Source organism: Pristiophorus japonicus, chromosome 22 (assembly GCF_044704955.1).
Source record: "Pristiophorus japonicus isolate sPriJap1 chromosome 22, sPriJap1.hap1, whole genome shotgun sequence".
In the NCBI taxonomy this organism is placed as follows: domain Eukaryota; kingdom Metazoa; phylum Chordata; class Chondrichthyes; family Pristiophoridae; genus Pristiophorus; species Pristiophorus japonicus.
Window position 1 is genome coordinate 39,090,422 of NC_091998.1, and position 144,179 is coordinate 39,234,600.

A 144,179-nucleotide genomic window follows, 5' to 3' on the forward strand; every position below is an offset into this window, starting at 1 on the left:
AAGCATACAAAGCTAGAACATGACCTGGAGAATGGTAAAGACACAAAGAACAGTGAAGGGTCACAAAACAGATACAAAGAGCTACAAAAAGGGAGTGTGAAAAGAAACTTGCAAGGAATATCGAAATTAATATGAAGAATGTTTACAATTACATTGGGAAAAAGAGGGTTATCAGGAGCAATGTTGGCCTCTTAATAACTGAAATTGGTAATATTGTCAATGCCAATAAGTAAATGGCGGACATGCTGAAAAATTACTTTGCTTCAGTATTTTTAGGCGAAGAAAAGGAATCCATGGTGCGAAACCCAAGAAAATTGATAATGAACCAGGAACAGGTTCTCAATAAAATTAATGTCAGAAAAATAACAGTAATGAAGAAAATAATGGCACTAGAGAATGACAAATCCCCAGTCCTAGATGGTTCCAATCCCAGAATTATAAAGGAAGAAGGCGAGCACATTGCACATGTCTGAGCTATAATATTCCAATGTTCTATCGATTTAGGAAAGGTTCCTTTAGAATTAGACAATTGCACATGTCACGCTACTATTTAGGAATGGCGTGTGAGGAAAATCTGGGAAATTTAGATCAGTTAACATAACATCTGTTATCGGGAAATTGCTGGATTCCATAATTAAGAAAAGGGTGCCTGAACAATTTTCAGTTGATCGGAGAGAGAAAGCATGGATCTGTCAAAGGTAGATCATTCCTGACAAAGCTAATTGAATTTTGTCAAAGAGATGATTAAAAACACTGGACAGGGGAATGTCTATGGATGTTATTTATATGGACTTCCAGAAGGCATTTGATTAAGTCCCACATAAAATACAGTTGTCTCAGGTAGAAGCCATGGAATTGAAGGCAAATGATGGACCTGGTTAGAAAACTGGCTGAGCGACAGGAGACCGAGAGTACGGATAAGGGATAGATACTCAAATTGGCAGAACGTGACTAGTGGGGTGTCCATTTCACATTTACATAACTCAAATCAAACTGCTTTGGAAATTTCACGATAGAAATTGCAACTCCAAAGGTTAAATCGTACACTGAAACTTAATATTTTGTTAAGTAAATTTTTTGCTCAGTTTTCCCCACATCAGCTTAACTTAAATTGCAATTCAAAATCTTTTTTTTTTACAAAGTCTGAGTGCACAATAAATTGAAATGTACACGCTCAATACATTCACACATTCTTTAAACGTCCAGACCAATGCAAGACAACAAAAGGTTAAACGTTCTTGTTAATTTACTATAAGCTTGGTCTCCTTCCTGTGAGAAGTATGTTAAAGCAGGTTCAAAACCAGACTCTAATTAGAACCCTTGTTACCAAGATCCCGGGTTATGTCATAACCATGGAAACTGAAAATGATTGCACTAACCCTGTGCTGGCCACAGACTTTACCAGGTTCCTGACTGCATCGCAGGGAGGGTATGGGAGGTACATGATTGGATAGATCTTCCTGCAGTTCCGGTTATTGTCCTATGTCCTTGTGGGTCTGGGTCATTCTCAGTTAGAAGTGTCAGGTAAGGCATCGATCCCGACTGGTGCAAATGCGTATTCGAGTAGAAGGAACGAGGGAAGAGCCACGCCTTCTGGCCAAAGGACAGTTAGGACAGTTACACTCAAATTCACCTACTCACTAACCTTCTCACACTGAAACACAGCCATTATTTCTCAGACTCATTCTATTTCTCTCTCTGTAACACGCTCCGTGATTTGCACACTCACTCTCCTTCTCTCAGTTTCCCTAATCACACCCACACACTCTCAATTACGTTGTTCGCTGACGCTGTCACAGTGTCAGGAGACTAGAGGAGAGGGGTAGTGTGAGACTGGGGAATGTGAAAGAATGAGAGAGAGAGGATGAGAAGGGGAGCATAAGGTGGGAAAGGAGAGGGTGAATGAGAGAGAGAGAGAAAGTAGAAGGGAAAGAGACAGGCAGGAGAGCATGACATTCTAATTCCAAAACCACGGCTGGAAATAAAACAGATCAAGAGCCACTTTGCGGGCTAGCTTCACAATGACTTGTTTGGTTTTCTAGCAGTAGCTGTGTTCGTAATTAGAATGTGTCTCTGCATGTTACTATACTGAACGTTAGCAGAAAACTTGGTGCTTGGTCGCACTCTGGCCTTTGATACGTGACTGCTGTTCCCTCTCGGTAGATATAGCGGTGGGGGTTGGGGAGAAGGAGGATATTTACTCGGCTTTTCACCCATTTTCACCTGCGACTCCTGCCAGTTTTACTGTCCCAGTAACTTCTATCGTTTTCCTATGTGCCCACTCTTCATGTTTGAGATCAGTAATTTTGAGCAATGCCAACCAAACAAACAGGGTGAAGGTGTTGGGGACACGGTAGCCGCCTCACAGCCGTGACCTCAGGTCGGTTTGGAGGGGGCGGGGCGGGACGGATTTATCCCGTCTGTCTTAGTAAAATTTTAAACACAGTCAGAAAATTCCACTTGGTCCTGTGCCTTAATAACCTCGGAAACACAGCAGGGTGATTCGCCCTGGTCCCTGTGTCTTATAAACACCGTAAACACAGCAGGACTCCAGGGACTTCTGCACATAAATATCTATGCTGAAACTCCAGTGCAATGCTGAGTAAGTGCTGCACTATCGGAGGTGCTGTCTTTCGGATGGGACTTTAAACCGAGGCACTGTCTGCCCACAGAGGGACTTAAAAGATCCCATGTCAATATTTCGAAAACGAACAGGGGGGTCATCCCCGGTCTCCTGGCCAGCATTTATCCCTCAAATCAACAAAACAACCAAAGTTTATCTGGTCATTATCTCATTGCTGTTTGTGGGAGCTTGCTTGTGCACAAATTGGCTGCCGCGTTTCCCACATTACAACAGTGACTACAATCCAAAAGTACGTCATCGGCTGCAAAGTGCTTTGAAACGTCAGGTGGTCGCGAAAGGCGCTGTATCAATGTCTTTCTTTTCAGGAAGATTCCCCGTTGTAAGAGGTGTAGGAAACATCCCTCCCCCCTGTAGGACATGCGTAAATGGTACCTCGCTCCGAGTTTATCGAGTTCATACCCGTAGAATAAAGAACGCAAACGCCAAAGTATGTGTGAAATAAGCTTATTTTATAGAAAAACAGCACGCAACTACATGTAAGTTCACGCAGAACTGTAGTATACGTTACTTCCCTGTTTATACTTTAGCATACAGTAATATTCTCGTACTTCTATTTAAAATTAACAATAAACTACAAATAAGCTCGCACAGAAGTGTAACATACAATACTTCCCTGATTCTATCTCAGCATACAATAATATAGCTTTACTTTAAAATCAAGTGCTGATAAGCAAACACTCCGTACGTAGGAACATCAGCGAGTACTGTTTATACCCAAAAACTTGGAATCTTTCCATTTTTTATATATAGAACTAGATAAACATTTGGTTTTTTTCGTTCCTTCTTATCAAAAGTCAGTTATTCATCGGTTTGGCCATACGCTAAAAATCTTCATTTTTTTTTCATGATGGCTAACTGGTTTGTTTTTGCTCACTGTGCGAAAGGCAACTTGCAGAGTTCAGCAGTTTCGAATTAACAGTTCTCATAAACAGCTAGTCTCTTGGCCTCGCGAAGCATGCTGGGTCACAAAATTTGACCACATTTTAAGTTTGGCCAAGTTATAGCAGAGTTGCTGCCTGTGTCTTAAGTACATTGTAAATAAGCAGGAAGATCCTCCCGCTCCCTGTGTGATACGAATATCGTTAGCACAGTCGGAAGATTTCCACGGAAATGCAAAACTGCATCATTGCAGCGCCACCACTGACAGAAGGGTGTAATTACAGAGAGATATCTTGACATTGGAATTTTCCAAAATAAATGTGGACACAAGAAATTATCTAACGGTGGAGGAATACGACCACAAAAACTAACGTTTTGGAGAAAGGGATTATGCATAAATGTGACATTTTCAATATAGATCTATCTATAATTAACAATCTGAGCTTTTTAATAAATTGTGTTGATAGATTTACCATTGTATATAACTCACATGCATCTTGCAATCTTTGACAGCATAAAAATGTGCAATAATCAAAAAGGACGATCATATCTGATATCAATGTTGAGTGGCGCACCATTTTTATTCATTATAATTTGGCCAGGCTGCACGAGAAAAAGGCAGTGCCTCAGTTGAGAGATGGCCACACAGCAGGGCTCGGCATGCCAGGTACAAAGGGAATGTTTATTTTTGGTATGCAGCAACTTTATTGTCCGCAAGTTATATGCCCTGTTGAATGACCCTCTATTCCGTTATGAATAAGTTGAGATCAAAGTTACAACAACAAGAAATTGCATTTATATAGCTAGAAAGTAAAACGACTCAAAGCACTTCACAGGAGCGTTAATCAGACAATATCACACCGAGCCACATAATTTGATATTAGGACGGGTAACTAAAAGCTTGTTCAGAGAGGTAAGTTTTAAACTGTGTCTTAAAGGAGGAGAAAGCGTGGTGGGGAAGTTTGGGGACGGAATTTGAGACCTCAGTTCCTCGGATGTTGAAGATACAGCTGCAACTGGCGGATCAAAGGAATTTGGGGCATTCAAGGCTGCAGCAAATCAAGGAGAGTTGTCAAAGCATGGCTTTGGATCCAGGTCAGAGAGTGTGGTCGAAAAACTTGCCGTCATTCACGAGGTGGAGGGATGGTGTGTTACGTGGAATGTTTAGCTCGATGAACATAAGAACATGACAACATAAGAAATAGGAGCAGGAGTAGACCATTGGGCTCAGACAGCCTGCTCTGCCATTTAATAAGAACATGGCTGATCTGATCATGGATTCAGTTACACTTCCCTGCCGGCTCCCCAAAACCATTTATTCCCTTATCGCTCAAAAATTTGTCTATTTCCGCCTTAAATGACCCACAGCTCTCCAAGGACTTACAAACCTCTGAGAAGAAATTCCTCCACGTCTCAGTTTTAAGTGGGCGGCCCGTTATTCTGAGACTATGTCCCTTAGTCTTAGATTCACCTATGAGTGTAAATAACCTCTCTGCGGCCACTTTGTTGAGTATTATCTTATCTTTTTCGATAAGATCACCTCTCATTCTTCTGAACTCCAATGAGTATAGGCTCAACCTATCTTCATAAGGCAAGCCCTTCGGAATCAACCTAGTGAACCATCTCTGAACATCCACCAATGCAAGTATATTCTTCCTTAAACACGGAGACCAAAACTGTATGCAGTACTCCAGGTGTGGCCTTACCAATACCCTGTACAGTTGTAGCAGGACTTCACTGCGTTTCTACTCCATCCCCCGTGGTAGTTTGGTCATGAAGGTTAAAACCCATGGGATACAGGGCAAAGTAACAAATTGGATCCAAAATTGGCTTGGAGGTAGGAAGCAAAGGGTAATGGTTGATGGATAGAAACATAGAAACATCGCAAATAGGTGCAGCAGTAGGCCAATCGGCCCTTCGAGCCTCCACCACCATTCAATAAGATCATGGCTGATCATTCCCTCAATATCCCTTTCCTGCTTTCTCTCCATACCCCTTGATCACCTTAGCAGTAAGGGCCATATCTAACTCCCTCTTGAATATATCCAATGAACTGGCACCAACAACTCTCTGCGGCAGGAAATTCCACAGGTTAACAACTCTCTGAGTGAAGAAGTTTCTCCTCATCTCATTCCTAAATGGCCTACCCCTTATCCTAAGACTATGTCCCCTGGTTCTGGACTTCCCCAACATCGGGAACATTCATCCCGCATCTAACGTGTCCAGTCCCGTCAGAATCTTACACGTTTCTATGAGATCCCCCCTCATTCTTTTAAACTCCAGTGAATAAAGGCCCAGTTAATCCAGTCTCTCCTCCATATGACAGTCCAGCCATTAGTCTGGTGAACCTTCGCTGCACTTCCTCCATAACAAGAAAGTCCTTCCTCTAATTAGGAGACCAAAACTGAACACAATATTTCAGGTGAGGCCTCACTAAGGCCCTGTACAACTGCAGTAAGCACTCCCTGCTCCTATACTCAAATCGCCTCTCTATGAAGGCCAACATACCATTTGCCTTCTTCACCGCCTGCTGTACCTGCATGCCAACCTTCAATGACTGATGAACCATGACACCCAGGTCTCGTTGCACCTCCCTTTTCCTAATCTGCCGCCATTCAGGTAATATTCTCACCACTCACCTTAACCTGTCCAATTCACCCTGCAGCCACGTAGCCTCCCCCTCACAGCTCACACCGCCACCAAGTTTAGCATCATCTGCAAACGTGGAGATATTACACTCAATTCCTTCATCCAAATCGTTAATGTATATTGTAAAGAGCTGGGGTCCCAGCACTGAGCCGTGCAGCACACCACTAGTCACTGCCTGCCATTTTATAAAGGACCCGTTTATCCCGACTCTCTGCTTCCTGTCTACCAACCAGTTATAGTATAGTGACTGGAAGGCTATTTCCAGTGGGGTTCCGCAGGGCTCAGTACTGGGTCCCTTGCTTTTGTGGTACATATCAATGATTTATATTTGAATATAGGCAGTATGGTTAAGAAGTTTGCAGACAACATTAAAATTGGCTGATAATGAAGAGGAATATCATGGGCTGCAGGAGAATATCAATCTACTGGTCAGGTGGCAGATAGAATTTAATTCAGAGACGTGTGAGGTGATGCACTTTGGGAGGGCTAATAAGGAAAGGGTATACACATTAGGCAGTAGGCCACTTAATAGTGTAGATGATCAAAGGGACCTTGGAGTGCTCATCCACAGATCCCTGAAGGTAGCAGGCCAGATGGATAAAGCTGTTAAGAAGGCATAGGGAATGCTTGCCTTCATTGGCCGAGGCATAGAATATAAGAGCAGGGAGGTTATGCTTAAATTCTGTAATACTTTGGTTAGGCCACAGCTGGAGTACTGTGTACAGTTCTGGTTGCTGTATTATAGGAATGACATGATTGCACTGGAGAGGGTGCGGAGGAGATTTATTGGATGTTGCCTGGAATGGAGAATCTTAGTTATGAGGACAGATTGGATAGTCCTTGTTTGTTCTCTTTATAACAGAGGCGGTTGAAAGTAGACCACATTAAGGTGTACAAAATATTGAGGGGCCTGGATATAGTGGAAAGTAAGGGCCTATTTCCATTGGTCGAGGGGTCTATACTGAGGGGGTATAGTATTAACGTGGTTGTTGGAAGGTTTAGAGGAGATTTGAGAGGGGAGGGGTGCTTCTCTATGCAGAGGATTGTGGGGATCTGGAACTCATTGCCGAGAATAGTGGTGGATGCAGAAAACCTCACCACTTTTAAGAGATGGTTGGATGGGCACTTAAGTGCAGTAACCTGCAGGGTTACGGACCTAGTGCTGGTAATTGGGATGATCTTTTGTTTGATGGTGTAGATATAATGGTAAGTACTGCAGGGAATAGAATACGGCCAGGGTGATCTCCTGGACTAGTTTCGATCACCTGGATGGGTCGGAGAGGAATTTTCCCAGATTCTTTCTCCCTAAATTGGCCTGGTTTTATCTGGTTTTTGCCTCTCCCAGGATATCATATGGCTCCTGTTGGGGTGGAGTGTAGATTATTTCAGTATATGAGGTGTCGCAGTTGTGTCAGGTGGACTGGGTGCTCTTTTCCTTTCTGTCATTGTTCATCAGTTTATATGTAAACTTTAGGGCTGCTGACCAAGGACTGTGTGGCTCTTTGTCAGTCGGCGCAGACACAGGAGACATTCCGCCTTTAGTCCCATTATTTTACCAAGTACTATTTCTTTAGTGATAGTGATTATCTTAATTTCCTCCCTCCCTATATCCCCTTGATTATACATTATTGGGATGTTTTTAGTGTCTTCTTCAGTGATGACCGATACAAAGTATTTGTTCAATATCTCTGCCATTTCCCCGTTCTCCATTATTAATTCCCCAGCCTCATCCTTTAGGCGAAAAACATTTACTCTAGTCACTCTTTTCCTTTTTATGTACCTGTAGAAACGCATATCATCTGCTTTTATATTTCGTGCTAGTTTACTTTCATAATATAACATCCCTTTCTTTCTTATTTTTTTAGTCGTTCTTTGCTGGCTTATAAAGGTTTCCAAATGCTCTAGCCTCCCATTAGATTTGGCCACATTGTATGCCCTTGTATTCAATTTGATACCATCCTTTATTACTTTAGTTAACCACTGATAGTTATTCCTGTCTTAAAGTCTTCCCTTCTCATTGGGATAAATTTAGCTTGCGAGTTATGAAATATCACCTGAAATGTCTGCCACTGCTCATCAACTGTCCTATATTTTATTCTATTTTCGCAGTCCACTTTAGCAAACTCTTCCTTCATACCTTTGTAGTCTCCTTTGTTTAAGCTTAGGACACTGGTTTGAGGTCTAACTTTCTCATTCTTTAACTGAATTTCAAATTCAACCATGTTATCGTCACTCATTCCAAGAGGATCCTTTACTGGGAGATCATTTATTAATCCTGTCTTATTACACAGTACCAGATCTAAGATAGCCTGCTGCCTGGTTGGTTCTGCAATGTACTGCTCAAGAAAACTATCCCGGATACACTCGATGACCTTTTGCTCAAGGCTACCCTGGCCAATTTGCTTGGTCCAATCAATATGAAGGTTAAAATCGCCCATGATCATTGCCGTTCCTTTATTACAAGCCTCCATTATATCTTGATTTATACTTCGTCCAACAATGTAGCTACTGTTAGGGGGCCTATATACTATGCCCACCAGTGACTTTTTTCCCTTATTATTCCCAAACTGATTCAACATCTTGATCCTCTGAGCCAATATCGTTTCTCACTAACGCATTGATCGCATCCTTTATTAAGAGTGCTAACCCACCTCCTTTTCCGTCCTGTCTGTCCTTCTGAATTGTCAAATTACGGCCAACTATTACGGCCCTATAGTTGAGGCACTTCTCAGATATTTGCCGACAAATTTGCTCTTCTATTTCCCTCTGACTGTTTGAGTGTCTATAGTACACTCGCAGCCGTGTCATCGCCCCTTTTATGTTCCTGAATTCAACCAAAATGGCTTCATTTGATGATCCTTCTAACATATCATCCCTCCTCACAGCTGTAATTATATCTTTTATCAATACTGCGACCCCCTCCTTTTTTTACCCCTTCACTATCCCATCTGAAAACATATAACCCGAGTGTTGAGCTGTCATTCCTGCCCTTCTTTCAGCCATGTCTCAGTAATAGCTATAATATCATACCAGCTTTTGTCTATCTGTACTCTCAGCTCATCTGCCTTATTTCCTATATTCATTGCATTGAAGTAGATACCATTTAGATCTGCCAAACTCCCTTGTCGGTTAATTTTCTAGCCTTTGTTTCCTCTGTCTTCCAAACTCATTTTATAATTTTCTGCTTTCAAATTTCAGCTTTGCTTCTCTCTTCCTGAATGCATTCGCAGGTTCCCGCCCCCCTGTTAAGCTAGTTTAATACCTCTCCAAAAGCACTAGCACACCCCGCGCAAGGATATTGCTCCCGGCTGTGTTGAGATGCAACCCGTCTGTCCTGTACAGGTGGCAATTCCCCAGAAACGGTGCCCATACCTTAGGAATCTAAAGCCCTCCCTCCTGTATGTGTCCCTCCCTCCCATTCTGTGTCTGTAAGTAACGACCCTCTCTGTGACTCCCCTATGTGGCCTCTATTTACAGACCCACTCCATCAATCACCTGTGGAGTCTCTGTGAATAAAGTCCCACTGTGTAACTCCTCCTATGCAGTCTCTGTCTGTACAGACCAAACCTGTGACTCCCCCTGTTGAGTCTCTCGGTATAGACCCACTCTGTGACTCCCCTGTCGAGTCAGTGACTGGTACAATGTAAATTCTGTCAGTTCAGATTGACCCTGTGACTCCACCTATGGAGTCTCTAATTACAGACCCACTCTGTGCCTCTCTACGTGTCGTCTCTGTAACTACAGAACGACTCTGTGACTCCTGCTTTGAGTATCTGTCAGTAGAGTCGCACTCGGTAACTCTGTTGTTTAGTCTCTAAGGGCAGATCCATGCTGTGCCTCCCCCTGCGGAGTCTCCTAAGTACAGACCCACTCTGTGACAGCTCGTGTGGAGTCTGTACGTACCGTGCCACTCTGAATCCCCATGTGGAGCCTCCGTCAGTTCACACCGGTCTGTGACTCCCAATTTTTGTATTTTCTATGCACAGATACACTCCGTCAATCCCTATGTGTAGTCACTGCAATTGTGGATCCACTCTGACTCCCCTGTGCAGTCTAAGTAAGTACTTTCCAAGTCTGTGACTCGTCTCTGTAAACTCTGTAAGTAAGGTCCCACTCTGTGACTCGCTTGTTTAGACGCTGAAATTTCAAACCCACATATTGACTCACTCTGATGAATCACTGTCAGTACAGAACCCCTTTGCGATTCCACCTGTGGAACCTCTGTAATTACAGACCCGCTCTGTGACCCCCCCCATGGAGTCTTTGTAAGTACAGAACGATTCTGTGACTCAATCTTTGGAGTCTCTGTAACTACAGACCCACTCGGTGACTCTCACATTGGGTACTTTCTAAGGACAGACACACTCTGAAACTTCCCTTGTGTAGTCTCTATATTTGTGGTTCCTCTCTTTGACTCCCCTTGCGGAGTGCAGACCCATTATGAAACTCCCCCTGTCGAGTCTCTGCAAGTTTAGACCCACTCTGTGACTCACTCTCCAACCACTGTCAGTAAAGAGGCCCTGTGCGAATCCACCTGTGGAGACACTGTATGTAAAGACCCATTCTGTGTCTCCCCCTGTGGAGTCTCTGTATGCACATACCCACTCTGTGTCTCCGCTAGGTATCTCTCAATACAAACCTGTTGTTTGACTCCATCTTTGCATTCTCCATGAGTACAGACCCACATTGTGTCACCCCCTGTGGAGTCTGTAATTGCAGGCCTCTCTGTGGCGTCTCTGCAGTGCAGACCGAGTCTGTCAGTCGAACAATTGAAACTTTGTAAATACAGACGCACTGTGGACTTTCTGTAAGTACAGACTCACTCTGTGAGACCACATGTGGAGCCTCTTTCAGTACAGACTCACTCTGTGATTCATGCTTTGGAGTCTCCTAAGTAGACGCCCACTCTCGTCGTGCCCTGTGAAATCTTTGTATGTACACACCCACTCTGTACATCCACTGTGGAGTCTCTAATTACAGGCCCACTCTGTAACTCCCCATTTCCTGTGTATGTAAATGTGGCTCTATTCTGTGACTCCGTTGATTAAACTCTAAGTACAGACGCTCTCTATTACGACACCTGTGGTGTCAGTAAGCACAGGGACTATCGACGACCCCCCTGTTGAGTCACTGTAAGTACACACCCATTCTGTGACTCCCCCTGTGAAGTCACTGAGTAATGATCCACTCTGTCACCTGCTCTGTGGAGTCTATGTAATGATATACCCACTATGTGACTCCCCCTGTGGAGCATCAGTAAGTATACCCCCACTCTGTGACTCCCCTGAGGAGTATCTGTAAGTATAACTCCAATCTGTAACCCCCACCCTCACCCCGTGGAGTATCTGTAAGTATAACCCCACTCTGTGACTCCCCCTGTGGAGTATCTGTATGTATAGTCCCACTATGTAACGCCCCCTGTGGAGTCTCTAAGTTTAGGCCCACTCTGGGATGCACATTGTGCACACTAAATGTACAGACCCACTCAGTAAAACCCCTTGTAGAGTCTCTACGTAGATTCCGACCCTGAGACTCCCCCTGTGGCATCTATATAAGTATAATCACACACAGTGTCTCCCTTGTGGAGTTTCCGAAAGTGCAGAGCCCGCCTGAGACTCACCATAGGGAGTCTATATATAGCGATCCGCTTTGTGTCTCCCCCTGTGAAGATTCAATCAGACCCACTCTGTGACTCTGCCGGTGGAATCCCTGTCAACGCACACTCATTCTGTGATGCCTATTGAGGAGTCTGTATGTACAGACCCAATCTCTGCTCCCCCCTCCCCACTCCCCACTCCCCCCTCCCCTAGGAGCAGGACATTCAGTACCTCGAACCTGTTACTTAAACACTAGTGGAAGCCATTGAGTCCCCAGAGTCTGTTACATGGGAACAAGAGGAGGCAAGACTCTTAACGAGGAACAGGAGGAGACCATTCAGGCCCTTGAGGCTGCTATATAGGAAAATAGGAGGACATTCAGCTCCAAGGGTCTATTGCATAGGAACATGAGTAGACAATTTTTTACCGAGAGCGTGGTACATAAGAAAATTAACCGGCCATTCAGCCACTCGATGTAGTTACACTGGAACAAGAGGAGGTAATTCATCTCCACAAGACTGTTACAGATGAACATGAGTAGACCATTCAGCCCCTTCAGGCCTTTAGTATAGGAACAGGAGCAGGCCATTGACATAAACGACCCTGTAAGTAGGAATAGAAGGAGGGCATCGAGGTTGATAGAAATGAAGGGGAGGAGACCATTTAGGTCTTCGAACCTGATACATAAGAACAAGAGGAGGCCCATTCAACCCCTCTAACCTATTAACTAGGAACATGCGGATGCCATTCAGCCCATCTAGCCTGTTATATAGGAAAATGAGGAGGCCATTTAATCCATCGAGCCTGTTTTCACAACAACATGATTAGGCCATTCAACCCTTCGAGCTCATTACAGAGAAACAAAAAGAGGTGATTCAGCCCCTCCAATCTGTTACCTAAGAACAGGAGCAGACTATTAAGCCTCTAGATTCAGGTGTATTTGAAAAGGAGTAGGTCCATTCAGTCTCGCGAGTCTGTTACACATGAACAGGAGGCACCACATTCAGTCCCTCGAGTCTGTTAGTTCGGAACAGAAGTAATCCATTCAGCACTCGTGCCTGTTACATAGGAACAAGAGGAGACCATCTATCCCCTTGCTTCATAGGACCGAAGGGAAAACAGTTAGACCCCCGAACCTGATGAATAGGAACACGAGGAGGATGTTCAGCCCTTTGGAACTATTGCATAGGAAACGCAGGAGATCCATTCAGCCCTTCAAGCCTCTTGCATAGGAACAGGAGGAGGGCACTCAGCTCCCTCGAACCTGTTACATAGGTACAGGAGGAAAACCATTCAGTTCATCGAGTCTTTTGCATACTCAGTCGAGGAGGCCATTCAGCCCCTCGAGCCTGTAATGTAGGAACAGGAGGCATTTGTTCAGCCCCTCGAGCCTGTTACATGGGAACAGGAGGAGTCAAGTCAGCACCTCTCACCAGCTGCATAGGAACAGGACAAGGACATTCACCCCCTCGAGACTGTTAAAAAGGAACAGGAGGAGGCTATTCAGACTCTCAAGCCTGCTACTTAGAAAAAGAAAGATACTATTCAGCCCCTAGAGGTAAATGTAAAGTTGCATAGTTGTTAGATACAGGAAGAATGTTCCCGATGTTGGGAACGTCCAGAACCAGGGGACACAGTCTTAGGATAATGGATAAGCCATTTAGGACTGAGATGAGGAGAAACTTCTTCACTCAGAGAGTTGTTGACCTGTGGAATTCCCTGCCGCAGAGAGTTGGTAATGCCAGTTCATTGGATATATTCAAGAGAGAGTTAGATATGGCCCTTATGGCTCAAGGGGTATGGAGCAAAAGCAGGAAAGGGATACTGAGGGAATGATCAGCCATGATCTTATTGAATGGAGGTGCAGGGTCAAAGGGGCGAATGTCCTTCTCCTGCACCTATTTTCTATGTTTCTATGTCTCTATATTTCGAAGGTAGAAGGCCATTCCCCACCACCAGCCCCCGACCTCGAGCCGGTGTAAGATTAGGATCCCAGGTCACACACAGATTACCCAAAGAGATTTCGGAGGCAGTTGAAAGAAGGTTCAGGAAGTTGATTCCGGAGATGAGGGGGTTGACTTATGAGGCAAGGTTAAGGAGGTTGGGCCTCTAATCATTGGAATTCAGAAGAATGAGAGGTGATCTTATCGAAACGTATAAGATTATGAGAGGGCTTGACAAGGTGGATGCAGGAGGATGTTTCCACTGAAAGGGGAAACTACAACTCAAGGACATGATCATCGACTATGGGGCCGCCGATTTAAAACTCAGATGGGGAGGAATTTCTTCTCCGAGGGTTGTAAATCTGTGGAATTCGCTGTCACTAAAACAGCTTTAGCTAACCCCTTTGATCTGAACATCTGTTTTGTCATAAAATATATTAACCAGATATTGCACAGATGGAAATTGAAACTCCCCAAATATAATTTCACTCACTGTTCCACTGCTGGATACTGCACTTTGTGATTGTTACATTTATATTTAAATACCCCTATCTGGCTGTGAATACTGCACCATGCAGTGGTAACATTTACACACTAATGTCTCCCTCTTCTGGTGAATAGTGCACAGTACAATGGTTTCCTTTTGTACAATAATTTCTCCCTCGACTTGTGGATTCTGTACAGTGAATATTTGCATTAATAAAGCAATGTTGAATATTGCACAGTGCAATTATTATATTTATACAGTAATGTCTCGTTCCGCTGCTAAATACTGGTTTATACATCGGCTGCTGAATATTGCACAGTGCAATGGTTACATTTATTCAGTAGTGTACTCATCCTCTCCTAAATAGTGGACAGTGCATTGGTTATTTTTATATAATTTGGCCTCCTTCCGCTAGTAGATCATACTCCATAAAGGTCACCAATGGCTCCAACTGATGCAATATGTGTTTTACCATCTAGGTCCTGTAATTTATCCAGTACTTTAAAATTGTTACAAAACAGGAAATGTAAAGAGCGCCAATAGAGAGAGGCAGAAAGCATCAAGTGTTCCACTAACCATAACCTGGCAGGGTTTTCATAAATAGACCCCCTACATACAAACTGAATGGGTTCATATAAACTGACCTCGGCCATTAACCGGCCCTCTCCATAAAATGGCCCACGATTCATTAATTAAACAATTTGCCACAACTGACAAATCACACATAACAATACAAACTGATTTGGCCTGTGATTGGTTTTCTTCTCTTCTGTGTCCTGTATGCATGTCTTTTTCAGGGAGCAGCCCAAATTCTGAATGTCTCGCCACTCCCACATGTAGGAAGCTGCCTAACCTTCCGGGTATTTGCTCTTCATTCATCATGTTTCTGCTTCATGTGTGAGGTACGGCTGCATAATGTTTATATTACTGGAATACATAGAAAGATAGAAACATAGAAAATAGGTGCAGGAGTAGGCCATTCGGCCCTTCTAGCCTGCACCGCCATTCAATGAGTTCATGGCTGAACATGCAACTTCAGTACCCCATTCCTGCTTTCTCGCCATACCCCTTGATCCCCCTCGTAGTAAGGACTTCATTTAACTCCTTTTTGAATATATTTAGTGAATTGGCCTCAACAGCTTTCTGTGGTAGAGAATTCCACAGGTTCACCACTCTCTGCGTGAAGAAGTTTCTCCTCATCTCGGTCCTAAATGGCTTACCCCTTATCCTTAGACTGTGTTCCCTGGTTCTGGACTTCCCCAACATTGGGAACGTTCTTCCTGCATCTAACCTGTCTAAACCCGTCAGAATTTTAAACGTTTCTCTGAGGTCCCCTCTCATTCTTCTGAACTCCAGTGAATACAAGCCCAGTTGATCCAGTCTTTCTTGACAGGTCAGTCCCGCCATCCCGGGGAATCAGTCTGGTGAACCTTCGCTGCACTCCCTCAATAGGAAGAATGTCCTTCCTCAGCTTAGGAGACTAAAACTGTACACAATACTCCAGGTGTGGCCTCACCAAGGCCCTGTACAACTGTAGCAACGCCTCCCTGCCCCTGTACTCAAATCCCCTTGCTATGAAGGCCAACATGCCATTTGCTTTCTTAACCGCCTGCTGTACCTGCATGCCAACCTTCAATGACTGATGTACCATGACACCCAGGTCTCATTGCACCTCCCCTTTTCCTAATCTGTCACCATTCAGATAATAGTCTGTCTCTCTGTTTTTACCACCAAAGTGGATAACCTCACATTTATCCACATTATACTTCATCTGCCATGCATTTGCCCACTCACCTAGCCTATCCAAGTCGCTCTGCAGCCTCATAGCATCCTCCTCGCAGCTCACACTGCCACCCAACTTAGTGTCATCCGCAAATTTGGAGATACTACATTTAATCCCCTCGTCTAAATCATTAATGTAGAGTGTAAACAGCTGGGGCCCCAGCACAGAACCTTGCGGTACCCCACTAGTCACTGCCTGCCATTCTGAAAAGTACCCATTTACTCCTAATCCAGAGACCTGGACTACTGATCTGGAAACATGAGTCCAACTTCTACCATGCCAGCTGGGGAACTCAAATTCAGTTAATTAAATAAATCTAGAATAAAAATCCATGATCAATAATGGTGATGATGAAACTACATAAAATGCCATCTAGTTCGTTAATATCCTTGAGGGAAGGAAACTTCTCCTCCGGGTCACACGCCATCCTGACCTGGAAATACATCACCATTGCTTCATCGTCACTGAGTCAAAACCATAGAACACCCCAACAGCACTGCGGGTGTATCTCCACCACACGGTTCAAGAAGTCGGTTCACCACCATCTTCTCAGGGGTAATTAGTGATAGGCAGTAAATGACCGTGACAGGGATACCCATCTCTCAGGAAGGAATGATAAATAAACCTCTGCAGAATTAGACCGTTCAGAAGAAGGCCAGCCAAGCGAGGAGCACTAATCTGCACTGTCATCCAGTCAGAATTCAGCACGCACCAATTCAGAGATTAGCACCCCACGTGGGAATGATAGTGAGATAGAGGAATCTGTCCAGGGTAACGTTCTCTCCACAGTGAGCAGGGGCTGGCAGTGCTGGAAACTACAGCAGAGGCAGAGGTGGCCGCAAGGTGAGCCCGAGTCCAAACATTGCTGAAGACGTTGGGGAGAAAAACATTCAATACTCCAACGGATAATGGACGCATTGTACAACCTGCCAAGAAGCTGCAACTTCAAGGCTGAGACTATGGAAGAGCCCAACACAAGCATGTGAGGCGTTCTGGTGCAACATATTTGTTTTGTGTGTAGCGCGTGGTGTCCTCTCCGGAAGCTGCAGTGAGGTCTGCAATGTAAGAGCCCTACAAGGGCAGATTGGACCGAAGGCCAAAGTGCTGCCATTAGGGATCTGGCATATACGGTGTCCTCCAGCCTCAAAAAGTGGAGCAGCAGCATTGACAACCTTGGCGATCCAATGGAGAAGAGTTTTGATTGGGTCACTGACGTGCTGCCGTACAACTCTCCTGCAGTTCAGTGGAAGAGCAGATGATGTGAAGCCCCATGGCAGAGAGACTGGCACTATGGCTGCTCCATACGTTGCCCTCTCTGGATGAGGGAAGTGATTCTTCACCCTTGACAGACTTTTGGCCAATGTCCACATAGGGACCACCAAGTAGGTTTGGTAGCCCGGATGCACCTGTCTGTCGCCATTCCCTCTCTTGGTCGCACTACTCGAGGGCACCAGTCGCAATATCCCCAGATCTGTTATTGCTACAACAGCAGTATTCCCCCAGCCATGCTGAAATCACTGGGGCAGCACTAGAATTAGGAAATGCAGCCTTCAGCGAGAATTAGGAACATAAGAAATAGGAGCAGGAGTAGGCCATACGGCCCCTCAAGCCTGCTCCGTCATTCAATCCGATCATGGCTGATCCAATCATGACCTCAGGTCCACCTCCCTGACCGCTCCCCATAACCCCTTATTCCCTTTTCGGTTAAGAAACTGTCTACTTTTATCTTAAATTTATTCAAAGTCCAAGATTCTACAGCTCTCTAAGCTAGTGAGTTCCACTGATCCACAACCCTCTGAGAGAAGAAATGCCTCCTCATCTCAGTTTTAAATGGGCGGCCCCTTCTTCTAAGATTTTGCCCTCTAGTTCCAGTCTCCCCTATCAGTGTAAACATCCTCTCTGCATTCACCTTGTCACGCCCCCTCATAATCTTATACGTTTTGATAAGATCACCTCTCGTTCGTCTGAATTCCAATGAGTAGAGGCCCAACCTACTCAACCTTTCCTCATAAGTCAACCCCCTCATCCCCGGAATCAACCTGGTGAACCTTCTCTGAATTGCCTCCACAGCAGCCTAGCAAGACCAGCTGCACAGCAGCCAAGCAGGGGCCCAACTGACGACTCACCAATACCAGCATCTGCACCAAGACGATCAACCAGGGCAATAACGGCTCCAGATCGACTCACCTTGTAAATAGTTATACTGTTGACTTTGGAGGGGAATGTTGTTATATATGTAAATTTGTAAATACCCTGTTCAGCCACTAGAGGGCTCGTCTGCTGGAGTCCCAAAGAATCCCATAATCCCTTGGGAGCACAGTTATTTAAGGAAACCTCACAGGTTGGAGCGGCAATCTGGACACCTGTAATTATAGACTAAGGTCACACTTTACTTCGAGCTGACAGTATCCAGTCAAACGCTTTCTTCATACTTAACAGTATGCCCTTGTTTTTAATTGGATACCGTCCTTTACTTCTTTAGTTAGCCACGGAAGGCATTTTTTCTCTTACTGGAATATATTTTGCTTGAGAGTTGGGAAATATCTCAAATGTACAGCACTGTTCATCAACCGTCGTACACTTTAATATATTTTCTCAGTCCACTTTAGCCAACTCTGCCCTCATACATTCATGGTCTCCTTTATTGAAGGTCAGTACGCTGCTTAGAAATCCAACCTTCTCATCCTCCATGACTTTGAAATTCAATCATGCTATGATCACTCATTCCAAGGGGGTCCTTTACTAGGAGATTGTTTATTAATCCTGTCACATTACATTGGACCAGATCTCAGATAGCCTGCCCCCTGGTTGGTTTCATTACATACTGGCCAAGGAAACCGTCCCTTATGCACTCGATGAACTCTTCCTCAAAGGTTACCCTGACCAATTTGGTGTGTCTAATCAATATGGAGGTTAAAATCATCCATGATTATTGCTGTTCCCTTTTTACATGCCCCCGCTATTTCCTGGTTTATGCTCCGACCAACAGAGTTGCGACTATTTGGGGGGTCTATAGACGATGCTCACCGGTGACTTTTTCCCCTAATTATTCCTTATTTCCACCCAAACTGTATCAACATCCTGATCATTTGAGCCAATATCGTTTCTCACTATTGCAGTGATTCCATCCTTTATCAATAGGGCTACCACAGCTCCTTTTTCTTTCTATCTGTCCTTCCGGATTGTCAAATACGTCTGAATATTTAATTCCCAGTCCTTGGGTAGCAACTGGCTGAATATTAATTTAAATGCCATTTGAGTGGAATTTGAGTGTGGTCACAGTTGAACAGAATCGTTGGTAAGTCACTTGTTCTGGACGTCTCGTGCTACATGCTGTCACTACTCAGTGTGGGCTCCAAGTCTGGCTTCAGCATGTGACCCAGGACAGTGTCAGACACCACGTGACTACATGTCAAGATGGACAAAAAAGCAAAATACTGCAATAAAACAGCATTCTGGGAACATACAGCAGGTCAGTCAGCACATGTGAAGGCAGTCTACGCTTCAGTTCGGTGATTTTGTCTGTACTTTCTATAAAAACTGCACATCTCCAGTTAAGTGCTTTGTTGGGGGCATCACGCTGGAGGTGGCAGAAATCCGATGAAGGTGAAGCTTGTTTTTTGGAAGTTGAAGACAAGGGAGACCCTATCATGTTCTCGTGGACAGAAATGATGAGGGCGAAAGTGCAGGAAATGAGGCGTACAGTTAAAGGCCCTGTCACCCAAGATGGAAGGAACTCATCGGCTGAGGGAAAAGGAAGGCAATTCAGAAATACACGTGTGGAAGCTGGTAATGTCGGAACAGATGTGACAGACACAATTCAACTGGTAGAATGGAATAAAGTCCTAAAATAAGAATTATTTGCATCAAAAAATGCCTTTCATGACCTCAGGGTATTAAACAAATGAATTACTTTTTAAAGTATAGTTACTATTGTCGGAAACACAGCAGCCAAGTTACGCTCAGCCAGCTCCCACAAACAGCAAAGTGATAATGACCAGATAATGTGTTTATTAAAGTTGAGTGAGGGATAAATATTGACCATAACATCAGAGATAACTCCTCTGCCCTTCATCCAAATAGTGTTACATGTCAATTTACACCCACGCGAGAGAGAAAAAACCTTAGTTTAATGTCCTGGTGAGGGATAAATGTGCAGAGGGACATCACTTCATGCCGAGGGATGGAATGCCCATGAGAGAGATTAACGAATGGAGGGACTGGACATCCTGGTGACAGAGTGAGATGCAGTGGGCTGAATGACCTGGTAGGGGTGGAGGTGTAGATGGACAGAACGTCCATATCACAAGGGAGTCAGTTATGGCCAGTGAACTTGAAATTGTTAAAATGGTGAATGGCGACAGAAGAGATTAGACAAGAGGAGCAAAAAAAATTGGAAGAACTTAATTCCATGGGGCAGCAACAGGTTGGTATGATGGGGGCGACTGGGGTGGTCCTGTTTGTGGCTGTTTGGAAGAGATAGAAGAGGAGACGAGATCAGAGATTGTCTGGGAAATCATGGTCTATTAGAGGTTGGAGGAGATGTCAACGAGTTCGTGTTTAGGCTTCACAAAGTAGAGTTCATTTCACCAAACAACAACTGGGTTGCCAGGGTTGGATTTGAGATAACGGAGTGCTGAAAATTGACAAGGGCATAGCTCAGAGTGAGGGAATGATACATTTAATCACTCCCACTCTCCATCCTTTGAACAAACCTTAACCCTTTGATTGCTCCATGCCCCTCCCCCTTTCCAGACTCTCTATGCTTAAAAACACGGTTATTCTCCACCACTTTACATTACTGAAGTAAGGTCATTGACATGAAGCGTTAGCCCTGTTTCTCTTAAAGATGCTGCCTGACCTGCTGAGTGTTTCCAACATTTTCTGTTTCTATTTATAACAATTGTCGCCTTCTGCTGGTAGATACCGGTCATTGCAGCAGTATTACAGATGGAATAAGGATCACCACCAGCTGGAGAACTGCACGGTGCAATCGGTCTCCTGATAGAGAGGAATAATTACTCAGCTGCTGAATAACTGGAATATTTAACATTTAGAACTAAAGTCCAAAAAGAGTGGCCTGTAAATTCTGATCAGATTCTCGTGCTCTCCAGCCATACTCCGGAATCCCCAGGGATAGGTACAATAAAACTACACCGGAGTGGATCTCGGAATTGTTGTATGTTTAGTTACTGAATATAAAGAAGACATTAGCATCGACAAAGGCACAAATACCAAATAAAATATTCAATAAATGCATCTTTTATTTTAACATTTTTAACATTGTACACTTGCATTATCAGACTGCAGCAGTTTTTATAGATCGAGTATACGGTGGTAGATGGGGCACTGCCAATAAAGGGAGATAAAACAAAGACCATTCATTTGACCCCCTGCAGCTTCTAAACATTATTTAATGGGATACGAACAAGTAAAGAGATTACAAAAAGAAGTTCCCATGAGCACTTCAATAATAAACACAGGTTTTTAATCTCTGTTACAGATTTGGTTAATCCATGCAGAGCAGTGTTTTACAGTATAAATACAGACAGAGCAATAATCCGAAATACATTCTTTCTCTTTTACCATTTTTAATTAAACAGAACACAGACAAAATATGAAGAAACACGAAATCTATTGACTTCAACACAAAATAACATGGCGATGAAGTAAAGGGATGTTTATGCCGTGACGAGAAGCACATTCAGCATGTTCACACTGTTGGAAACGTTAATGGATTTTCTCAGCTTTAAAACAGAATATTTCCCGCCAGGCTGTGGCACGCCTCGGGACATCTCATCCTGGAATTTAAATTCATTTTACCTGAAATTTACAAAAACATGCATTCAGAGAGACAGAGACCGAGATAAAGAGGGTTAAAGCAATTCCCACCAACACACAATGCAAACAAATGTAACATTTTTTTACTCCGCATTTTATGCTCTCTGCTATTTCACTGCAACTCGCCTTTGTTAAATAATAAATGAACAGCAAGTTCTCTGATACTTTCAGTGTCCTTAACTGTAGTAAATACACCCGCCATTATCAGAGAATAGGATTAAATACAGCCAGTCTAAAGGGGTATTTTATTGCAACAGTAAATACACAGCATGTTCTCTGATGCTTTCAGTATCATTGAAGTTTGAGCACACTGCCCATTAACACCCAGCAGAGCCCGCCCAGGATTGGACACTCTCCAGCACTGCTCTTACCGGCTTGCCGTAGATGTTGTAAGATTTTGAGGCTCACAGTCACTGGCCTTCGGTGGCGGAACGACCGGGGTTGCGAACGTGTCACAAGGAAGGTCGGCATTGTTACCAGGTGTGGAAGGGACCGGTAAACCGGGATCAGCGTGGGTCTGAGAGCTGAATACTGTGGGGAGACAGATAATGTATTAAGGATGGCATTAAAACCGGGATCAGTGCGGATCATCTATGTGTGGCAACAGCTAGATTTGTTGATCTGTGAATGGAAAATCATTGTTTCCTACCCACACCCCAGGCTGTGTTTTACCGCTGGGTGACAGCAGGCGAGGTGCATCGAATATGCGAGAATTGGGCGGTTGAGATTGAGCACTGAAAGGATTCCCGGTTGGAGTGTTAACAACGGAGATATTACACACTGAGCAGCATCAGCATCTCTTCTCTAGAACAGGTACAGCTTTGTTTATTGTCATTTTCTGTAATCACAACATTCACTGTCCGTTGCAATGGCATTCAAACAGCGCCAGTCCATCCCTACACAGAGGGCTGGTGACTGCGGGACTGACAGAGATTCTACTCACCGAGAGTGGAGAGATCACCGCCGGCACTTCCGAGTGTGGCATCATCAGGACCGCCGTCCAGCAGCAAATGACCGCCTTGAGTATCAGTGACTCCACTCTCAGCATCGTCATAATCGCCCGGAACCGGTCCTGGGAGCAAAGAGAGATTTCCACTGAAACCAAATGCTAGCACTGTGTATCCGGAATGATATTATAAATCAATCTACGCAGGCCTTGCAGGGTGGGAGAGTGCACCAATTGTGGACTTCCGGTGAAGTGGCATTAGCTGGCGGGGAAAGATTGGACCATGTCGTGTCGAGATATTTTACCCTCCGTCTTAAAGTCACACATATCACACTGAATCACTCACCCAACCTGCCCGCACATTTCACACAGAGCCGTTTAGGAAACAGTTTGAACGGAATGTTTCGTTCATCATACTACTGGTTCCAATCCACATGATTTTGTTTCAAGTCCAAAGTAGTGCCAGAATATCTCGAACTAACATCCTCTCCACTACTACGGGCACTTGGCAATGTCACTTTTTGGCGAATAAGCTCCGATATCCTTAGGTGTTGGTTTTTAATTATAGGTAGTGTGATGTCCAAAAAAGAGATTGTAGGAAGTAAAATTTTACCCACCATGAATACTGGAGGAGTTCCTTTGAGGATTTTCTGATCCCGGATCAGCGTCACCGCAAATGTCACTGGTGTAATAATCAATATGATTGAGGGAGACGTTAGAACCAGACACTGTCAAACACAAAAATAGATTGTTATTGGACAGATTGATTGAGACATCGGAGCAGATAACATAAGAGCATCATTGTCCCTGTGACAACATCCTGGAATTTGGTAACTGACACCATTGTAGGAGATGGTTCACCACAAGGCCTGAAGTGGTTCAGGGGGAAGACCCACCACCGCTGTATCAAGGCAACTCGGATGGTCCATAAATGTCGGCCCTCCCAGTGAGCGGATACAATAATGCACAGTACAGCCCGTTCGTACAGCTAATATCTCAGGTATTGGAGCAAAACAAATCACGTATAAAATAGTCTGTTTATACAGAGAGTGTGAGTGGGGATCCCTGATCCAATTTGCCCCCCTCCCTGCCACCTCACCGCCAACTTTCATTTCCGGAGACTCTAAAACTGCCCGCGGTCACGTCAGAATCCGGCTCTCGCCCCCAACTTCTCCTCCCCCTCTCTCTCCCGAGACCCCTGCCCAACGATGAAGCGGCTGTCACCTCCCAAAGGCAGCGACTAAGTTTGAAATTGGTTAATTGGAGTAAAATGAAATGTGAGGAACAGAAAGTCCAAGGTCAGTAAACACAATAAATATTATAAAGGTTAAGCGACAGTGAAGGGGTGAAGATGGATCCAGTCGGTTTGTAACTTCAGCGAATCTGCTGGCGATTTAAAACCGGCCGGAAAACCCGTTCTTTGAGCAATCCCGACCAGTGGGAATTGTCCCAAGCCCATTGCGGGACAGACTGTAGACGCGGACACAGAGACACTGTCACTGTGATAGGACTCCTTCACCTGGGGACAGTGAGCGGGCTGCTGAGCCTGTCCACTCAGTACATTGACCATTAAAAGCGATCATTAAGGAGGGGACATTTGTCCCGTGAAGATTCGGTATCAGACAGAAAATACAGACCTGAACCATGGGACAGAGCAGAATCCTCGCCAGGTGGAATATTCTCAATCTCTTCGTAAATTGCTTGGTACAATCCAGCAGGTGACTCCCTGCCGCCAGTGACAGCACCTGTTGCAGGGAGGATGGGAGATTAACATTGTGTCGCACTACACGCGCGTTTCACATGAATTCATCTGCGAATAAATCCAAACCACAGAGATGGTGATAGTCAAGGGACAAAATCAGTGAGCGTGAATATGGAGGAGTTGTGGTTTGTGTGTGTTTCCGTGTGTGTGTCTCTGTATAGACACACGTTCAGCACCAGCAGGCAGCGTCCAATTGTATTGACCTCGGGAAGACGAAGTGAGCGAGTTTGAGGAGAAATCGAGCCGATCGCTCGGTTAAGGGGCCACACGGGGAATTCCGCTGTAGAGGTAGGGTGAAGTTGACTGATCTCTGTGGACAGCGTCAGTTTGGATCAGTCAGTGAGGAGTTCATGGTACTTTGTCATGTCCCGTCAGTGTGACAAGTGACGTGCTGTGTACACAGGCAGGAGTGTGTTGGTGGGTGAGATGAGTGCGATAGTTGTGTTGGGATGTATAATAATCACGAGCGAATGCAGAACGTCCTATAAAGCTCTTAACATGACCGACAGAACCCAGTCAGAGTTCGGGATTGGCCATTCGGACCCAGAAACTGAAGGGGTGGACCAGATACCCAATGGATGCAGGAAGAGTTACAGACAAATAATAACTGAACGCACAGCCCAAACTGTTCAATTAAACTTTCTGTTCCATTGTTGCAGTTAGTAAATTCTTCTGGAATCTCATGTACCGGCTGGTGAACTGGGACAATGAATGTGACACTTTAAATAACTATCCATTTTAAATTTCCAATGATATTATTCCGGCAGCACATGCAATGGAATAAACCACCATTTACGATTTATTTCTAACAAGACCATGTGACACCCCATTGAAAACTGTAATGAACTGGAGACTCGCCAGGATATGAAGCGACCTGCGATGAAGTGTTCGTTCAGCGATAAGATTTGAGCCTCACCTCTTCTTGCTGACTTTCTCTGTCTTACCGCCATCAGTGCGATCAGCTCACCGATTAGAAGGATTCCGAGGGTTATGCAGACGGCAACAGGGATGGATGTGGTTTTACCTCCCTGTCCTAATCACGAGATAATATTTTTTTTAAATGTTTCAGTCAATTTTAAACCGCACACATATTTTAGAAAAATTAACAAAGCGAAGAAAATGTCAATAATACCAATGCTACGAATACGAATGCTAACCTTAATACCAGTAATAGTACCCTGATAATGCTAAGTACCTGCAGATGTGGATGGAAAATCAGCAGAAGCCAAATCGAGCTCTGTGGAATACATTGTAGAAATATTTCATGAACTACAAATATTAGGATTTTACATTAAAATGGTTAACATTTTCTTAATTTCCAAAATCAATGAGCCACGTTCACAGAAGGAGGAAACCTCCTGCGACCCTTACCGGAACAGATCACACTGGCACCTTCCTTATGATTACAGTCACGTTGACCTGGCGGTGAGGAACGACAGTCGGACAGAAAGGATTCACTTCCCGTGCACTTCACCTCATCCAACGAGATAACTCCGTCACCCTGGGCAAATGCAGCCCCTCCTGCGGCCAATAGAGCGAGGCCGCAACCCAGCTGTCTGCAGACAACATTGGCATCGGCCATATCCCAGGAGTCATCACACACCGTGCCCCAGCTGTTATTGGACAATATCTCCACTCTCCCGGAGCAGTTGGTGTTGCCTCCAACCAGACGCAAGGGTTGTCCCGAGTCTATCAAAGGGAATCATTGATTGTTATGTATTTAGTACAAGCCAGGAACACAAGTCAGATAGTTAGTATAACGAATGGAGGGAAGCACCTGGTGAATGTCCATGTTTAGAACCAGATTCTGGAACGCAGACCCTTGAACTGTGGGATCCGTCCGGCACTCGGGCTTCTGTTGAGAAGAGAAACATGCTGACTGTATTACACCTTAATGTTTGGAATGACACCCGCACCTGACAGGTTCGTTGAGTTACCTGAACACACAACACCGGCATCCTCCCCGTGATGACAGTTGTGTTCACCCCACGGGTCAGACTGACACTGCCAAAGGGTCAATTCGTGTGAATTACATTCCATCTCATCGAGCCAAATGGGTCCGGATCCCGCTCCGAATGACCAAGTGTCATACTGAATAGATTGGAGGGGGCCGCACTGTAACTGTTTACAGATCACCTCTGCATCATGTCGATCCAGTTTATCGGAGCACACAGTTCCCCAGGTCCCATTGTAGAACACTTCCACTCTGCCTTCACAGCGATGCTTTCCTTTCACCAGCCGCATCTCTTTGTGCTCTGTCAACGAAACAAGAAATATCCAATTTGTTCTATTGATAGCTCCTTGTATGTTCATATTGCACAACACATGTTGCACGGTTGTGTTCAGTGGTCATCGGTAATTATTTCAGAAATTTAAAAGAAAAACATCTACAATTCGAACAAATAATGAAGAATAGTCAACACGGATTTCAAAGGGGAAGGGCGTGCTTGACCAACCTTACTGAATTCTTTGAAGATGTTACAGAAAGAGTAGGCAAGTGTAATTCAGTAGGTGTCATGAGTGGATTTTCAAATGTCCTTCGATTAGGTACCACATAGTAGAATCATGATTAAGACCAGAGCATGTGTAGTCAGAGCACAAGTAGCAGAATGGATAGCCAGCTGGCTACTAAACAGAACACGGAATCGTGGTTAAAGGTAGTTAATCAGACTGGCGGAGGTTGATAGCTGATGTTCCACAATGATCGGCGCTGGGACCACTGCTACACATCATTTATATAAACAACTTGGGACTTGGAAATCGTAAGCACAACTTCAAGATTTACGAGCGATAGCAAAATGGGCGACGGTGGTCGTGGGTATAGTTAATACTGAGGAAGACTGCAACAAAATACAAGACTTTAATAAATGGGCGGATTTGGCAAATTAATTTTAATATAGATAAGTATGAGCTGATGCAATTTGGTCGGAGGAATAATACTCCTTGGAAAATAGGAGTCTAAATGGGGTACAGGAGCTAACGGATACAGATTCACCAATAATCAAAACTAATGGAGACAAAAGCTAAGGACCATAAATGAAATAGGGAATTTAGGAGAATGTGCTTTACCCAGAGAATGGTTAGAATATGGAACTTGGACCACGTGAAATAGTTAAGGCGACAGCACAGATGCCTTTTATGTGAAGCTGGATAAGCGCATGAAGGGGAGAGGAATAGAACGCTATGTAGATTGGGTTAGATAAAGCACGGTTGGAGGATGTTGGTGTGTAGCATAAACACCAGACTGACCAGTTGGGCCGAATGGCTTGTTTCTGTACTCCAAGTTGTATGTTATGCTATGTATTATCTCCCGTGTGATGCCTCGCGTATAACACTGCAGAAGATGAGCAGACGGAAAGCGTCCTTACCTGAGCACATTAACCTCACATCTTCTTTACGATCACAGTCGTGATTACCCCACCCAGTTGACGGACATTCCCACAGAAACGATTCGTTACCCGAACAGTTTAGTTCATCCAACCAAACTGGGCCTGAACCTGGTCCACAAAAAGCAGGAAGAGTCACGTTCAATACATTTCCGCAACTCAGCTGTCTGCAAACCACGTCAGCGTCGGCCCGGTCCCAGGAATCGTCACAAACTGAGCCCCAGATCCCATTGTAATAAACCTCCACTCGCCCAGCACATGGGCTTCCACCGTCCGACAGCCTTAACTGCACGTGTTCTGTTGGGCAATAATACAGGAGGGTTATACTTCCAATACACATTAACCACTTCACTCAATACAATCCATTCCACCTTCTCCAGCTAAAGAAATCTGTCTTTTTAATGTGCCTGTGAAAGGTAAATGAAACTATATATTATAACTGCCAACACTTAAATATTATTTAGTTTGTCTGGCATTTACACCCATCTCCTATTTCCTTTAACTTCAGTCTCATGTTTATTTCACCGGATACCTCCGTGTCTTACTAGTTTACAGTCTTATCCACAACCCTACTTAATACTTCACCTGGCTCCTGCAGAATACAACGTACACAAGTCCAACCCTTGAACATCGGTTTTCCAGTACACAGTATCTAAGTGTAGAAAGATGTTCTGGGCTGTACTGATGTACGTTCCAACAGGCTGTATAACTTACATCAGAAAACCCTCGGAACATCTGCCTATAATTAGATATTGCATAATTTAATTTACAAAATTTCAATATCAAAAAATCTACCTGCTTTAATATGCTGTATAATGAAACTGACACCAAAACATCTGTCGACATTTATACACGGCGTAATATAACTTATACCAATACAATTCCAGCACATCTATCTAGACTTATATGCTGCACAATGCAACTGACTTGTAATCTCGTTGCGCCTTTGACCGCCGAACTGAGCTTCCAATCCCCTATGATCTTCGTCACAAAGCCCGCCTATTTCCACCTCCGTTTCATCGCCCACCTCCGTCCCTGCCTCAGAACCATATATTCCAATGTTTTCTGGCCGGCCTCTCGTCCTGCACCTCCATAAACTTCAGCTCACACAAATCTCTGTTGTCTGACCCGCACCAAGTCGCACTCCCCAGCCGCCCCGTGCTCGCTGACCTACATTGTTTTCCCGTTCGCCAATGCCTCCAGTTTTAAATTATCATCCTCATGTTCAAATATCCTAAAGGTCTCGCCTCGCCCTCTCAATGGGCCCAAGTTTCGGCCTCAGTTGCTCCTGATTTTTTGGAGCAACTGGTGTAGAACGGAGTTTCTTAGAAATTCAAATTCTCGGCATTTAGTTTGCTCCAGTTCTAGGCAGTTAGAACAGTTTCACTTTGGAACAGAATTTCTCTCTCAAAAGGGGGCGTGTCCGGCCACTTACGCCTGTTTTCAAAGTTTCGGCAGTGAAAACTTACTCCAAACTAACTTAGAATGGAGTAAGTGAAGATTTTTGTATGCTCTCAAAAACCTTGTCTACATGTTAGAAAATCAGGCGCAGGGAATGGGGGTGGGGGGGGGGGGGTGGAGGGTTTAAAGGGAAGTTTACAAACATTAAACACTTCAGTTTTACAAATAAAGAGCCATCAATAATAAATGATAAAAACTTCAATAATCAAAAGAAATTAATAAGAAATTTTTTTTTTAAATCAATAAAATATTTTCTACTTACCGACTACAGCACCGGGAGCCCTCCAACAGCGGGATGCCCCGCCCAGTGTGTCTGACGAGGCAGAGAGGGGGGGAAGGCAAAGGGGGCGAAAAGGAGTAGGCTGGGGGGGGGGGGGGGGGGGGGGGGAGGAGAAGCCGGAGGAGAAGAGGAGAGAGGAGAGGTGGTGGGAGGGGGTGGGAGGCTGAACGGGCCGGGCCCAAAACTTCGGGCAGGGCCCGTCCCCAGCACCAGATTTACAGGAAGGTGGTAGTGGGTCGGGAGCGCGGGTCAGGTCGGCGGGAGCGCGGGTCAGGTCCAGTCCAGTCCGGGGGCGGGGGGGGGAAAGTGTGAGTCGGGTCCGGTGGTGGGGGGGGGGGGGGGGAAAAAAAGAGAGTAGGGAGCAGGAATCGAGTTGGGTCGGGAGGAAGCAGGAGCTGGACGTGGGAGGAGCCGTATTCACGCAGCCCCAGTGAGGCCATTCGGCCAGGGCTAGGGGTTGCGTGCTTTGGGCCCCTCCCACACAGTTTTGGGCGCTTGGAGGTACTGCACATGCGCGGCCACTGTAGTGCGCATGTGCAGCGGTCCCGGCACGGTTTTCAGCGCAGGGACCTAGCTCCGCCCCCTACAGCTCGTGCTGCGCCGCGCCCAACTCCAGAGGACCTGCAGGGAGCCGGAGAATCTAAGCTTTTTTTAGGCGCACTTTGTGGCGCGAAAAACGGGCGTCCTGGTCGGGGCTGCGCCATTCTAGCCCGAAACTTGGGCCCAATATAACCGCCTCAAAAACTAATCATTTCTCGACCTCTGCTTTTTCTCCTTATCTTGCACCCTTGTGTATTACACACTTCCTCCGCTCGCAATTAGCTACCGTGCCTTTAGCCGTCTCGGCCGCAGTATCAGAAATCTCTCCATAAACATCTCCGCCCCTCAGAGAAACATAGAACATAGGTGCCCCACTCCTGCCTTCTCTCCATAACCCCTGATCCCTTTAGCCGTAAGGGCCACATCTAATTCCCTTTTGAATATATCCAACGAACTGAACTGAACAACTTTCTGTGGGAGAGAATCCATTAAGACACCCTCTTGCAATCTACTCTTCTGACCAAGCTTATCGTCATCCGTTCTAATATATCCTTGCTTGGTTCTGTATTAGTGCATTGCTGCATGAATATGCTCTTGCGAAACACCATGTGAGGTTTGTATTTGTTAAAGGCGCTATTACAATGCAAGTTCTCATTGTTGTTCAGTTCTGCCGCATCCACTCGTTCTACATTTGACCCCCCGAGTTACATAACTGGCTGGAGAGACACGAGGAACAAGTGATCTTTTTTACCACTGTACTCAGCAGATTAGGAATTCCCCTTTATGGTTCGGTAACATTGAACAATTTGGTCACCTGAGCACAGGACACCTACGCCGACGCTGTCAGTGAAAAGCGGATTCAATGTGAATGAGCTACAGTTCTGGAGCTGCGACTCGTTTCCTTCACACTGGACATCATTCACCCACACGGGCCCCTCACTCTCTCCGTACTTTGAAGAATTATAAGCGGCTATTGCAGAGCCGCAGTCCAGCTGTCTGCAGACCACGTTGGCATCATTTATGTCCCAGAGCTTGTCCTGCACTCTCCCCCAGCGGCCGTTGTAGTAAATCTCCACTCGCCCGTCACAGCGGCTTCCCCCATTGGTCAGTCTCGGCGGCCAACCTTCATCTAAAATAAGACACACATTGAGACAACGGGTAAACTGAAGCAAATATCCCATAATTTACAAACTCTGACCCTGACAGTTTTATTATGAATGATATTGGTTGCATTGCTGTAATAATTACCGGGAAGGCTTGTAGGCAGATCCTGTAACCCATTACCTTTTCTCAGTGAATACATTTGGGAGAGATACCCTGCAGTCTCCGGTGGCTAAGGCGGGTAAATTTAACCTGGGCGGGGGCGGGAGCGAGTGGCTCAGGCCGGCTGTTGATGTGCTGTGATCTAAGGCAGGAGATGGTCTTTAAATGGCTGCGGTTCATCTTATCCAATATGGAGAGAAACAAACAGAAGTTTCAATTTACAGAGCATTTCAATGCGCTTCCCACGACATCCCAAAGCGTGTAGCAGCTACGGGAGAGAATTTACGATGAAGACAACACTGAGATAACGGACTAGTTGCGTGATACGTTTTATGCAGGGCGCCGGGAGAACTGTAAAATCCGTGAAATAATCCGTGATGTACATCATGATATATTTCCATCTCTATTCAATATATTGTGCTCAATGTAATGGATATTAAAACTCATCTCGCAGGCAATACATTAACACAGAGCTTTCAATGAAAACACAACTGATCTCTGCGGAGAATTGTATGTTGATTGATATATTAACCCAGTCGGATTTATAACGGACACACAATCAAAATACTGCGGATGCTGGAATCTGAAATAAAAACAGGCAGCGTCTGTGGAGAGAAAAACAAAGTTAACGTTTCAGGTCGATGACCCTTCGTCAGAACTGGAGAGTTTTTGAAAATAACACGTTGCCAAGAAGCACTGAAAGGGGGAGGGGAAAACGAACAAAAGGGAAGGTCTGTGATAGGGTGGATGGCAGGAGGATTTGAGACAAAAGGGATGATGGGCCGAATTGAAATGCTAATGGCAGGAGTTAGATAAAGGTTAGTCTAGAGAGCATGAGATTGGCGGAATAATAACCAGCTGCCAATGGAGATAAAGAATGAAAAACATATGATGGGCGGGGGCGAGGGGAAAATCGATCCAAAGATGGGCAGAGGTTCTGCTCTGAAATTGTTGAACTCGACGTCGAGTCCAGAAGGCTGTCAAGTGCCTAAACTAAAGATGAAGTGCTGTTCCTTGAGCTCGTATTGAGCTTCATTGGAACAGCGCAGGAGTCCAAGGTTGGAGATATCAAAGTGGGCGTGGAGTGGAGAATTAAAGTGACAGGTGACCGGAAGCTTAGGGGCACACTTATGGACTGAATGGAGGAATTTCGCAAAGTGCTCACCCAATCTGCGCTTGGTCTCCCCAATGTAGAGGAGACCACACCGTGAGCAGCGAATACAGTATACTAAATTGAAAGAAGTACAAGTAAATCGCTGCTTCATCTGGACGGAGTATTTGGTCTCTGGATAATGGGAAGGAGGAGGTAAAAGGGCAGGTGTTTCATCTCCTGTGCCTGCAGGTGCCATGGGAAGGGGAGGGGAACTGGGGGTGACTGTGGAATGGACCAGGGTGTCGCAGAGGGAGCGGTTTCTTTGGAATGCTGAGAGTGGCGGGGAAGATGTGATTGGTAGTGGGATCACGCTGGTGGTGGCAATGGTGGAGAATGATCAAATGAATGTGGAGGTTAGTGGGATGAAAGTTCAGGCCAAGGGAAACCCTGTTGTGGTTCTGAGAGGGAGGGGAAGGGGTGAGAGCAGAGGTGTGGGAAATAGAACGGACATGGTCGAGGACCATGTTAAACATGGTGGAGGAGAATCCTGGGTTGATAAAAAAAGGAAGACATGTCAGTGGCACTAGTGTGAAAGGTGGCGTGACATGTCAGTGGCACTAGTGTGAAAGTATTTATAACAGTTTCAATTCAAAAGTATTTACAATGGTATTATATAGTAGTTACAGCCCAGAAGCAGCCAATTCGGTCCAACAGGTTCACACTACATCAAACCCTTTCAACACATCCGTCGCTTCCAGTTTTTTCTCATACTCTTAGCTAGCTTCCTCTTAAATACATTTATGCTATTCTCCCAAAGTATTCCATGTGGTAGCAGTTTCCACATGCTTACTACTCTGAGTAAAGAAGTTTCTCCTGAATTCATTGTTGGCTTTATTGGTGACAGTCTTACATTGATGGCTCCTAGTTTTGGACTTCCAAACATGTAGAAAAATCTTCTCTAAATGTAGCATATGGAGCCACTTCATAATTTTATACTGTTTCTTCATATTTTAACTGCTAACATTTACAGCGGTTTCAATACAATTGTAACATTTCCATTGTGTAGCAGTCGCCCCGTTTTGCTGTTTGAACATTTCTGCCAGCAACCTTCGGTGCGGATTCTGGAAAAGCTGTGGATTCACCCGGACAGAGATAAACTCCGTAAGTGACACATTCATTGATTACATATGTGCTGAATTGAAAAGCTTTGCTTCATTACTAATTAACTTGAGACAATTCGGCCGACAAACTCAGACTCTCAGTTTCAAGGGAAACATGTACAGTTGGTATATTGCATTTCAGTAGATCGAGAGAACTCACCCGAGCAGATGACACTGGCGTCATTTCCATGTGAGCAGCTAAACTGATCCCAGGATGAAACCAGACAATCCCACAAGCGGGACTCGTTCCCCCGGCACCTGTAGTTCTCCTTCCACACTGGGCCAGTTCCCTCCCCAAAGTGAGCTGCTCCCGGGGTTGCGGTTACTGCCCCACACTGAAGGTGCTCACAGACCACGCTGGCGTCCTCTAAACCGAAGTAACCATCACACACCGTCCCCCACTGTGCTCTGTGTAGCACTTCCACCCGGCCAGAGCATCGGGAGCTCCCAGATACCAATCTGAGATCACTGTGACCTAAATAGTAATAGCAACAATAAATAATAATAATAATAAATAATAATTATTATTTATATTAATAAATATTATCATAATAATCATGGATACCATGGCAAAGCTTGAAACATAGAAAATAGGTGCAGGAGTAGGCCATTCGACCCTTCGAGCCTGCTCCACCATTCAATATCTGATCATGCATTTCAGTACCCCATTCCTCCTTTCTCTCCATACCCCTTGATCACTTTAGCCGTGTGGGTAACATCTACCCCCCTGTTGAATATATCTAACGAACTGGCTGCAACAACTTTGTGGTACAGAATTCCACATGCCGACAACTCTGAAGAAGTTTCTGCTCATCTCGGTCCCAAGTGGCTTACTCCTTATCCTTCGACTGTGACCCCTGGTCCTGAACTTCCCCAACATCAGGAACATTCTTCCTGCATCGAACCTGTCCAATCCCGTCAGAATTTTTAATATTTTTATGAGATCCCCTCTCATTCTTATAAATTCCATTGAATAAAGTCTTGTCGATCCAGTCTTTTTTCATTTGTCAGTCCTGTCATCCCAGGAATCAGTCTGGTGAACCTTCGCTACACTCCCTCAATAGCAAGAATGTCCTTCATCAGATTTGGAGACCAGAACTGTACACAATATTCAAGGTGTGGCCTTTCCAAGGCCTTGAACAACTGTAGTATGTCTTCCCTGCTCCTATACTCAAATCCTCTCGCTATGAAGGCCAACATGCCATTTGCCTTCTTCAGCACCTGCTGTACCTGCATGCCAACTTTCAATGACTGATGTACCATAACACCCAGGTCTCGTTGCACCTCCCCCTTTAACAAACTGTCACCATTCAGATAATAATCAGCCCTCCTGTTTTTACCACCAAAGTGGATAACCTCACATTTATCCACATCTGCCATGTATTTGCCCACTCACCTAATCTGTCCAAAATCACTCTGCAGCCTCTTAGTATCCTCCTCACAGCTCACACTGCCATGCAGCTGTGTCATCTGCAAACTTGGAGATAATACATTCAATTTCTTCATCCAAATCATTAATGTATATTGTAAATAGCTGGGGTCCCAGCACAGAACCTTGAAGTACCCCACTAATCACTGCCTACCATTCTTTAAAGGACCTGTTTATTCCTACTCTCTGCTTCTTGTCTGCCAACCAGTTCTCTATCCACGTCAGTACATTACCCCCAATACCATGTGCCTTAATTTTGCACACTAATCTCATGTGGGCCTTGCCAAAAGACTTTTGAAAGTCTAAATACACCGCATCTACTGGCTCCCCCTTACTACTTACATCCACTCTACAATTACATCCTCAAGAAATTCTAGAAGATATGTCAAGCATGATTTCCCTTACATAAATCCATGCTGACTTGGACCAATCCTGTCACTGCTTTCCCATCCTTAATAATTGATTCCAACATTTTCCCCACCACCGATGTCAGGCTAACCGGCCCATAATTCCCTGTTTTCTCTCTCCCTCATTTTTAAAAAGTGGTGTTACATTAGCTACCCTTCAGTTCATCGAACTGATCCAGAGTCGAAAGAATGTTGGAAAATGACCAACAATGCATCCACTATTTCTAGTGCCACTTCCTTAAGTACTCTGGAATGCAGACTATAAGGCTTAGGGCATTTATCAGCCTTCAATCCCATCAATTTCCCCATACAATTTGCTGACTAATAAGGATTTCCTTTAGTTCCTCCTTCTCGCTGGACCCTCGTTCCGCTAATATTTCCGGGAGGTTATTTGTATCTTCCTTAGTGAATTCTGGTGACAGCTCAATAAAGAGAACTATTAATACTAATACCATGACTGCTTCTACGAAATCTTCTGCTGCTAGTACTATTATTATACTATGACTGCTGTTATTACTACTGCTATGACTACCATTACTACTGATATTGCTATTCCTATCACCAGACCTATTAGCACTAATATTACTATAATACTGCTACTATTACTGATGCAGCTACTACTATTACTACTATAACTAGCTGGAATATAGGTACAGGAGTAGACCACGCAGCCCTGTGAGCCAGTTCCACCATTCAATTAAATCACGGCTCATCTGAAACTCACTCAATTTTCCAAACTTTGCCCCATAATCCTTGACGCCATTACCTAAAACAAATCTATGAATCTCAGTCTTGAAACTTACAACTGTATTTTGGTGGAGCAAATTCAAAATTTCTGATTTTGCTTCTGACTGGCCTAGCTCCAACATTAACCTTCTTGCATTATGTTCTGGATTTCCACATCAGGGAAAGTATTTTCTCAGTGTCGATTCCTTGAAACTTTACTAATTTTAACCATCGCAATTACACCACCCCTCAGCTATCTAAACTCAAGGGCATCCGAACCAAATGTATGGGACTTATCTTCATAATTTAACACTTTTAGTCCTAGTATCACCCTGACAAATCTGCGCTGCACTCTCTCCAAGGCCAATATACCCGTCCTGATGTGTGGTGAATTTGGCTTAAAACAATACTCCAGATGGGGTCTGACTAAGGGTCTGTACAATGAAGCTTCACTTCCTCACATTTGCATTCCAGTCTGCTTGATATGAACTTTGACATTTCATTAGCACTTTTCATTAATTTTTGCTCCTTTGCACAAACATTTTGTTATTAGTCTGTCTGGGCAACCAACTTCCTTTGCTCCTCCACAGATTCTCGGCTCTAACCATTAAGACAACATTCGGACTGCTTTTTCTTCGATGGCCTGATATTTGCCCACATTTACCTCCACCTGCCACAGACTTGCCCACTCACGTGATCCGTTAGTGTTACGTTGTAACGTTTTAATCCCATCTACACAAGTTACTTTGCCTCCTAACTTAGTGTCATCTGCAAACTTGGTCCTAAATTCTCAATTCCTTTGTTGGAGTGGATTTTTGGACATATACTTGATTGTATACGGGACCAAACATTTGTTTTATTTTCCCCTTTAAATGAATTTTGTAAGGGATAATACTGATGCATTATGCTTTAAACAGTTAAACTTCAAGGTATAATGGCCTGGAGTTAATGGAGATTGGAAAGTAAGATAATGAACACTGGAGAGTTAAGTGCTGAGTATGTTTGTTTATATCGGTGTCAAAAGCCTGCACTTGTTTATACTGCCCTGTCACAATGTAGGATGGGTTATATCAAAAGCTTAGCCTTCGATAGTCAAAGCTTTGTAGTGCTAAAGCATGTGTTGTAAAGTGACGTAATTTGTAAGATAAAAGAACTTCACTGCAGATACCAATTTGAGTCGTGGTTCAGAGACAGGGGTCTCTAACACTTCTCCCAAAGTTTTGTCTCCGATTTAATAAACCTCTTTATATATATTATACAGTCTCGGAAATATTTTTCCACAACACCTTCATCCGAGTCATTACAAAAATGGAGAAAAGGTAAGACCCCAGTACAGATCCAATGAACAACAACATTTGCCACATCCCACTAATCAGAGATTTTCCCTTTATCCGTACTCCGTGTACTACCTCCCAATCAATTCCCAACCCATGTTCCATGATCACCTTCAATCCCGTGCACTTATTTTTGCTAATAATCTCTTTGCGGAACCATATCTAATGTCTTCTGGAAGACTAGAGACAACATCCAAGGACATCGTTCCTTTTTGGGACCACATCAAAAAACCAAGTACCTGGAATCACTGAATAATACAGTACAGAAGGAAAACAGTCAGCCACCGTACCTGTGCCAGCTCTTTGAAAGTGATATTTGATTAGTATCACACTCATGCACTTTCATAGCCCAGCATTTTTTTCCTCATCAAATACTTCTGAAATTCCCATTTGAAAGACATTATTGGCTCTGCTTCCACTAGCCTTTCCAATCCTGCATTCCAGATCAAAACTGCTCCCTGTATAATTTTTTTTTTTCCTGATGTTGCGTCTGGGTCTAAATCGGTTTCCTCTAGTTACTAAACTTTCTGCAACTAGAAACTATTTTTATTTATTTACTCTATAAAAAACTTCAGGATTTCGAACAACTTATCAAATCATCCCTTAATCTTTCCTTCTCAAAGGATAACAATTACAGTTCATCTATTCTCTCCACGTAACTGATTTTTTAAATACATGGTACCATTCAAATCAATCTCCTCGGCACCCTCTCCAAGGCCTCAAAATATTACCTAGTGTGGTGAAATGAATTGGCCAAAACGCTCCATCTGCAGCCTAAAAACAGAGTTTTATGCAGAATTAGCATAACTTCCTTTCTTTTGTACTTTAGGCCTCCACCTATAAAGCCAAGGATCCCCTCTGCATTTTTAATTTAATACTCAACTTCACCTGCCAATATAAAATACATAACCCCCCAGATCCCTATGCTCCTGCACGCACCGTTAACATTGTACCATTTAGTGTATATTGCCTTTGCTCCTTCTTCCTACTAAAATGAATCGCTTCACACTGTTCTGCGATAAATGTAATCTGCCAAGTGTCTGCCAATTTCACCAGCCTGCCTATGTCCCCCTGATGCCTATTACTATACCCCGTAAAATTCTTAATGCATTTCCAAGTTTCGTGTCAGTTGAAAAGTTTGAAATTACACGCTGTATAAACAAGTGCAGGTGATTAATATATATCAAACAGAGTATTACAATAAACACCAACCCCTGCGGGATACAACTGCGCTCTTCCCTCCAGCCCAAAAAACATTAGTTCACCACGACTCTCTGCATTTTTGTCCCTTTGCCATCTGCGTATCCACGCAGCCACTGACACTTTAATCCCATGGCTTTAATTTTCTAGCACATCAATTTGTGGTACTTTATCAAACGCATTTTAAAAGTCTATGTACACAACATGAACCAAACTACCATCATCAACCCTCTCAGGTAATTCATCAAGGAGTAAAATAACAGGAGGTCGAGGCCGAAAAAAGGCCAGCAGCAGTCGAAGGAGCCACAGGAGCGGGAACGGGAGGTCGAGGCCTATAAAAAGGCCAGCAGCAGTCGGAGGAGTCAGCTGGTGCAGGGAGAAAAAGTTTCTAAAAAAAAACAAAATCGAAGTGTGATGTCACAGCCAAGCGGGTAAATGATTGGCTGGTGGACTGGTGAGTACTTTTCTTTTCTTTTTCTTTTCAGTAGGAAACATTTGGCATTGACATAAGTATGATCTGCCAGTAAATGCATGTGATCTTTATTATCTAAGAAGAGCTAGTTAATTAAATCGGCTGTTTGCGGAATAGCGGCTGGGTGTGTTGTGCTAAGGTTTAGAGTTTAGTTCTACTTGATAGTTGCGAGTGTAACTAGAAGGATGGCAGGGCAGCTCAGTCCCGTGGATTGCAAATCCTGTGGCATGTGGGAAGTCCCAGGTGTTTCGCAGCTGGAGCGACCACGTGTGCGGGAGGTGTCTCCGGCTGCACCAACTCGAGTTGTGTGTTTTGGAGCTTGGCGGCAACTGCGGTGCATCCGCGAGAGAGAGAGCAACGTGGATAGCACATCACATTTCTAGACGCGGTCACTCCACAGCTTATGAGTGTGCAGGCAGAGAGGGAGCGGGTGACCGCCGGACAGAAGAGCAAGACTAAGTAGGTAGTGCAGGAGTCCCCCGAGTCCATCTCACTCTCGAACCGGCATTCTGTTCTAAGTACTGGTGGGGGTGATGATGGCTCTGCGGATTGCAGTCAGAGTCAAATCCATAGCACCACGGATGGCTCAGCTGCACAGGGCCGGGGGGGGGGGGGGGGGTTGCTACCACAGACGAAACTCCAGGATGGTATGTTGTCTCCCTGGTGCCAGGGTCAATGATGTCACCAAGCAGCTGCAGAGAATTCTAGGGGAAGAGGGTGAAGAGCCAGAGGTCGTGGTCCACATCGGTATCAATTAAATAGGTAGAAAGAAGGATGAGGTCCTGCAGGCAGAGTTTAGGGAGCTAGGAGAGAGATTAAAATGCAAGACCTCAAAAAGGTAGTAATCTCCGGATTTTTCCCACTGCCACAAGCAAGTGAGTACAGAAATAGGAGGATAGAGCAGATGAATACGTGGCTGGAGAGATGGTGCAGGCGGGAGGGCTTTAGTTTCCAAAGGCATTGGGACCGCTTCTGGGGGGAGGTTGGACCAGTACCAGCCAGACGGGTTGCACCTCAACACAGCAGGGACCAATATCCTCGCGGGGGTCGGCGGGGGTGAGGTTTGCTAGTACTGTTGGGGAGGGTTTAAAACTAGCTTGGCAGGGGGATGGGAACCTGAAAATCGATTCAGTAGGGAGGGGAGTAAAGCGGAAATTAGCAAGCAAAAATAAAGAAAGTGAGTTTGAAGGAGAGAGAGGAAACAAACAGGAAAAAAAAAGGTAAAAAAAAAAACTGAGACACTTTATCTAAAAGCACGTAGCATTTGTAACAAAATAGATGAGTTGGCGGCTCAAATTGAGACAAACGGGTATGATCTGATACCCATTGCAGAGATGTGGATGCAAGGTGACCAGGACTGTTAAATACATATTCAGGGTTATTTCACAATACGGAAATACAGACAGAAAGGAAAAGGAAGTGGGGTAGATCTATTGATAAAGGATGGAATTACTGCAGTAGTAAGAAACGATATTGGCTCAAATGATAAGGGTGGTGAAACAGTTTGGGTGGAGATAAGGAACAATATGGGGAAAAGAATTACTGGTGGGTGTAGTCTATAGGCCCCCCAACAATAGCAGCTCTGTTGGTCAGAGCACAAACCAAGAAATAGAGGGGGGTTGTAAAAAGGGAACAGCAATAATCATGGGTGATTTTAACCTCCATATTGATTGGACAAATCAATTTCATCAGGGTAGCCTTGAGGAGGAGTTCATAGAGTGCTTAAGGGACGGGTTCCTTGAACAGTATGTAACGGAACCAACCAGGGGGCAGGCTATCTTAGATCTGGTCCTGTGTAATGAGACAGGATTAATAAACAATCTCCGAGTAAAGGATCCTCTAGGAATGAGTGATCATAGTATGATTGAATTTCAAATTCAGATGGAGGGTGAGAAAGTTGGATCTCTAACCAACTTAAATAAAGGAGACCATGAAGGTATGAGTGCAGAGTTGGGTAAAATGGACTGGGAAAATAGATTAAAGTGTAGGACGGTTCATGAACAGCAGTGTACATTTAAGGAGATATTTCACAACTCTCAAGAAAAATATATTCGAGTGAGGAGGAAAGGGTGTAAGATAAAAGATAGTCATCCATGGCCAACCAAAGAAATAAAGGACAGTATCCAATTCAAAACAAGGGCTACAAAGTGGCCAAAACTATGGGAGGACAGGAGACTTGGAAGCTTTTAAAAGCCAGCAAAGAACGACTAAAAAAATGATTAAGAAAGGGAAGATAGCCGATGAAAGTAACCTAGCACAAAATATAAAAACAGATAGCAAGAGTTTGTATAGGTATATAAAAAGGAAAATAGTGGCTAAATTAAATGTTGGCCCCTTTGAGGACGAGACTGGGGAACTAGTAATGGGGAACATGGAGATGGCAGAAACTCTGAACAAATAATTTGTATCAGTCTTTATGGTAGAGCACAGCAACAACTAACAATATTCCAACAGTGGATAATCAAGGGGCTACGGCGGGGCATAGGCAGGAGGAGGAACTTAACACAATCACAATCACTTGGGAGGTGGTACTCAGTAAGATGATGGGATTAAAGGCAGATAAATCCCCTGGACTCGATGGCTTGCATTCTAGGGTCCTTAAGAGAATTAGCGGCAGAGATTATGGATGCATTACTTGTAATTTACCAAAATTCTCTGGATTCTGGGGAGGTCTCAGCACATTGGAAGACTGCCCCTATTTAAAAAAGGCAGCAGACAAAAAGCAGACAACTATAGACCAGTTAGCCTAACATCTATGGTTGCAAAATTGTAGGAATCCATCATTAAAGAAGCAGTAGCAGGACATTTGGATAAGCAAAATTCGTTCAGGCAAAGTCAGCATGGATTTATGAAGGGGAAGTCACATTTAACAAATTTGCTAGAGTTCTTTGAGGATGTAACGAACAGGGTGGATAAAGGGGAACCAGTGGGTGTGTTGTATTTGGACTTGCAGAAGGCATTTGACAAGGTGCCACATAAAGGTTACTGCACAAGATTAAAGTTCACGGGGTTGGGGGTAATATATTAGCATGGATAGAGGATTGGCTAACAAACAAAAATCAGAGAGTCGGGATAAATGGATCAACTGGGCTTGTATTCACTGGAGTTTAGAAGAATGAGAGGGGATCTCATAGAAACATATAAAACACTGACGGGACTGGTTAGATGTGGGAAGAATGTTCCCGATGTTGGGGAAGTCCAGAACCAAGGGACAGAGTCCAAGGATAAGGGGTAAGCCATTTCGGACCGAGATGAGGAGAAACTTCTTCACTCAGAGAGTTATTAACATGTGGAGTTCACTAATGCAGAGTTGTTGATGCCAGTTCGTTGGATATATTCAAGAGGGAGTTAGATACGTCCCTTACAGCTAACAGGATCAAGGGGTATGGAGAGAAAGCAGGAAAGTGGTACTGAGGTGATGACCAGCCATGATCTTATTGAATGGTCGTACAGGCTTGAAGGGCTGAATGGCCTACTCCTGCGCTTATTTTCTATGTTTATGTTTCATTCTCTGGTTGGCAACCAGTACCTAGTGGGGTGCCGCAGGGATCAGTGCTGGGACCCCAACCATTTACAATCTATATTAACGACTTGGAAGAAGGGACTGAGTGTAACATAGCCAAGTTTGCTGATGATACAAAGATGGGAGGAAAAGCAATGTGTGAGGACACAAAAAATCTGCAAAAGGACATAGACAGGCTAACTGAGTAGGCGAGAATTTGGCAGATGGAGTTTCATGATGGAAAGTGTGAGGTCATGCATGTTGCCAGAAAAAAAATCAAAGAGCAAGTTATTATTTAAATGGTGAAAGGTTGCAAAGTGCCGCAGTACACCGGGACCTGGGGTATTTGTGCATTAAACACAAAAGGATAGTATGCAGGTACAGCAAATGATCAGGAAGGCCAATGGTATCTTGGCCTTTATTGCAAAGGGGAATGGAGTGTGGAGTATCAAAGCAGGGAAGTCTTGCTACAGCTATACTAGGTATTGGTGAGGCCATATCTGGAATACTGCGTGCAGTTTTGGTTTCCATATTTACGAAAGGATATACTTGCAGTTCAGAGAAGGTTCACTAGGTTGATTCCGGTGATGAGGACGTTGACTTATGGAGGAAATGTTGAGTAATTTGGGCCTCTACTCTTTGGCGATCAGAAGAATGAGGTGATCTTACCGAAACATATAAGATTATGAGGGGGCTTGACAAGGTGGATGCAGAGAGGATGTATCCACTGATGGAGAAAGACTAGAGCTAGAGGGCATGATCTTAGAATAAGGGGCTGTCCATTTAAAAACAGAGATGAGGAGGAATTTCTTCTTTGAGGGTTGTAAATCTGTGGAATTTGCTGCCTCATGGAGCTGTGGAATCTGCGGCATTGAATAAATTTAAGATAGAAATAGACAGTTTCTTGACTGATAAGGTGATAAGGCATTATGGGCAGCGGGCGGTGAAGTGGAGCTGAGTCAATGATCAGATCAGCCACGATCTTATTGAATGGTGGAGCAGCCTCGAGGGGCCGTATGGCCTACTCCTGTCCCCATTTCTTATGTTCTTATGTAACAAGTTCATGTAGGCTTTCATTGATTGACCGATATTATTTCAAATGTAAATGCATTTTGTTGCAGATTATTGGGTTCGAAATTGCTCCTCTTGGCGACGTCCGTTTGCACGTCCGCAGGAGGCTAATGGGGTGTGGAATACTTTGCCAGTGTGGGGTTACCGGCTCCCGCAAAATTGCCCAATAGATTGCAGAGGCCCCACGGACTATTGTGCACCAGGTGATAGTCATCCCAGTAAGTGGCATGCACCGACACTTGTCCAACCCACGGCGGATATGCCCCACGCTCCACGATGCTGGTGCAAGTGGGTGTCAGTGCCAGCCTCGTGGGTCATGAAGCGTGCCGACATCCACTCGCGGGCAGACGTTAAAGGGGAGGTCACAAATGCCATGGTCCACCAGCTTGGCGGTTTTGCCGATTCATTGGTCCGCTCGAATTCATGTCCCCTTGTGTGGTCCAGGCTGCTATTGTGCAGCGCGGTACTCAGTTTTTATTTCGCAGCCCAGGTACCACGATGCCCTTCTGGCCCAGTGGAGACAATCAGACGTCGTTCAGAGTGGCAATGCTCCCTTGGTGCGGGGGGGCATTAAAACTCAGTCTTCCCTTTTGTGGAGAAAATAGCCCCAACATGTTCAATATTTCCTGATAGTTATAACCTCTCAGTTCTGATATCATTCTATTTCATCTTTTTCGCATATTCTCTCATGCGTCTATCATTTTATAATGAGACCAGACCTGTTCACCGTACTCCAAGTGTGGTCTAACCAAAGGTCTATACAATTTTGACATATCTTCTCTGTTTTCAGTTAGAGCCCTCCAGACATGAACCACCGTGCTTTGTTTGCTCTTTAAAGGCATTATTATCCTGCGTCGCCACTTTTATAGATTAATGTATCTTTATGTCCAGATCCCACTGTTCATTATCAGTTAGACACTTATTTTCTAAGGGGTATGTGGTGGTCTTATTCTTCCTACCAAAATGTACTACCTCACACTTATCTATTTTGAATTAGATGTGTCAATTACTCGCACATTATAGAAGTTTCTTAACGTATTGCTGTATTTAGTCACAGTCCTCTTCCATATGAACTACAACTCATAATTTTGTGTAATCTGCAAATTTTGATATTGTAATTTTATTTACCTAGTTCAAATCATTTATGTAAAAGATGAACAAAACTGGTCCCAGCACCGATTCATCTGGAACGCCTCTTCCACCATTTGTCTATAACCCCGACCCTCTGTTTTCTTATTTATAACCAGCTTACTGTTCATATATAATTAAACATCAATCAATTTAGCTGTATAGTTTTCCGTTGCACAGGGTTATACATTGAATGTTAAATAGAACAAAATAATCAAACACTGCAGGTTATTCCTGCTCCATTACTGGAATGTGAGGTAGACATTAAACATTAATAAATAATCAAACTCTGAGGGGTTTAATACTCCTTTCATGGGATACAAGAAGAGTAACAATTATTTAATATATGATTTTAGAGCTCTTGTAGCGGAATTTGAGATGGGTTAAATATATTAAAACAGTCAAATGTTGCTGCCTTTCTACTGCTCCTTTTAATGGAAGTGAGATGGTTTTAAAATAACAAAATGATCAAACCTTGCTGGTTTCCTGCTTTTTCTAAATGGTGCAGATGTTTTTCCTGATCCGTTGCCAGAATGGGGGCTGTTTATTAAGTACAGATAACGGTACAGTGATTATGTGTGACGGCTCAAATGTTTTCACTCTATCTTTGTTGCAGTTAAATTGAATGTTTAATTTGCTATCTTGAAATGCTCGGCATTGATCACTGTCCCGGTCACAGAAATCAGGTTCTGGGCCGGGCAACCTTGTAATATCTCTGAGCTTTAGTCGGTGAGTAGTGTTCACTGGTTCAGACGTTGTATAATTAGAAAAGAACAGAGACTCCTGAAACAATTAGACTGTTGTAGAAAATATATGAATGAAAGGAGAGCACATTTAATTAAAGATAAACTCAAGTCTGCTTCTGGAGTAAATGGAATGAACGGAGGTCATTGTTGTAGTGTAGAAAACCATGAAGTTTAATATACAATGGAATCAAGTAATTCCCCAAGTGCAAAAATATCAATCAACCTGGCCAAGATCAGTATTGTCCAATTATATTACAGGAATTGGTTACTCAGTATCGTTAACAACGCCACTTACATGTATTATTCTCACGTTCATTTCTAACATTATAATTTTAATTAGAGCGTGAGGTGAGAACACAATTATCCGCTGGAGCAGTAACTGCCCACTCAACAGTTGGTGCATGAAAACCCAGAACCAAATAATCAAATGTGCAGGTTTGTCACCCAGTCAATAGCTGGCACAGTGAAATCTGCGACGATGGAAGAAACAGTGAAAACCCACTCAACAAGTGATACCGTGAGAGCCCAGACAAGACGACATATAATGAAAGGCCAGTCAATAGGAGATACTATTAGAGCCTATTGAACAAGAGTTACTATAATAGTCCAGCCAACAGTAGCTTTACTGAAAGGCACTGAGACCACTCAGCACAAGGTGCAAAAATAGCAAGCGCTGTGAGAGACGGCTCAGCAGTAGGGGAGCAAATGCTCTGAAACTGCGCTATTCTTTGCACCGGTCAAGCCATTTTACTTTGCAGGTGGGAGTGATTGAACATGTCGTTTCTCAATCACGTTTTGCTAACCAATCAGCACGCAGTGTCGAATCAAAGTAACAGGATTGAAAATTAGCAACAAACTACTGATTGGATAAACCAGCCAATTTCACTCGAAAGTGAAGAAATGTAATACTAAACCCTGTTTGACACCCTCCCCTTCATCAAGCAGAACATGTGAATGTTTCTAATCTGTCACTATTTATCTAGATGTGGCCGCACTGTAATCGATATGTTCACAAAGAATAATTTGTACCTGAACAGATGACTCCAACATCCCGCTGGTGTCCGCAGCCTGCTGGACCAATTACAGGCCCTGACCCTTCTCCAAAGTGAGCATCAAGCGGCGCTGCTGCACCTGAGCCACAGCCCAGCTCGTTACAAACAGCTTCCGCGTTCGCTAAGTCCCAGGATCGATCGCCGCAAACTGTCCTCCAGATTCCATTCCCATAAATCTCCAGTCTCCCCGCACAGGGACTGCTTCCATTCACCAGTCTGGGCTTAGCGCTTCCTGGGAATAATATTAAATAAACAGTGAGCATTGTAAGGCGATTTATATTAAAATGTGGTCAGAGATCCAGTTATCTTATCAATAATCTGATTGCCCTGTTGAATTACAGTCAGGTCAGAGACATCGTAAACACTGGGATCACATTGTTTAAACATGTTAGAGGAAGTATTGATGTTATCAAATAAGGCTTTTGACAAGATCCCACACGAGAAATTAGTGTGCAAAATTAAAGCACATGGTATTGGGGTAATGTATTGACGTGGATAGAGAACTGATTGGCAGATAGGAAGCAGAGAATCGGGATAAACAGGTCCTTTTCAGAACGGCAGGCAGTGACTAGTGGGGTGCCACAGGGTTCAGTGCTTGGACCCCAGCTCTTTACAATATACATCAATGATTTAGATTAAGGAATTGAGTGTAATATCTCATAGTTTGCAGATAACACTAAGCTGATTGGCGGTGTGAGCTGTGAGGAGGATGCTAAGAGGCTGCAGGATGATTTGCACAGGTTAGGTGAGTGTGCAAATGCATAGCAGATACAGTATAATGTGAATAAATGTGAGGCTGTCCATTTTGGGGGCAAAAACAAAGTCATAATATTATCTGAATGGCGACAGATTAGGAAAAGGGGACCTGGGTGCCATGGTGCATCAGTCATTGAAAGTTAACATACAGGTACAGCAGGCAGTGAAGGCGGCAAATGGCATGTTGGCCTTCATAGCTAGGGGATTTGAGTATCGGAGCAGGGAGGTTTTACTGCAGTTCTACAGGGCCTTGGTGAGGCCTCACCTGGAATATTGTGTTCAGTTTTAGTCTCCTAATCTGAGAAAGGACATTCTTGCTATTGAGGGAGTGCAGTGAAGGTTCACCAGACTGATTCCTGGGATGGCAGGACTGACATATGTGGAGAGATTGAATCGACTGGGCCTGTATTAACTGGAGTTTAGAAGAATTAGAGGGGATCTCATAGAAACATAAAATTCTGATAGGATTGGACAAGTTAGAGGCAGGAAGAATGTTCCTGATACTTGGGAAGTCCAGAACCATGGGTCACAGTCTAAGGATAAGGGTAAGCCATTTAGGACCAAGATGAGGAGAAACTTCTTCACTCAGAGTTGTTAACCTGTGGAATTCTCTATCGCAGAGTTGTTGAGGCCAATTCGTTAGATATATTCAAGAGGGAGTTAGATATGGCCCTTGCAGCTAAAGGGATCAAGGGGTATGGAGAGAAAGCAGGAAAGGGATACAGAGGTGAATAATCAGCCATGATCTTATTGAATGGTGGTGCAGGCTCGAAGGGCCGAATGGCCTACTTCTATACATATGTTCTATGTTTCTGACTTATCGCTGTGTATCTTATGAATGTTCTTTTAGATAGCACCTTTTATTGTGGTTTTCATTTGAACGTTTAAAATGTAACCAGGAACTTGCAACATAATCTGCAGGAGATGGTCAAATGTGAATTAATTTAAATCAAAATGCTTGTGTCACAAACGAGCGGGTGTCGAATTATTGTGGGAAGGTTAGGCGTTTAAGTCACTCACACAGACGGATCGTTAAGAATATGAGCTTCAACTGAATCGTGAGACATGAAGTAATCAGATACGGCAAATGCAAGGGGGAGCTGCAAATGCACCAGGTTTCTCTGATCCTGTACATACATACATTTATTTATTCTTACTGGTTGGGAGAATTGTTCCAAAGTAGTACATCGGTGAATTGAACCTCCATCAACAAGACTCAATCCGGTCTTTTTTGTGAAACATCCATTTTGTGCGCAGCAAGTTCCCACAACCAGAAAATGAAGTAAATAGCTCATTGGTAAATCTCAGATCTGACATCAAGCGATGAGCGCAGGCGCAGAGCCGGGCTCACGGCGCATGCCCGATAGCTGTCGGGTTGAGAATGTGACATTTCCAGCGGTTCCGCTCATTCACTGCGGCTTTGGACAAATCTCAATGGGAACTTGTTCTGTCTGCATTGTAAATGTGCCGCGTGCCAGGTGATTACTGCTCTCGGTGGGGGGGATGTGTATTACATATAATAATATAGTGATATTACCACAAGACAAACAGTGATCCTAATAATAATATAACATTAATAATAAGCGGACAATGCAGGAATTATAAACTCTCACTTTCCGGGGACGGACAGTCGCAGGTAATTTTATATCCGCTTTTTTCCGGAAACCACCAAACGCGGCGGGAGATGGGAGACAGGAGAAAGATGTTTACCTGAGCAGATGACGCCGGCATCCCTGGAGTGTGACCAGCGATAGTGATCCCATGGGATATCTGACACACACTCCCGCAGAGCGGCCTCGGTCCCGCCGCACCGAACTTGTGACGTCACAATGGGTCCGGACCCTTCCCCAAAGTGAGCCCCGCCCAGTGCTGACAGCGCGGCCCCGCAGCCCAGCTCCCGACACACAACAGCGGCGTCCCGCAGGTCCCAGAGAAAATCATACACAGTCCCCCACTGTCCCCTGTAGTGAATCTCCAGTCTCCCAGCGCACGGGCCGCCGCCATTCACCAGTCTCAGCTTCACCGGCTCTGTAAAATATCAGAAATATCATCAAGCGGTTGCAGTGTATTAAACCCGCAGTCTCCCAGCGCGCGGACCGCCCCCATTCACCGGGCAAATAGGACCATGTGAGGAATCAGTGGGAACATCAGACTGTGCCCAGACCCCGAATAAAACCCGGAGTAAACACTAAACATGGCAAAATGGAGAGGAACATACCAATTAACGGTGTAAACGAGCAGGGAACCCGGAGACCGCGGGAAGTTCCCAGCACCAGAGCGGCTCCCACAGGGACGGGGTGGGGAATTGGCGCGGAATATATTGCAGCCGCCACACCTCGGGAGATGGGCGTGGCTGCAATGGTCAGCTGCCCATCATGCTCAGTACCGATTGGCCGAAAAAAACGCGAGCCCAGAGCAGGTCAGGATTGGAAGACATTGCCCCCACCCCCGGAGCCAATAGAGAAAGAGGCGGGGCTTGGTGGTCATGTGATCTCTACGCGAGCACCGATTGGTGAGGTGGAAAGTGAGCCGCCCTTTGGGACTGGCAACAGTGTCAGTGGAGCGGGACCTTCACTCGCTGCCCTACAGGGACCCCGTTTATTATCATTCTGCATAACGGCAGCAGCCGCCTCTCAGCTTCAATTAAAGATCTTTAGTAACGGACCGCGGGAGGCTCCTTTCCCTTCTGAGGTTAATCTGTGATGAAAAAGGCCCTGAGATTGTCCAGCCTTAATATTCAATGGGATGGATTAGAGCAGAGAGATACCAGATAATGTGAATATAAAGGCGATTACCTGACCGGTTAGCTTGACTGTTCCCAGATCTGCCTGAAATGAGACATTGAGAATCAGAGTTCGCTGGGACAAGAAATTAATGAAACTGTCGGAAAGAAAAGTCACAAATACAATGAACTGTGTGGTCCCAGAACACTATCGCCACAAGGACTGCAGAGGTTTAAATATAAGAACCATCTTTTCAGAGCAATTAGGGTGAGGAATAAACTTTGGCCTGATCATAAGAAGATAAGAAATAGGAGCAGGAGTAGGCCATATGGCCATATCCTGCTCCACCATTTAACATGATCATGGCTGATGGGATCATGGACCCAGGTCCACTTCCCTGCCCGCTCCCCATAACCCCTTATTTCCTTATCGTTTAAGACTGTCTATTTATGTCCTAAATTTAGTCAATGTGCCAGCTTCCACAGTTCTCTGAGGCAGCGAATTCCACAGATTCACAACTCTCTGAGAGAAGAAATTTCTCCTTATCTCAGTTTTAAACGGGTGGCCCCTTATTCTAATATTATGCCCTCTAGTTTCAGTCTCCCCTATCAGGGAAACATCTACTCTTCACCTTGTCAAGCCCCCTCATAATCTTATATGTTTTGCTAAGATCACCTCTCATTCTTCTGAATTCATAAGAACATAAGAACATAAGAATTAGGAACACGAGTAGGCCATCCAGCCCCTCGAGCCTGCTCCGCCATTCAACAAGATCATGGCTGATCTGGCCATGGACTCAGCTCCACTTACCCACCCGCTCCCCATAACCCTTAATTCCCTTATTGGTTAAAAATCTATCTGTGATTTGAATACATTCAATGAGCTAGCCTCAACTGCTTCCAATGCGTAGAGGCCCAACCTACTCAATCTTTCCTCATACGTCTACCCCCTCATCTCCGGAATCAACCTTGTGAAGCTTCTCTGAACTGCCTGCAAAGCAAGTATATCCTTTCATAAATATGGAAACCAAAACTGCACGCAGTATTCCAGGTGTGGCCTCACCAATACTGATGACACTGTACAACTGTAGCAAGACTTCCTTGCTTTTATACTCCATCCCCTTTGCAATAAAGGCCAAGATTCCATTGGCCTTCCTGGTCACTTGCTGTACCTGCATATTAACCTATTGCGTTTCATGCACAAGTATCCACAGGTCCCGCTGTACTGCAGCACTTTGCAATTTTTCTCCATTTAAATAATAACTTGCTCTTTTATTTTGTTCGGCCAAAGTGCATGATCTCACACTTTCCAACATTGTACTCCATCTGCCAAATTTTTGCCCACTCATTTAGCCTGTCTATGTCCTTTTGCAGATTTTTGTGTCCTCCTCACACATTGCTTTTCCTTCCATCTTTGTACCATCAGCAAACTTGGTTCTACCAAGCCATTAATATAGATAGTAGATAGTTGAGGTCCCAGCACTGATCCCTGCGGCACCCCACTGGTTACTGATTGCCAACCCGAGAATGAACCATTTATCCCAACTCTTTGTTTTCTGTTCATTAGCCAATCCTTCATCCATGCTAATATATTACCCCCAACCCCGTGAACTTTTATCTTGTGCAGTAACCTTTTATGTGACACCTTGTCAAATGCCTCCTGGAAGTCCAAATACACCACATCCACTGGTTTCCCTTTATCTACCCTGTTCATTACATCCTCAAAGAATTCCAGCCAATTTGTCAAACATGACTTCCCCTTCATAAATCTATGCTGACACTGCCTGACCGAATTTTGCTTTTCCAAATGTCCTGCTACTGCTTCTTTAATAATGGACTCCAACAATTTCCCAACCACAGATCGCATCGTCTATCCCTGACCCCAGAATAATTAACAATCAATCTACAAGTGCGACTCGCATGGTCCTCCATTCGTCAAGTTTTTCTCATATTATCAGGGATAACTGCTCAGATTTGTCCTTTTTCAGTCGGTAATGTTTTCCCATTTATTTGCACGATTCCTCATAGCTGAGAATCCCTCCAGTACTCACAAGACGAGAACTAAAATGTGAGAATTTAGTGATATTCTGTGTCGCGAATTTAACTTCCTGAATTGGATGCAAAGCCAGGAACTTTCCAGTTCGTTGAATTTGACTATAGGGCTGATGTAGGGATTTAAAAATACAGTCAATACAGAGTGCTTATATGGACATTCTTATCATTACAGATTATTAGGTGTGGCAAGAATCAAAATATTATTTTACATGAATATTTCAGGTCGGATTTGAACAGCTTTCACATTTAAATGAGTTCCTGTTCGATTTAGGAAGCAAATAATTTTTAAACACATTAATTATAGGTTAACACCTCCAGTAAAACACCAGAGGGAACCCACATCAAACAATCCAGACTGAGCTTTAAACGCGATACCAGTAATTTCAACACAATATCTCCATATCGCTTAACAGTTGCCTGAATAAACGTTACCTCGGTAAGAAATACCAAATACACACCGAATATTTACAAGAGCAGAATAAATGTCTCTGATCGCTATCTGCCGAAGATAAATATACAATTCAGGATTTGTTACACAAAGCGACCACAGCATGGAGCGTGCGGAAGGAGATTGGGAAACAAGTCCCGATATCTCATTAAACAATACATCGCACTACATAAAATTATGGAGCATGTAGAAAGAGACTGAGAAGCATGAATTATTATTTGGCACGGTACATATGAATATATGAATCAGAATGCTTAATTTAATATAAAAAGTCATTGTTTTGACGATCGTCGGTAGCTGAACAAAATACTCCTACAGCAAATCCGCGAGAGATTTAGGATGTTTCAAGAGCATCACTTTTTGGAGAGTGTACTTGATAAGAGTGATATTAATAAGTGAAGCAATATAAGTTCAAACTCTAGCTAATATTTAAATTTACAATATTTTTCATCCTTTGGAACACTCTAAAGCTGAACAAACTATTTAAAATATTTTAATTCCATTCTTTGTCTCATATGGGGGTCAGACAGCACTTCTACTGAGAACTACTGGGAAAAGAAATCGGGCTGTGGGATCACTCGGCAGTATGTGCAGCTTTGACTAGTTTTCTACACCCAGTGAGCGAAATTAACCTCCGGGCTCCGAGACCTTCTATTCTAACCGTGACCGCGCTCTACTTCCAACAGGCTCGGTTTAAAACCCCGACTGGAATATCAGCTCCTGTCTGTCTCGTTTGTACGACAGCCGCAGGGAGCAAAACAAAACAAACTGGCGCAACAGTTGTGTTCGATTTAGGTTTTAAATCTAAATGCGACACAAATCTCCTTTGAAAATCAAAGTCTTAATCAGATGTCGTACCCTATTTGAAGTTGATTGAATTTAAAATCAGACAAAGAATCCAAAATATAAACGAAATGACATTTTTACAAATTACATAAACAATTTGAATATTGACTTCATACGATCCCAATGAATGACAAATTTGAATAAAATATACCCGTTTTCTGTAAATTGATTGTGATCAGCGCGCGGTTTGTGAAAATGAAATGTTTTTACTCCGTTCTACACTTTGCATAAAATGTTCTTTAAATTAACTATAAAAACAGCATTTTAGTATCCAGTTAGTTTTATAACAAAATAAAGTAAATAACTGTGAAATATATCTCATTAAACGAATAATGTATTTGATGAATGTGTGAGAACCAGGATTTTAATTGATTTAGATTAATAACTATAACCAAACACAAACTGGAAACATTGAGAAACTGAATGGAGTCATCGACCCTGACAAACTCAGCCAAAAATCTATCGAGCATTTGAAAGAAGTTAGAGAAACAAATCCCCATACTACATGAATAATATAAAACATGGAGAATGTGGAAGGAGATTTTGAAACGGTCATCATTACATAAGAAAAATAAGAAATAGGAGCAGGAGTAGGCCATTTTGCCCTCGAGCCTGTTCCGCCATTCAATAAGATCAGGGCTGATCTGATCATGGACTCAGTTCCACTTCCATGTCCGATGCCCATAACCCTTTACTCCCTTATCGCTGTCAAATCTGTCCAGCTCCGTCTTAAATATATTCAATTACCCAAACTCCACAGCTCTCTGGGGCAGGGAATTCCATAGACTCACAACACTCGGAGAAGAAATTTCTCCTTATCTCAGTTTTAAATGGGTGGCCCTTTATTCTATGTCGCCGAGTTTTATTTTCCCATATGAGTGGAAATATCCTCTCTGCATTCAGCTTGTCAAGCCCCCTCATTATCTTATAGGATTTAAAAAGATCACCTCTCATTCTTCTGAACTCCAATGTGTATAGGCCCAACCTACTCAACCTATTCTCATAAGTCAACTCACTCATCTCTGGAATCAACCTAGCGAACCTTCTCTGAACAGCCTGCATTGCCAGTGTATCCTTCCTCAAATGCGGAGGCAAAAACTGTACGCAGTGCTCCAGGTGTGACCTCACCAATACCCTGTACAGGTGTAGCAGGACTTCTCTGCATTTATACTCTATCCCCCTTGCAATAAAGGCTAACATTCCATTTGCCTTCCTGATTAGTGCTGTATCTGCACAGTAACTTTTTCTGTTCCATGCACAAGGACCCCCAGGTCTTTCTATACTGCCGCGTTTTGCAATTCTTCTCCATTTAAATTATAATTTGCTTTTCTATGATTTCTGCCAAAGTGGATAACCTCACATTTTTCCACATTATACTCCATCTGCCAAATTGTTGCCCACTCACTTAGCCTGTCTATATCCCTTTGCATATTTTGTGTGTCCTCCTAACAATTTGCTTTCCCGCCTATCTTTGTATCATCAGCAAACTTGGCTACATTATACTCGGTCCCTTCATCAAAGTCATTAATATAGATTGTAAATAGTGGAGGACCCAGCGGCAGCCCACTGGTCACTATTTGCCAACCGCAAAATTACCCATTTATCCCGACCCTCTGTTTTCTGTTAGTTAACCAATACTCTATCCATGCTAATATCTTACCCCCAACTCTGTGATCTTTTATCTTGTGCAGTAACCTCTAAATGATATTGCTCATTTAATGTATGAAAATAATTTCAGTTAAAAATTAATAATTTTGAAGAACTTCACTTACTAAACCAGAATACGCACAACGCAAATCCCCCAGAGATTTTGGAACTTCCAGTAACATCATTTTTGGAGAGTGTAATTATCAATAATTATAGTAATAATTAATTCAGTTGAAACAATATGGGTTTCACCTTTAATTAATCTGTATCTGAATGTTTTTAGAGTATTTCTCCAACAGTCTAAACTTGAACCAACTATATAGATATTTTACTTCATTTCTCTGTATCACACTTCGGTCAGCGAGCACAAGACCTGAGAAATATCGGTCACAGTAATATGTGTGCGGGATCAGTCGGCAGTGGGTGCAGCTTTGTCTGGTGTTCTGCACTCAGTGAGTCCATTTCAGTTTGACGCAATTCTCAACTGGGAATGTTAAGTAAGTGTTAATAAGATGTAAAATAATACAAACACGTTCACTATCGATGACAGAAATTGAGAAATAATTTCCTATTTGTAATTGATGGAATATGAAGTGAAACAAATTACCCAAATTATGTATTAAAAGAGAATTCTGGAAATGGCAAAATTTATTTGAGTATTCACTTCATAAATCCCAATGGATGATAAATTTGAATAACATACCATTTTCCTGTAAATTGATATTGAAAAGCGCACGATTGGTGAAAATGATTCAGGGAGTACTGTACCGTTCATGCTTTTTTCTCAGTTCTACGATTTGCAGAAAATAGCCATTAAATTAGCTACATAAATTGGATTTTAGTATCCAATCAGTTTTGTTAAATACAAGACGATTATTCACGTAAATATATTTCCCTCAATACATAAAGTAATCATGCTGGAATATTTCCAAGTACGTGAACCAGTTTTGTTATTGACAGAAATTAATAAATATAAAGAAACACACAGCGGAAACTAAGCAGAGTCATCTAACGACATTTTCAGCAAAAAATATCGATCAAATGGAAGGAGCTGGAGAAACATGCTCCGTAATCTCATTAACCATACATGACATTGTATAAAATGTATGGAATGTGGAAGGTGATTGCAAAAACGTAATTCTTACAATAAACTGTACTTATATCTGCATGAAATAAGAATTAGGAGTGGGAGTAGCCCATATGGCCCCACAAGCCTGCTCCGTCATTGAATACGATCATGGGTGATCTTCGATCTCAACTCCACTTTCCCGCCCCATCCCCATAGCCCTAGAGTCCAAAAATCTATCGATTTCAGCCTTGAATACATTCAAGGACTTAACATCCACAATCCGTTGTGTAGAGAATTTCAAGGATTCACAACCCCGAGTGAAGAAATTCTCCTAATCTAAGTTCTAAATGTCCGACCCTTTATCCTACATAAAAACATAGAATTTGGAGCAGGTGTAAGCCATGTGGCAGCTCAAGCCTACTCCATCACTCAATAAGACCATGGCTGATCTGATCTTGGCCTCAGCTCCACTTCCATAATTCCCTTATCGTTCAAAAATCTATCTAACTCCATCTTAAAATAATAGAAATATTAATTTAGTATTAAAATTCATCATTTTGAAGATCATCACTCAACAATACTCATACAACAGATTCCCCAAAATTTAGTAAATTTGAGTCACATAATTTTTGAGCGTGTACTTCAAAATAATTATATTAATAATTATTGCTAATTGAAACAATATTGGGTCCACCTCTGGTCAATGTTTTATTATAAAATATTTGTAGACATTGTCCAGCACTCCAATGCTGAACAAACTATTTATTTTAGTTCTATTCTCTGTCTCACACAAGGTCCAGAAATCAATTCTAATGAGAAATATCTGTGATAGAAATGTCGGTGTGGGTTCAGTCGGCAGTAGATGCGGATTTGACGGGTGTTCTACACTCAGTGTTTTAACTTACACCCAGGCTCCGATACACTATAAGAAGTTCATGAATTTAAAATAAAACAAACCAAAATATGGATTAAAAGCAACTCGTACGCATTACGTTACCCAGTTCAATATTCAGTTAGTATGATTGCCTTTCAGTTTCTATGTTTAAACCGAACTCGGACACAAATACCGCGGCAGGTTTGATTTATTTTGCCCCTGCGCTTTGTGTACAGACAATTGAATAAAATAAGCCCGTTTGCTGTAAATTGATTGTGATCAGCACGCCGTTTGTGAAAATGTGTCGAGGATTAATATACATCTCCTGTTTTTTCTGTTCTATGAATTGCAGAAAATGTTCTTTAAATTATACACAAAACAGGATTTTTGTAAAATAAAATCAGTTTTGTAAAATAAAATGATTAAACAAATGATGTATCTGATAACAGTGCGGGAACGTGCGCATGTCAGTAAACCATTATTGGTCGAGATTAATAAATAGAACCAAACACACTTTGTAAACAGTGAGCAACTGACCGGAGTCATGGGCCGAAAACCTCAGCAAAAAATATCGAGTAGGTGGAAGGAGACGGAGAAAGCAGGTGGAAGGAGACGGAGAAATACGTCCCGGTATCTTATGACATTGTATAACATGTCTGAGCGTGTGGAAAGAGTTAAAGAAACAAGTCCCAATGCCTCATTAAATTCTACCTGACTCCATATCAATATATGGGGCATGTCTCAGGAGACCGAGAAAACTTCATTATTATATGGCACGGTGTATATCCCTGTGACAGGGACTGTGGCTCTCGTATTGGACTGTTCAGCAACCTAAGGACTTATTTTAAGAGTGGAAGCAAGTCTTCCTCGATTCCGAAGGACTGCCTGTGATGATAATGATGATGTATATAAATGTGTCAATTAGAAAACTTAATTTGATATAAAGTGGTCATAATTTTGAAGTTAATCACTAACTAAAAAAACAACACTCACATAGCAAGTTCCAAAAGGTTTAGGAACTAAAAGTGGCCTGTAACTGAAGTTGCTCAGGGACACACAGGTATAGAGAAGCTGTCTCACTAATAACCCGAGTAAGCAGGAAGTGTCACCCAGAAACTTAGATGAATTAAGGCTGCCCGGGGACAATGAATAGCGGGAGAAGGATGACGCACCAAGGGTACAAAGGAGAAAGCTTAATTTAAAAATGCTAGTCTTGTCCTTCATTTTCTATGTTTATCCCGAACTCGGACATAAATACCGCGGCAGTTTTGATTTATTTTGTCCCCTGCGCTTCTTGTACAGACATAGCAGACTGGGGTTAAAATTTGAATCCAATTATTTTAACAGATCCGAGTAAAATTAAAGCGCGTTCACTGTTAGAACAGAGTGTATCACAGTCTGGGGTGTAAGCTAACTCACTGAGTCTAGAACACCAGCTGCACCTGCCGCCGACTGAATCCACACACACAGAAAGAAATGGAAAACAGTCACCGACCGAAAAACGCAGCAAGTGGAAGGAGAGTGAGAAACAAGTCCCGATATCAGATTAAATACTACATGGCATTATGTAAAAAGTATGGGCATGTGGAAGGAGATTGAGCAAGCTTAATAATTGCATGCCTCAATAAAGGTATGAAATAAAAAACTTAATTTGATATCAAATGGTCATAATTTTGAAGATATTCACTAACCACTAATTAAACAACAACACAGAAACAGCAAATTCGCCAAAGTTTTCGGACATTTTATTAACATTATATGGAGAGTGTATTTAATAATAATTGTGCAAATGATGAATGCTAATTGAAACAATATTGATTCCACCAGTGGTGAATATTTTATTATGCAATATTGATTAACCTTATCCAACATTCTAATGCTCAATGAACGATATAAAGTAGTACAGTTCACTTTATCACACGCGGGTTAGACAGCATTTCTACTGAGAAATACCTGTGACAGAAATGTGTGTGTGGATTCAATAAACAGTCGGTGCAGCATTGACTGGTGTTCTATACTGATTGGGTTAACTTACACCCCAGACTCCGATACACTCTATTCTAAAAACGACGGCGCTCTATTTCCAGCATTCTCGGTTTAAATAATCCGGTTAGCATTTAAACTCAAGCCAGCTCTGTCTGTACAAGAGAAGCAGGGGACACAATGAAACAAAACTGTCTCGGTATTTGTGTTCGATTTTGGTTTTAAATGTAAGATTGATACAATTCTCAAATTCAAAGATGTAAAAGTATTTGAACGCGTTCACTGACTCCAACAAAAACGGCGAATTAATTGCCTATTTGAATTTTATGAAACTTAAAATGAACCAAACAACCCGTAATATGTATTACATTAAACTTCTACAAATTAAATACACAATTTCAATATTAACTTCATACGATCCCAGTGAATGACAAATTTGAATAAAATATACCAATTTTCTATAAATTGACCGCACGCTCCGATACTCTTTATTCTATCAGTGAACGCGTTCGACTTCTTACTGACTCATTAAAAAAAATCCCGTAAGATTTTCAGTCTGCTCTGTCTATACAAGAGCCTCAGGTGGAAGGCGATGGAGGAGCCAGTCCCGAAACCTCATAAAACTCTACATGACACTGTTAAACCAAACAGCTTTTACTTTCCACACCTCAATGTGTTCACAGTAAATTCCAATAATTGTATAAACGAGGTACATGTTTTAATAATAATAAGCGTATCTATAAATAACCGAATACTTTCAATGATCAATAACTCACAGTTCAGAAGCTGCAGTAGAAACAGGGTCAGTAAGGACCGCAGCATCGTCCCGGGAGCCGGTTACAGGATGGGACATGAACATGAACCGAGCGCTGTTCCCAGGTACCGAGCTCTCCCGCCAGCAAATACTGACACCCAGACTGAACTGGGAGTTAATTCTTTGACACAAATTTGCACAGAAACCAGTGTTTCCTTCCAAACAACCAATAGATTTTGAAAGATATAAACCGTGAATTGCAGTTTGGTAAAATACACCAATGAGAAGGACCTTGCCCATTAATATATGCAACGAGCCGAGGTTCCATCCAACGCCTTCACTTTAGAGGCCAATGACCTGTAAGAGTCTGAAATGGAAATGAGTCACCGACATTGCATCTGGATCTTAGAATCAGAGAATCAGAGAATATTACAGCACAGACTTAGGCCTATCGGTCCAATATGCTGCGTCGGTTCTTTGAATTAGCTGTCCCACATTCCTAAAAAATATTTTACGGATACCCTTTATGTTACATGCTAATCTTTTCTCATACTTCCTCTGTGCCTTTCTTATATTGTTTTCACAAATACCCTCGGCACTCTTTCAATTTGGCCTGGTTTTCGATTGTATTCTTCACCTCACATTTGTCATGAACCTCTGTTTTCTGTTTTATTTTAATCTGCGCTTCCTTCGTCATTCAGAGAGCTCAAGCTTTGGACATCCCATCTTTCCTCGTTATGGGTATATGCTTAGTTTGTACACGAACGATCTCTGCTTTGAAGGCCTGCCGTTGTCATTTTCTGTCCAATCTTTTTTAAGTCCACCTGTGCTAGATAGCTTCCAAATTACTGGGATTGGCTCGTTTCATCACTGATGTTTCTTTTTTCCTTTTAAAATCAAATTAAACCAAGTTATATTATTATCACTATTACCCAGATTTATCCGGCTGAAACATGCGCAATTGCCATATTTCACTCGATCGGGTTAGATCCTGCACTGTTACATTCCTCGTTCTGCTAGAAACCTATCGATTAGGAAAGTTCTGCTTTCGGAATTCTTCACCCTCCTTGCTCTTTATTAAGTTTTTGCCAGTCTATATTAAATTATTGAAATCCCCTATCATCACTGCTCTATTATTTTTAAATTTCACTGACTTTTGCCTCCAGATTTGCTCTTCAATCTTCTACTCACAATTTGGGATCTATAATTAAACACCCAGTAATGTAACAGCACCTTTTATGTTCCTTAACTCGTATCAAATAGATTCGGTCTTTCAACCATCTAGTACATCGTCCCTCTGTAGAACTTTAATATTATCCTTGATCAATATTCACATCCATCCTTTCCTTTCCCCTTCCCTATCCCTCATTAATACATGTTAGCCAGGAATGATTAGTTCCTATTTTTGCCAATGTTTAAGCCAGATCTCCGTTATTGCCATTTTATACCATAACCCCATGTGGCAACTTGCGCCTGCTAGTCGGCTTTGCATTTTTACTACCTTTACCTCTGCTCTTACTACACGATTCTTTGTTCTGTTGCTGTTTGTTACTCCTAGTTTTCTATGCACATTGTTTCTCTTCTGTAGGGGAGGACGAAAACCCCTCATTTTACCCAGAAGGAAAAGAGCTGTGGGATCTGTCTGTGCTGCAGCAGGCCAGTGTCCTGGAAGGAACAGGGAACCCAGAACCAGATGTGGATTGAAACCAAGACGGTGTGGCCTTGGCAGGGCAGTGATTGGACGGGGGAGGACACCAGAGGCCCAAAGGTGGGACAGAGTCAGCCTAAAGCAAGGGACTCCAGGCCAATGGGAGTGCCCTTGCTTGAAAACTCGGGACTGACTCATCACCGATACCGGGCTATGGTCACCCCTACGTTTACACTATGGAGGGATATTATGCAGGCCTTAAGAAAACTAGGGAACCCAAAGCAAATCGAGGGCCTACACAATGGCTACAGGAGGCCCACATCCTTCCAACCCAATTAACAACTTCTCAATCCTTGATTCGGTTAACATCAGGGATGGCCAGTGGAAAAACCCCCGCGAAATCCAACACAGCTGCATTTTTCAAAAATCATAAGCTCACCAATGGGAAAGATTTATTTCAGCATGAAAGTCTGGCTGGATAACTGGATATAAGAAGGGGTTTCTGCCCCGACAAGTTGTTCCGTTCTCGTGTTCCAGCAACCAGTCAGCCTTTCGACACAGAAGGAAGACCAGTGACACCAAAGCTAGAAGAAGCAAACCACCATCCCGAGACGGCATCAGTTCAGCCTCCTTTCGCTACTGGAGACTGAACCTTTTCTTTTTTACACAAGGATCTTTCCCTGAGAGCTGGTCTCAATTAGATCCGCAGCAACAAGACACAACAACAACCAAGTTTCTAAGAAAAATTACAACGGAAAAAGTACCTTCAAGATCCTGAAGATAGCAAAAGGAGAACCCCAAAACCACGTTTTGACCTGGAAAGACTGTAAAGGCTGTGGTGAGTATAATCTCTGGTGACCAGAACTCCCAACTCAGTTAGGTCATGAAGGTGGGAGGTTGGGCATTGCACTGCTGTTAAACTTGTGTAAAAATTTTCGTTGTGTCCATTTAGTGGGATTTAGGGGGATTGTTTTGTTGGTATATTGCTGTTTGTTGAGATACACCTTGTCAAATAAAGTAGAAGCTTCAAGTTCCTCTCGGGATCGCCTCATCCCAGTTCTGTTGTATTACATCTCCTGATCGTGAGTCTTGTGTCAGAACAGTGTAAGGGAAGCCAGGAGCATCTCGGAAACGCTCAACTATGTGCCACAGGCTAGGGAAGAAAGCGGTGAGGAGTGTTCTCTACCACAGAAAGTACTTGAGGCCAATTCACTAAATATATTCAAAAGGGAGTTAGATGAAGTCCTTACTACTCGGGGGATCAAGGGGTATGGCGAGAAAGCAGGAAGGGGGTACTGAAGTTTCATGTTCAGCCATGAACTCATTGAATGGCAGTGCAGGCTAGAAGGGCTGAATGGCCTACTCCTGCACCTATTTTCTATGTTTCTATGTTTCTATGTTTGACACTCACAGGTGCCTCGCAGGCTAGGCATAAGCTTTGGGGGCGCACGAGTCTCAAAACCCCCTTCATAAGCTGTGGACACAGTCTCTCCAGGAGTGCTCTTGCAGCACTCAGGGTATCTCACAGGCCAGGCATAAGCTGTGAGGGCAGAAGCCCAGAGAGAGACACCCAAGGCACAACACTCCCCAAAACCCCTTACAGAACATGGTGACCGTGGCAGGACACAAGCAAACAAAAGATGAGGTGATAAGAGAGGAAACTAAAATGGAGGAGAGAATTTCCTCCTACATTTTTGGCAAGGTGAAACTCAGCAAACCTTGGGTGCATGCCCTCAAATGGGCAGAGCGCCCAGTGGATGCTGCTGCTCAGTGGACAGCAGGGAAGGACCACAACCGCAGGGTGGAAAAGGCCATCTGGCTTATCTGCCCCACCCGCCAAGTCCAAAAGCTCGACCAGCGGGTGAAGGACTTGGAACAGAGTCTTCAGAAATTAGAGGAGCTCTCTGCTATCCGGCTGAGGTTGGGGACAACCTGCTGGCTGAATTAGCTGAGGAGCAGCAAAGGAAGAGGCAGTTGGAGGAGACCTTCCGAAATAGCCGGGACTATCTTTAGTGTCAGGTCACTGAGGCCAAGGGTAGTGAGGGGTCCCTCCAGGAACGGAACTCTCGGTATGCCAGAAAATTAGGGAACTAGAGAATAAATTAAAAGACGTGCAGGCAGCTTATAAGGTGGCCAGTAGCAGTGAGTTTAAATGGGCAGATCACGGTCCCCGCCAGGAGAGGATTAAAACTCTCACCCACGCTCTATCCCAGGCAAAGGGGATGGTCGCCCTAATAGGACCTGGAGGGTCCACAGGGGACAACGGAGAGTATTGTGGTGGGTAGAGGAGAATCCAAAGGCAAGGGACGCCCGACGACCTCCTGAGGCACCAGTGGTTTGTCCGGTGGGGTACCAGGAGGAGCGGGGCGCGCAGGTAGTAGCATACCCAGGGCTGGTCAATTTGTCCCGTTCAGCAGCAGGGATTGGAGCAGGATCAGGCGACCAGGCACTGTCTGCTGCATCGGGTATGGTGGAACAGCCGGAGGTGGAGGGACCAGCGCAGAAAGATCCTGAACTGGGGCAGATGTGCCCAGTCAGGCAGCGCAAGTATGGTCCTCCACAGGCAGATGGCCAAGGTCGATGAGGGCTGGAGAGCGACTTTATTATTCCCCATGCAGTTCAATCACTCAGGGCCATAGTGGCCCATTTGGCCAAACTCACTCGCACCGGGGACCCGTCTATCCACTTCATGGTGGTGATGCAGGCAGGGGAAATTAATGGGTGCGACGAGGAAGAGATAGTCAAGCTGCTGCTCTTCTCGCTGGACAGCAAATTGTACGAGGCCCTCCTGGCAGAATGCCAGAGAGGGCAGCACATATTTTCTGAGGTCCAGAGGGCCGTCCTTGAGGCTATGGGCTTCGATGACAGTAGTCCTTTCGAACGGGTCGAAACGACAAGGCAGCTTGCAGGGGAAGCCCCGCAGGCATTTGCGGACAGGCTGTGGGTGGTATACCACACAGCCTGTGGGGAGCTCCTCGACCGGGCGAATCTCTCCGTGGCGCAGACCGGCCGCTGGCTGAGGATGCTGGTGGCGAACTGCTTGCCCCGGCTCAAGGCCAGGGCAGAACTGTGGTTCGATTCCCGGGATCCCAACCTCACCGAGGAAGCAGTGGTCAGGCAACTGGCACTGATCCAATAGAATGGAGGAGGGGTGGAGGAGAAAATCTCCAAAGGTCGGGTAAATGAAGTAAAACCCAACTCGATTCCCAAAAAGAAATGGCACCAGGAGGGTGGCCGCTCGTCTGATAAGGAGGGAGTGTGCTATGGGCACGGGAAAGCTGGGCATTTTAAAAGGGATTGCAGGAGCCCAGCTAAGAGATATGCGGGGGGGGGGGGGGGGCGGGAGGGGGAACTCCATTAGGAGCTGCTCAGATTGGGGAGATGGAGGGAGCTCCTCACTATCCCTTGAAGAGATAGTAGCTGCAGTGAGGACAGCGCTGGAGGGGAGGTTAAGGTAGCTACTGCAACAGGCAGGGAAGCACCAGCAACCCTACCAGTACAGAGGCCGTGACTAGCCCAGACACAGCCTGCATACCTGTGCCCACTAGAATACGACCCCTGGGGACGACCCTGGGTCAAGATGGAAGTTGAGGGTGTACTGGGTATCTACCTTCTGGACACCGGCGCTTCCAGCACCATAGTCCATTCGGAGGCCCCTGCAACCTCACCTCTATCAAACGGGGTGCCGTATCAACTAGTTGGGTTCACAGGAAATGAGAAGGCTGGGTTTTTTCTCAGTCCCGCTCACAGTTTGTTTAGGAGCACTCCAAACACAATGCAAGTTCGTCGTGATGGGAAAAGGGATCTTGGGGGCCGATTTCATCATCGCTCGCCAGATCCTAGTAGACTTGAGGAATCACTGTCTATGGAGCACAGTGGACACGGGAGCAGAGGGAGAAGTCATGGTTATTGATAAGAAACAGGGAAAAGGGACTCTGTGCACCATGAAGCCAAAAGGGGATTACGACCTGGAGGTTCTGGTCGGTAACACCCCGGCCTATGTGTAAGCAAATCTTGCAGCATTTGCCACCCATAAACACGATTGTGGGAGAGTCACAGGAGTGGAGGTTAGAATAGATGGGGATCCCATGTCCCACCCGCAAAAGCAGTATGGCTTTCCCCGAGAGCCTTTACTTTAACTTTAAAACCCCCTTCCTTTCGTAAGGCCAGCAGCTCGGCCAGCAGTGGATCGTGTTCCTCACTGCTGTCTGTGAATAGCAGCAGGTCGTCCACATACTGGACCAGCTGGTGTGGTTGGCTGAAGCCTTTTGAGCAGTTCACCATGCATTGGTGAAAATTGCTGGAACTGTTATGAAAGCCCTGTGGGAGGCAGCTCCATGTATACTGCTGTTCCCAGAAGGTGAAGGCAAACTTGTACTGGTCTTCCCTCCATACAGGGATAGACCAAAACCCATTGGATATGTCCAACACTGTGAACGTGGTTGCAGATGCAGGGATTTGAAGCAGACTTGGAGACAGCTTTAAGCTCGCTTGTTGAGCAGGGTGTTTTGAGACCCAGAGCCACCCATGTCAACTCCCCGCTTTGGCCAGTTCCGAAACCGAACAATTCTTGGAGGGCTACTGTGGATTACAGGGTGCTCAATAAAAACATTCCAGCTTGTGCTCCCATGGTAGCGGCGGTTGCGCATCTGATAGGGAAAATCCCTGCATCCGCAACCACGTTCACAGTGTTGGACATATCCAACGGGTTCTGGTTTTAAAGTTAACCCCAAGAAAGCCCAGATAGGTCTAGGGAAAGTAAAATTCCTGGGCCTGACGATCAGGGCAGGAGAAATGGCCAGTGAGGAGGCTAGAAGAAAGGCAGTGCAGGAACTCCTTGCCCCTACAAATGTGTCAGGGGTAAGGTCTTTCCTGGGAATCACTGGCTACTGTAGGGACTTCATAAAAGACTATGCAGCCACTGCCGCCCCTCTGCTCAGACTCCTACACAAGGGAGTTGAGTGGGAGTGGGATGAGGACTGTGAGGCAGCATTTGTCCGTCTGAAGAGAGACCTGCAGGTAGCACCAGCCTGAGGGGCAATTGATGGGGCACAGGAATTCTTCCTGGAGGTGGCAGCCAGTGGTGACAGCTTAAGTGCAGTGTTGCTCCAGGAGCGAAACAGCCAACTGAGACCGGTGGTGTACTCCTCCAGGGTCCTCACGGAGGTAGAAAATGGATACTCTAATTGTGAGAGGCACTTGCTTGCCACTCACTGGGCAGTAAAGGGAGCTCAGATCTTGACTGGAGTATCCCCCATTGCACTCCTCACCCATCATACCCTGACACAGAAGCTGTTGGACGGGAGGATTAAGGACTGGACAATGAGCACTGCTAGGATCACTCGCTGGACCCTCCTCCTCTCCCAAATGGCATTAAAAGTCAAGGGCCTCTGCGAGCCCAGGCTCGCAGCAAATCTAATCTATCCAAGGCAGCCGCATAGATGCTCTGTGGAAGGGTATGGGACATCAACTTTGGATTTCGGGCAGAGATACACCCCACAGGCCGTGAGATCTACGTTGATGGTTCGAGTTCAGTGTCCACGGGTACAAGACCACGGGCTGTGGAGTTTGAGATCCCAAGGCAGGGATTGCCTTGGCTCTTAAACTCCCATGCACCCTGAGTGCCCAGCAGGCGGAACTCTCGGCGGTGATGTATGTGGTCATACACCCCGAGGAATTCCCTACCCCAAACACGATTTGCTCGTACAGCATGTTCACTTGCAATTCATGTACAGAATATCTGGCGATTTGGTCACGCCGGGGGTACACCTCTGCGGATGGGAAGCCCCTTGTGACCAAACCCCTGCTAGAAAAGATCGTAGCTGCAGTGGGAGAAACCGGGAATGTGTATATCCATAAGGTGAAGGCCCACTCCAAAACTGAGCCATGGGGGGAAGGTAACCAGCAGGCAGACCTGCTGGCAAAGGAAGGTGCTCGTACAGGTCGCCTATGGGACCCATACGAGGCAGGCAGGATAGCAGCAGCAAGAAGCAAGCAGGAACACAAGGGAATTAGGGGTGGCGGTGGGCCTGGACCTTAAAGTAGTCCAGATGCAGGATCCGGTCCTGAAGGCTGCCTTGGCTGCTATCAGAAAGGGGGAAAAGGCTGACGGCCCGGACATTGCTGCAGATATTGCTGTGCGGGAAGGCATGTTGTTTAAAGGGTACAAATGGGTAGTGCCGCCACAACACCGGAGGGAATTCCTTTAGCTGGCCCATGAGGGTCCAGGTGGGGGACACCCCAGGCCGGAGTCTAACTGGCAACAGGTAGAAAACGCAGGGTGGTAGCCAGGCCTCCGGGAAGACATCCGCGACTTCTGTGCGGGCTGTCTGGTTTGCGCTGCAAACAACCCGGACCCCCAGAAAAGGAAGGTGTCCATGGGACACGTCAGATGGGTAGAGGGACCATGGCAGTCGATCCAGATCGACTACATTGGACCACCACTGGCCGCCCAGGGAGGTTATAAATACTGCCTCGTCCTGGTGGATGTGTTTTGTAAGTGGATGGAAACCTTCCCTTGCCGAACAGCTACCGCAATGGGAACTGCAAAAATCCTGGTGAGGGAGGTGCTCTCTCGGTGGGGTCTACCTCAAATCGTGGAGTCCGACCGGGGAAGCCACCCTAAATATGCTGGGCATAAGAGCCAAATGGCATGTCGCTTACAACCCTCAGTCCTCAGCCCCGTAGAACGCCTGAACTGGACCATAAAGGAAAGGCTGTGCAAAGAGATGGGAGACTCACCTAAAAAGTGGGTGGAGGTCTTACCGTTGGTCCTCATGTGAATCTGGGACAGTCAGTCAAAGAGCACAGGGTACTCACCCCATGAGCTAACGACTGGCCGGATTATGAGAATCCCAGTGCATGTGTTGGCGCCGATCCTCACCGAAGGACAGCTTCAAGAGGTGAACCGGAACCACTTCGTCAGGAATCTGTTCGAACAGCTTCAACAGATTCACTGGCAGGCAGCCAACAACATGGGTAAACAGCACCGTGCCAATCGACTGCTGCTGGAACCCCGCAGTCACCATGATTGGGAGGTGGACAACCAGGTGATGGTGAGAAGCTTCACCCGGGTCGGGGTATTTGAACCACTGTATATGGGACCATACAGCATAGTCGACAAGGCCTATGGTCTATGTGGTTCAATTGCCTCGCCGAGTGAAGTGGTATCACATTAACCAGTGTAAGCTTTTCGGCCCCAAAAGGGATAACAAACAGAGGGGACGAGCAAGGGAAGGGAACCAGGCACTGGAGGAAAAACAGGCCCCGGTAGATGTGGAGGCTCCAGAGGAGGCAGCGGGCCCCAAAGCTCTACAGATCGTTCACTGCTCCAGTAAGGCTATCCCACCACTGAGTAGGGGTTCCCAGCCCACGAACAGAAGTGGGGAGAAAGGCTCTACTACTAGCAAAGGGAAGCTGAACCTCCCATGGTGGATCAGCTGGGGCTAGCCCAAGAGGTGGAGGAGAAAGCGTTGCAGCCCATAACGTGGGACTCTGCACCGACTGTAAGAAGGAGTGACAGAGTGCCACAGCCCAGGGCGCCGTGGTCCCCTGTTTACTTAGCTCCCCATCCCCACACCGAGAAGGCGAAAGATAACAGGAAGGGTCTCCCACCGATTATCTGGGGCTCGGGAGGGCCTTGGAGGGCAGCACCAGACCCATTAAGGGAGACTATACGAGCCCCTCAGTGGAGGGCATCCTGGTCCCCAGGGTACGGTCAGTTGAGTGGTTGATGACGCCTGTACAGTGACAGGATGTAGCCTGGCCACCCGGTGACGGGTGGCAGTTATATATTTTCCCTTCCTGTTTTGTTACTTTGTGTTGTGTGCATATGTGTTCAGGTAAGGCAGTGACTGTTGGATACAGCATTTTTGTGTTTGGAACATGTTACGCGGGCCGGGCCTGGAGAGGTCTCTCAAGGCAAGGCCATGTTCTTCTTGCCTTTCAGATGTCAACAACTCCCTACTGGGCGTTAGTGATGCTGGTATCACTAAGGATCTGCACCGGGCACCGAGAGGACACCGAGGACTCCCTGGTTTTCGGATGCTCCGGGGGCAGAGCACCGACAGTGACCACAGGAGAAGGGACTCTGCGGCGGATGGCAGGGTCACCTAATCCCACGAGGGGAGATGGCCTGGGTGGTTGGGCTCGAACTCCACCAAGTACTCCAACCACGAGGGCTTCACCTACGGAAAGGTGTCCATCCCATGCCCGGAGATCACTGTGGCCACTTCCAGAGTGAGAGTGACAGAAGGTAGGAAGGTGTGCCTAACTTGCCAAGGGGACACACCTCTGGGACGGTGGTGGTGGCTCAGAAAGCTCAAGAGGGACGTGGGAGACCGACACTCGACTGGGAACGTCTGGATAATGATACCTACCAAACCATCAGTGGGTCATCTGTCGGGGTCACGGTGTGCTGGGAGAAATGGTAGGCATACGACCAAGGGATTTATTTGTGTATGTGGGGATCCACTCGCGTGTGTTCAGCGGGGGTCTCCATTGCTTTCTATAGGTGGTGGCTGGATGTCGGGGATGGGGTGGAATGGGATCACAGCGGGGAGGCGTGTGTGTCCCCCAATCCCCGGGTACAAGTAAACGCCACCGAACGAGTAGTTCAAGAAAGGAAGCCCCCAGCCACGGCCAAGCTCACCGTCCCACACGGGTGCCCAACAACAACCAGGGGGCCGGCCAATGGTTTTGTGTTGGTCCCCACCGAGAAACTTTATCAGGGGATACACTACACGGTGGTATCAGTGGTGCTAAATCTGACAGAAATCTTCCTACCAACGTGGTGTCCCCAGGAAACCACGCTGTTGTACCAGGCTCTGCTGCGGGAGATGTTCCGGAAGTTCTACAAACTGGACTTCGGGATGTCAGAGTGGCAGTGGGATAGGGCCGAACCGGGCAAGCAGAGACGAGGGATTTTAAATGATATTTTCACGGGGTTTAACACCGGGCGTCCGCCATAGACAGTTTGGATAACGTATAGCTGGCCCTCCAGATGAATGGGTTGAAGAACCAGCTGCGCAAAATCCTGGGGGACGAGAATACCGTAGTGGGATCCGCGCTCCAGAAGAGGTGGCAATGATAGTTCACTTAAAGGAGATTATTTCTCAATTGGAGGCACAGGCCAGGGCTATAAACGCTTTGATTCGGGAGGATAGAAACGTCTCTGGTCAAGCCGCCCAAAATGAGGTGTGCGTGCTCTATGGGGCCTGGTTGCTGGGAAAGGGACGGAGTAACCTCGAGGATCTGAGACAGGCACAGGTCACTTCCTGAATCAGCAATCATCACTTAGCAGCACTGCACCCGTATGATAATGTTTTGCGTCCTTGCCAACTTCGTGTGCGTCGGAAGCCTACCCAGTACCGGTGGACTGTGGAAAGTTAAATCATACCATCATGGGTGTGGTGGTCAGGGTGCCTGTGATGGGGGCGTCCCCACGACCAGCACCCCTGTACCGAATGGAAAATGTGGGAGTCATTTGTGGAGGGCTGCATGTTCGATTCCAAGAGGTCCCACCTTATGTCACAATGTGGGAGCAGACTGTGACAGGTACAGACCTCTTGGGTTGTCGGAGCAGGGGAGCACAGGTAATCCTGTGCCCCCAGCACTTGAACGCTTTTGCAAGGCCACAGTGAGGGTTCAGCCCTGCTGGGGCAGAGCCTATCAACTGCACAATGGAGGTAATGGCCCCTAACCACATGCCTCCACAGTTTCCATATGTAGGCGGTGGGACATACTGTGTCACCACAAGTGCCCAACAGTATGAACATGGACCGGGAAGGTGGTGTCCAATAACGTACAGTAGCGTTTGCTTTTTAAACCCAGGGCAGAGGTTCAAGTGGCACACACCAGAATTACACCCATCCCAGAACCTTCTACGATTCACCTCATGGTACAAAACAACCTCAGCCACCTACAACAATATGTCGCCCATTTTGGCTATCCCATTGCCCCACTACCTGAGAAACTTACAGCCCTCCTCCAGGCAGTGGATTTGTCTCAAAAACATTTTTACACCATGGAGCAGAAAACTGAAATTCTAGCAGGGGAGATTGCCCAGATTAAACCCCCAGCATAGTGGGATTTGGGGATACGGGCAGACATGCCTGCGTGGATCCGGGTGGGATCGCACGCTTTGGTGATCGGCCAACTCCTGATTGTAGCTTATCTGCTCGCTAAAGCTGTAAGCTCAGGAGAAAAAGGAAAATAAATCAATTCCTAAGGCTACTACACAGAGAGGAGAGCCATTGCTAAACACTCAAGGCGTGTAAACAATGCTTGACCGCAACACTCAGGCTGTTTGTTATTCCAAGGAATTACCCTGTTTTCATAGATGGCCCCTGGGGAGTTTACAAGGCAGATTTGTTTGTTTTGCAGTTATTACTGAAATGACAATGTCTGGGGCAGCCAGAATGAGACTAAATGGACAAATACTGCTGTAATCTTAGGCACATGTATATATTGCTGTTGTAAATATTGTAACCTGTTTGATTCTGTATTCTGCACTGTGTGAAACAGGTATATGGACTGGGACAAGTTTAGAGATAAACTGGGAAAGGTTGAGCAATTTGGGAGACCAGGGGTTTTCTCACCACCCTGAACTGTGATACACTCGAGTGGTGTCTGACTGTGTCAGATGCGGGATTATGAAGGGGAGGAAGAAAACCCCTCATTTTACCCAGAAGGAAAAGAGCTGTGGGATCTGTCTGTGCTGCAGCAGGCCAGTGTCCTGGAAGGAACAGTGAACCCAGAACCAGATGTGGATTGAAACCGAGATAATGAGGCCTTGGCAGGGCAGTGATTGGACGGGGGAGGACACTTGAGGTCCAATGGTGGGACAGAGACAGCCCGAAACAAGGGACCCCAAGCCAATGGGAGTGCCCTTGCTCGAAAACTCGGGACTGACTCATCACCAATACCGGGCTATTGTCTCCCCCACGTTTACACTGTGGAGGGATATTATGCAGGCCTTAAGAAAACTAGGGAACCCAAAACAAATCGAGGGCCTACACAATGACTACAGGAGGCCCACACCCTGCCAACCCAATTAACAACTTCTCAAACCTTGATTAAGTTAACATCAGGGATGGCCAGTGGAAAAACCCCCGCGAAATCCAACACAGCTGCATTTTTCAAAAATCACAAGCCCACCAATGGGAAGGATTTATTTCAGCACGAAAGTCTGGCTGGATAACTGGATATAAGAAGGGGTTTCTGCCCCGACAAGTTGTTCCGTTCTTGTGTTCCAGCAAGCAGTCAGCCTTTCGACACAGAAGGAAGACCAGTGTCCGAAGACACCGAACACAGAAGAAGCAAACCACCATCCCGAGACGGCATCAGTTCAGCCTCCTTTCGCTACTGGAGACTGAACCTTTTCTTTTTTACACAAGGATCTTCCCCTGAGAACGGGACTCAGGTAGATCCACAGCAACAACAAGACGCAACAACAACCAAGTTTCTAAGAAAAATCACAACGGAAAAAGTAACTTCGATCCTGAAGATAGCAAAAAGAGAACCCCGAAACTGCGTTTTGACCTGGAAAGATTGTAAAGGCTGTGGTGAGTACAATCTCTGGTGCCCAGAACTCCCAACTCAGTTAGGTCAGGAAGGTGGGAGGTTGGGCATTGCACTGCTGTTAAACTTGTGTAAAAATTTTCGTTGTGTCCGTTTAGTGGGATTTAGGGGGATTGTTTTGTTGGTATATTGCTGTTTATTGAGATACACCTTTTCAAATAAATTAGAAGCTTCAAGTTCCTCTTGGAAGCACCTCGTCTCAGTTCTGTTGTATTACATCTCCTGATCGTGAGTCTTGTGTCAAAACAGTTTAAGGGAAGCCAGGAGCGCCTCGGAAACACTCAACTGTGTGCCACAGGCTAGGAAAGAAAGCGGTTAGGAGTGTTTGACACTCACAGGTGCTGCACGAGTCTCAAAACCCCCTTCATAAGCTGTGGATACAGTCTCTCCAGGAGTGCTCCTGCAGCACTCAGGGTACGTCACAGGCCAGGCATAAGCTGTGAGGACAGAAGCCCAGAGAGAGACAACCAAGGCACAACACTCCCCAGAACTCCTTACACTAGTTCATTGATTGCACTCTCCTTTCGGTTTCTCTCTCTCTCTCTATCTCGATGTCTCTGGCGCTTTCTCTGTCTCTCAAAATCTCTCTCTTGCCCTCTGTTCTTTCCTTTCAACTTTTTCTTCAGCCGTTTTTTTCTTGTCCAGAGTTACCTCGTACTGTATTTCATTGCTTTTAAATGTAGTTCCCAACAGTGAATTATGTGGAGCCGCTCATCGTTAGTGTTTATGAAAAATACTTGTGTGTAGTAACTAATCTTGGAATTGTTCCAATAGAGTTTCGTCATTAGGTTTAATTATTTTCTGTGCCTAATGAGGCCTCACTGGTTATTTGGACCGAACCATCTGAAATCCAACTTGCCATATAAGACAGTCTGAATCCACTACCACCGGTCATGAATGTAGTTCGATCAGTTTTGCTGTATCAATAAATAGAATATTATTTATATAGGATTTTATAGGAGATACTGTATTTCACAGATACAGACCATTGGCCTAACCAGTCCATATCGGTGCTAAAGCTCCACTCGAGCCACCTCCCAACTTTCCTTATCTAATTCCATCAGCATAACACTCTATTCCCTTCTGCCTCATCTAGTTATCTAGCCTCCCCTTGAATGCATCTATACTATTCGCCTCAACGACTCTGTGTCATACAGAATTTCACATTCTCACGACTCTCTGGGTAATCATGTTTCTTATGAATTCCCTGTTTGATTTCTTGGTAACTATCTTGTACTGATGGCTTCTGGCTTCTTCTTCCCCAAAAGTTCTAGCATTTTGTCTGCGTCTAATCTATCAAAACATTTCATAATTTTAAAGACCTCTATTAGGTCACAGCTTAACCTTCTCTTTTTAAGAGAAAAAAGACCCAGCCTATCCATCATTTCCTGATAGATATGACCACGCATTTCTGGTATCATCCTTGAAAACCTTCTCTGCACCCTCTCCAGTGCCTCGATGTCCTTTTTGATAATATGGCGACCAAGTGGTGCATCAAGGAAAGTGGGAGTGAATTCCACTGTGAGTCTTATGTTTCTTGGAGATGTTGAATAACAACTACTGTTGTAGGTTCAGTTGTTCAGTCGAATATTGATTGGAAATTGTTGTGTTTTTGTTGAGGAGTGAAATTCTATAGCGAGCTGATGTGTATAAGTAAATGTATCAGGATTTAGCTTGTTCCAGTGGAATGAAAGTCAGCCATAATCTGTACAAGGTGGATGATCTGCCCGTCACATTAACACCCAGAGGGTGAAATCTCACCTGAAATGTACTGGACAGCCAATATACGGGTAGGAGCTGTCCTGGAAAAGACAAATATCTCGCCAGAAATGTAACAGGCGTTGTAAGGCAAAGGGCAATTCTTCCCCAGCTAGAAGAGGGGTTTAGAAAGGAGAGGGCACCGGCCCGCTGGCAACAGCGCAAAAAGAACCCCGTTCAATGATTTAATATATTCGCTTAACATCATCCTTTTAAACCTGGATATAAATATCATACGCAATGTGGACGATTGAATAATCTCAGAGAGAGTTCTTCATTTATATCTGAACAATTTAATAATTTACAGTTTAAACCTACTGTGTTTCCCATTTTAAACCTTTCTGCATCCTGATCACAATCAGTGCATTACATGAGAGAGCATGTGGTTCAGTATTTACTGTCAGTGACAGACTGCAAGGTCTTTAACCAAATGTTAAACAAGCAGTTAACCACACAGGCAAGAACTGAGCTGACCCATTCATACATGTTGTACAGTGGCCATTATATCATGTTAGAAAGTGACAATGATAACCAGCTGAAATATCCGCTTAACCTTTTTCTTTTTTTTCTCGATGACCCGTTTAAAAAGATCTGAGAGATATATTTGAGCGTGTATTGATAATGTTTTGTTTGGACTCGGATTTGTGTGTCTGATTATTATAGAATTCGGTGGATTCTCCACAATCCAAAATCAGTTTCTTTCGTGAAAAACCCAAGGAATATGGCGAATTTCACATGAAAGTTCTACAGAGATACTCAGTAATCAATTTGCTTTTCAGAGAAAGCAACCACTCTCATATGGGATCTTCAATCAGCTGTTGGAATTGAGATGACCTTCAGTCTGAATGTGATGTGAAGCTCAGATTGTTTACTTTTGGTGTTAGAACTGCGACTGCCTGTTCTAAGGGTATTTAATTATTGTTTTTAGATTGTGAGGGATAGTTCAGTTCTGTAATACAGCTCATGTCCCTTGCTCTCTTTACGTCTTTCTGCATCGATCCAATAATGTGTCAACGATAATTTAAAACACATCTCTTCACTCAATACTTTGATCAGTTACACTGATTATAAATGTGTTGTCAACAGAGGCTCAATCCACAAATCGTGTCACCTTTTAGAGAGCGGGTGTCAAGTGAGTGGTATTTGTAGTTTTCTTTCGAGGCTTTTCTGATCAGCGTGCTGTAATACACCTGCAATGATATTTCATCTTTCATTCATTGTGGCAGAACGATGCTGAATTTCGACAGGTAGTTAAATATTGCAACTATGATGAATTTAAAAATAATAGCGAGCAACAAGGGACAGTGGAGTGAGGTTTGATCAGAAGTAATATAATGACTGTAGCAAGAAAGGATATAACTAACAGAGAGTTACAAACAGAATCGAATGGATTGAGATGAAATATTACAAAGATACATTATTAATGGTATACAACAGCGCAACATATACTGGCAAGGAAGTAGTTAGAAATATGCAGGCAAATATGTTAAATGAGTAGCAAACACAATATCATAATCATTGGAGATTTCAACTGCCCCCAAATAAACATGATAGAGAGAAAGAGCCGCAACAACAGGAGGGGCGGGGAAGCACTGCGAGATGGAGTAATGGGAACTGAACCGGAGTAAACAGGGTTTTCAGACGGGATAGAGAGGGGATAAAAAGGATAGGATCGCTGTATTGATTAAAGAAACAATTACAGCTGCGAGGAGGAATGATATGTTCGAAGCATCACCAATGAGGCCATATGGGTTGAACTGAAGAAGAAAAAAGGGACAATCACATTGCTGGGAGTTTACTATAGACCCCCGAACAGTCAGAGGGAGACAGAAGAGCAAATATGTAGGCACATTTTCGAGAAGTGCAAAACTATAAAGCAGTAATAGGAGGGGTTTTCAACTACCCTAATATTAACTGGGATAGAATTAGTGTGAAAGGAATAGAGCGTGTAGAATTCTTAAAATTAATTCAAGAGAACTTTTTTAGTCAGTACTAGCAAGCCCAACAAGGGAGGTGGTGGAAGGGGCATCAGTGGGAGATCATTTTTGTGCTAGTGATAATTGAGTTAGATTTAGGATAGTTATGGAAAAGGATAAAGATAGTCAAGGAATAAAGGTTTTCAATTTGGTGAAAGCCAATTTTACCAAGCTGAGATGTGAGTTAGCCAAAGTGGACTGGAAACAGCTAATTGAATCAGTGTCAGAGCAGTGGGAGGCATTAAAGCATGAGACTGAGGGTTCAGAGCAAGTATTTTCCCTCAAAGAGAAAGGGTGGAACTAAGGGGCTGAGCCTCCTGGATGTCAAGGGGATACGGGGTAGGCTAATGACAAATACCGATGGCTCAATAGTGCAGAAAGCCGAGAGGAGTATAGCAAGTGCAGTGGTGAAATAAAAAAGGAAAAGAGATAACGTGACAAAAATTTGGCAAGTAAAGTCAAGGAAAACACAAGGATGGTTTATAAATACAAGAGGATAACAAAAGACAGTTTTTGGCCAATTGGAGACCATAAAGGTAACCTGTCTGTGGAGGCACATGACATGGGTATGGTTCTTAATGAAAACTTTGTGCCTGTTTTGACACAAAAGATGCAGACACTGCAATCAAGGAGGAGGAGTGCGCTCTTCTGTCTCCCTCTGACATTAGATGAAATAACCATAGTGAGAGAGGAAATTTAAGGGAGTTAGCAGGTCTGAAAGTTGATAAATCTTCAGGCCCAGATGAAACGTATCCCTGGTTGTTAAGAGAAGCAAAAGATGAAATAGCAGAAGCTCGTACCATCATTTTCCAATCCCCTCTGGCTGCAGGCGTGTTGCCGGAGGACTGCTAACATTGTACCTATGTATAAAAGGGGAGAAAGGAATAGAGTGAGCAATTCGAGGTCAGTCAGCCTAACCTCGGTGGTAGCAAAATTATTGGAGAAAATTCAGAGGGAGGGACAGGATAAAGGCACGGATTAATCAAGGACAGTCAGCATGGATATGTTAAGGGAAGGTCGTGTCTGACTAACTTCATTACATTTTTTGAGGAGGTAACATGGAGGGCCGATGAGAGTAGTGCATATGATCTAGTGTATATGGATTTAGCAAGGCTTTTGATAAGATCCCACATGGAAGACTGGTCATGAAAGTAAACCCTGGGTTCCAAGGCAAAGTGGCAAGTTGGATCCAAAATTGTCTCAGAGGCAGGAAGCAAAGCTCAATGGTTGATGGGTGTTTTTGGGACTGCAAGTCTGTTTTCAGTGGGGTTCTGTACGGCTCAGTACCAGGTCCCTTGCTTTTTGTGGTATCTGTCAATGATTTAGACTTGAATGTAGGGGGCATGATTAAAAAGTTTGCAGATGATACAAAAATTGGCTGTGCAGTTGTTAATGAAGAAGAACTGGAGAATTTTAGCAATGAAGAAAGATTGGATAGGTTAGGTTTGTTTTCTTTGGAACAGAGGCAGCTGAATGGAAACCTAATTGAGGCGTATAAAATTATGAGGGGCCGAGATAGAGTGGATAGGAAGGACCTATTTCCCTTAGCAGAGCCCTCCTGTATGGCTCAGAGACGTGGACCATATACAGTAGACACCTCAAATCGCTGGAGAAATACCACCAACGATGTCTCTGCAAAATCCTGCAAATCCCCTGGGAGGACTGATGCAGCAACGTTAGCATCCTTCATCAGGCCACCATCTGCAGCATTGAAGCACTGACCACACTCGACCAGCTGCACTAGGCGGGCCACATTGTTCGCATGCCTAACACAAGATTCCTAAAGCAAGCGCTCTACTAGGAATTCCTACACGGCAAGCGACCCCTAGGTGGGCAGAGGGAACGTTTCAAGGACACCCTCAAAGCCTCCTTGATAAAATGCAACATCCCCACTGACACCTGGAGTATCTGGACACCCAAGGTGGAGAAAGTGCATCTGGGAGGGTGTTCAGCACCTCAAGTCTTGTCGCCGAGAGCATGCAGAAACAAAGCACAGGCAGCGGAAAGAGCGTGCTGCAAACCTGTCCCACCCACCCTTTACTCCAACCCCTGCCTGTCCCACCTGTGACAGAAACTGTAATTCCTGTACTGGACTGTTCAGTCACCTAAGAACACATTTTTAGAGTGGAAGCAAGTTTTTCTCAATTTCGAGGGACTGCCTATAATGATGATATCAAACAGGGGGGATAGATTTAAAGTAACTGGTAGGAGGTTTAAAGGGAATATGATTGGAAACTTTTTCACACAGAGAGTGGGGGGGTCTGGAACTCATGGCCTGACAGGGTGATCGAGGCAGAAACCCTCATCACATTTAAAAAGTACTTGGATGTGCACTTGAAGTGCTGTAACCTATTGTGCTATGGACGGAGAGCTGGAAAATGGGATTAGGTTGGATAGCTCTTTGTCGGCCGATGCAATGGGCCAAAATGGCCTCCTTCCGTGCTGTAAATTTCTAAGATTCTGTGACAAGAAAATTAAGTGTAAGAGAAGATCAACGGGCTCGTGATAGAAGATGCATTAAGATAATGTTTGAGAGAGAAGTAGATTGCAGAAAGACTAAAAGAAATGTGAAAAGCCAATTATGACGGAGCTGGGATATATCTCAGGAAGGTAAGCTTATTATTAACAAATTGTTAACAAACAAAGAAATAAAACAACAGTGGGCAATATTCAAAGGAGAAATCAATAGCGTTCAGGAGAAATACATTCCAGGATAAAATAAGAATAATCCAACAAAGAATGAGATGCAAACATAAAATGCTGTAAAAAAATAATTAATGCTTCAGGCCGATGCCGTTTCATCAAAACTGGAAAATGTTGCAGATTTAACAGGGTTTAAACAAGTACAGAGTTGGGGAAAGAAGTGGAGGGGATGAAAGAACAAAAGAGAAGGTCTGTGATAGGGTGGAAGGCAGGAGTGATTAAATGAAGAGCAGAATGATTACCAGCACCTGCTTTCCAGAAAAATGGGAGCTGCAATTACGATATAAATTTGTTGAATTCGATGTTGAAGCCAGAAGCTTATAAAGTGCCTAATTGAAAGATGAATTACTGTTCCATGAGCTTCCATTGTGCTTCATTGGAAGAATGTAGGAGGCTGAGGACAGAGAGGGCAGTATGGGAGGAAAATGGATAATTAAAATGGCAAGCTTGTGGACAGAATGGAGCTGCTCATCAAAACAATCACCCAATTTGTGCTTGGTCTCCTGAACGTATATCAGCCTGAATCGCGAACATCTAATTCACTATATTAAACAAAGAGAATGCAAGTAAATCACTGGTTCGCCTGGAAGGAATTTTTGGGGACAAGGACGGTGGGAAGAGAGGAGATGAATGGCGAGGTGTTGCATCTCCTGCGGTTGCATGGGAAGGATCCATTTTCCACTAAATCTATTAACACAAGTTGGTATGGTCATCAATAGTCCAAACAATGCACTGGGTTCAGTTTGAGAGAAAGAGAGTAAAAAAGTATGGAGGTTATGTTGAATATACATTATACATTAATGATTTAGACGAAGGAATTGAATGTAACATCTCCAAGTTTACAGATGACACTAAGCTGGGTGACAGTGTGAGCTGTGAGGATGCTAAGAGGCTGCAAGGTGACTTGGACAGGTTAAGTGAGTGGGCAAATGCATGGCAGATGCATTATAATGTAGACAAATGTGAGGTTATCCACTTTGGTGTCAAAGACCTGGGTTTCATGGTGCATCAGTCATTGAAAGTTGGCATGCAAGTACAGCAGGTGGTGAAGAAAGCTAATGGCATGTTGGCCTTCATAGCGAGACGATTTGAGTATAGGAGCAGGGAGGTCTTACTGCAGTTGTACAGGGCCTTGAATATAGTGTACAGTTTTGGTCTCCTAATCTGAGGAAGGACATTCTTGATATTGAGGGAGTGCAGCAAAGGCTCACCAGACAGATTCAAGGAATTTTGAAGAATGAGAGGGGATCTTATAGAAACATATAAAATTCTGCCGGAATTGGACAGGTTAGATGCAGGAAGAATGTTCCTGATGTTGGGAAGTCCAGAACCAGGGGTCACAGTCTAAGGATAAGTGGTAAGCCATTTAGGACCGAGATGAGGAGAAACTTCTTCACTCAGAGAATGGTGAACCTATGGAATTCTCTACCACAGAACGTTGCTGAGGCCAGTTAGTTAGATATATTCAAAAGGGAGTTAGATGTGACCCTTATGGCTAAAGGGATCAAGGGGTATGGAGAGAAAGCAAGAATGGGGTACTGAAGTTGCATGATCAGCCATGATCATATTGAATGGTGGTGCAGGCTCAAAGGGCTGAATAATCTACTCCTGCACCTATTTTCTATGTTTCTATGAATTTAGATAGAAGCCTGGTTAGAACACACTTGGAGAAATGTGTGCGGTTATGGCCTCCATACAACAAAAATTTCACTGAAGGACTAGAGAAAGCGCAGAAAATATGTACAAGGTTGTGAGACGAATTGAGTGGATACAACTATCAGAAAGGTTGGGCAGCCTGGGGCTGGGACTAAGATGAGGAATGACAGAGGTCTTCAAAATTGCGAATGAGTCCAATTGAGTGAATGTGGAGAAAAAGTTTTTGCTTGTGGGTAAGTCAAGAACAAGAAGGAATAATAAAATAGTAAAATAGCCACTAACAGATAAATTAGTTAGGTGTGTTGTTTTTACATAGACAGTGGGAACATAAGAACATAAGAAATAGGAGCAGGAGTAGGCCATTCGGCCCCTCAAGCCTGCTCCATCATTTAATACGATCATGGCTGATCCGATCATGGTCTCAGCTCCACTTCCCTGCCCGTACCCTTATTCCCTTATTGGTTAATGGAAATGTCCTCTCTGCATTCACCTTGTTGAAACCACTCATTCTCTTATATATTTCAATAACATCCCCTCTCAGTCCCCTGAACTCCAATGTGTATAGACCCAACCTATCTTCATAAGTCAACCCCCTCATCTCTGGAATCAACCTAGTGAACAGCCTCCAATGCAAATACACCCTTCCTTAAATACGGAGATCAAAACTGTATGAGATACTCCAGGTGTGACCTCACCAATACCCTGTACTTTTGCAGCAGGACTTCTCTGCTTTTATACTCAATTCCCCTTGCAATAAAGGCCAACATTCCATTTTCCTTCCTGATTGCATGCTGTACCTGCATACTATCTTTTTGTGTTTCATGCACAAGGCCCCCCATATCCCTCTCTACTGCAGCACTTTGCAATTTTTCTCCATTTAAATTATAGCTGGCTTTTCTATTTTTTCTGCCAAAGTGGATAACCTCACATTTTCCCACATTATACTCCATCTGCCAAATTTTTGCCCACTCACTTAGCCTGTCTATATCCCTTGGCAGATTATTTGTGTCATCCTCATAATTTGCTTCCCCACCCATCTTCGTATCATCAGCAAACTTGGCTACATTACACTAGGTTACTTCATCCAAGTCATTAATATAGATTGTAAATAGTTGAGGACCCAGCACCGATCCCTGCGGCATCCCACGAGTCACTGTTTGGCAATCACATAATGAACCATTTGTCCCGACTCTCTGTTTTCTGTTAGTTAGCCAATCCTCTATCCATGCTAATATATTACACCCAACCCCGTGAGCTTTTATCTTCGACAGTAACCTCATCCCACCATGCCTCATATCCTTCAATTGTCTTCTCCCTTGTTTACTTATCAAGTTTTCCCTTGAATGCATCAATGTTAACTGCTTGAAACACCCCATTTCTACATGCTTACCAGCAGGGTAACGAGCAGAGTGAATAAGGGGGAACCAGTGGATGTGGTGTATTTGGATTTCCAGAAGGCATTCGATAAAGTGCCACATAAGAGGTTACGCACAAGAAAGAAGTTCACGGGGTTGGGGGTAATATATTAGCATGGATAGAGGATTGGCTAACTAAAAGAAAACAGACAGTCGGCATAAGTGATTCATTCTCGGGTTGGCAATCAGTAACTAGTGAGATGCCGCAGGGATCAGTGCTCGGACCCCAACTATTTACAATCTATATTAATGACTTGGAGGAAGGGACCGAGTGTAACGTAGCCAAGTTTGTTGACAATACAAAGATGGGAGGAAAAGCAATGTGTGAGGAGGGCACAAAAAATATGCAAAAGGACATAGATAGGCTAAGTAAGTGGGCAAAAATTTGGCAGATGGAGTATAATGTTAGAAATTGTGAGGTCATGCACTTTGGCAGAAAAAAATCAAAGAGCAAGTTATTATTTAAATGGAGAAAAATTGCAAAGTGCTGCAGTACAGCAGGACCTGGGGGTACTTGTGCATGAAACACAAAAGGTTAGTGTGCAGGTACAGCAAGTAATCAGGAAGGCCAATGGAATCTTGGCCTTTATTGCAAAAGGGATGAAGTATAACAGCAGGGAAGTCTTGATACAGTTATATAGGGTTTTGGTGAAGCCACACCTGGAATACTGCGTGCAATTTTGGTTTCCATATTTACAAAAGGATATACTTGCTTTGGAGGCAGTTGAGACAAGGTTCACTGGGGTGATTCCGGAGATGAGGGGGTTGATTCTGAGGAAATGTTGAGTAGGATGGGCCTCTACTCATTGGAACTCAGAAGGCTGAGAGATGATCTAATCGAAACGTATAAGATTATGAGGGGGCTTGACAAGGTGGATGCAGAGAGGATGTTTCCACTGATAGAGGAGACTAGAAATAGAGGGCATAATCTTAGAATAATGGGCTGCCCAGTTAAAACTGAGATGAGGAGAAATTTCTTCTCTCAGAGGGTTGTGAATCTGTGGAATATGCTGCCTCAGAGAGTTGTGGAAGCTGGGACATTGAATAAATTTAAGACAGAAATAGACAGTTCCTTAAATGATAAGGGAATAAGGGGAGCGGGCAGGGAAGTGGACCTGAGTCCATGACTGGATCAACTATGATCATATTAAATGGCGGAGCAAGCCCGAGGGGCCCTATGGCCTACTCCTGGTCCTATTTCTTCTGTTCTTGTTATAGGCGTGCTGCGCAGCAGTTCTAGGGTTGCAAAGAGGAGTTATGAGCCAAGTGCTCAGTGCACAACTCTTGTCACCGAGGAACCAGCTGCAATCTTGATTTGGACCAGTGAAGAAGTCTGGCACACCGGTCTGCCGCAGTATGAAATAATCATGGCTGCTGCCAGGAAATTGGGCATCCACTTGCAAAATGTTATGGTTGTGGTCGCAAACCAGTTGAAAATTGAGGGAGTGGAAGCCCTTGCAGTTTTGGAAATGCTCAGCAGTGTGTTGGGATGCCCTCAGACCGACATGGGTGCCAGAAATGACCCGCAATGGTAGAAGTCCAACTGTTTGTGCCTGTAGGGAAGGAGATGTAATCGGCCCTCCTACAATAGAGCCCATTTGTGACCTCCCATATCGATGTATCGGCCACAAACTGTGAGATGGAGATGTCCACAGTGGCAGCTTGGAAAGATCCAGAGGCATAAATTTTGAGGGTGAATGTAACCTTGAATGTCAAGCTCAGGGTTGTCCTCACCCATATTTGTGGCTCCAAGGCTGCCTGAAGGAATTTGCAGAGCTCTGTCACTATGTCCTTGTGGAAGCGTAGTTTGCACAGGCACTGATGGTTATTCAGGTCCCTGTATGAGAATTGGTGGTGGAAGATGCTTTGTCGATATGGCCTTCCGCCCCCAAGTCTGTGCAGCTGCCTTGCTCTCTGTTGAGCCTCATTGGCTTCTCGCTGCTGGTCGGTTGGATCCTCCACCTCTGCACAAGGATCACGGTACTGAATGAGTGTCCATTCATGTTCCCTGATAATTTCCTCTTGGTACATCTTGTCCCATATAATTTATTGTTTATTTGGTTACTACGCATTTTCTAATATATATTGTGTTTCATACACTTTTTGATTATATTTTAACAGTTTTGAATTGGAGCTGTTTACAATATACATAGATGACCTGGAAGAGGGGACAGAGTGTAGTGTAACAAAATTTGGAGATGGCACAAAGATTAGTGGGAAAGTGGGTTGTGTAGAGGACACAGAAAGGCTGCAAAGAGATTTAGATAGGTTAAGCGAATGGGCTAAGGTTTGGCAGATGGAATACAATGTCGGAAAGTGTGAGGTTATCCACCTTGGGAAAGAAAACAGTAAAAGGGAATATTATTTGAATGGGGAGAAATTACAACATGCTGTGATGCAGCGGGACCTGGGGGTCCTTGTGCATGAATCCCAAAAAGTTAGTTTGCAGGTGCAGCAGGTAATCAGGAAGGTGAATGGAATGTTGGCCTTCATTGCGAGAGGGATGGAGTACAAAAGCAGGGAGGTCCTGCTGCAACTGTATAGGGTATTAGTGAGGCCGCACCTGGAGTACTGCGTGCAGTTTTGGTCACCTTATTTAAGGAAGGATATACTAGCTTTGGAGGGGGTACAGAGACGATTCACTAGGCTGATTCCGGAGATGAGGGGGTTACCTTATGATGATAGATTGAGTAGACTGGGTCTTTACTCGTTGGAGTTCAGAAGGATGAGGGGTGATCTTATAGAAACATTTAAAATAATGAAAGGGATAGACAAGATAGAGGCAGAGAGCTTGTTTCCACTGGTCGGGAGACTAAAACTAGGGGGCACAGCCTCAAAATACAGGGAAGCCAATTTAAAACCGAGTTGAGAAGGAATTTCTTCTCCCGGAGGGTTGTGAATCTGTGGAATTCTCTGCCCAAGGAAGCAGTTGAGGCTAGCTCATTGAATGTATTCAAGTCACAGATAGACAGATTTTTAACCAATAAGGGAATTAAGGGTTACGGGGAGTGGGCGGGTAAATGGAGCTGAGTCCACGGCCAGATCAGCCATGATCTTGTTGAATGGCGGAGCAGGCTCGAGGGGCTAGATGGCCTACTCCTGTTCCTAATTCTTATGTTCTTATGTTCTTATGAGCTGGCCCAGCTCTGTGTATTATCACTGACTGCAGTGATTCTACATTCATCCACTGTCCAGGGATCACCATTGTTTCTTTCACAGCTTTGCTGCATTTATCCACTGTAAAACAAGGCAGTGTGTCTGAGCCGTGCCGCTCAGACCTGCTTCACAGTCACAGGCTTTGCAACTTTCTCGGGCAACTTGCTAAAGATTTGAGGAAATGTGTTGCGTTTCAATGTAAGACCGTCAGAGAGGCGCAGAGACCACAGACACATTTACTGTTAATCAGAAGTGACACATTTTCACAATCGATGAACTGTACCAGGGAGAGAAGTGCTGTGTTCCCGGTAAACAAAAAGGAAAGTGTTTTATAGAAGCTGACCACTTGGAATCGAGGATGACTTAACAGAACCCCAGAGTGTGAAAAGCCTCTCGCAGTCGCAGTGCCTCAGAACAGTCGCTGTGTGTTTTGCTTTTCTGTTGTACTGACAGGAAGCACCTGGCATTGTGGTGAGTTCTGTGCTCGCGTTTTGTTGACTGCTCACCTGAAACATTGACATCCTGCTGCTGAAGATTTCATCTCGGATTTGAACTTCGGCTGCACATCATTCAGCGGGTCAATGCATCGGGAGAAAGCATATCTGGATAAAGTCATTCATTCACTGGAAATGCATGACTCTAAGTGTGTGCAAATGAACGTATCCCCGAAAAATATCAATAGGTCAGGATACATAGATTGTTTCTGAGTCCAACTAAATTAGGAATTTCAGGAGCAACAGGAGCAGCGATTCTCCCTGTGCTTTTGAAGAGAAACAGAAGAATTCAGGAGAAGATCAGGCATATTTGTGTATTTCTCTATATATAGGTCAATGGAACATTAACACTGTAAAATATCTAATACAATCATGGAGAATGCAGCCTGTGTCAATGTAAATAGTTAACTTGCTGTGATCCAAACAGGGAGAGTGCAACTGTATTAATGGAAATGGTTAACTTGCTGTGATCCAATCAGCAGTTGTGCAGCCTGCATCTATATGAACGGATAACTCGCTGCAGGACAACCAGGAGAATTGCAACCTGCATCAATGTAAATGATTAACTCACGGTGATCTAATACAAAGTGGGGATCCGAAGGTAATCTGTAATCTGTCCATTGTATCTCAATAAATGTAAATGTGGCAAAACAAAAGCAAAAAATTGCGGATGCTGGATTAACATAAGAAATAGGAGCAGGAGTAGGCTATTCGACCCCTCGAGCATGCTCTGCCATTTAATACGATCATAGCTGATCCGATCATGGACTCAGGTCCACTTCCCTGCCCATTCCCCATAACCCCTTATCGGTTAGAAAACTGTCTATCTCTGTCTTAAATTTATTCAATGACCCAGCTTCCACAGCTTTCTGAGGCAGTGAATTCCGTAAATTTACAACCCTCAGATCAGTTTTAAATGGGCGGCCCCTGATTCTAAGATTATGCCCCCGAGTTCTAATCTCCCCTATCGGTGGAAACATCCTCTCTGCATCCACCTTGTCAAGCCCCCTCATAATCTTATACGTTTCGATAAGATCACCTCACAATCTTCTGAATTCCAATGAGTACTCAACCATTCCTCATAAGTCAAACCCCTCACCTCCGGCATCAACCTAGTGAACCTTCTCTGAACTGCCTCCAAAACAAGTACTGGCAACTCTCGATTATCCGGGGCCCTCGGGGATCGGGCTATTCCGGGTAAACGATTTTGCCGCTCGGGCGAGTGCACGTACTTGCCGAGAATGTTTGGGTCCCAAATTTATATTTTAATGCTAGATTAACTTGCTGGAGTCAATGACCCCTCCCTCAAATCAATGTTGAAACTAGTTAGAACACCAATTTGATGAGCCTTATCCCCAATCCTTCAGCAGTCATCAGTCGGCAGAGAAAGAGCACAGACAAGCCGGGTGGTGCCAGCATGCAGGGTCCCCAGATCCTGCCTAGAAACCCGAGCTCATTCCCTGCTAGTGCCGCGATCAGGCCCAGCGGCGTGGCTGAAAGGCGAAATGGCCAGTCTAAAGGCTTCAACTGCTGGAGATCGAATGAGACTCGGCTTTACTTACCCCCGAGGCCGGGTGGCACCCTCAGTGACAGACAGGTGCAGAAAGTGGTCAGCGCAGGACTGTGTGGGGTGGGTTTAATGGTCGTGTGCAGCTGTACACGGGACAGAATCACAGTTTTTAAAAGTGCCGTTGCAGCGGGTTCTCCGTTAGATCCGTGTACGGATAATCGAGAGTTGCCTGTATCATAATAATCATGATTACATCTGTCGGTTATGTGTTGCATCAGTCTCTATGACAGTACCTAGCAATGATATCAGGCAATGATCTCATGCCATGTCGTCCTGTTACCTTTTACAGAAGAAGTTATCAACGATGAGGTCTGAGCAGAAGAGAACAGGTGGAGACATCACTGAGATGGAGGAGCGGGTGCTCGCACTCATGGGGAAGCACACCCAGATGGCCACGCAAGCATCTGCAGACCCTGAAGTGAAGCGACGTGAGTAAAGATTATATCATTGCGTGATTTCGTCAATAGCTGTCATATCCAAACAATAATATACGATAGATGATTTCTAAAATTGTCCTAAAAATAATGCTGACCTAATGAAAATCATTGCAATGAAGAATGTGTTGATGATCATGAAATGTGATGTCTGTGATGATTTTGATAGCGGTGGTGCTTTTGTCGTGCATATGCTGTGTGTCGTGCTGTATTCACCTTGTGATCATTCTCTAATAACCTCATTTGTGTTTTGCAGCTCAGCCAGCAGCGCGGTCCCAGGCAAGACCACAGAGGCCAGAAGATGGGGGCACGGGGCCGGACTCGCCGGACGATCCTACATCTGGTGCTGAGGAGGTCCGATTCTCGCCCGTCAATCCGCTGGGTCTGTTCTCTACGGATGAGAGTGCGACCTTCAAGTAACCTGCATCACCAGGTTCCAGAAGGTGTTCCACCCCAAGGCCACCGAGTGCTCCTCCGGCCATTCCTGCCTCCACTCTGGAGGTACCGGGCTCAAGCACCTCGCTGCAGTCCACCCCATTTGTCCGCAGGACGCCGCCGACCCCGCGGAGGTTTCGTGGATGCAGCAGGTCTGGTCCACGAGCGCCACATGAGAGCGGAGAGATGATACAGTTGTCCAGGAGGACTGTAGACATTGGTGACCAAATCTTCGACGCATTGGGGGCATATCCCGACAGCTGGCCACCATGACTGTGTATGTTCCGCGGATGGTGGAGCCCCTGGAGGCAATAGCCAGGAACATGTTCAGCATCCATCCCCTCGTCCTACTCTTGGTAGAGCATCAGTACCTTCTGGCAATTCTTGTCCCCACCTGATAGCAAGGTTGTGTTGCATGGAGCACACGACCACAAATTTAGCTATTTGCTCTGGATTGTATTTTAGCTCCCCTCTTGAGTGCTCCAGGCATCTAAATCGCTGCTTAAGAACAGTTATTGTTTTCTGGACCACGTTGCTTGTGTCTCTGTGGCTGTGGTTGTATCGCTTCTCGGCCTCGGTGTGGGTGTCACACGGGTGGAGTGGCGGGGGGGGGGTGGGGTGCGGGGGTCATCAGCCAGGTGGCTAGGCCATATCGTATTGTCACCAAGCATCCAGCATTGTCCTTATGGCTGACTATTAAACATGTCAGGATCAGCGCTCTCACACAGGATGTGAGCCTTATCGAAGCGGCTCGGACATTTGGCATTCACTGCCATTATTATCTGGTTGTGGTCGGCAACTAGTTGGACCTTCAGGGAGTGAAATCCTTTTCTGTTACGAAAATGCTCTGGGACCTGAGAAAGTGCCCGCATGGCGAGTTGAGTGCACTGTATTGCTCCCTGGGGAATTTAGCAATGCGGTAGAATGCTCCAACCTTGTCAGTCTGAGGCTCCGTGGTCATGGGGAAGCTGATAAAGTCCATCCTATGTGCGTACAGGGCCTCCGTGACCTGTCTAATGCAGTGATGTGTGGCATGGTGAGCCAGAGGGGAAATCTCGACCACGGAGGCCAAAAAGGAACCAGACCCATAAAAAGACAGTGCCGCAGTGACCTTGACCTCGACCGACAGTAATGTCCTGATGGCAGGCTGCATATCTGGGCTGATGAGGTTGCATATTTCAGTGATCACCACCTTGTGGAAGCGCAGTCTCAGAAGGCAGATGTGCTCAGACACGTCGAGATAAGTGTGGAGTGTGTGTGGTCTGGACCTCCTCCTCATTCTGTCACGTCTTAGATTAATGATGTGCATGAGAAGTTGTGCCATTTGCACTCTGCAGCACCTGCGTATTAATCGATGCAGGCTGAGAAAGGCCCCACTCCAATGAAAGTATAATAGCGATTGATCAGCAGCAATAATTTCCACACTAAAAGACACCTTCAGTAAAACTCAATCATCCAGAGTCTGAAAAGATGTCTGTTGAGATGGTCACTTCACCTGAGAAAAACGCCAGAGTCAATCCAAACTCCCCTGAAGTTCAAGCAGCCTAATCAATGAAGCGACCTGTGATTTGAAAAAATGGCGCCCACAGCGCTGTGATTCGTTCAGAACAGTTCCACTTTTTCAGAGCGGTGTTTTGGGCGAGCGATATTGTAGGTGAGATGGTGAAAGTGACGTTGGGTGATCTCCTCGGCGTTAGTTTCGGCAAATGTGATTTTTACAACAAAAAAGGTGGGCGGTCGGTATTATTGAATCTCGGCAATGATCATGTGCGGAAACTAATGCTGGACAATATTATGGGTGTTGGTTTCACCCATTCTGATGATTCCACCCAAACAAAGTGCTGTAAAATGTACATGACAAAAGTAACGCTCGGCGATAAGTGTCAGAAAAATGGGCGTCAGTTTCCATTTTGTTGCTAAAGTAGGAACTGAAGGATATCCTTATTAGGCGGGAAATTGTGTTTGGGAAATTGATGGGATTGAAGGCCAATAAATCCCTGGGGCCTGATAGTCTGCATCCCAGAGTACATAAGGAAGCTATAGTGTTAAAACCAAGGAAGAGGCATAGAATTTGGCGATAAAAAGCAACAAACCTGAGGACTGGGAGAAATTTAGAATTCAACAGAGGAGGACGAAGGGTTTAATTCAGAGGGGGAAAATGGAGTACGAGAGGAAGCTTGTCGGGAACATAAAAACTGACTGCAAAAGCTTCTATAAATTTGTGAAGAGAAAAACATTAGTGAAGACAAACGTAGGTCCCTTGCAGTGGGATTCAGGTGAATTTATAATGGGGAACAAAGAAATGGCAGACCAATTGAACAAATACTTCAGTTCTGTCTTCACGAGGGAAGACACAAATAACCTTACGAATGTATTAGGGGACAATGGATCTAGTGACAAGGAGGAACTGAAGGATATCCTTATTAGGCGGGAAATTGTGTTCGGGAAATTGATGGGATTGAAGGCCGGGAAATCCCCGGGCCCTGATAGTCTGCATCCCAGAATATTTAAGGAAGTGGCCGTAGAAATAGTGGATGCATTGGTGATCATTTTCCAACAGTCTATCAACTCTGGATCCGTTCCTATGGACTGGATGGTAGCTAATGTAACACCACTTTTTAAAAAAGGAGGGAGAGAGAAAACATGTAATTATAGACCGCTTAGCCTGACATCAGTAGTCGGGAAAATGTTGGAATCAATCATTAAGGATGAAATAGCAGCGCATTTGGAAAGCAGTGACAGGATCGGTCCAAGTCAGCATGGAATTATGAAAGGGAAATCATGCTTGATGAATCTTCTGGAATTTTTTGAGGATGTAACTTGGAGTGGACAAGGGAGAACAGTGGATGTGGTGTATTTGGACTTTCAAAAGGCTTTTGACAAGGTCCCGCACAAGAGATTGGTGTGAAAAATCAAAGCACATGGTATTGGGGGTAATGTACTGACGTGGATAGAGAACTGGTTGGCAGACAGGAAGCAGAGAGTCGGGATGAAAGGGTCCTTTTCAGAATGGCAGGCAGCGACTAGTGGAGTGCCTCAGGGCTCAGTGCTGGGACCCCAGCTCGTTACAATATACATTAACGATTTAGATGAAGGAATTGAGTGTAATATATCCAAGTTTGCAGATGACACTAAACTGGGTGGCGGTGTGAGCTGTGAGGAGGATGCTAAGAGGCTGCAGGGTGACTTGGACAGGTTAGGTGAGTGGGCAAATGCATGGCAGATGCAGTATAATGTGGATAAATGTGATGTTATCCATTTTGGGGGCAAAAACACAAAGGCAGATTATCTGAATAGCGGCAGATTAGGAAAAGTGGAGGTGCAACGAGACCTGGGTGTCATGGTTCATCAGTCATTGAAAGTTGGCATGCAGGTACAGCAGGCGGTGAAGGTGGCAAATGGTATGTTGGCATTCATTGCTAGGAGATTTGAGTATAGGAGCAGGGAGGTCTTACTGCAGTTGTACAGGGCCTTAGTGAGGCCTCACCTGGAATATTGTGTTCAGTTTTGGTCTCCTAATCTGAGGAAGGATGTTCTTGCTATTGAGGGAGTGCAGCGAAGGTTCACCAGACTGATTCCAGGGATGGCTGGACTGTCATATGAGGATAGACTGGATCAACTGGGCCTTTATTCACTGGAGTTTAGAAGGATGAGAGGGGATCTCATAGAAACATATAAGATTCTGATGGGATTGGACAGGTTAGATGCGGGAAGAATGTTCCCGATGTTGGGGAAGTCCAGAACCAGGGGACATAGTCTTAGGATAAGGAGTAGGCCATTTAGGACTGAGATGAGGAGAAACTTCTTCACTCAGAGAGTTGTTAACCTGTGGAATTCCCTGCTGCAGAGAGTTGTTGATGCCAGCTCATTGGATATATTCAAGAGGGAGTTAGATATGGCCCTTACGGCTAGGGGGATCAAGAGGTATGGAGAGAAAGCAGGAAAGGGGTACTGAGAGTGATCAGCCATGATCTTATTGAATGGCGGTGCAAGCTCGAAGGGCCGAATGGCCTACTCCTGCACCCATTTTCTATGTTTCTCAATGGGTGATATCTCGGTGTTATACCTCATTTCAGTGGTAAATGGACGTTAAGTGGTCGTTAGACAAGCAAAAATAATGGAAAATCGAGCCCATTCTTACATAACCTAAACTTGAGTTCCTTGTTCTTTCCAAGCTGTTAAATTAAAATATTCTCTCAAATAGGCATACTATCCAGCCCCGTAATTATATTATCGACCTCTATCAGGTCACCTCTAAGTCTATGCTGCTTCAAACCAAGTAGTCCAAAGCTCTTGAGATTATCTGAGTAGCTGAGGTTCTTTAAGCTTGGAATCGTTCTCATAGCTCTCCTATGGACATTTTCCAAGGCCACTTCATGACCCACCATATTGGTGGGGAGTCCAGAACTGGGCACAGTGCTCTAGATGCGGACTGACCAGCTACCTGCAAAATGTCAAAATGCTATCCTTTGAATAATACTCAAGTGTTATATCCTGCCTGCTTTATCTACAGTTTTTCTGCATTGATCATGAATGTTCAGTGACCGGTGCACATTAACAGCTGTATATCTTTCTCTTTCAAATTCTTTCAATACTATTTCCTGAAAACGATGTGCGTTGTCTGCGTTGGCCCTACCAATATGCAAGTCACTACATTTAACTAAATTAAACATTATTTGCTGTTTTATAGTACTATCACCTAGCACATTTAAATCTTGTTTCATTTGATTGAACTCAGCAATTGCACAGATTTTGGTGTCGTCTGCAAATGTAGTGACCAGACTCCCGACACCACTGCCCAGTTCATTAATATGGACAGTGGCGGGCCGAGGACTGATCATCAATAGAATACGAGAGGTACTTGATTTCTGATTATCAGGGACGTGCAGCAACTCAGGAGCTGGAACGTCAGTCCCAATTCCTGTTGCAACCCAGGTAGAAATTAGGTTCCAAAAGTAAAATACTGAAGATGCTGGAAATCTGAAATAAAAACATAACGTGTTGGAAACAATCAGCAGGGCAGGTCAAATATGTGGAGAGAGGACCCGAGTTAACGTTTCAGGTAGATGCCCTTTCATCAGACTGCTGTGCCAAGTCATACATTGGTGACCATATCGAATCCGCCATCAACACAATGACATTTCCTGTTAGTGCGACAAGTAAACCGATGGATTTCCTTCGGCTCTCCATCTCTGGTCACTGGGACTCTCCCCACTGCTGAGGCCCCTGAGTCTCCTGCGAGCTCTGGTGGCCACTAAATGTGTCTGACCGTTAAAGCATTGAGCAGAATCAGAAATAATCAAAACCGTTTGGAACATGCCGAAGAAATTTGACTGCTGCCTACACTGTGAAATTGTTACATATCGAAACCAGGGATTATTATAAAACGTGTATTCATTTGTATACAGAACAGTCCCAACAATGTTCTTCACACAGCACAGTCACTGCTCCTAGAACGACAGCCACCATTTGTTCGGAGCAATATTTCCTTTTCAGCTTTTGGAAATAAATAATAACAACAACTTTTATTTATATAGCGCGTTTAATGTAGTAAAATGTCCCAAAGCATTTCACAACAGTGTAACAGACAAACAGATAAATGTGACACAAGCCACAGAAGAAATTAAGGCAGATGATCAACAGTTTGTTTAAAGAGGTAGGTTTTAACGAGCATCCTGAAGGAGGAAAGAGAGGTAGAGAGTTGGAGAGGTTTAGAGAGGGATTTCCAGAGCTTAGGTCCCAGGCAGCTGAAGGCACGGCCACCGATGGTTGAGCAATTATAATGAGGGATGTTCAAGAGGCCAGAATTTGAGGAGCGCAGACATCTTGTTGGATTGTGAGGCTGAAACAGATAACAAAGATAGGGACATTGGTAACATTGATTTTACAGAAAGTTCAACATCATATGAAAATCTCACTGGCTTTTCAGACACTGGGAGCCACCTTGTGGTAAAAGTCAGCAGGAACAGCCCCAGGTACAGTCCAGTGAAAGATTACTTTTAACATGCAGCACCGAAACAGGCTATTCGGCCCAACATGTGCGGTGTTTATGATCCACACGAGCCTCCTCCCACTCCTCTCCATCTAACCCCATTAGAATATGCTTCTTTTCTTTTCTCCCTCATGTGTTTAGCTGGCTTCCCCTTAAATGCTTAAACAGGATATTCGCCTCAACTCCAGGCCAGCATTTATTGCCCATTGCCTGCTGGAACCGCTGCAGTCAGTGTGGTGAAGGAACTCCGACACTGAATTTGTCGCAGTGGTTTGGTACAACTGAGTGGCTTGCTCGGCCATTTCAGAGGGCAGTTATGAGTCAACCACATTGCTGTGGCTCTGGAGTCACATACAGGCCAGTCCCAGTAAGGGCAGCAGATTTCCCTCGCTAAATGTGAGTGAACCAGATGGGTTTTTGTGGCAATCGGTAGTTTCATGGTCACCATTACCTATACGAGTTTTTTGTTTCAGATTAATTTAATTAATTGAATTTAAATTCCCCAGCTGCCATGGTGCGATTTGAACACACATCTCCAGATCATTAGTCCAGACCTCGGGATTACTAATCCAATAACAGAAACACTGTGCTGCCGTTCCCGACAATTGTGGTAACGAGTTTCACATTTCTTACCACCTTTTGGGTAAAGGTGAATTTCCATTTGGATTTATCGCTGAATGTGCAATCTTCCCTGATGGATATAACCTCTCAGTTCTGGTATCATCGATAGGAAACATAACGACGAGAAATAAAGTTCTAGGTAAATTCTAAACGCATTTTATAGTTTCCAAAGATTCAACATGAATTCTTTCTGAAATAATACTGGTGACATCGATAATTATATCGAAATACCAGTTTGGACGAATAATACATATTGAAAAAAATACAGAGAGCATTGCAGCAGGCTTTTCTAATGGAGAGGCAGTAGCAGATAACATATTCTGTGGTGGAGGCAGTGTGCTAAGGAATCATAGCATTTGATATGACAGAAGGAGGTCATTGAGTGCATCGGACCTATGCCAGCTCTCTGAAAGAGCTATTTACATTTCCCCATGCTCCTGCCCATTCTTCATAGAATGATACAGAGGAGGCTATTCAGCCCATGATGCATATGGCAGATCTTTAAAGAGTGCTATCCCAATTACTAATGTGAATGTTTAAAATGTATAGAGACATTGAAGTTGAGAACGTGGGAATTGTATAGGGACAGTATAAGCTAACAAACAAGTCATGGAGGAATAGCCATGACATCTCAGACTCGAGACTGTGAAATGTTACAACACTAACACATATTGAAACAAAACCCACAGCTTGCAGAAAAACCTCAAGGTCTTATTAAATCATGTTATTAACCTGAAACATTGACAGAAGGTCTTTGTTTAAAATCGGACCATGCTTGGGTCGGCTTATGAGTGGACAAAGGGAAGGAGGGATCAAAAGAGATGGGCTGAGCTGGGATGTCACTCTAGCCCTATCTTGTTATCTTTTGCCGAAAATGTATAACCATCGTGCCTTGACAATGTAACGTCACTTATCCGTAGGGATTGTACGCTGTATCGAGAGAGTATATCTTCTGTCTGATAGGTCTTACCGGCCGGTAAAATAAAGATTGCTTTGTTCAAAGCACAAGAGGTATTCGACTCAGTAATTTTACTGAACCAGATTGAGGTAAAAGAATCCAGGAATTTACATTTGGTGTCAGAAGTGGGATCTCAACGGACGACTGCCGAAAACTTGCGAATTAAGAGCCAGACTAGCCTTGGACGAGACGAGGGGAAAGTGGCCACTGGAGTGAGTATGATTTCAATACTGCTCCAGTTTCCCCCGGTTTCAAAAGTCTGAGGAAAGTTTAGCCACTCACTGGTTCTCAGGTAGTGTCTGAACGATATCCAGGACAATCTGGTGAATACCTTTCAAACTTAGAATAGGGATAGAGATAGGGAAATTGCGCGATGACGCAAACCAAGCGGCGACTTGGAAAGATAGGTTATAGTTAGAGCTAGATAGGGATAGATGATCAATCATGGATCCAAAAATTAATAGGAAAGAAAAGAGACTCTTGTGAATGTCTGTTTAAATGAGAAATGCTTCTGTGATTTTTACTGTAAAAAAAAAGCCGGGGAGTTGTGGTTTGTTTTAACCCTTCGTAGTGTTGTCCTGTATGTGGGAAGTTTAAGAGTGTGAACCTTATTGAATTACGTATATTCGGATGACAAGTTACGGAGCCAGGAAATGCACAAAGGATAGGTTTGTTGAAAAAAAAAGAAAAAATTACATGGTCCCGGTGGTTAAAAAAAAAGAAAAACTTGTTGAAAGAAAACATTCAGAGAAGGCACAGCAAAACAACTGAGATGGATTCAAAAGGATTCAAAAAAAATATTATATTAAATAACACGACCTTGAGGCTGGAACAATTGAGATAACGAAAAGCAGTCCACAGCCTACGTGCCAGACTTCTCTCTAGTTATGGAAAAGACAAAAAAAAAGTAATGTACTAAATAGGTGCTAAAAAAAAATGTTCTGAGATTTTAAATTATGAGAAAAATTACACTGCAGTAAAAAAAAATAAATCACTCCTGTCCAGTTGGCAGAAAAACTCCATTAAATTAGGGCTTTCATTGACTGATTGAATTTAAACTGCGCAGTGACGCGAAAGGATAGGGAAATTTGGAGACTAAAAGAAATTAAATAAGGCTCATAAGAAATCTAATTTAGAAAATTAGGCTCACAGGGAATAAAATGGGGAATTAAATAGAGGATAGGTGTTCAATTCAGGTACGACGTCGACCTTGTATATCACTTGGCCCATCTAGGCTCTGATTGAATTTAAATCCTGCAGCAACTCGGAAGGTAGGGCCGACGCGGACGCGCAGCGGCGCGAACGCGCAGCAATGCGAGACGTGCAGCGGCGCGAGCGTGCGGCCGAGTGGAGGGCTGACGCAGACTCGCAGCAACGCTAACGCGTGGTGACGCAGATGCGCAGTGGCGCTAACGCGTGGTGATGCAAGACGTGCGGCAGCACGCGCCCGAGTAAACGTGGGCCAACGCGAATGTGCAGCAACGCGAACCGCGAAAGTCAGTGCTAGTGTCAGTAAGTCTTTGTCAGTGTTAGAGTCTTTGTTTATCTTAAGTATTCTAATCGCGCGGCGACGCGAACCGCGGGGCGACGCGGGAGTCTTAAGTATCGCGCGGCGACGCGAACCGCGGGGTGACGCGGATCAGTGTTAGATTTAGTAAAGTCTTTGTTTATCTCGTGTTTTAAATCACGTGGCGACACGAACCGCGGGGCGACGCGGATCAGTGTTAGAGTCTTTGTTTATCTTATGTATTCTAATCGCGCGGCGACGCGAACCGCGGGGCGACGCGGGAATCTTAAGTGTTCTAAATCGCGCGGTGACGTGAACCGCGGGGCAACGCGGATCAGTGTTAGCATTAGTAAAGTCTGTTTATTTGGAGTTGGTTAAAAGTCAGTGTTAGTTTCCGTAAAGTCTGTGTTTATTTTAAGTTTGTTTAAATTGCACGACGACACGAACGCGTAACGACACGGTAATACGAGGGGTAGCGTGAAAATGGGTAATCAGTTGGATAAAACAACTGATGCGGATAGTCTGCTACAAAAGCTATGTGAGGAATTCCCTGAAAGAGCTGAAGACTTTAGATAATTATCAGGAGCCCTGAACAAATTATTAGGAGATGACCAGTGGCCTCTAGGTGGCACTAGAAGCATAGAGGTAGCAAAAAAAGCACAGGGATTAATTTGGAGAAGGGGACGAGGAAAAGGGGACAAAAATGTAATTGCAACATGGCGACACTATTGTCAAAAATTGAAAGATGCATCACTTCTGTCAAGTTGGCAAATAAATGCTATTAAATTGGGACTCTCATTGACAGAGGGAACACATGTTAAAACTGTAGACGTCTTAAAAAAAGAATGTGCGCACGAGAAACTTGCTAAGAGATCCTCTGGGACCTCTGAAAAAGGTATTGACCGACTACGTAGTAAAATGGCTGGCTTTGTGTTAACCGAGGCTGATGATGAAATTGATGAGTGGTCACTGACTCAGCGCCCAACGGCGCCTCCCGCACCCCCTGGCCCCTTGCTCCAGTCCTCTTCCCAACACCCTCCACCTTACACTCCGGCGAGAGGAGTTAAAAATAACCCCATACCACCAAAGCAACAAACCCAAACTGACTCCTCATCCTCTGATAGCGATTCGGATCCCCAGTTCACAAGCAATATAGCCGAAAGGACCAGATCTCACACTCGAAAGGGCAGAACTATATCTCGATATCACAGACAGTCCCGTAAATCTTCTAGTCAATCTACCAGTCCAAGTTGTGAAAGATATAGCAAACACCCCGCCGATCGAGACACAGAACTGTCAAGCAGTCAGACAGCTCTGAAACATCCTCCGACCTAGAAATGATTTCCAAGATCCCAAAGTCCCGACACCAATTCCCTGTCAGACCAATGCCAAACCCTGATGCACAACAAGCTGCAGACCACCCCACTATTGGCAGGAAAAGAAAGGGGAGGGGGGAGGTGTGCCCCCAACCCGGGTCAAGACTGAATACGTGACGAGAAAGGAAGAGCCATCTCGGGAGGAAGGATCAATAGAACCGCTGTGTTGCATACAGGATTGGATGGATAAGCAAGGATACAGTTATACTAAACAACCAAACGGCCCGAGCCCTGCTAATAAACCTCCCTATTGTCCCCGGCATGGTATGGGAAGAGGCCGGGACTGGGTAAGAGGAATTGACTGTTTTAATTGTGGGCAGGAAGGACATTGGAATAAAAATTGCCCCTACCATCAGCATGGAAAAGGAAGAGGAGGAAGAGGCAAAAGGGGAGAGGAGGATCTTACACTAACTTCTTCCAGAACAACCCCTTTGGTCAATTGTCCCCCGATTGACTACGCAGCTTGATTGTGCAGGGATTCTCCCCGGACGACGAACCAATGATATTGTTAAAAATTCTGAATGAGTGGCAGCCCTTTTTGATAGATACGGGAGCCTTCATGTCTTCTGTACAATCAAAGCTTAAACTCCCTGCCTCTACTGAAACACAGGAACTTTCAGGATTCCTGGGACAAATCTCGACATTCCCGGTGTCAGAACCAGTTAAAATAGGTTACCAGGAAGAATCGGTGGAACATCGAGTTGTTATCACAACCAATCTGGACTGTAACTTGATGGCTAGAGACCTCCTCTGCAAATTCCAGTTGCATTTGGAGTGTGGAGATGATGGGATTATTGTAAAACAGGGAACCCTTAAGCGGCAGTATAATACCACTAGAACCCCTCAGTGGTGGTCTCTGGACCTGCCGCAAGCACCCTATCACGTGACCCTAGCATACGATCCCAGTGGAAAGAATCAGGACCTGCAGAACTTTTATCAGGATCACGAAGGGGAAGTGAAGGAAATTTTATTAAGGGCTAGAGTGACTGGACCGGAAGGGAAGGCAGATTTTGTGGAAATGGACAGCCCCCAACGGTGGCACCACATATTACTCTTGAAGTATTACCTCCCCACCACGCTAAAGATTTGGGAGTTATGGTGCGCCAGGCTATTCCACGGGAACCCCGAGAAGGTCTTAACGACTCTGCAGCATCATACTGGCTCTGACATACCTGACTATGTGTGGGCAGAGGACCCCTCCCAAGTGGGTTATCACAGGCAATACCGAGTATCCACCGAGCTTTGGAGGCTAGCCGAGTCGAACCAATTTGCCAGTTTCCAGTCCCTAGCACGGCTAAACAAATGCGACAGTGTTTGGGGATGATCAATTACTGCAGATCCTGGATCCCTAATGTTGCCCTGATGACTAAGCACCTCACCCCGTATACAAATAAGCAAGGCAGCTTTGAAATAGAAACCGTAGACGTCCAAGCCTTTAAGGAACTAAAGACAGCCCTGCTGCAAGCTCCGGCTTTGGGCCGGCCCCTCTATGACCGGCCCTTTCAACTGTATTGTACAATTCTGAAAGACTGTGCTACCGTTGTCTTAACACATCTCACTCCGTAGCTGCCCTCCTGGGCCAACTGCAGACTCAACACCTTACCATGGCCAGGCAAAGCAGATATGAGATCTACTTACTAAACAATCCTAAGCTGACCTTTCGGCACTGTACTGCAATTAATCCGGCCTGTTTTCTTACTGAGCCACCCCAAGATGAGGAAGAACCCAGTCATGATTGTTTATCTTTAATTTAAAAGGCCACATCAGTCAGGGAAGATTTTGTTGATGTACCAATCGAAGATCCAGACTGTATTATGTATGTTGACGGAATTAATCCAGAAGGTACACGAATCTCAGGATACGCCATAGTAAACCAGGAGAATCAGGTCTTGGAATCTGCTGCTTTTGAAACTGCCTATTCTGCTCAACAAGCTGAACTATTCGCCCTCACCCGAGCCTGTATCTTGGCCAAAGATCTCGAAGTCAATATCTATACCGACTCTAAGTATGCCTTTGGGGTGGCCCATGATTTCGGACAATTATGGAAAAATAGGGGATTCCTAACCTCACAGGGGAATGAGATATCTCATAAACAGCTAGTATCTGATTTGTTGCAAGCCCTCATATTCCCCAAACGCATTGCCATTGTCAAATGTACCGCCCACACTACCGGAAATTCTCTGGTTGATATAGGGAATCGTTGTCCTGACCAAGAGGCCAAACAGGCCTCTCGTGACCAACAGATGGTAGTGCCCAAAATTATGAGTCAGACTAAAAATCGTGCGAAGGATAAGTTAGCCTCGGAAAAACCAATGCCAACCATCCAAGATGTTATAAAAGCACAGGAGGACGCTCCTGAAAAAGATAAACTGTTGTGGAAATATTATGCATGTACTTATGACAATGTTTCTAAACTCTGGACCACTCCCGCGGAACAGACTTGCATGTCTGACAAGTTGGCTCTATGGGTTATTGAATGTATGCATTTTGCTACTCATTGTGGAGCAAGGACCACGAGTGACACACTTTTGGCTACTTGGTGGCACCCTAGATTCCAGGCGCTCACCCAGAACATCAGTAGTCGTTGCCTGGTTGGCCAGCAACATAATCCAGGGAAGGAAGTCCCCTGTGATTGGGGTAAAACGCCCCTACCCGAAGGTCCCTTTGAGACATTTCAGTTGGACTACATTGAGTTGCAAAAAGTTCAGTGTTACAAATATGTGTTAGTAATAGTAGATGTGTTTAGCAGATGGATTGAAGCCTACCCTAACCTGGACAATAAGGCTCAAACTGTTGTTAAGGTGTTAATGAGGGAAATTGTTCCTAGATATGAGATCTCAGCTCGACTGATGACCACCTATGTTCTTTCTCTGACTCAGACTCTGCGACTAGTTCACAACCAGGATCAAGATGCTCACCTCGACCTCCCAGTTTTACCCGAATTGTCCCTCGTGGCACCAGGGAAGTATGGATTCGGAAGGGATTAGAGCCACAATGGGAGGGGCCTTTTCAGGTGTTACTCACTACCCCCACTGCAGCCAAGGTTGAGGGGTTCACCTCCACCACTGCAAGCTCACCACCCCCTAACGAACCTATTTTACTGGTTATTCTAACTCCTGTTTCTGTTCCAGACTTCCTCTTCTCCATAGCTGAACAAGGCCGTTGGCATCCTAATTGGAACGTGGACCAGTTTGAACTTTTACCCGTAGTGATAGACAGCCACCTACACCGACAGTGACCTGAGAAGAGAGACGGGAAAACTGAACTCTTTTAATCAGCAAAATAATTGGACTATTTATCTGAATCCTGAGCCATAAGATGAAGCTGTCTGTATGCCACAGTCTGTATAATAGTGTTGATATATGACAGTTTCGGCGCATGGGAGGGGAGACAGAGACGAGAGCTACATGTCTTATGTTTATGCGCAAAATGGGAACTTTTCTGGATATTAGGTGTGTTCACATTTCCTATACATTTTACTCCTAGAATGATCCTAAGTGTTATCATGGAATGATAAAAGGGGGGAATGTGAATGTTTAAAATGTATAGAGACATTGAAGTTGAGAACGTGGGAATTGTATAGGGACAGTATAAGCTAACAAACAATTCATGGAGGAATAGCCATGACATCTCAGACTCGAGACTGCGAAATGTTACAACACATATTGAAACAAAACCCACAGCTTGCAGAAAAACCTCAAGGTCTTATTAAATCATGTTATTAACCTGAAACATTGACAGAAGGTCTTTGTTTAAAATCGGACCATGCTTGGGTCGGCTTATGAGTGGACAAAGGGAAGGAGGTATCAAAAGAGATGGGCTGAGCTGGGATGTCACTCTAGCCCTATCTTGTTATCTTTTGCCGAAAATGTATAACCATCGTGCCTTGACAATGTAACGTCACTTATCCGTAGGGAGTGTGTACACTCTATCGAGAGAGCATATCTTCTGTCTGATAGGTCTTACCGACCGGTAAAATAAAGACTGCTTTGTTCAAAGCACAAGAGGTATTCGACTCAGTAATTTTACTGAACCAGATTGAGGTAAAAGAATCCAGGAATTTACACTCACACTCCTCTGCTCTTCCCCCACAGCCATGCAAATGTTTCCTCGTTCAACTATTTATCTACTCTCATTGTAAAAGCTGCCGTGGATTCTGCATCCACCATTGATTCTGGCCGGGTGTTCTGAGCTCTGATGCTCCTCTGCATGGAAAAATGTAAGCTGTTTCAGGTTTACATTACAAACAGCTCCATAAGCGATGTTTGTCAACATAGAAAATAGGTGCAGGAGTAGGCCATCCGGCCCTTCGAGCCTGCACTATCATTCAATAAGATCATGGCTGATCATTCCTTCAGTACTCCGTTCCTGCTTTCTCTCCATACCCCTTGATCCATTTAGCCGCAAGGGCCATATCTAACTCCCTCTTGAATAGATCCAATGAACTGGCATCAACAACTCTCTGCGGTAGGGAATTCCATAGGTTAACAACTCTCTGAGTGAAGAAGTTTCTCCTCATCTCAGTCCTAAATGGCTTACCCCTTATCCTAAGACTATGTCCCCTGGTTCTGGACTTCCCCAACATCGGGAACATTCTTCCTACATCAAACCTGTCCAGTCCTGTCAGAATTTTATATGTTTCTATGCAATCCCCTCTCATCCTTCTAAACTCCAGTGAATACAGGCCCAGTAGATTCAGTCTCTCCTCATATGTTAGTCCTGCCATCCCAGGAATCAGTCTGCTGAACCTTCGCTGCACTCCCTCAATAGCAAGAACGTCCTTCCTCAGATTAGGAGACCAAAACTGGACACAATATTCCAAGTGTTCACCAAACTATCCTTAAAAGCAAATAGTTATCAATTTTGTGCTGCTTCAACAATCTCTGCAAAGCCTGTAATGTTCTGATCCATCCCCTTAACCATTGATGGCTCAATGGTAGCATTCTCCTCCCACCTCTAAGTCAAAAGGTTGTGGGTTCAACTCGTAATCCAGAGACCTGGGCACGGAATCTCGGCTGATACTCCCAGTGCAGAACTGAGGGAGCACTGCATGTCGAGGTGCCGTCTTTTGCATGAAACATTTAACTGAGACCTGTCTGCTCTTTCAGGGGGTTGTAAAATATCCCTTGGCATGATTTTGAAGAGGAGCAGAGAAGTTATCCCCAGTGCCCTGACCAATATTTATCCCACACCAACAATAGTAAATCACATTATCTGCTCCTTTATCTGCTCAATCAATGTGGGAGTTTTTCGGGCACAAATGGACGGCCCTGTTTCCTACATTACAACAGTGACTATACTTCAAAAGTGTTTCACTGGCTGTAAAGAGCTTTTGTACATTCTCACGCCATGAAAGGCGCTATATAAATTGTAATATATATAGCCCCACCCAGTGGACCACTGTGGCATTGCAGCCATTGCTGTTTACAACAATAAAGAGGGAACAAGTCACGTGATTGGCTTCCTGAAGTTATAAGCCATTTTACAGCCTGTGTGTTTGTGAAGTCGGACCCAAAACATAACAATGACAATGAGGATAGGATAATTGGCTAACCTAGCTGAAATTTTTGTTGGTGTCTGATTCAGCCAACCGACAGAGACTTTGAAAACTTTTACTGTTTTGATTAACAGCTAAAAATTAAAGGTAAATTACAAGCACACTTGGCTGAACTGCCAGAGTCCAGATGGCCGTGCCTATGGGAACAATAGGGTGCTTGGGGGAGATTAAACGTGACCGTGAAAGTTTCATAAGAACATAAGAAACAGGAGCAGAAGTCCATATGGCTCCTCGAGCCTGCTCCGCCATTTAATACGATCATGGCTGAGCCGATCATGGACTCAGGTCCACTTCCCTGCCCGCTCTCCATAACCCCTTATTGCCCTAATGTTCAAGAAACTGTCTATTTCTGTCTTAAATTTATTCAATGTCCCAGTTTCCACAGCTCTCTGAGGCAGCTAATTTCACTCATCCACAATCCTCAAAAGAAATTTCTCCTCATTTCAATTTTAAATGGGCAGTCCCTTATTCTAAGATTATGCCCTCTAGTTCTAGTCTCCCCTATCAGTGGAAACATCCTCTCTGCATCCACCTTGTCAAGCCCCTCACAATCTTCTACGTTTCCATAAGATCACCTCTCATTCTTCTGAATTCCAATGAGTAGAGGCCCAATCTACTCAATCTTTCATAGAAACATAGAAACATAGAAAATAGGTGCAGGAGTAGGCCATTCGGCCCTTCGAGCCTGCACCACCATTCAATGAGTTCATGGCTGAACATACAACCTCAGTACCCCATTCCTGCTTTCTCGCCATACCCCTTGATCCCCCTAGTAGTAAGGACTATATCTAATTCTTTTGGAATATATTTAGTGAATTGGCCTCAACAACTTTCTGTGGTGGAGAATTCCACAGGTTCACCACTCTCTGGGTGAAGAAGTTTCTCCTCATCTCAGTCCTAAATGGCTTACCTCTTATCCTTCGACTGTAACCCCTGGTGCTGGACTTCCCCAACTTGGGAACATTCTTCCTGCATCTAACCTGTCTAAACCCGTCAGAATTTTAAACATTTCTATGAGATCCCCTCTCATTCTTCTGAACTCCAGTGAATACAAGCCCAGTTGATCCAGTCTTTCTTGATATGTCAGTCCTGCCATCCCGGGAATCAGTCTGGTGAACCTTCACTGCACTCCCTCAATAGCAAGAATGTCCTTCCTCAAGTTAGGAGACCAAAACTGTACACAATACTCCAGGTGTGGCCTCACCAAGGCCCTGTACAACTGTAGCAATACCTCCCTACCCCTGTACTCAAATCCCCTCGCTATGAAGGCCAACATGCCATTTGCTTTCTTAACCGCCTGCTGTACCTGCATGCCAACCTTCAATGACTGATGTACCATGGCACCCAGGTCTCGTTGCACCTCCCCTTTTCCTAATCTGTCACCATTCAGATAATAGTCTGTCTCTCTGTTTTTAACCACCAAAGTGGATAACCTCACATTTATCCATATTATACTTCATCTGCCATGCATTTGCCCACTCACCTAACTTATCCAAGTCACTCTGCAGCCTCATAGCATCCTCCTCGCAGCTCACACTGCCACCCAACTTAGTGTCATCCGCAAATTTGGAGATACTACATTTAATCCCCTCGTCCAAATCATTAATGTAAACAGCTGGGGCCCCAGCACAGAACCTTGCGGTACCCCACTAGTCACTGCCTGCCATTCTGAAAAGTACCCATTTACTCCTACTCTTTGCTTCCTGTCTGACAACCAGTTCTCAATCCATGTCAGCACACTACCCCCAATCCCATGTGCTTTAACTTTGCACATTAATCTCTTGTGTGGGACCTTGTCAAAAGCCTTCTGAAAGTCCAAATATACTACATCAACTGGTTCTCCCTTGTCCACTCTGCTGGAAACATCCTCAAAAAATTCCAGAAGATTTGTCAAGCATGATTTCCCTTTCACAAATCCATGCTGACTTGGACCTATCATGTCACCTCTTTCCAAATGCGCTGCTATGACATCCTTAATAATTGATTCCATCATTTTACCCACTACTGATGTCAGGCTGACCGGTCTATAAATCCCTGTTTTCTCTCTCCCTCCTTTTTTAAAAAGCGGGGTTACATTGGCTACCCTCCACTCCATAGGAACTGATCCAGAGTCGATGGAATGTTGGAAAATGACTGTCAATGCATCCGCTATTTCCAAGGCCACCTCCTTAAGTACTCTGGGATGCAGTCCATCAGGCCCTGGGGATTTATCGGCCTTCAATTCCATCAATTTCCTCAACACAATTTCCCGACTAATAAGGATTTCCCTCAGTTCCTCCTTCTTACTGGGCCCTCTGACCCCTTTTATATCCGGAAGGTTGTTTGTGTCCTCTTTAGTGAATACCGAACCAAAGTACTTGTTCAATTGGTCTGCCATTTCTTTTTTCCTCATAAGTCAACCCCCTCATCTCTGGAATCAACCTCGTGAACCTTCTCTGAACTGCCTCCAAAGCAAGTATATCCTTTTATAAATATGGAAACCAAAACTGCACACAGTATTCCAGGTGTGGCCTCACCAATGCCCTGTACAACTGTAGCAAGACTTTTCAGCCTTTATACTCCATCCCCTTTGCAATAAAGGCCAAAATTCCATTGGCCTTCCTGATCACTTGCTGTATCTGCATACTAAACTTTTGCACAAGTACCCACAGATCCCACTGCATTGCTGCACTTTGCAAACTTTCTCCAGTTAAATAATAACTTGCTTTTTGATTTTTTCTGCCAATGTGCATGACCTCACACCTCACAACATTATACTCCATCTGCCAAATTTTTGCCCACTCACTTAGCCTGTCTATGTCCTTTTGCAGATTTTGTGTGTCCTCCTCACACATTGCTTTTCCTCCCATCTTTGTATCATTGGCAAACTTGGCAACGTTACACTCGGTCCCTTTCTCCAAGTCGTTAATATAGATTGTAAATAGTTGGGTCCCAGCACTGATCCCTGCGGCACCCCACTGGTTATTAATTGCCAACTTGAGAATGAACCATTTATCCCTATTCTCTGTTTTCAAATCGTTATCCAATCCTTCATCCATGTTAATATATCACCACCAACCCCGTCATCTTTTATCTTGTGCAGTAACCTTTTATGTGTCACCTTGTCAAATGCTTTCAGGAAGTCCAAATACACAACCTCCACTGGTTCCCCTTTATCTACCCTGTTCGTTACATCCTCAAAGAATTCTAGCAAATTTTTCAACATGATTTGCATTTCATAAATCCATGCTGACACTGCCTGACCGAATTTTGCTTTTCCAAATGTCCTGCTACTGCTTCTTTAATAATGAACTCCAACATCTTCCCAACCACAGATGTTAGGCTAACTGGTCTATAGTTTCCTGTTTTGTGTCTGCCTCCTTTTTTAAATAGGGCTGTTACATTTTCAGTTTTCCAATCTGCTGAGACTTCCCCAGAATCCAGGGAATTTTGGTAAATTACAACCAATCCCTGCCGCTACTTCTCTTAAGACCCTAGGCTGCAAGCCATCGGGTCCAGGGGATTTATCCGCCTTTAGTACCATTATCTTTTTAAGTACCACCTCCTTAGTGATTGTGATTGTGTTAAGTTCCTCCCCCCCCCGCATATCCCCTTGGCTATCCACTGCTGGAATGTTATTCGTGTTCTCTACCGTAAAGACTTATACAAAATATTTGTTCAGAGTTTCTGCCATCTCCATGTTCCCCATTACTAATTCCCCGGTCTCGTCCTCCAAGGGACCAATATTTACCCTAGCCACTCGTTTCCTTTTTATATACCTATAGAACTCTGGTTATCTGTTTTTATATGTCGTGCTAGTTTACTTGTCAGCCGACCTAGTGGCCTAAAAGAGGTGTGCAACGCCTCCCTCAGTGCTTCGCTCCAAACTCTGCGCCCAGCTGTTGAATTTTGCGCCAAGTCTATAGGTAACAAAGCCATGGACGAGGGCTTCAGCAGCAGATGAGCTGAGGCAAGGGTGGAGACGGGCGATGTTATGGAGGTGGAAATAGACGTTCTTAGTTATGCTGTGGATTTGTGGTCAAAATCTAATTTCAGGGTCAAATATGACACCGAGTTTGCAAACAATGTGGTTCAGCCTCAGGCAGAAGTTGGGAAGAGGGATGGAGTCAGTGGCTAGGGAATGGAGTTTGTGGCGGGGACCGAAAACAATGGCTTCAGACTTCTCTATATTTAATTGGAGAAAATTTCTGCTCATCCAGAACTGGAGGTCGGACAAGCAGTCTGACAATTTAGAGACTGTGGAAAGTCCATATAAATAACATCCATAGACACTTCCTTACGTAGCACATTAGTTAGCTCCTGAAAACATTCAACTCGGTTCGTTAGACATGATTTACCCTTTACAAATCCAAGCTGGCTCTTTCTGATCAGTTCGTATTTGTCCAAGTGCTCAGTCACTCTGTCCCCAATAACAGATTCTAGTCACTTCCTCACCACACACGTTAGAATAATAGGCCTACAATCGCCAAGTTTTTCACTCTCATCCTTCTCAAATAATGAAGCGACATTTCCAGTCCAAGGGGACAGGAGCGTAGAAAATGAGGGATGGAAGGAGGGAAGGAGTGAAGGAGAGAGGAGTGGAAGGAAGGATGCAAAAACTTAGATAACAGAATGTCGGGATAAATGGGTCATTTTCCACTTGGTAAACTCTAACTCGTGGGGTGCCGCAGGGATCGGTGCTGGGGCCTCAACTATTTACAATCTATATTAATGATTTGGATGAAGGGACCGAGTGTAATGTAACTAAATTTACTGATGATACAAAGATGGGTGAGAAAGCAAGTTGTGAGGAGGACACAGAGAATCTGCAAAGGGATATAGAGAGGCTAAATGAGTGGGTAAACATTTAGCAGCTGGAGTATAATGTGGGGAAATGTGAGTTAATCCACTTTGGCAGGAAAAAAAAAAGCCAATAATTATTTAAATGGAGAGAGATTACAAAATGCTGCAGTACAGAGACCTGGGGGTCCTTGCGCATGAAACACAAAAAGTTAGTGCTGAGGAAGGAAAATGGAATGTTGGCCTTTATTGCAAGGGGGATAGAGTACAAAAGCAATGAAGTCCTGCTACAACTGTACAGGGTATTGGTGAGAACACACCTAGAGTACTGCATACATTTTCGGTCTCGTTATTTAAGGAGGGATATACTTGCATTGGAGGCAGTTCAGAGAAGGTTCACTAGATTGAGTGCTGTTGACTTATGACAAAAGGTTGAGTAGGTTGGGCCTGTATGCATTCGAGTTTAGAAGAATGAGAGGCGATCTTATTGAAACATATGATACTGTAGGCGGAGGGGCAGGGCTGGACAAGGTACATGCAGAGAGGATGTTTTCACTCGTGGAGGAATCTAGAACTAGGGTGCATAGTTTATGAACAAGAGTTCGCCCATTTAGAACTGAGTTGAGGAGGAATTTCTTCTCTCAGAGGGTGGCAAATCTGGAATTCTCCCCCCCCAGAGAGCTGTGCAGGCTGGGTCATTGAATATATTTAAGGTGGAGATAAGACAGATTTTTGAACGATAATGGAGTCAAGGGTTATGGGGAACGATCAGGGAAGTGGAGCTGAGCCCAAGATCAAATCAGCCATGATCTTATTAAATGGCGGAGCAGGCTCGAGGGGACAAATGACCTGCTCCTGCTCCTATTTCTTACGATTTTAACTTTTTATCAAGCAAGTTAGGAAGGAGGGAGAGAGGGAAGGATGCAAGGTGGGTCGGAGGCAATGAAATATTGTACGAAGGAAGATAGGAATGAGAGAAGGGACGGAGAGAAGAAGAGGGTTAGTAATGCAGACGTAGCCTCGGTTTAAGGTCTCATCCAAAATATGGCACCTCCAACAGTGCAGTGCTCCCACAGTACTGCACTGGGAGTGTGGACCTGGATTACGGGCTGCTGGACTTTCCTTGTCCCTTGTACCACAAAGATGTCCTGCACGACAGACTTGAGTCTCAAGCCCACATCTCAATAGCATGTAGAAATCTTTAGAAGGCATCAATCATTGGAATCTTTCTTAATAAAGTCACAACACCAACAAAGGACTACGTTGGTGCTGGAATTGAATTACATTCATTGCATTACTTACCGAGGTCCATCCAACTGCTCGCTTGGGGAGTAATTGCTGACACGCGGTGCTTGGACTGAACGGCTTCTTCCTATGCTGCTCACTCTGTATTCAATTAGAAATTGTTGATGTATCATTGCGAGTCAAATCAGGAAGTGGGCAACTAATGAGAAAACATCACTTATTTGAAATGAAGGATCATAGTCTTGTGTTGTAAGAAAACTTGGAAGAAAGCATGACGATTTTCCAATTTACCGCTGGGCAGCCGTTGACAAGGAGTATCGATTCAATGCTCACTCCAGAGGGCGAAGGGGCTCTTCAGCAGGAGCAGATGCTACCCAGAACCCCCGGGAGATGTGAGAGACTGCGGAATGTGAAAGGGGAAGGAGAGACTGAGGATAAGAGGGAGAGCATAAGAGGAGAAAGGAGAGGGTGAATGAGACATGGAAAGGGGAAGGGAATGAGAGAGTCAGGCAGGAGAGTGTGCAATTCAAATTCCAAGACCACGCTGGGAATAAAACACATCAAAAGCATTTTGTGGACTAGCTTCACAATGTCTTGCCAGGTTCTCTTTATCTGCATGTTACTGTAACAAACATTTATAAGCATATTATTTAATTCTGGCTCTCAACCTTTGAAAAGTTGGCCTCTCCTGACCCACTTTATGCACGAAGGATTTGAGGTGGGGCTTGACCCCACGAAGAAAAGAAAAAAAGAAAGACTTGCATTCTATAGTGCCTTTCCTGACCTCAGGACGTCCCAATGAACTTTATAATCCAGGCTGATACTCCCAGTGCCAGTACTGGGGGAGCATTGCACTGTCAGAGGTGCTGTCTTTCAGATAAGGCATTAAACCAAAGTTTTCTCTGCCCTCTCAGGTGGATGTAAAAGAACCAACGGCCACTATTTGAAAGAGGAGCAGGAGAGTTGTCCATGGTGTCCTGGGGCCGATATTTTTCCGGCAACCAACATCACTAAAAAATAAATGAACTGATCATTTATTTCATTGCTGTTTGTGGGAGCTTGCTGTGCGGCAATTGGCTGCCGCCTTTTGCTAGCTTACAACAGTGAGTACACTTCCAAATATTTAATTGGCTCTAAAGCATTTTGGGACATTCTGAACTCATGAAAGGCATTGTATAAATCACAGAGTCATAGAAATTTATGGCACAGAAGGAGGCTATTTGACCCATCGTGTCTGCACCAGAAAATAAATGCAAGTTCTTTCTTTAAGGAGTGAAAATTGAAGTAAGGATTTTCAAAAAAAAAGTTAAACCTTTACTCTTACTTTCTCACACACTTAAAGATTAAGAATCCAGCCAGTTCAACACTCAAAATGATTCCAGTAGCAATGAATCCTACTTTCCACACATTGGAGTCTCTGCCTGTAAAACAGCCGTTAATTACTGTAGTACAGTTTTAGAATGGTGCTCCGATGTACTTATACTTATTCTGAAATTGAGAAGTAATAGCTTTGTGTGTTATATCTATATATTTAATATCTATGTATTTAAGATAACTTAATGTAAACCACATTCCTAGTCACCCTCCGAGGTCACTTTCTGATTGGTTGTCTCACTGAGGAATCCATGAACAGCAATAATCATGGGCGATTTTAACCTTCACATTGATTGGACAAAGCAAATTGGCCAGGGTAGCCTTGAAAAAGAGTTCATAGAGTGTATCCTAGATAGTTTCCTTGAACAGTACGTTGCGGAACCAACAAGGGAGCAGGCTATCTTAGATGTGGTACTGTGTAACGAGACAGGATTAATAAACAATCTCCTAATAAAGGATCCTCGAGGAATGAGTGACCATACCATGATTGAATTTCAAATTCAGTTGGAGGTTGAGAAAGATAGATCTCTAATCTGTGTCCTAAGCTTAAATAAAGGAGACTACAAAGGTATGAAGGCAGAGTTGGGAAAAGTGGATTGGAAAAATAGATTACAGAGTGGGACGGTTGATGAGCAGAGGCTGACAGTTAAGGAGATATTTCATAACTCACAACAAAAATATATCCCAATGAGAAGGAAAGGCTGTCAGAGAAGGGATAACCATCCGTGGCTAACTAAGGATATAAGGGATGGTATCAAATTGAAAACAAGGCATATAATGTGGCCAAGACGAGTGGGCGGCCAGGCGATTGATGGCTTTTAAAAGTTTCCCAAAGAATTAATAAAAAAATAATAAAGAGGGGCAAGATAGATTATGAAAGTAAGCTAGCACGAAATATAAAAACAGATAATAAGAGTTTCTACAGGTACCTAAAAAGGAAAAGAGTGGCTAAAGTAAATGTTGCTACCCGAGAGGATGAGACTGGGGAATTAATAATGGAGAACAGGGAAATGGCAGAGACTTTGAACAAATATTTTCTTTCGGTCTTCACAAAATATTCCAATAGGTGATAATCAAGGGGTGATCGGGAGGGAGGAACTGAATACAATCACTATCACTAAAGAAGTAGTACTCGGTAAAATAATGGGACTAAAGGTGGACAAGGCCCCTGGACCTGATGGCTTACATTCTAGGGTCTTAAAAGAAGTGGCTGTAGAGATAGGGGATGCATTGTTTGTGATCTACCAAAATTCCCTGGATTCTGGGGAGGTCCCAGCGGATTGGAAAACTGCAAATGTAACATCCCTATTTAAAAAAGGAGGCAGACAGAAAGCAAGAAACTATAGACTAGTTAGCCTAACATCTGCCATTGGGAAAATGCTAGAGTCCATTATTGTGGAAGCAGTAGCAGGACATTTGGAAAAACATAATTCAATCAAGCAGAGTCAGCATGGTTTTATGAAAAGGAAATCATGTTTGACAAATTTGCTGGAGTTCTTCCAGGATGTAACGAGTAGGGCGGATAAGGGGGAACCATTGGACGTAGTGTATTTGAATTGACAGAAGACATTTGAAAAGGTGCCACATAAAAGGTTACTGCACAAGATAAAAGTTCACGGGTTTGGGGGTAATTTATTAGCATGGATTGAGGATTGGCTAATTAACAGAAAACAGAGAGTCGGGATAAACGGGTCATTTTCCGGTTGGCAAGCAGTAACTATTGGAGTGCCACAGGGATCGGTGCGAGGGCCTCAACTATTTACAATCTACATTAATGACTTGGATGAAGGGACCGCGTGTAATGTAGCCAAATTTGCTGATGATACAAAGATGGGTGGGAGGACACAAAAAATCTGCAAAGGGATTTGGATAGGCGAAGTTAGTGGTCAAAAATTTGGCAGATGCAGTATCATGCAGGAAATTAGGAGATTATCCACTTTAGCAGAAAAAATAGAAAAGCAGATTATAATTTAAATGGAGGAAAATTGCAACGTGCTGCAGTACAGAGGGACCTGCGGGTCCTTGTGCATGAAACACAAAAAGTTAGTATGCAGGTGTAGAGTTCTCAACGCTAGAACATGTTCACATGAGGCATATACTGCAGACAAGGTCACTCATGACCTGCACCTTTATTCCCCGGACCAAGGAGACTGAGCCTGTGTGGAACCTCCCTTTAAGGACCTGGCTGACCAGGTAAGGAGTGTCTCCCACAAGTTCACCCCTGTGGTCAAGGTATGTATTTCACAGTTGTATACAGTGTACAGTGTTGTTACATATTGGTTACAGTTATGTGAAGGTTACAAACATGACATCACCTCCACCCCAATGTCTTTGGGTCAAAGACTGAGTCTTTCAGGCGGTCGATGCTCTCTCGTGGAGCGCTGCAGTTGTAGCTCTGGTGGTTGAGCCGTGGCATGCGTCTCTGTGGCCTGAGTTGGTTCCAGCCTGTCCGGGCTGGCCACAGGGACTATGCATGCTGTTGACTGTTCTTGTTGCTCGTTCACTGGCAGTGGTGTGGTTGACATTCCATGGTCTATTTCAGGTTCCTCAGTGTCCATGCTGAACCTTTTCTTTACCTGGTCCAGATGTTTACAGCATATTTGCCCATTGTTAAGTCTGACCACTATGACCCTATTTCCCTCTTTACCAATTACGGTGCCCTCAAGCCACTTGGGTCCGAGTGCATGGTTAAGCACAAATACCCGGTCATCCATTTCTATACATCTCCCCCTTGAGTTTCGATCATGGCACTTGGTTTGGGACTGCCGCTTGCCCTCAACAATGTCTGCCAGGCTTGGGTGAATGAGGGACAGCAGCATTTTGAGCGTGCGTTTCATGAGTAGTTCCGCTGGCGGGACTCCCGTAAGCTGGTGCGGGCAGGACCTACAGGCCAGCAGGAGGCGCGATAGGCGGTACTGAAGAGAGTGTCCCTGGATACGGAGCATGCCATGTTTTATGACTAGGACCACACGTTCTGCCTGGCCATTGGAAGCCGGCTTGAACGGTGCCGTCCGGACGTGTTTAATGCCATTACCCGACATAAACGCCTCGAATTCATGGCTGGTGAAACACGGGCCATTATCGCTCACCAGAATGTCCGTCAAGCCATGGGTCGCGAAAACCGTGCGCAGAACTCTCCACGATGATGGATGTCGTGCACGAGATTAATATGATGCACTCGATCCATTTCGAGTATGCATCGACGACAATCAAGAACATTTTTCCCATGAACGGCCCCACATAGTCCACATGGATGCGTGACCTTGGCCTGGTGGGCCAGGGTCACGGGCTGAGCGGGGCCTCCCTGGGGGCATTGGCCAGCTGGACACACGTCGTGCACCTGCGAACCCAGTGTTCCAGGTCTGAGTCAATCCCCGGCCACCATACATGTGACCGGGCAATGGCCTTCATTAGCACAATGCCAGGGTGCTCACTGTGGAGTTCCCTGATGAATGCTTCCCTTCCTTTCTGGGGCATGACCACCCGGCTGCCCCATAGTAGGCAGTCGGCTTGGATAGAGAGCTCATCCACCCGTCTCTGAAACGGTCTGACCTCCTCGGGGCTCTCCCCATGTGCGGGCGCCCAATCCCCAGTCATGGATAGGAGGGGGTCCCTGTTGGTCCAGAGTTTGATCTGGTGGGCTGTGATCGGGGAGCCTGCGGTGTCAAAAATCTCAACGGCCATGACCATCTCAGCGCTTTGCTCCGCTGCCTCCTCGGTGGTGGCCAGTGGAAGCCTGCTGAGCACGTCAGCGCAATTTTCAGTGCCTGGCCGGTGCCGTATGGTGTAGTCATACGCAGCCAGTGTGAGAGCCCATCGCTGTATGCGAGCTGACGAATTGGCATTGACAGCCTTGCTGTCGGACAACAGGGATGTTAACGGCTTGTGATCTATTTCTAACTCGAACGGTCTGCCGATAAGATACTGGTGCATCTTTTTCACACCATAAACGCAAGCGAGTGCTTCCTTTTTGACCATGCCATACTCACGCTCTGCCTGGGAGAGCGACCTGGAGGCATAAGCCATCGGTTGTAGTCGGCCGTCGTCATTTCCCTGCTGCAACGCACACCCAACCCCGTATGATGATGCATCGCATTTTAAAACTAATTTTTTTACAGGGGTCATACAAAGTCAACAGTTTGTTAGAACAAAGCAGGTTCCGTGCCCTGTTGAAAGCCGGTTCCTGACAGTCCCCCTCGAACCAGTCACAACCCTTACGCAGGAGCACATGTACCAGCTCCAACAATGTGCTTAAGTTCAGCAGGAAGTTCCCGAAATAGTTCAAAAGTCCCAGGAAGAATCGCAACTCCGACGTGTTGCCAGGCCGGGCACACGGCGGATCGCCTCCGTTTTTGATTCAGTGGGTCGGATCCCGTCTGCGGCAACCCTCCTGCCCAAAAACTCGACCTCTGGGGCCAAAAACACACACTTGTCCTTTTTCAGCCGCAGGCCTACCCGATCCAGGTGGCGTAGCACCTCCTCCAGGTTGTGGAGGTGTTCCTCGGTGTCTCAACCCGTTATTAGGATGTCGTCTTGGAATACGATTGTGCCGGAAATGGATTTGAGCAAGCTTTCCATGTTCCTCTGGAAGATTGCAGCCGCTGAACGAATGGCAAACGTTGTAGATGAATAGTCCCTTGTGCGTCATGATGGTGGTCAGAAGCTTGGATTCTTCAGCCAGTTCCTGAGTCATGTAGGCCAAAGTGAGGTCCAACTTAGTGAACAGCTTGCCACCTGCCAACGTGGCAAAAAGGTCCTCCGCTCTCGGGAGCGGGTATTGGTCCTGCAGCGACACTTGGTTGATGGTGGCTTTGTAGTTGCCACAAATCCTGACCAAGCCATCCGCTTTATGGGACTTGCCCAATCACTGAATTCAACGGGCGAAATTATGCCCTCTCTGAGCAACCTATCCAATTCACTCTCAATTTTCTCACGCATCACATACGGCACTGCTCTGGCTTTGTGGTGCACTGGTCTGGCATCCGGGGTGATGTGTATCACTACTTTGGTGCCCTTGAACATTCTGACACCGGGTTGAAACAGTGACCCGAATTTTTGTAGGACCTGTGAGCATGAACTTCGCTCCACAGACAAAATGGCGTGCACCTCTCCCCATTTCCAGTTCATCTCGGCTAGCCAGCTCCTTCCCAAAAGCGCGGGGCCATTTCACAGAATACAGATGGCAGGCGATTCTGTGATCCATTGTGTGTTTGCACTGCCCAGCACTGGGATGATTTCTTTGGTGTACGTGCATAGCTGCATGTCAATGCGTTCCAGTTTGGGCCTGCTTGCCATAGTCTCTCAAATTGTTGAACGCTCATAAGGGACTGGCTGGCTCCCGTATCCAGCTGCATGCACATCGGGATGCCATTCAATAAAACTTTCATCATCATGGATGGCGTTTTGGTGCATGAGCTGCGGACGTCAGCCACATGAACCCTCTGAACCTCAGCATCCATGGCTTTGCCCCAGGCATCATCCTGCATTGCAGACACCTTGTCTGATTCCTCTGTTTCATAGATTAGCCCCGCTGCAGCCTTTTTGCACATTCTAGCCAAATGTCCTCTGGCATTACAATTCCTGCAGGCGAACTGCTGGAACTTGCAGCTTTTAGCAGTATGTCTACCCCCGCACCTCCAGCATTGGCCGAGATTGTTGTTCACAAAGGGTCTGTTACCAGGCATTCCTCTCTGATTGTCCCCTTGGTTGTTTCTAAGCACTCTGGTGGTGGGTGTCAATTGTCCCATCACGGGACGCATTGTTCCTCTTGATGGCGTGAACTGCCGATCCTCCTGCCATTGTCTCTGTTTCTGTCCCACCCTAGAGTCTGTTGCTGCCTCGGCGGTGTTGAATTGTCCTTGCCTGCCTGCCTGGGCGGTGTCAAATTGCCCTTGCCTGCCTGCGGGGTTCTGTATCACTTTTACAACATTAACTCCCTGCTTCATCGCAACGTTAAAACCAGGGCTGCGTGCATAAATTATCTTGGTCTCCTCTTCCCCCACCAAGAAGGTCTGAGCTATCAAAGCTGCCCTTTCCAAACTCAAGTCCTTGTCCTCAATAAGCTTCCTGAAAATGCCGGCATGACGAATGCCTTCAATGAAAAAATCCCTAAACATCTCCCCCCTGCAGGCGTCTGTGAACTTACAGAAGCTGGTCAAGTGCCTCAGGTCTGCAACGAACTCCGAGATGTTTTGCCCTTCCCGATGCCGGTATGTGTAGAACCGGTGCCGGGCCATGTGTACGCTGCTCACCGGTTTCAGGTGTTCACTGATCAGCTGGCTGAGCTCTTCGAAGGACTTGTCGACCGGCTTGAGAGGTGCAAGCAGGTCTTTAATCAGCGCGTACGATTTTGTCCCACAGCTTGTCAGTAGATGCACCCTCCGCTTGTCAGCCACTTCCACTCCCAGCCAGTCCTTTGTGACAAAGGTCTGCTGGAGTCGCTCCACAAAACCGTCCCAGTCCTCACCCACACAGTAACGTTCCTCTGTGCTACCGGTGGTCATCCTTGTGGTTCAGTGATTCCCGTTTCTCATCGCCAGATGTAGAGTTCTCAACTCTAGAACATATTCACATGAGGCATATACTGCAGAGAAGGTCACTCATGACCTGCACCTTTAAACCCCGGACCAAGGAGACTGAGCCTGCGCGGAACCTTCCTTTAAGGACCTGGCTGACCAGGTAAGGAGTGTCTCCCACAAGTTCACCCCCTGTGGTCAAGGTGTGTATTTCACAGTTGTATACAATGTACAGTATTGTTACATATTGGTTACAGTTATGTGAGGGTTACAAACGTGACAGCAGGTACAGAAAGGCAAATCAAGAAGGCAAATGGATTGCTGGCCTTTATTGCAAGGGGGTAGAGTATAAAAGCAGATAAGTCCTGCTACAACTGTACAGGGTATTGGTGAGGCCAAATCTGGAGTACTGCATGCAGTTTTGGTCTCTGTATTGATTTCAGACATGTGGGAGTTGACTTAAGAATGAGAGGTGATCTTATCGAAACATAAAATATAACGAGGGGGTCGATAAGATGGATGCAGAGAGTATATTTCCACTCATAGGGGAAACTAAAACTAGGGGTACAGTCTCAGAATAAGGGGCTGCCAATTTAAAATTGAGATGAGGAGAAATTTCTTCTCTCAGAGTTGTAAATCTGTGGAATTCTCTGCCCCAGAAACTGTGGAGGCTGGGTCATTGAATATATTTAAGGCAGTGATAGACAGATTTTTGAGCGATAAGGGAATAAAGGGTTCTGGGGAGCGAGTAGGGAAGTGGAACAGCCATGATCTTATTAAATGGTGGAGCAGGCTCGAGGGGCCGAATGGCCTACTCCTGCTCCTATTTCTTGTGTTCTTGTGCTTTCTCTGATCATGATCAGCATTCCGTCGCTCAGATTCCGATCAGCAGCAAAGACGAACTGAGCAGATCCAGACTCTGGAGCAACTGGATTAATCGGGGTGGCAATAGCAACTCTTGGATGTGTACATGGGTGAGTGTGTGTACATAATTGTGAGAGTGCCAAGTGTGAGTGTGTGCAAGTGTGTATGTGAGTGTGTATTTGTATGCAAGGATTAGTTTCCATGTGTGTGTCTGCGTGTGTGAATCTGTGTGTCTGTGTCTCTGTTATGTGCATATGTGTGTCTCTGTACGTGTGTGCTTCCGTGTGTGTGTATGACTGTCTTTGTGAGTGTGTTTCTGTGTTTCTCGATGTGTCTGTGAGTGTGTGTGTGCCTGTATGTGTGCCTGTGGATATGTAACAGCTGGTGACTCCTCAATCAAACAGAACTGTCACTTGTTCTTACTAACACAGTTATGGCCAAAGTCTCCTGTCGATATTAATTTGTAGTTGGAAAGAATGAAAGTATCTGTACACTCACGGTCCAGTGATGGTTATGGCCCTCTCCACCACTCCACGTTCATTCTCTGCCACACACTGATGTTACATCCTGGGTCACTGGAGACTGTGAGGAAACTCCAACCACAGCTCATTGTTCTAATTTCTCCTGTTCATTGTGACACCTAGAGGTCACCACCTTAGGTTAGAAGCTGGGAAGCTCTCCACAGAGCAGAATATCACTGCAGAATTCCCTTGTTATACTGATCGCTGAATTTTTAATCGTTGCAAGAGAAGTAATGGAGAGATTGCGTGGTGCTTCTAAAAACAAATAAAGATCAGTTAACTTACACTGGCTGTGAAGCAATTTGAGAGATGATGAGAAGGTGAAAGGTGATCATCACAAAGCATGTAATTCAGGTCAACACATTAGTGTAGTACTGTCGGAGCGGCAGTACAGAGGGTGCACTGCATTGTAGGAGGGGCAGTACTGAAGGAGCACTGCAATATTGGAGGGACAGTACTGAAGGAGCACTGCATTGTAGGAGGGGCAGTACAGAGGTAGCACTGCATTATTGGAGCGGCAGTACTGCGGGAGTGTAGCACTGTAGATGGGGAAGTACTGAGGGAGCGCTGTAATATCGGAGGGGCAGTACTAGGGGAACACCGCATGAGAGGTTAAACCGAGGCCCCATCTGCTCTCTCAGGTACATGTTACAGATCCCATGACACTATTCAAAGAAGAGTTCTGTCCGGTGTCCTGGTGAATATTTTTCAGTAAAAAGACAAGATGATCTGGTCACAACCACATTGCTGTATGTGGGATGTCGCTGTGCACAAAGTAGACTATAACGGGTAATGTAGAATAAAGGATGTCATACTTACATTGCACAGTTCGTGCGATGGTCGGCTCCAATGAAAGAGATGGATAACTGACTCTGCAGGTGAGAGTTTGCTCATAGTGTTTGAGTGATGGGATCAGGTTCAGAACAGAAATATATGTCAGAGTGACGCCATGATGACTTACACTGTTTGAGACTAACCTGGGTATGTCAGCGGCAGTGACCCAGGTTAAGACAAGTGTAGGGGAGGACGAAAACCCCCTCATTTTACCCAGAAGGAAAAGGGCTGTGGGATCTGTCTGTGCTGCAATGTGAAATTGAAACCGAGATGGTTTCACCTTGGCAGAGCAGTGATTGGATGGGGGAGGACACTGGAGGGCCAATGGTGGGACAGAGTCAGCCCGAAGCATGGTGCTTTCAAGCCAATGGGAGAGCACTTGCTCTAAAACTGTGGGACTGACTCATCGCCATTATCGGGCTATTGTCTTCCCCATGTTTACACTATGGAAGGAAATTATGCAGACCTTCAGAAATCTAGGGAACCCAAAACAACCCAAGGGCCTACACAATGGCTACAGGAGGCCAACGCAATCAACACCCACTCAAACCTTGAGTGGGTTAACATCAGTGGAAAAAACCCGCAATAATCTAAAACTGCTGCATTTTTCAACATCACAAAGCCCACCAGTGGGAAGGATCGATTTCAGCAGGGGAGGCGGACTGGATAATCTGGCTATAAAAAGGGGTTTCTGACGCATTGTGTGTGGTTCCCTGCTCTCGTGATCCAACAACCAGCAAGCCTCTCGACACTGAAGGAAAACCAGTGTCCGAAGACACCAAAGATAGAAGAAACAAACCACCAGACTGCAGAAGGCACAGTAGTGAGTATAACCTCTGGTCCCCGGAACTCCCAACTCAATTAGGCCAGGAAAGGTGGGAGTGTGGGCATTGTACTGCTAAACTTGTGTAAAGATTTTCGTTGTGTCCGTTTAGTGGGATTTAGGGGGATTGTTTTGTTGGTGTATTGCTGTTTGTTGAGATACACCTTGTCAAATAAATTGGAAGCTTAAGTTCCTCTTGGAATCACCTTGTCTCAGTTCTATTGTATTACATCTCCTGATCGTGGGTCTTATGTCAGAACAGTGTAAGGGAAGCGAGGAGCGCCTCGAAAACGCTCAACTGTGTGTCACAGGCTAGGGAAGAAGGGGTTAGGAGTGTTAGACACTGACAGGTGCCTCACAGGCTAGGCATAAGCTGTGGGGACGCACGAGTCTCAAAACCCCCTTCATAAGCTGTGGACACAGTCTCTCCAGGGGTGCTCTTGCAGCACTTAGGGTACCTCACAGGCGAGGCATAAGCTGTGATTGCAGAAGCCCAGAGAGAGACACCCAAGGCACAACAACACTCCCCGAGAACCCCTTACAGAGCATGGTGACCGTGGCAGGACATAAGCAAACAGGAGATGTTAATATAACAGATGGGGTGATAAGAGAGGAAACTAAAATGGAGGAGAGAATTTCCTCATACATTTTTGGCAAGGTGAACCTGACCAAACCTTGGGTGCAAGCCCTCACACGGGCAGAGCGCCCAGTGAATGCTGCTGCTCAGTGGACAGCAGGGAAGGACCACAACCGCAGGGTGGAAAAGGCCATCTGGCTTATCTGCTTCACCCGCCAAGTCCGAAAGCTCGACCAGCGGGTGAAGGACTTGGAACAGAGTCTTCAGAAATCAGAGGAGCTCTCTGCTATCCGGGCTGCAGTTGGGGACAAGCTGCTGGCCGAATTAGCTGAGGAGCAGTAAGGCAACCGGCAGTTGGAGGAGACCTTCCGAAATAGCCGGGACTACCTTCAATGTCAGGTCACTAAGGCCAAGGGTAGTGAGGGGTTCCTCCGGGAACAGAACTCTCGGTACATCCAGAAAATTTGGGAACTAAAGAATAAATTAAAAGACGTACAGGCAGCCTATAAAGTGGCCAGTAGCAGTGAGTTTGCAGATCACGGTCCCTGCCAGGAGAGGATTAAAACTCTCACCCACGCTCTATCCCAGGCAAAGGGGATGGTCGCCCTGATAGGACCTCGAGGGTCCACAGGGGACAAAGGAGAGTATTGGGGGGTAGAGGAGAATCCAAAAGCAAGAGACGCCCGACCACCTCCTGAGGCACCGGTGGTTTGTCCGCTGGGGCACCAGGAGGAGCGGGGCATGCAGGTAGTAGCATACCCAGGGTTGGGGGCAGGACCAATGTGTCCCGCTCGGCAGCAGGGATGTGAGGCTCCCGCCGAGGGTCAGTTAAGGGCTGGATCAGGCGACCAGGCACTGTCTGCTGCACCGGGTATGGGGGGACAGCCGGAGGTAGAGGGACCAGCGCAGAAAGATCCTGAACCAGGGCGGATGTGCCCGGCCAGGCAGCGCAAGTACGGTACTCCACAGGGAGGCGGCCAAGGTCAGGGAGCACTGGAGAGCGACTTTATTATTCCCCATGGAGTTCAATCACTCAGAGCCCATCTGGCCAAACTCACTCGCAGTGGGGACCCATCTATCCACTTCATGGAGGTGATGCAGGCAGGGGAAATTAATGGGTGCGACGAGGAAGAGACAGCCAAGCTGCTGCTCTTCTCTCTGGACAGCAAATTGTACCAGGCCCTACCGGCAGAATGCCGGAGGGGGCAGCGGACATTTACTGAGGTCCAGAGGGCCGTCCTAGAGGCTATGGGCTTCGGATGATGGCAGTCCTTTCGTACAGGTCGAAAGGACAAGGCAGCTCTCACAGGGGAAACCCCGCAGGCGTTTGCAGACAGGCTGTGGGTGGTATACCACGCAGCCTGTGGGGAGCTCCTCGACCGGGCGAATCTTTCCACGGTACAGACTGGCCGCTGGCTGAGGGTGCTGGTGGCAAACTGCTTGCCCCGGCTCAAGGCCAGGGCAGAACTGTGGTTCGATTCCCGGGACCCCATCCTCACCGAGGAAGTAGTGGTCAGGCAACCGGCACTGGTCCAATGGAATGGAGGAGGGGAGGAGGAGAAAACCTCCAAAGGTCATGTAAATGAAGTAAAACCCAACTCGATTCCCAAAAGGGAATGGCATCAGGAGGGTGGCCGCTCGTCTGATAAGGAGGGAGTGTGCTACGGGTGCGGGAAAGCTGGGCATTTTAAAAGGGATTGCAGGAGCACAGTAAAGAGATATGGGGGGAGAAGTCCTTCAGGAGCCGCCTAGAGTGGGGGAAGTGGAGGGAGCTCCTCACCATCCCTTGACGAGATAGTAGCTGCAGTGAGGACAGCGCTGGAGGGGACTGGGAAGGTAGCCACGGCAACAGGCAGGAAAGCACCAGCAACCCTGCCAGTACAGAGGCCGTGACTAGCCCAGACCCAGCCTGCATACCTGTGCCCACTAGAATATGACCCCTGGGGACGACCCTGGGTCAAGATGGAGGTTGAGGGTGTATTGGGTACTTACCTTTTGGACACTGGTGCTTCCTGCAAGATAGTCCATTCGGAAGACCTCTATCAAACGGGGTGCCGTATCAACTAGATGGGTTCACTGGAAATGAGAAGGCTGGGTATTTTTTCAGTCCCGCTCGCAGTTCGTTTAGGAGCACTCCAAACACAATGGAAGTGCGTTCTGATGAACTGGGAGCAGGTGGGAAAAGGGATCTTGGGGGCTGATTTCATCATCGTTCGCCAGATCCTAGTAGACTTGAGGAATCACTGTCTATGGGGCACAGTGGGCACAGGAGCAGAGGGAGAAGTCATGGTTATTGATAAGAAACAGGGAAAAGGGACTCTGTGCAGAATTAAGCCAAAAGGGGGTTACGACCTGGAGGTTCTGGTCGGTAACACCCCGGCCGAGTACTGGGCCTATGTGCAAGCAAATCTTGCAGCATTTGCCACCCATAAACACGATTGTGGGAGAGTCACAGGAGTGGAGGTTAGAATAGATGGGGATTCCATGTCTCGCCCGCAAAAGCAGTATGGCGTTCCCCGAGAGGCAGAAGCAGACTTGGAGACAGCTTTAAGCTCGCTTGTCGAGCAGGGTGTTTTGAGACCCATAGCCACCCATGTCAACTCCCTGCTTTGGCCGGTTAGGAAACCGGACAATTCTTGGAGGGCTATGGTGGATTATAGGGTGCTCAATAAAAACATCCCAGCTTGTGCTCCCACAGTAGCGGCGGTTGCGGATCTGATAGGGGAAATCCCTGCATCCGCAACCACGTTCACAGTGTTGGACATATTCAACGGGTTCTGGTCTGTCCCTGTATGGAGGGAAGACCAGTACAAGTTTGCCTTCACCTTCCGGGAACAGCAGTATACACGGAGCTGCCTCCCACAGGGCTTTCATAATAGTCCCAGCATCTTTCACCAATGCATGGCGAACTGCTTAAAAGGCTTCAGCCAACCACACCAGCTGGTCCAGTATGTGGACGACCTGTTGTTGTTCACAGACAGCAGTGAGGAACACGGTCCACTGCTGACCGAACTGCTGGTCTTACTGAAGGAAGGGAGTTTTAAAGTTAACCCCAAGAAAGCCCAGATAGGTCTTGGAGAAGAAAAATTCCTGGGCCTGACGATAAGGGCAGGAGAAAGAGCCATTGATGAGGCTAGAAGAAAGGCAGTGCAGAAACTCCCTGTCCCTCAGGATGTGTCGGGGGTAAGGTCTTTCCTGGGAATCACTGGCTACTGTAGGGACTTCATCGAGGACTATGCAGCCACTGCCGCCCCTCTGCTCAGACTCCTACATGAGGGGGTCGAGTGGGAATGGGACGAGGGCTGTGAGGCAGCATTTGTCCGTCTTGAGAGAGACCTGCAGGTAGCACCAGCCCTAGGGGCAATTGATGGGGGGGAGGAATTCTTCTTGGAGGTGGCAGCCAGTGGCGACAGCTTAAGTGCAGTGTTGCTCCAGGAGCGAAACGGTCAGCTGAGACCAGTGGTGTACTCCTTCAGGGTCCTCACGGAAGTAGAAAAGGGATACTCCAATTGTGAGAGGCACTTGCTTGCCACTCACTGGGCAGTAAAGAGAGCTCAAATCTTTACCGAATCTTTACCCCATTACACTCCTCACCCATCATACCCCGACACAGATGCTGTTGGATGGGAGGATTAAGGACGGGACAGTGAGCAGTGCTAGAATCACAGAATCACTCACTGGACCCTCCTCCTCTCCCAAATGACTTTAAAGGTCAAGGGCCTCTGCGAGTCCAGGCTCGCAGCAAATTTAATCTATCCAGGGCAGCCGCATAGATGCTCTGTGGAGTGGGTATGGGACATCAACTGTGGAAATCGGGCAGGGATACACCCCACAGGCCACGAGATCTACGTTGATGGCTCCAGTTCGGTGTCCGTGGGTACAAGACTCACGGGCTGTGGAGTTTGGGATCCCAAGGCAGGGATTGCCTTGGCTCTTAAACTCCCATGCACCCTGAGCGCCCAGCGGGCGGAACTCTCGGCGGTGATGTATGTGGCCACACACCCCGAGGAATTCCCTGCCCCATACACGATTTGCTCGGACAGCATGTTCACTTGCAATTCGTGTACAGAGTATCTGCCGATTTGGTCACGCCGGGGGTACACCTCTGCGGATGGGAAGCCCCTTGTGACCAAACCCCTGCTAGAAAAGATCATGGCTGCATTGGGAGAAACCGGGGATGTGTATATCCATAAGGTAAAGGCCCACTCCAAAACTGAGCCACGGGGGGAAGGTAACCAGCAGGCAGACCTGCTGGCAAAGGAAGGTGCTCGTACAGGTCGCCCATGGGACCCATACGAGGCAGGCAGGATAGCAGCAGCAAGAAGCAAGACAGGGACACAAGGGAGCGTAGGGACGGCAGCGGCCCCGGACCTTAAAGTAGTCCAGATGCAGGATCCGGTCCTGAAGGCTGCCTTGGCTGCTATCAAAAAGGGAGAAAAGGCTGAGGGCCCAGACAGTGCTGCAGATATTGCTGTGCGGGAAGGCATGTTGTTTAAAGGGGACAAATGGGTAGTGCCGCCACAACACCGGATAGAATTCCTTCAGCTGGCCCATGAGGGTCCAGGTGCGGGACACCCCAGGCCGGAATCTACTTGGCAACAGGTAGAAAAGGCAGGGTGGTGGGCAGGCCTCCGGCAAGACGTCCGCGACTTCTGTACGGGCTGTCTGGTTTGCGCTGCAAACAACCCAGACCCTCAGAAAAGGAAGGTGTCTATGGGAGACGTCAGGCGGGTAGAGGGACCATGGCAGTCGATCCAGATCGACTACATCGGACCCCTACCGGCCGCCCAGGGAGGCTATAAATACTGCCTCATCCTGGTGGATGTGTTTTCCAAGTGGGTGGAAGCCTTCCCTTGGCGAACAGCTACCGCGGTGGGGACTGCAAAAATCCTGGTGAGGGAGGTGTTCTCTCGGTGGGGTCGACCTCAAATCGTGGAGTCCGACCGGGGAAGCCACTTCACCGGCCAGGTGATACAGGCCACCCTAAAGGTGCTGGGAATAAGAGCCAAAAGACATGTCGCCTACAACCCTCAGTCCTCAGGCACCGTAGAACGCCTGAACCGGACCCTAAAGGAAAGGCTGCGCAAGGAGACGGGACACTCACCGAACAAGTGGGTGGAGGTCTTACCGTTGGTCCTCATGGGAATCCGGGCCAGTCAAAGAGCACAGGGTACTCACTCCATGAGCTGATGACTGGTCGGATCATGAGAACCCCAGTGCATGTGTTGGCGCCGGTTCTCACCGAAGGGCAGCTTCGAGAGGTGAACCGGGACCACTTCCTTAGGAATCTGTTTGAACAGCTTCAACAGATTCACTGGCAGGCGGCCAACAACATGGGTAAACAGCACCGTGCCAATCGGCTGCTGCTGGAACCCCACAGATTGGGAGGTGGGCGACCAGGTGATGGTGAGAAGCTTCGCCCGGGTCGGGGTATTTGAACCACTGTATATGGGACCATACAGTATAGTCGACAAGGCTAGCCCTATGGTCTATGCGGTTGAATTGCCTCGCCGGGTGAAGTGGTATCACTTTAATCAGTGTAAATTGTTTGACCCCAAAAGAGGTAAAAAACAGAGGGGACAAGCAAGGGAAGGGAATCAGGCACTGGGGGAAGAACAGGCCCCGGTGGATTTGGAGGCTCTGGAGGAGGCAGCGGGCCCCGAAGCTCTACAGCCGGGGATGGTTCACTGCTCCAGTAAGGCTATCCCACCACTGAGTAGAGGTTCCCAGCCCACTAACAGAAGTAGGCAGAAAGGCTCTACCATTAGCAAGGTCCAAGGGGAAGCTGAACCTCTCATGGTGGATCAGCTGGGGCTAGCCCAAGAGGTGGAGAAGATAGCATTGCAGCCCATAACATGGGACTCAGCACCAACAGTAAGGAGGAGTGACAGAGTGCCACAGCCCAGGGCACCGTGGTCCCCTCTATACTTAGCTGCCCGCCCCAGACCGAGAAGGCGAAAGACAACAGGGAGGGTGCTCTGTTGCGCTAGCAAGGGTCTTCCACCGATTATCCGGGGCTCGGGAGAGCCTTGGAGGGCAGCACAAGACTCATTAAGGGGAACTATACGAGCCCCTCAGCGGAGGGCATCCTGGTCCCCAGGTTACGGTCAGCCGAGTGGTCGACGACGCCTGGACAGTGACAGGTTGTAGCCTGGCCACCCGGGGACGGGTGGCGGTGTATATATTTTCCCTTCCTGTTTTGTTACTTTGTGTTGTGTGCATATGTGTTTAGGTAAGGCAGTGACGGTTGGGTACAGCAGTTTTGTGTTTGGAACATGTTACGCGGGCCGAGCCTGGAGAAGTCTCTCAAGGCAAGGCCATGTTCTTCTTGCCTTTCAGATGTCAACACCTCCCTACTGGACGTCAGTGATGCTGGTATCGCTCAGGATCTGCACCGGGCACCGAGGGGACACCGAGGACTCCCTGGTTTTCGGATGCTCCGGGGGCAGAGCGCCGACAATGACCACTGGAGAAAGGACTCCGGCGGCGGATGGCTGGGTCACCTACTCCCACGAGAGGAGATGGCCTGGGTGGTTGGGATCGAACTCCACCAAGTACTCCAACCATGAGGACTTTACCTTCGAAGAGGCCTCCATCCCCTGCCCGGAGATCACTGTGGCCACTTCCAGAGTGAGAGTGACAGAAGGCAGGAAGGTATGCCTAACTTGCCAAGGGGACATACCTCTGAGGCGGTGTTGGTGGCTCAGAAAGCTCAAGAGGGACATGGGAGACCGACACTCGGACTGGGAACATCTGGATAATGATATCTACCGAACCATCAGTGGGTCATCTGGCGGGGTCACGGTGTGCTGGGAGAAATGGTGGGCGTACGACCAAGGAATTTATTTGTGTATGTGGGGATCCACTCGCGTGTGTTCAGAGGGGGGTCTCCATTGCTTTCTATAGGTGGTGGCAGGATGTCGGGAATGGGGTGGTATGGGATCGCAGCGGGGCGGCGTGTGTGACCCCCAATCCCCGGGTACCAGTAAACGCCACCGAACTTGTAGTTCGGGAAAGAAAACCCCCACCCATGGCCAAGCTCACCGTTCCACACGGGTGGCTGACAACAACCAGGGGGCCGGGAAATGGTTTAGTGTTGGTCCCTACCGAGAAACTACTTTATCAGGGGGTACACTATGCGGTGGCATCAGTGGTGCTAAATCTGACAGAAGTCCGCCTACCTACGTGGTGTCCCCGGGAAACCAAGCTGTTATACCAGGCTCTGCTGCGGGAGATGTTCTGGAAGTTCTATGAACTGGACTTCGGGGATGTCAAAGTGACAGACTTGTATAAACAGTGGGAAAGGGCCAAACCGGACAGGCAGAGGCGTGGCACTTTAAATGACATTTTTACGGTGTTTAACACCGGGGCGTCCGGCATAAACAGTTTGGATAACATGCAGCTGGCCCTCCAGATAAATGGGCTAAAGAACCAGCTGCGCAAAATCCTGGGGGACGAGAATACCGTAGTGGGATCCACGCTCCACGAAGAGGTGGCAATGACAGTTCACTTAAAGGAGATTATCTCTCAATGGAGGCACAGGCCAGGGCTGTAAACGCCTTGATTCGGGAGGATAGAAACGCCTCCGATCAAGCCGCCCAAAATGAGGTGTGCGTGCTCTATGGAGCCTGGTTGCTGGGAGAGGGACGGAGTAACCTCGAGGATCTGAGACAGGGACAGGTCCCCTCCTGGATCAGCAGCCAGCACTTAGCAGCACTTCACCCTTATGATAATGTTTTGAGTCCTTGCCAACTTCGTGTAGCGTCGGAAGCCTACCCAGTACCGGTGGACTGTGGAAAGTCAAACCATACGATCATGGATGCCTGTGATAGGGGCGTCCCCACGATCAGCACCACTGTACCGAGTGGAGGATGTGGGAGTCATTCGTGGAGGGGTGCATGTTCGATTCCAAGAGGTCCCACCTTATGTCACAATGTGGGAACACACTGTGACAGGTACAGACCTCTCGGGTTGTCGGAGCAGGGGAGCACAGGTAATCCTGTGCCCCCAGCACTTGAACTCTTTTGCAAGGACACAAAGCGGGTTCAGCCCTGCTGGGGCAGAGCCTATCAACTGCACAATGGAGGTAATGGCCCCTAACCACATGCCTCCACAAGTAGCATATGTAGGCGGTGGGACATATTGTTTTCACCACAAGTGCCCAACGGTATCAACACGGACCAGGAAGATGGTGTCCAATATCGTACAGCAGCTTTTGCTTCAAACCCAGGGCAGAGGTTCAAGTGACACACACCAGAATCACACCCATCCCTGAACCTTCCACGATTCACCTCACGGTACAAAACAACCTCAGCCACCTACAACAATATGTCGCCCATTTTGGCTATCCCATTGCCCCACTACCTGAGAAACTTACAACCCTCCTCCAGGCAGTGGATTTATCTCAAAAACATTTTTACACCATGGAGCAGAAAACTGAAATTCTAGCAGGGGAGATTGCCCAGATTAAACCCCCAGCATGGTGGGATTTGGGGATATGGGCAGACATACCTGCGTGGATCCGGGTGGGATCGCATGCCTTAGTAATCGGCCAACTCCTGATTGTATCTTATCTGCTAGTTACAAGCTGTAAGCTCAGGAGAAAAGGAGAAAGAAAGCAGTTCCTCAGGCTACTGCACAGACAGGAGAGCCGTTGCTAAACACTCAAGGCGTGTAAACAAAGCTTGACCGCGACACTTAGGCGGTTTTGTTATTCCCAGGGATGACTGCGTTTTCATACATGGCCCCTGGGGAGTTTGCAGGGCAGGTTTCTTTGTTTTACAGTTAAGACTGAAATGAGACTCAATGTACAATTACTGCTGTAACTTGAAGGACATATATGTATATTGCGTTCGTATATTGTAACCTGTTGGATTCTGTGTTTTGTACCGCGTTAAAAGGAATTACGATATATATCGGCGGGATCATTTTAGAGTTAAACTGGGGAAAGTTGGGCAATTTGGGAGACCTCGGGTTTTCTCACCACCCTGAACTTTGACACACTCGAGTGGTGTCTGACTGTGTCAGATGGGGGATTATGTAGGGGAGGACGAAAACACCCTCATTTTACCCAGAAGGAAAAGAGCTGTGGGATCTGTCTGTGCTGCAATGTGAAATTGAAACTGAGACGGTCTGACCTTGGCAGAGCAGTGATTGGACGGGGGTGGACACCGGAGGGCCAATGGTGGGACAGAGTCAGCCCGAAGCATGGGGCTTTCAAGCCAATGGGAGAGCACTTGCTCGAAAACTGTGGGACTGACTCATCGCCATTATTGGGCTATTGTCTTCTTCATGTTTACACTATGGGAGGAAATTATGCAGACCTTCAGAAAACTAGGGAACCCAAAACAAACCAAGGTCCTACACAATGGCTACAGGAGGCCAACGCAATCAACACCCACTCAAACCTTGAGTAGGTTAACATCAGTGGAAAAAACCCGCAATAATCTAAAACTGCTGCATTTTTCAAAATCACAAAGCCCACCAGTGGGAAGGATCGATTTCAGCAGGAGAGGCGGACTGGATAATCTGGCTATAAAAAGGGGTTTCTGACGTATTGTGTGTGGTTCCCTGCTCTCGTGATCCAACAACCAGCAAGCTTCTCGACACTGAAGGAAAACCAGTGTCCGAAGACACCGAAGATAGAAGAAACAAACCACCAGACTGCAGAAGGCACAGTAGTGAGTATAACCTCTGGTCCCCGGAACTCCCAACTCAGTTGGGCCAGGAAAGGTGGGAGGTTGGACATTGCACTGCTGAACTTGTGCAAAGATTTTCGTTGTGTCCGTTTAGTGGCATTGTTTTGTTGGTGTATTGCTGTTTGTTGAGATACACCTTGTCAAATAAATTGGAAGCCTAAGTTCCTCTTGGAATCACCTTGTCTCAGTTCTATTATATTACATCTCCTGATCGTGGGTCTTATGTCAGAACAGTATAAGGGAAGCTAGGAGCGCCTCGAAAATGCTCAACTGTGTGTCACAGACTAGGGAAGAAGGGGTTAGGAGTGTTTCACACTCACAGGTGCCTCACAGGCTAGGCATAAGCTGTGGGGACGCACGAGTCTCAAAACCTCCTTCATAAGCTGTGGACACAGTCTCTCCAGGGGTGCTCTTGCAGCACTCAGGGTACCTCACAGGCCAGGCATAAGCTGTGAGGGCAGAAGCCCAGAGAGAGACACCCAAGGCACAACACTCCCCGAGAACCCCTTACACAAGTGCTGTTCCATTGCATGTGGTGTTGTCGGTGAAGCTTATGTCCACATGCTTTCCAGCAATAATTCCAGCAGGGAATATCGTGGGTTGATCTGTGAAATCTAACGCACAGAGAATAGATCCTTTTTGATAAATATAACATGAAGCATCAGTTCAAATAGAAATCACAGTCCTGTGAGAGAAAGTATTTTTACAAGGATCATACCAGAACTGAGAGGTTACAACGAACAGGAAAGACTGAACCGGCTGGAGCTCTTTTCTGTATTAAAGAGAAGGCTGAGGGATGACCTGATAGAGGTCCTTAAAATTATGAACGGGTTTGATAGGCCAGTCGTTGTTGCACTTGTGAAGGAGACCAAAACTCGGGGCCATAAATATAGGATTGTCACTGATAAATTCAATAGGAAATTCAAGGAGAAACTTCTTTTCCAAGAGAGTGCAGAAAATGTTCTTTTTTTATTAATTCACAGGATGTGGGCATCACTGGCTAGGTCAGCATTTATTGCCCCTGAGAAGGAGGTGGTGAGCTGCCTTCTTGATCTTCTGCAATCCCATGTGGGGGAGGTGCTCCCACAGTGCTGTTAGGGGCAGGGAGTTCCAGGATTGTGACCAGTGACAATGAAGGAACAGCGATATATTTCCAAGTCAGGACGGTGTGTAACTTGGAGGGGAACTGGGAGGTGCTGACGTTCCCATGCATCTGCTGCCCTTGTTCTTGTAGTTGGTAGAGGTCGTGGGTTTGTGAGATGCTGCAGAAGAAGTCCTGGTGAGTTGCTGCAGTGCATCTCGTGACAATGTGGAATTTGCTGCCACAAGGAGAAGTTGAGGCGAATGGACCAGATGCATTGAAGGGGAATCTAGATAAATACACGAGGAAGAAAAGAATAGAAGGTTTAAAGTAGGATGGGGGGAGGATCATGTGGAGCATAAACACCTGCATCGATCATTTGGGCTGAATGGCCAGTTTGGGTGCTGTAGCCTCTGAGTAACTCCATGTAACTCTGTGTAACCATGTAAGAGAAATTATTCTCCGATTTTAAGGCTTGATGGTGTGTCTATCACTTCGATTAATGCACGTTCTCTCCGAAACCCTTGAATTGACAATACTGGTGGGCATGGAGGAACAGCTCACAGTTCAGGGAGCACTGGCCCATCACGCTCTCAGAGATCTGGTCATTGATCTCTTTACAGTTTGTGAGAGTTTTGCTGTGCGTGAATTGGTTTCCATGTTTCATAAGAACATAAGAAATAGGAACAGGAGTCGGCCATCCGACCCCTCGAGCCTGCTCTGCCATTCAATAAGATCATGGCTGATCTGATCATGGACTCAGCTCCACTTCCCTGCCCGTTCCCCATAACCCCTTATCGTTTAAGAAACTGTCCTTTTCTGTCTTAAATTTATTCACTGTCCCAGCTTCCACAGCTCTCTGAGGCAGCGAATGCCACAGATTTACAACCCTCTTAAATGGGCAGCCCCTTATTCTAAGATTATGCCCTCTTGTTCTAGTCTCCCCCTCTCTGCATCCACCTTGTCAAGCCCCGTCATAATCTTATACGTTTCGATAAGATCACCTCTCATTCTTCTGAATTCCAATGAGTAGAGGCCCAACCTCCTCAACCTTTCCTCATAAGTCAACCCCCTCATCCCCGGAATCAACCTAGTGAACCTTCTCTGAACTGCCTCCAATGCAGCACCCCACTCATTAATGGTTGCCAACCAGAGAATGAACCATTTATCCCAACTCTCTGTTTTCTGTTCGTTAGCCAATTCTCTATCCATGCTAATATAATATAACCAGAAAACATCGGGACTGGTTTGATGAAAACGATTAGGAGATCCAAGAACTAGTAGATCGTAACCGCAGAGCATTTCTGAGCCTCAAGCAACAACCCAACTCGGGAGCTACAAAGCAACGTTACAGACGGCTCAAGGTGAGGTCCAGCAAAAAACCCGGGACCTAAAGAACAAGTGATGGATGGAGAAAGTGCTGATGACACAACAACTGGCCAACAGCCAAGACATACGAGGATTCTTCATCGCAGTGAAGGCCACCTACGGTCCAAACTCCCAAAACCCCACCGCACTCCTGGCCAAGAACAGGGAAACACTCATCAAGGACACCGAGGCTGTCAGAGCCCGCTGGAAGGAGCACTTTGAAGATCTCCTCAATCGAGACTCTGCCTTTGACTCGAGTGTTCTCAACTCCATCCCGCAGCATGTAACCCGCCACCACCTCAGTGAAACCCCGAAGCTGCACGAGGTCGGCAAAGCCATAAAGCAATCAAGAATAACAAGGCTACGGAATGGAATTCCTACTGAGGCGCTAAAATATGGCGGAGAGGCGCTGTTGGCGCGGATACGTGACCTCATCCCTCTCATTTGGAGGGAGGAGAGCATGCCGGGAGATCTCAGAGATGCCGTGATCGTGTCCATTTTCAAAAAGGGTAATAAATCCGACTGCGGCAACTACAGGGGAATCTCCCTGCTGTCAACCACTGGGAAGGATGTCGCTCGAGTTCTCCTCAACCGTCTTCTCCCTTTGGCTGAGGAGCTCCTCCCAGAGTCACGGTGCGGATTTTGTCCCCTACGGGGAACAATGGACATGATCTTTGCAGCACGACAACTGCAGGAAAAATGCAGGGAGCAGCGCCAGCCCTCATACATGGCCTTTTTCGATCTTACAAAGGCCTTGAGACTGTCAACCGTGAGGGCTTATGGAGAATCCTCCTCAGTTTTGGATGCACCCAAAAGTTTGTCAACATCCTTCGGCTGCTCCACGACGACATACAGGCCGTGATCCTTACCAGAAGATCCATTACAGACCCAGACTGGGGTCAAACAGGGCTGTGTCATCACTCCAACCTCTTCTCAATCATCCTCGCTGCGGTGCTCCACCTCACAGTCAACAAGGTCCCCACTGGAGTGGAACTAAACTACAGAACCAGTGGGAAGCTGCTTAACCTACACCGCCTCCAGGCCAGGTCCAAGATCACCCAAACATCTGACGACGCCTGCGTCTGCGCATATTGTGAGGCTGAACTCCAGGATGTAGTCGATGTATTCACTGAGGCATATGAAAGCATGGGCCTTACCCTTAACATCCGTAAGACAAAGGTCCTCCACCAGACTGTCCTCGCCGCACAGCACTGCCCCCCAGTCATCAAGATTCACGGCGTGGCCCTCGACAACGTGGACCACTTCGCATACCTCGGGAGCCTCTTGTCAACAAAGGCAGACGTTGATGCGGTGATTCAACATCGCCTCCAGTGCGCCAGTGTAGCCTTCAGCCGCCTCAGGAAAAGAGTGTTCCAAGACCAGGCCCTCAAACCTACCACCAAGCTCAAGGTCTACAGGGCTGTAATAATATCCGCCCTCTTGTATGGATCAGGGGCATGGACGATGTACAGAAGACACATCAAGTCGCTGGAGATATATCACCAACGATGTCACCGCAAGATCCTGCAAATCCCCTGGGAGTACAGACACACTAACATCAATGTCCTCGCCCAGGCTAAATCCCCAGCATTGAAGCACTAACCACACTCTATCATCTTTGCTGGGCAGGCCACTTAGTTCGCATGCCAGACACGAGACTCCGGAAGAAATTGCTCTAGGCGGAGCTCCTTCATGGCAAACGAGCCAAAGGTGGGCAGCGGAAACGTTAGAAGGACACGCTCAAAGCCTCCCTGGTGAAGTGCGACATCACCACTGACACCTGGGAGACCCTGACCGAAGATCGCCCTAGGTGGAGAAAGTGCATCCGGGAGGGCATTGAGCTCTTCGAATCTCAACGCTGCGGGCATGAAGAGGTCAGGCGCAGGCAGCGGAAGGAACGTGTGGTAAATCAGTGCCACCCGTCTCCCCTTCCCCCGACGAATATCTGTCCAACGTGTGACAGGGTCTGTGGCTCTCGTGTTGGACTGTTCAGCCACTAAAGAACTCACTTTAGGAGTGGAAGCAAGTCTTCCTCGATTCTGAGGGACTGCCTATGATAATGATTATTACCCCCAATCCCGTGAACTTTTATCTTGTTCAGTAACCTTTTATGTGGCACCTTGTCAAATGCCTTCTGGAAGTCCAAATGCACCACATCCACTGGTTCCCCTGTTAGTTACATCCTTAAAGAATTCCTGCAAATTTGTCAAACATAACTTCCCCTTCATAAATCCATGCTGACTCTGCCTGACCGAATTTTGCTTTTCCAAATGTCCTGCTACTGCTTCTTTAATAATGGACTGCAGCATTTTCCCAACCGCACATGTTAGGCTAACTGGTCTATAGTTTCCTACATTACAACAGTGAATACACTTCATAGAAACATAGAAACATAGAAAATAGGTGCAGGAGTAGGCTATTCGGCCCTTCTAGCCTGCACCGCCATTCAATGAGTTCATGGCTGAACATGCAACTTCAGTACCCCATTTCTGCTTTCTTGCCATACCCCTTGATCCCCCTAGTAGTAAGGACTACATCTAACTCCTTTTTGAATATATTTAGTGAATTGGCCTCAACAACTTTCTGTGGTAGAGAATTCCACAGGTTCACCACTCTCTGGGTGAAGAAGTTTCTCCTCATCTCGGTCCTAAATGGCTTACCCCTTATCCTTAGACTGTGACCCCTGGTTCTGGACTTCCCCAACATTGTGAACATTCTTCCTGCATCTCACCTGTCTAAACCCATCAGAATTTTAAACGTTTCTATAAGGTCCCCTCTCATTCTTCTGAACTCCAGTGAATACAAGCCCAGTTGATTTAGTCTTTCTTGATAGGTCAGTCCGCCATCCCGGGAATCAGTCTGGTGAACCTTCGCTGCACTCCCTCAATAACAAGAATGTCCTTCCTCAGGTTAGGAGACCAAAACTGTACACAATACTCCAGGTGTGGCCTCACCAAGGCCCTGTACAACTGTAGCAACACCTCCCTGCCCCTGTACTCAAATCCCCTCGCTATGAAGGCCAACATGCCATTTGCTTTCTTAACCGCCTGCTGTACCTGCATGCCAACCTTCAATGACTGATGTACCATGACACCCAGGTCTCGTTGCACCTCCCCTTTTCCTAATCTGTCACCATTCAGATAATAGTCTGTCTCTCTGTTTTTACCACCAAAGTGGACAACCTCACATTTATTCACATTATACTTCATCTGCCATGCATTTGCCCACTCACCTAACCTATCCAAGTCGCTCTGCAGCCTCATAGCATCCTCCTCGCAGCTCACACTGCCAACTAACTTAGTGTCATCCACAAATTTGGAGATACTACATTTAATCCCCTCGTCTAAATCATTAATATACAGTGTAAACAGCTGGGGCCCCAGCACAGAACCTTGCGGTACCCCACTAAATGTACTTCATTGGCTGTGAAATGCTTTGGGAGGGCTTGAGGTCATGAAAAGTGCTACAGAAATGTCCCCTCTTTCTTTTGTCTATGTCAGACTTTTAAACACGATTGGAGAGATAGACGGTTGTCGATAACCTGTTAACATTGCCGGACACAGTGAAGACATTTAGTCAATTGGAGGCTGCTTTGGGACTGAACTAGAAGGTAGCACTGCATTACTGATGATCAGCCGTGGCGTTCTAATAATGTGTCTTTATTGTTAATATGTAATTGCCAGTTTATGTTAGTTCCCATTGACTGTTGAATGTGAATGTGGAGTGGTTATAACACAGCACTTACCAGAAACATGAAGCCGTGTTACAGGGAAGTCGTTAAACTCATCACTGTTTGCAAATTCTATTCTGAAAAGATAAGGTCCTGAATCTTCCTGTGTGATGTTGTTTATAATCAGGGAACAGTCGCCATCTTTCAGGTCTCCAGACAGCCAGGTCCGATGGTGTAACCTTTCTGACTCTTGATTACGATACTCGGAGTGAAATGCTGCAGACGATAATGTCTATTCATCATTCTTAAACCAGCATCCACTCCGCGGTTGCTTTGCCAGATGCGATGGATAACTGTAATGATATGGAATCTGCACACACAAACTTCCCTCTGCTGTCACATTTCGTGGAGTGTCGACTTTCCACTCTTGGGACAATACAGCTGAGGAGAAAAACATCAATATTTAGCACTGGATGGCTTGTCGATCCACCGACTCGATAGCCACCGCTCCATCACTGGTGTACATTGGCTGCAGTGTGTACCATCTACAGGACAAGCAGAGAACTCCCCAAGGTTACCCTGACGGCACGTCCTTGCGCTGTAACCTCCATCACCCAGAAGGACACGAGCAGCAATGTGATGGGATGCCCATGACCTCCAGGTCATACAACATCCTACCTTGGACATTTATCACTATTGCTGCATCGTCGCTGGGTCATTATCCTGGAGTTCTCGACCTAAAACCATTGTGGGAGCACCTTCAGCATAAGGACTGCAGTGGGTCAAGGATAAGGCCCACCACCTCCATCTTCTTAGGGCAACTCGGGATGGGTGAGTATATTACATCTACTACATGACCTTATCTATTCCTTCTGTTACTTCTTCAAAGAATTTAATAAGTTTGGTCAAGCATGATCTTTACTTTTGAAATGCATTCTTTGTTATATTTTCAGTTTCTAGTTGTATTTCTATTACATCTTTGAATAAAGATTCCATTATCTTTCCTAACTCTGTTGTTAAACTTGGACTTCTTCTACATCCCTTTTTAAATGTAGGAATAACATTAGCTGTCTCCCAGTCCTCTTGCGCTGTTCCCTTTTCTATTCAATATAAATATATATAAAATAGTGTCTCCGCTGTACCTTCCAAGCTGATTTTAGTATGCGCGGGTGCATTCCATCAGGACCAGGGGTTTGTCCTCTGAGTTTCACTATTTTATCAATTAGCTCTGCGCAACCCCGTCACTCCGCACCACCTTTCTTTTGTAAATGTCTTGATAACTTTTTGATCTATTTTTCTAATGTCATGTCCGCCCCTGCTAAATACTGAGGCAAAGTGATCGTAAAATGAATATAAAACACTGCACATCATAGAAACTTACGGCACAGAAGGAGATCATTCAGCCCATTGAGTCTGTGCCAGCTGAAAGAGCTATCCAGCCTAATCCCACTTTCCAGCCCATGTTCTGAGGTTGTAGAGGAGTACTGGGGAGGAAGAGTTGGGCAATCAGGATTACAGTGACCCTACATGTCGGACAGACTCAGTCACATTGCCCGTGGATGCCATGCCCACCTGTGTTCATGCATTTTCCTCAGCGCGCAATGTTTCTATATGTGAAGACAACTTTTGACCCAACAGGTAACTCCATCAACCTCACGGATGGAAAGGAATCCTGGACATGGGAGTGGACAAGTTCATTCTCTGTTGGCTGAAGGACCTCACTGTTTAGTGAAGCAATCCTTCCACCCAAGACAATGCCTAAAAGATGCACCAATTGAGATATATTCTATACTGATTTACAAGAAACAATGGATTAGGATCCTTCAGAACTCACAGCATTATCACTATCATGAATCACGAATTAGCCCAACCTTCCTGTTTGCTCTTCATCCCATCTGACTGGCTAAGCTGATTCAGTTTACTTGGCGAATTTTGGATCCTCGTTGTTTAAGGAATCACTTTGAATCCTCATTGGCTAAAGGATACAAAACCAATATTGTTGCAGGTTGATTCCAATACAGCATTATAGACTGACTGGATCCTGTGTGGAGGGGAGCGGGCAGGTCGGAAGCCTCCTCGTAGGACTGTTCCTGGGCCTGGCCAAGGTGGCCATTAACCAGTCCAGGCAGCGGGCAGTCAAGGGGGTCGTTCAGCCCGATTGCCTGCCTCTCTTGCGCTGAGACGAATTTAAGGAGCTCGGAGCTAAATTAAAAAGTAGGACCTCAAAAGTAGTAATCTCGGGATTGCTACCAGTGTCATGTGCTAGTCAGAGTAGGAATCGCAGGATAGCTCAGATGAACGTGGCTTGAGCAGTGGTGCAGCAGGGAGGGATTCAAATTCCTGGGGCATTGGAACCACTTCGGAGAAGTGGGACCAGTACAAACCGGACGGTCTGCACCTAGGCTGGACCGGAACCAATGTCCTAGGGGGAGTGTTTGCTAGTGCTGTTGGGGAGGAGTTAAACTAATATGGCAGGGGGATGGGAACCAATGCAGGGAGACAGAGGGAAACAAAATGGAGACAGAAGCAAAAGACAGAAAGGAGATGAGTAAAAGTGGAGGGCAGAGAAACCCAAGGCAAAAAACAAAAAGGGCCACATTACAGCAAAATTCTAAAGGGTCAAAGTGTAATAAAAAGGCAAGCCTGAAAGCTCTGTGCCTCAATGCGAGGAGTATTCGGAATAAGGTGGATGAATTAACTGTGCAGATAGCAGTTAACGATACGAAGTGGTTGGCATCGCGGAGACATGGCTCCAGGGTGACCAAGGCTGGGAACTCAACATCTAAGGGTATTCAACATTTAGGAAAGATAGACAGAAAGGAAAAGGAGGCGGGGTGGCGTTGCTGGTTAAAGAGGAAATTAATGCAATTGTAAGAAAGGACATTAGCTTGGATGATGTGGAATCGGTATGGGTGGAGCTACGGAATACCAAAGGGAAGAAAACGCTAGTGGGAGTTGTGTACAGACCGCCAAACAGTAGTAGTGATGTTGGGGAGGGCATCAAACAGGAAATATGGGGTGCATGCAATAAAGGTGCAGCAGTTATCATGGGTGACTTTAATATGCATATAGAATGGGCTAACCTAACTGGAAACAATACGCTGGAGCAGGTTTTCCTGGAGTGCATAAGGGATGGTTTTCTCGACCAATATGTCGAGGAATCAACTAGGGGGGAGGCCATCTTAGACTGGATGTTGTGTAATGAGAGAGGATTAATTAATAATCTCGTTGTGCGAGGCCCCTTGGGGAAGAGTGACCATAATATGATGGAATTCTACATTAGGATGGAGAAGGAAACAGTTAATTCAGAGACCATGGTCCAGAACTTAAAGAAGGATAACTTCAAAGGTATGAGGCGTGAATTGGCTCGGATAGATTGGCGAATGATACTTAAGGGGTTGACAGTGAATGGGCAATGGCAGACATTTAGAGAATGCATGGATGAAGTACAACAATTGTACATCCCTGTCTGATGTAAAAATAAAAAAGGGAAGGTGGCTCAACCGTGGCTATCAAGGGAAATCAGGGATAATATTAAAGCCAAGGAAGTGGCATACAAATTGGCCAGAAATAGCAGCGAACCAGGGGACTGGGAGAAATTTAGAACTCAGCAGAGGAGGACAAAGCGTTTGATTAGGGCAGGGAAAAGAGAGTACGAGAGGAAGCTTGCAGGGAACATTAAAATGGACTGCAAAAGCTTCTATAGATATGTAAAGAGAAAAAGGTTAGTAAAGACAAACGTAGGACCCCTGCAGTCAGAATCAGGGGAAGTCATAACTGGCAACAAAGAAATGGCAGACCAATTGAACAAGTACTTTGGTTCGGTATTCACTAAGGAGGACACAAACAACCTTCCGGATATAAAAGGAGTCAGAGGGTCGAGTAAGAAGGAGGAACTGAGGGAAATACTTATTAGTCGGGAAATTGTGTTGGGGAAATTGATGGGATTGGAAATAGTGGATGCATTGACAGTTATTTTCCAACATTCCATAGACTCTGGATCAGTTCCTATCGAGTGGAGGGTAGCCCATGTAACCCCACTTTTTAAAAAAGGAGGGAGAGAGAAAACAGGGAATTATAGACTGGTCAGCCTGACATCGGTAGTAGGTAAAATGATGGAATCAATTATTAAGGATGTCATAGCAGCGCATTTGGAAAGAGGTGACATGATCGGTCCAAGTCAGCATGGATTTGTGAAAGGGAAATCATGCTTTACAAATCTTCTGGAATTTTTTGATGATGTTTCCAGTAGAGTGGACAAGGGAGAACCAGTTGATGTGGTATATTTGGACTTTCAGAAGGCTTTTGACAAGGTCCCACACAAGAGATTAATGTGCAAAGTTAAAGCACATGTGATTGGGGGTAGTGTGCTGACGTGGATTGAGAACTGGTTGGCAGACAGGAAGCAAAGAGTAGGAGTAAATGGGTACTTTTCAGAATGGCAGGCAGTGACTAGTGGGGTACCGCAAGGTTCTGTGCTGGGGCCTCAGCTGTTTACATTGTACATTAATGATTTAGACGAGGGGATTAAATGTAGTATCTCCAAATTTGCGGATGACACTAAGTTGGGTGGCAGTGTGAGCTGCGAGGAGGATGCTATGAGGCTGCAGAGTGACCTGGATAGGTTAGGTGAGTGGGAACATGCATGGCAGATGAAGTGTAATGTGGATAAATGTGAGGTTGTCCACTTTGGTTGTAAAAACAGAGAGACAGACTATTATCTGAATGGTGACAGATTAGGAAAAGGGGAGGTGCAACGAGACCTGGGTGTCATGGTACATCAGTCATTGAAGGTTGTCATGCAGGTACAGCAGGCGGTTAAGAAGGCAAATGGCATGTTGGCCTTCATAGCAAGGGGATTTGAGTACAGGGGCAGAGAGGTATTACTACAGCTGTACAGGGCCTTGGTGAGGCCACACCTGGAGTATTGTGTACAGTTTTGGTCTCCTAACTTGAGGAAGGACATTCTTGCTATTGAGGGAGTGCAGCGAAGGTTCACCAGACTGATTCCCGGGATGGCGGGACTGACATGTCAAGAAAGACTGGATCAACTAGGCTTGTATTCACTGGAGTTCAGAAGAATGAGAGGGGATCTCATAGAAACGTTTCAAATTCTGACGGGTTTAGACAGGTTAGATGCAGGAACATTGTTCCCAATGTTGGGGAAGTCCAGAACCAGGAGTTACAGTCTAAGGATAAGGTGTAAGCCATTTAGGACCAAGATGAGGAGAAACTTCTTCACCCAGAGAGTGGTGAACCTGTGGAATTTTCTACCACAGAAAGTTGTTGAGGCCAATTCACTAAATATATTCAAAAAGGAGTTAGATGTTGTGCTTACTACTAGGGGGATCAAGGGGTATGGCGAGAAAGCAGGAATGGGGTACTGAAGTTGTATGTTCAGCCATGAACTCATTGAATGGCGGTGCAGGCTAGAAGGGCCGAATGGCCTACTCCTGCACCTATTTTCTATGTTTCTATGTTTCTATGTTTCTAAAAGGTTCACGAGGATGATTCCTGAAATGAAGGGGTTGTCTTCTGAAGAAAGGTTGAACAGGTTGGGCCTTTACATATTGGAGTTTAGAAAAGTGACAGGGGATCTTTTTGAACTTTATCAGATACTGTGGTGGCTTGACAAGGGAGATAGAGAGAGGATGTTTCCCCTCATGTTACGTTTGAGCCAAGATGCCCCTGGAGATGGAGCACGCGGTCTCCGACGGAACGCTCGTGGCCTTCCACGAGAGGTGGGCACCGGAGGGACTGGAGTGCATCATCACCCCCGGCAACCAAATTTTAATTTGATTAAGTTTATGGTCAAAAGTTAATTTGTTTTTTGTCGGTTTTAGTGAACTTTTAATAAGGCGGCATTTGATTTACAGATCAACTCAAATAGTTGTAGACTGACCGGTCCCCAGCTCAGCACGGGCCCTGCTCCAGCAGACACTTTGATCCACAGTCGCAAAGCGCCTCCAGCCCGAGCTCTGAATGTGTCAGAGGGGCAGACATGTTGGGCTCATGACTTTCACAGACGGTCTCACTGCGCGTTTGTTAAACTGAACTGG

At 45.6% G+C, this 144,179-nt stretch overlaps 1 protein-coding gene across 1 annotated transcript; it reads right to left on the bottom strand.

Moving 5' to 3' along the window:
• Nucleotides 1-21,715: 21,715 nt before the first annotated feature.
• On the bottom strand, nt 21,716-68,361 carry LOC139234620 (scavenger receptor cysteine-rich domain-containing protein DMBT1-like). Its single transcript, XM_070865308.1, has 19 exons — nt 68,349-68,361; nt 67,269-67,405; nt 50,333-50,365; nt 49,756-49,915; nt 49,248-49,565; nt 46,759-47,013; nt 33,875-34,189; nt 31,013-31,327; nt 27,900-28,214; nt 26,469-26,786; nt 26,309-26,386; nt 25,903-26,220; nt 25,727-25,768; nt 25,448-25,564; nt 24,407-24,514; nt 23,387-23,497; nt 22,767-22,895; nt 22,195-22,354; nt 21,716-21,805 (listed from the first exon to the last, which is right to left on the bottom strand). The coding sequence occupies exons 1-19, from the start codon at nt 68,359-68,361 to the stop codon at nt 21,802-21,804; spliced, it is 3,246 nt and encodes a 1,081-aa protein (XP_070721409.1). The 3' UTR covers nt 21,716-21,801.
• Nucleotides 68,362-144,179: the final 75,818 nt, after the last annotated feature.

Coding starts and splice junctions, on each gene's coding strand:
- LOC139234620 (XM_070865308.1), bottom strand. Junction 28,215..31,012: donor CGTAGGTGTCCTGTGCTCAG/GTGACCAAATTG, acceptor ATTGCCCAACAG/AACACGTGCAGTTAAGGCTG. Junction 26,387..26,468: donor TGCCGGTGTTGTGTGTTCAG/GTAACTCAACGA, acceptor TCTTCTCAACAG/AAGCCCGAGTGCCGGACGGA.